Below are 135,601 nucleotides of genomic sequence, written 5' to 3'. Positions count from 1 at the left end.
TCGATTCTTGGGGAAAGGCATAAGTCAAATACTGAATATCCAGCAATATACTATAAAAGCCAAATGAACCAAAGGGCAGTTGTACTAATTAGAGATTGGGTGGGGCTCATCGAGATGAGACACAAATTGAGAGCCAACAATGCACCGGTGTTGAGAATCCTGGTGGCTTGGAAGAAAAAATCATGAATTCTTCTTTACATCTAAACATAGAGGTAGCTTAATTATTCATCTAGAGCAATTTTAAATTCAGACACCAGATTTACAGACAAACGGTTGTACACTCTATTGCCATTGGCTCAAGAAATCTAGCAAGCTGATATATGCCGAAATGACGAATGTACGAATTATTCAGACCTAGGCATCAATGCGATTAGTTAATGATGTTGATAACTGAGATTTAGCATGTATGAAGAAACAAAAGACGCAAAATGCAAATCCTCTCCATGAGGAACATCGTCCAACTTCATCAGCTGACACTCCAGTTAGTATATATTAGACTGAGCAAAGGTGATATGGAAATACATCTACAAAGCTTGGTGTAAAGATCAAAGCGGCATTTGACCTGCATTGAACGTGGCCCTACTGGTAACATTTTGTGGAGCTACTGCAAACATTTTGTAGTGCCGTTTGTGGCAATACAGACCAAACCTCCATCCCTTCATTCAGCTCAAACCGATAGGGCTAAAATACTTACCTTTTCCATCTACGTCAGACATAAGACGATTTGTCAGGTTTTCTTGATGAATTCGGCATGCTGGGAATTTAGCAAGGGCAGCTATATAGTTGGTCCACTCTGCCGCCTCGCTGACCGTTACGTCTGCTGACTCTGCTTCAAAATACCGGTCGTACACATCTTCCTCTGGTGCATCATCATCAGACTGTGCAATTGATTCACTGATTGTTTAAAATTTTGTGAAGATATGGGGATTTGAAGTATGGACAGGAAGGGGGTCGTGGTAGGCTGGTTAGATTAGATTGAATCTCTTACCTTTCCAAAAAAATTGGGAATGTCACAGAGAGAGGACATTGGTTGCTGACGCATCTGGGATGGGAGAGATCTTCCCTTTGTCCTCGCCAAGGTCGGCTGCAGCTGTTGCTCGTCCGCGTCCTGCCTGCAGGAACGTAGCGCTCCACCGTGGTGCTTGCCGCAGATCCCCGCCGCTCCTTGCGTCAGCGGGGGCAGAGACGCGCCGGCTGGCGGATAACGCCGCTACTGGTAGCAGCGGAGGCAAGGACGTGGCAGCGAAGATCGAGATCCTGGTGGGGGCCAAGCACTGCGCTCGTTGCCATCTTAAACGGCACGTTTCTCCTCTCTTCACATTCACCTAGAACAACACAGGGAAACCCAAAATCAGCAAAAAACAAACTGTTGAGCCTCAAGATCCCAGCAATGGTTATAGCCTTACAGGGAGGTGAGAATCAGGCAACATCACCGCCATGGCTGCCTAGTGGACACGCACCACGCCAGGTGCGGGGAAAGCCCATCCCGGGCAAGGAGGAGGAAAAACACCCGCCCCTGCCCTGGAGCCCATGACTCTCCATAAATGGCATCTCTAGAACAGGGGGCACCAAGTCAGCCGGCCAGCCTCGAAAACGCCGACCACGGCTATCTCCAACTCCGGTTTCCCTTACAACCCCCAGCCTCCACCGTAAACCGCCAGAGACGACCGTTTAGCCACCGCCAAGCTACTCTACCTCGCTGCATCGGAAGGCAGCAGCGGCCAAGGAATAGGGAGGGGGTGCCGAAGCGGCGTTGTGCGCCCGTCGGTGCCAGCGCCGGCGCATCCGAGAAAGACGGTGCTGGAGCGCCGCCCGAGTCGTCCGATGTAGTCGTTCGGCAATAGGGATTTTCTTTTATCTTTTAGGGTAGAAAGGAGAAAGAATTAGCCAGAGAGAGGACACGGGAGTCTCTTCCAGAAAGGGCCACGAAAATATGAAACTGTCACGTTAGACAACATCATGGGCCAAGCGCCGGCGATCGAGGTCGAACGAATTGTACGAACAAACCGCAAGACCGGAACCGAATAAAAGAAATGAGATAGGGAGGCTTGAGCGGCGATTTACACAAAAATAACTCAAAACTGAAAGAAAAGCACAGACTGACCCTCCGGCGAAACTATTTCACGGATCTAACCCTTTTGTGTGGCGCCCCCCTCACGGGCGCCACACATGCCCATGTGGCGCCCCTGGCCCTGGCGCCACACACCCATCCGACGTGGCCCGTCGACGCTGAGCTGGTGACCCCGATCCGACGTGGCAGCACGAGTGGCGCCGCTCTCGCCGGCGCCACACTTTGCCCGTGGCAAGGACGCCATACATCCACTTAAGTTTGGCCGCGCGCGCCCAGCCCAGCCCGACCCTTCTTCTTTCATTCTTTCTCTGTTCTTCTCCTCCCTCTCCCCCCAGCCCAGTTCTCTCTCTCCTCCCTCTCCCCCCCACCAAATCCACCACCAAATCGTCAGATCTGTCCGTGGAGATCGTTTCCCATCCATTTGTCAAGGTAATCTCCTTCAAATCTTCTCCATTCATCCACTAATTTCATAGATCGGGCTATATTTGGACATGAACCCTAGATATGTTTTTTTTTCTTTTGTGCACTCTATATTGTATTGTTTGTGTTGGAGATGGTAGCCTCATGTATGCATGTGTTTGAACCATAGATTTGTTGAAACCTACATATGAAATTTCACATGTATGTGTATGAACCCTATATATGTATGTGTATGTATGTGTATGAATCCACATGTATGCCTAGTATTTGTGATGGAGTAACTCATATTTGTTAGTGGAATGGATCGTAATATGGTACAAAAATGTAAACATGTAGGATGGCCGGTCCCGGTGGCCGGGGAAGGGGCCGCCGCGGTCCTGGACGCCCCCCGGGTCGGGGAAGGGGCCGCCTCGGTGGAGCAGCAAGGGCCCCACGGTCACCGTCACCTGCATCCTCCTCGTCTTCGCATGAGGAACGCTGCTTCGAGTTCCTCCTCCGCATCGACAACGACCCACTCGGCATCAAGCGGCTACCGGACAAGTTCGCCGAGTTCGTCGACGGCCACGAGCCGGCGCACTTGCAGCTACGGGAGGCTAGCTGCAACTTCTGCCGCTGGTCCGTGGAGGTCCTGTTCGACGGGCAGGGCAAGATGTACCTGCACACGGGGTGGGACAAGTTCGCCCGTGACCTCCACCTCGAGCCCGGCTGCCAGCTCACCTTCCTGTACGAGGGGGACGGCGAGATGATCGTCAAGGTGTTCGACGACACCGCCTGCCGTGTGCACTACCCCCACACCGGCGAATCCGGCTCCGACACCGATAGTTAGATCGTCGAGTGTTGTCAACTCTATCTTCGTTGCTTCGTGTTGTTTGAATGCTATCTTAAATTGTATGAAACTATGTGCTACGATGTTAGGTATGATGATGTTATGTCCATGACGTGTGTACAAAATGGTTGTTGATATGATGTGTGTATGACATAGCTTTTCACATGATGGCAGTTTTGTTGGAATATGGTAGGATTTTTCATGGTTTTAACACATGTCAATGTGTGGCGCCCTTTCCACTGGCGCCACATTGCACTGTGTGGCGCCCGTGCCACGGGCGCCACACATGCATGTCTAATTGCCCAAAACATACTGTAAGACAAATCGTCTGGGACTTAGCCGTTTTGGCGAGGCTCTTTGTGTGGCGCCGATGCCATGGGCGCCACACAAGCATGTGTGGCGCCGATGCCACGGGCGCCACACAAAGAGGGTCGCCAAAATGGCTAAGTCCCAGACGATTTGTCTTACAGTATGTTTTGGGTCCAATAGTTCATATAACTTGGCATGTGTGGCGCCGATACCACGGGCGCCACACAAGCATGTGTGGCGCCAGCGGGAAGGGCGCCACACAAAGAGGGTCGCCAAAACGGCTAAGGACTTATCGTCCGGAGCCCCTGGATGTTTTCGACACAGTAGTTCATATAAGTTGGCACGTGTGGCGCCGATGCCACGGGCGCCACACTTGCATGTGTGGCGCCGGCGGGAAGGGCGCCACACATTGACTTGTGTTAAAACCATGAAAAATCCTACCATATTCCAACAGTTTTGACAACAAGAAGATTGCACTGAATATGTACCACACATTGACACAGCATAACAGTTCAAATGACAAATAAGGTTCGACGACATCAAGGTTTCAATTACAATAAGGTTCAACGACACGAAGGTTCGAGAAGATCAAGGTTCACACAACATAAAGGTTCGACAACAAGAACATAGCCAAAGGGACATCACTGCGTCGCAAAGGCTCCGTCCCCCCTTGCCTTCTTCTTCTTAGCTTCTTCAGCAAATTCTTCCTCCTCCCTTAAGTCACGAGCCAACTGAACGACCGAATCGAAGAAGTGGTGGCGCTCCTCCGTCTTTGCAGCTTCCGCTTGAGCTCTCTCCTCCTTGATGCGTTCAGCCTCCCTAGCCACCTCCTCTAGGTGCATCCTATTGGCCCTCTCCCTCGCAATTTGCTCAAGTTGGCAGCTCCTCAGGAATTTTATCCGTGCCTCGCGGTCCCGTTCGGCCTTCAGCTTGGCTTTCCTCCTCTTGTGGAACAATATGTATTCCTCATACTGTTTTTGCATACGGGCACGCTTCGCCATCTTGTTGTCTTCCTCCTCCTTCTTCTTCCTCTCTAGTTCTTCCTTCTCCTTCTTCCGCACCGTCCTTACCGCCTCCTCCCAAGCGGACTCCTCCTTCTCATTGCCCTCCCATGCTCCCTTCCCCTTGGTGGGTTGAGTTGCCATACCTGTAAACCAAATTGAAAAACCAAAGTTAGTCATGGAATATGAAAATAGAAAGTACAATGCAATTAGTAACTTGGAGACACATACGGATAAGGCCCCGCTAGGTATCGTAGCATACTAGCACCGCGACGGCCACCTCTACTAAGCCCTACGTGAATCCTTTGTTGCCTTGGAGCTTGTCGCCATTGTGGTTGATGCCTTGAGGCTTCTTGCCTTGGAGCTTGTTGCGTAGGAGCTTGTTGCCGTTGGGCTTGTGTGCTTGGGGTTTGTTGCTGTTGGGCTTGTGTGCTTGGAGCTTGTTGATGTTGGGCTTGTGTGCTTGGAGCTTGTTGACGCGTTTGGCTTGGAGGAGGTTGACGCGTTTGGCTTGGAGGAGGTTGACGCGTTTGGCTTGGAGGAGGTTGACGCGTTTGGCTTGGAGGAGTTTGACGCGGTTGGCTTGGAGCTTGTTGGCTTGGAGCTTGTTGGCTTGGCGTTTGTTGGCTTCAAGGTTGATTTGAAGCTTGTTGGCTACTTGATGCTTGACTTGTGCTAGCATCATTGCCCTTTGATTTTTTGCCGGATGTGCACTTCCTTTTATTGTGGCCCTTACTATTGTATGATCCACAATTAGTTGGCTCGCGAGACTCTTGGAATAACTTGTTTCCCGAATGACCCCATCTATCCATATCTCCGTGATATCTCTTTGTCTTTCTTCTTCCACGTTTCACAACCTTCCATTCCGGATCTGGCCAAACTTGCACTCCATGATACTCCGGCCATTGTGATTGATCCAAGTAAGGAGAAAACCTTGGAGCCCATGTCCTCTTTGTGGCTTCGATTGAGAACTCGGACTCCCGAACGGTGAGCGGGTTATTGTAGTCGACACGTCTAGTGCGTGCCGCTGTGAGCAAGTGGGAGCAAGCCAAATGAAGCAAAGAGGGCCTCCTACATGTGCATTCACATGTCTTTAGGGACACACGGAAAGCCCGGCCTCCATGTTGGACACCACCTTGTGTGGTGCCTCCCGGCTCATTCACTTGGTAAATCCATTCAACATTGTCATAACATGTAGCTGTTTGGGAGTCCGCCTTCCTCGCCTGAAATTCCATGAACTCTTCAACCTTCGTAGGGAACTCGCAATTCCTAGCTATTTCCTTCTCCGTTTCATCGGTGTAGTTCTGGAAATAGACATTCAACTTCTCGAATGTGTATTGAATGATTGCCGTCACGGGCAATGCACGGACACCCTTCAACACATTGTTGAAGCACTCGGCCATGTTGCTTGTCATTTGGCCATATCTCCTCCCATCCTCATCATAAGCTCTTTCCCACTTTGAGTTAAATATGAGGTGTCTATGAAGAAACTCTTGACCACCCGCGTTGAGGTCTTTGTGCTTCAGCAAGCCGTTGTATAGGTTTGCGAAGCGGCGCTCAGAGTAAGCGAGGCAACAATCTTGAAGGAGGTCAGACAACTCTTTGCTCTTTCATGCCCGGTAGAAGTTTGCACAAAAATGCCTCATGCACCATCGGTGATGCAAGGGAGCATGCCCGGGAATTGCAACCTCCACCGCATTGAGAATTCCTTGATGACGATCGGAGATGACACACACTTCCTTTGAGGGTGGTATGACCCTCGTCCTCAATATATGGAAAAACCATTGCCAGTTATCATTGTTCTCAATCTCTACCAATGCAAAAGCCAATGGTACTAAACGGTTGCTCGCATCACTTGCTATTGCCACCAATAGTGTGCCCTTGTACTGACCGGTCAAGAAGGTACCATCCACGGCTATGACGGGCCTACAATGTTTGAATGCCCTCGTGCATTGCTCGAATGACCAAAATGCACGGTGAAATACCCTCACTCTTTTACCATCATGCAATGTGATTTTGGTTGCGGAAGGCTCAACCACATGCACCATGCCCGGGTTAGTTGCGGCCATCGCTAACAACAACCTAGGGATACGGTTGTATGCTTCCTCCCAATCACCGTACAACATCTTGAATGCGGCTTGTTTGGCCTTCCATGCCTTCCCGTACTTGACGTCGTAGGCAAACCGGGATTTGACCGTATCTTGCACGGACCTAATGCTCATGATAGGAAGTGATGAGATCTCCGCCGAGAGCTTGTATGCAATGAACTCGGATGTGAGTTGACGGTGGTCCGGCTGTGCATCCTTGCCATCAAGCTTCGGCCCCCGGCACATGTGAGTGGCTACACAACTTGTTATGTGCCAAGAGGGCCCTTTTTTTAAAGGTCGTGCACGGACAACCCATGGGCACCTTTTATCCACACATTTTAGCGTGTACCGCTTCTTCAAGTCCGAGTGAACAACGATGTAAGGGCGATGATGCTTAATGGAGAACTCCTTCAACCATATCTTCAATTCCAAGAATGTATCAAACGTTAGCCCTTTAGAGATCATAGCCGTCCTACCATCCACATCTCTCTTGGATAGTGGCCTAGCTCCAAGAAGTAAACTTTTTCCACCATCAACCACGGCTCCATCCGCAAGACTAACATCACGGAACAATGGTACCTGGATATCCCGTCCGGTTACCTTCTTGAAGATCTCGGCTCTTTCGGCTTCCTTAGCCGTGAAGCCATCCTCGTCAACCTCCTCTTCGGGTCCATCATCATCCGAGTCCGACGCATAGCATCGGGAATAAGGAATGGAGTGGTCCATCTCCTCTTGCGTCCAATATTTATCCAAATCACCGATATTGCTGCAATTCATCTCGAAACCATCATCACCATCGTCATGCTCATCATACTCATTATCCAACGGAGGTCGTTGGGCAATGGGAGATTGGACAATGGGAGATTGGGTGGCCTCTTCTTGGCTCATGGGTGGAGGAGTCCTCTCTCGAACGGGGGAGGAGGGCCGGTTAAGGTCAAGCTCGATACGAGCCTCAACCGTCTTGGTTGCAAATAACTCCAAAGCCTTATCTTGTGACCCGGCCACCGTCTCCTTGTAAATGGACCAACGTTGCTCGGAGTTGATACGCATTATCTTCCAACGGGTGTGCATTCCAAACCCCACATTATGCCTTCCCTCTAGCTCAACACTATCATTTGGCTCATTCCAATTCAACTCAACCCTAACTTGTGCTACCACCTCCGCAAAGCTAGGGCTAACGTCAAACACCAAGTCAACCTCTTCCGGGTCCGGCTCTATGTTTCCCTTCAAGAAAGCATCCTTCTCCACATGATGAACATGAACAATTCTTTCCATCCCCCTAGCATAATGGGAACACATACACACATGTGTTCATTAGTTACCATAATCAACATAATCTACCCATACAAACTAGCACACTACCATTTCTCCTACTTCAACAACCCTAACATCCAACCAAATCCATCTCCACCCTCAAATCAACCAAATTCACATCTAGGGTTTCACATATAGATTGGACCAAATACACAAAATCAATGGATGAAAAGAGGGGGAACGGAGGAGATTACCTCAAGCAACGACTTGGGAACGATCTCCACGGACAGATCTGACGATTTGGTGGTGGATTTGGTGGGGGGGAGAGGGAGGGAGAGAGAGAGCCGGCCGCCTCCTGTTCTTGGACCGAGCGAAGAAGAGAAAGAAAGAACTGGTCGGGCTGGGCTGGGCGCGCGCGGCCAAACTTAAGTGGATGTGTGGCGCCCTTGCCACGGGCGCCACACTTTCAAAGTGTGGCGCCGGCGAGAGCGGCGCCACTCGTGCTGCCACGTCGGATCGGGGTCACCAGCTCAGCGTCGACGGGCCACGTCGGATGGGTGTGTGGCGCCAGGGCCAGGGGCGCCACATGGGCATGTGTGGCGCCCGTGAGGGGGACGCCACACAAAAGGGTTAGATCCGTGAAATAGTTTCGCCGGGGGGTCAGTCTGTGCTTTTCTTTCAGTTTTGGGTTATTTTTGTGTAAATCGCCGGCTTGAGCAACCGGATAGGATAAAAGATGATTACCCAGAGCTTCCGGTTAGTGCAGGATAGGATAAAAGATGATTACCCAGAGCTTCCGGTTAGTGCAGGTTTCACACGGAAAGAAAAAGAGCAAGGAAAACTCAGCCGTGAGGATCGATAATTCCCATCGCCAACCTACAGTAAAAATGGCTGACGCGTCAACATTAATTGGATAAGAATGACCATCTACAGTACCCAAACTGTTAAAATTTCAGCATAGGGGGTTAACTTTTATATAGGTTATAATATATATATGTATCTACTAGCCTCGTGTCAGGGAAAGTCAAGAAGATTTGTTTGCGATGGGCAGAGAAGTAGAGAACACATTCATAGATTGCAAGTTAATTTGTTGCCAGAACCAAACATACGTTTCTTAACAAATTAAGAGATCGAACACCTCGACACAGGCCAAAAACAGCTCGCCTCGATAGGTAGGCTCATACACTATATCATCATCTCAGCAAGCAGCTCCTCGAATTCCTCCTCGTGCCAGGCTTTGCACTCATCGAGGAACGCGCAATCAAATGGGGAGTACACGTCATCATCCTCTTCGTCCGTCAGTTCGTCGGCCACCGCCGTCGCATCGGCGCCGTGATCCAGGAATCGCGCCTCGTGGCGTGCTTTGCACTCTGCGTAGAATGCGTTTGATGTGAAGTAGTCGTGGTCCTCCTCGTCGTCCCCCTCCTCCTCCTCATCCATTATCTTGCCGTCGACATGGTCGACCTGATCAAACGGGCATTGGGGGTCGTCTTTCTCCTCCTCTTCTTCGTCCGGCACTTGGTCGGCCACGAAAAAGCGCACGTGTATCTTCATCGTTCGTTTTTGCTGGAGATGGGTGAGCGGCTCCGACGCATGCAGGTGATTAGCAGCCTCCGGCCTCTTCCCCTCTAATAATCAGCTAGGTCCATAGGGCACTGTAGTGTAGGGGTTGACATATCTGGATTTGTCTCGTTCTACTCACGTGTGTGCAGATGCATGCCTCACTCCTCCACTTTTCAGTCATCGGCAGCTGCTGTTGCTTCGCCGCGCAACGAGAGTTCCACTGTCGTTTTTCATCGCAACGAGACGACATAGGATGGTTATGATCATTCAGAAACATACTGACATACCACCCGTGGTCATCTGTGCGCAACAGGCGGACCTTCGCTTTGCAATCAGTTTTGCATGTCGAGGAATTTTCCTTCTCACTCTTACCCTGAGGGTTTATTAATAAGAAAAAATTAGCATTTCTCATGGCGTGTTGTGACATATCTACACCGGGAGACAAGATCATGCAAAAACTCAAATACTCAATTCATGTATCATACCTCACATTGACAAACAAGATCATGCATCAGCCTATATCCGTTTGTATTAATCCGCGAACGACTGTGACGTATGCCAAAGCCATGCTCCCAGGAAAACAGGTTGTACAGATCATATGCTTCCTGGCATGAATCAAAGGTCATACCGACAACAGGAGCAAAAATGTCCAGACCTCTGTTACCTTCTGCTTTCATTATACAAGCATCCACCGCACTTATGCTACTAGGCGATGACCTAGAGTCAGGACCGGACAATGCCTTCTTCCTGTGGAGATTCATACAAAAAAAGTCATGCTTCTGAACTCTATGCAATTTTTTCCGAAAGGAGATAAAACTAATGTTGTAGTTGTCGTCTCAACAAGAAAGCAAAAATAAAATCATACATCAATGCTTGCAAAGGTAACACAGGACTTGCACATTATGGTTTATGATTTCCTATGCTTCTCCTATAAAGTTATGTACATATTAACTAAGCGCTCTAATGTCTTTAACCATGTGTGTTTTTTTTCTTCTAGTTCCATCGGCTTATGTTAACGAAATGTAGTATCTGTTGGATATTTTGGTGATCTAGGCTGCTCTCCTAGGTCAGATCTTTTTGGGTTGCTACAGTAGGACGGTGCTACAGTAGGGCGGTGCTACAGTAAATGGCCACCTATCCTTATGTGTTGTCTTGATCGGAGACATCGATTTTGATCCAACGGTGCTGGTTCCCCTAGTGCATAGTGCTAAACATATAAAAGGGGTCAAATGACCTAGAAGAGGAGAGGTTGAAGACGGCTGCTGCTCTCTGCCTTCTCTCTTACACACTCTCTCTCAAGAACAAGCCACCGATCAGGCTAGCACTAAAGCACTAGGAAGAACCTAGCACAAATTGCTCCATCCTGGTGTGAGCAATTAAACAAGAGGAGGCATGGCATCATCTTCAGACCAAGGTATTTCTGATCTTATTCTTTTGTGGCTCAAACTAGAGCTAGTTGATCCTGCTGGATCCAACAATGGTATCAGAGCACCTAGCTCTTAAGTTTGAGCCCTCTTATGCTCAAGTTCATGCTTGATTTATCAAGTTTATGTTAAGTATCAAGCTATTCTTCCTTTTTTTGGCTTGATCTTTTTTCTGGCCCTAACAAATCTTTTGAGGCTCAAGGGTTTCAATTATGAAGTTAAGTAAAAGGGGGTCTGATGCAACAACTGAAAATCCCCTATTTCTAGAAACCCTAGAACAGAAATTCCTATGTTTTTACCCCTAATTTGGATCAAGAGTTTCGGTTATGTAACAAATTGATGGGGAAAGAAGCAAATTTTGCATAAATCTTGATGTTTTTCCCAAATCCGAGACTCTAATTTAAGCAATTATGTGTTTCCCTCCTGCAATAAAGCTTGTGGTTTTGGTTTATGCTAAAGATTTAAGGGGAAACCTATAACGTGATTCTTAAGATGATTTTCCCCAATCCGAAACCCTAAAGTGATGAAAATTTCCCCTGTTTTGATGCTCATGGTTTCGGTTAAGTATGAATTGAAGTGGGGATGGATTGATTTGATGCCATAATCAATCCTAAATTATGAAATTCCCCAAATTTTCGGAACCCTAACCCTAATTTAAGAATCATGGCGGTGGAAACTTACCTTATGGGTGTCGTCGCCGTCGCTGGCCACGGCGGCGCCGGTGCCACCATTTTATGATGGCGGTTCTGCTCGGGCACACACCCGAGAGGACCTGCCGTCCACCGCACCGGACCCCGGCGCTCCTTCCTCGCGCGCTCGTCGCCGTTGAAGGCCGCCGCGGTGCCGGACTTGCGCCGCCATCGACGCCGTCGCGCGGGACGCCCGCACGCGCTCGTTCGCCTCGCGCAGGGCGCCGCTCGGAACCGCTCGACAGAGCTGCGCGCTGGCCAAAGCTGCACGCAACTCCGGCGAAAGGAACTGGACGACGCCGAAGCCCTCCTCTCTGTCGCGCGGTGCTCGTCGCCGTCGCCGTCGCGCTAACGACGCCGTCATCGCCGTCGGGAGAGGAGAGGAGAAAAGAAACGGGGCTAGGGTTTCGAGGGAGCCGGGCGACGACGCGCTGGTTTTGTTCAGTGCGGTCGTTCTGGCCGTCGGATTGCATCCGACGGTTCAGGTCGTCCTGGCATGTTGCAAATGGGCCGTGGCCCAAGAGGGGATCGTGGGAGCAACATGCGGGCTGGGCCAATTTCGGCCCAGTTCAGCAGAATTATTATGCAATATAAAAAAAAAAAAATTGGGGCTGAAATAATTATTTTCAGGCTGATTTTTCCTGCATAAATTTATTATGTCTATTTTAGGACACATTTTTTTTTAATTACCATGCCTAGTTAATTTACATGTTGTTATTACATTTATTATTAAGTTTGTTTATGATTAATGAATTATGGTGATTTTCATCACTATAATTATTATGTGATAATGCTTTCGCTACAAAATAAAGTTTATGGATCCTCAAATAAAGTGTGGTTTTATGCCTTGTCATTCTGACCAAAGTTGTTTGACGGGCATTTTAACTGCAAAATTCTTTTATTGGTCTGTTTCACTTCGGCCAAAGTCGATGTGAACCGGTCGGTAAAAGAAAATAATGAATGAGGATCATTAATGTGTGGCTTCTATTTATCAATTTGGCCAAAGCTAATTGATGAATATTTGTCCACAAAATTTTGTTGTTCATTTTCATCTCTGGCCAAAGCTGATTTGAATTTGATCAATAAAATTTAATGATGATTATGATGATGCTTACTAAAGCATTTTGAATTTTTCTTTTGCAGCAACTAATGTCTCTAATATTCTTTGGAATGCTAAATGGCATCGAACAAATAAATGGCAAGCAATTATGTCACGTGGAAGGAGAAGCTTGAGATCACTATGGCCTTACTCAATATTGATTATGCTCTCCTTAATGATCCTCCGAGGTGCCTAAAGAAAATAATGAAAATTATGAAGCCCTCAAGAAGGACAATGACATTATTCCGGCTAAGAGGGATGACTCTAATCGCTAGTGCCTTCTGATGATAAAGGGCTCCATTACACAGTATGAGGGGAGCCCTTCCTGATTGTGAGACAAGCAAAAGGGTACTTTGCAAAAATTGAGCATCAATTTAAAGGGTCTTCTAAAGTTTATGCAACAAGTCTTATCAGAAGGCTAATTGATGAAAAATATGATCCCACTGGAAGTCTTCGAGAGCATATTATGAAAAAGTGCAACATGGCCGCCAAACTAAAGTCAATGGAGATGGAAATCTCTAATGGTTTCCTCGTCCATTTTATTATGTCATCTTTGCCTCCCCAATTTGATCCATTTATGATCAACTATAATGCGATGGATGTTAAATGGGAGATTGATGAAATGATGGCGCGATATGTGCAAGAAGAAGAAAGGCTTAAGGTCGAGAATTGATCATGTTAATCAGTTTGGTCATTCACAAAAGAAGAAGTATAGAAAATTTGTGAATGAATATGTGAAGCCCAAGCCTTATAAGTTCAAGGAAAAAGGCCAATCCTCAAAAGGTTCACAAAGAAAGAAGCCGGAAAAAGCGCCTAATGTCAAGGAAATAATTCCAATGCTTGCCACTTTTGTGGAAAAGGTGGGCATAGGCGAAAGGATTGTTTTGGCTTCAAGAGATGGCTCAAAGAAAGAGGTACCGACACAATTACTGTTGTTGAAGAATCCCTTTATGTTAATTATGCCACCAATACTTGGTGGATTGATTCAGGTGCAACAATTCATGTTGTAAATTCGTTGCAGGGATTCAATATGAGGAAGACCCTAAAAAGAGGGGAAAGAACAATTAGAGTTGCTAATGGTGTTGAAGCTTATGCCGAGGCGATTGGAGACTTCACTCTTACACTTCATGGCGGTTTTAAGCTTCAGCTAAATAATGTTCTTTATGTACCCTCGATGAAACGGAATTTAGTTTCCGTCTCATGTTTAGATGATGATAGTTATGAGTGTCACTTTGGGAATAAGCAGTGTATAATTATGTATGACAATAATAATGTTGGCCTTGCCTGTCGACACGACAAACTTTATGTAATTTCCCTTTGTGATGATATAAATAATGTGGGTTCTACCTCAAATATAAATGTCGGTACCAAACGCAAACGTAATGATAATGAGACTTCTTCGAAATTATGGCACTATCGTTTAGGCCATATTTCGAGGGGGAGGATTGAGCGTCTCATTAAAGATCAAGTTCTTCCTTCTCTTGATTTTTCGGATGCGGATGTTGATCATTGTATCGACTGCATCAAAGGAAAATATGCCAAGAAAATTAAGAAAGGTGCAAACCGAAGCACGGGAGTTTTGGAATTAATTCATACGGATATATGTGGTCCGTTTAATGTGAGATCGGTGGACGGTTATAATTCATTCATAACGTTCACTGATGATTTCTCCTGTTATGGATATATTTATCAAATCAAAGAAAAATCAGAAGCATTAAACAAGTTCAAGATTTTCAAAGCTGAAGTTGAAAATCAATGTAATAAAAGAATTAAAGTTGTAAGATCTGATCGTGGTGGTGAATACTACGGCAGACATGCAACTTATGGTCAAATTCCTGGACCATTTGCAAAATTCTACAGAAAATGGCATTGCCGCCAGATACTCAAGACGGGTGAACCTCAGCAAAACGGGGTGGCTGAAAGAAGAAACCGCACACTTATGGATATGGTGCGGAGTATGTTAAGCCACTCCACTTTACCGGTGAATTTATGGATGGAAGCCCTTAAAACAGCAGCACATATTCTTAACAGGGTCCCAGTAAATCGGTGCCCAAAACACCATATGAATTATGGACTGGGAAAAAGCCAACCCTGAATTATTTTCATGTATGGGGCTGTCCTGCTGAAGCAAGGATTTTTAATCCAGTGATGGGAAAATTAGACCCCAAGACAGTCAGTTGCCATTTTATTGGTTATCCTGACAAATCTAAAGCATATCGATTTTATTGTCCAAATCAGGCAACGAAATTTGTTGAAACAAGACACGCTGTGTTCTTGGAAAGTGATATGATGAGGGGGAGCATGACTCCCAGAGAAATAGTCTTGGAGGAAAACAGGAATATGTCCCGATGCACCGTAATCCAAGAGCCGCTGTTTCCAGTACATACCGAAATTGCACCTCAAGTTTCAGCTCCGTAGCCGATGGTGCTCACATAACTGGACAACAAAAGGACCAAGGACAGAATTACGAGTGTATTCAAGAAGGCAACGTGCTGCTAATGCAACACCCGCCGATACACCGGCGATCGTTCCGTATGTCACATCTAATGATGCTCTTATTGAAAATAATCAGCAGTCTCAAACTCGTTATTAATGTGCCGAATAATGAGCCTCTTAGAAGGTCACGACGGGCTAGAAAGCCCTGCTATTCTGATGATTATCTCACCTACATGAGTGAGGATACAAATGAGCCAGTGCTAGATAATGATCCCACCTCATTTAAGGAGGCTATGCAAAGTGAATATTCATCTAAATGGCTTGATGCTATGAAAGATGAAATGAAGTCCATGAGCACTAATGATGTATGGGATTTAGTAGAAATCCCTGAAGGAGCCAAGACAGGTTGGATGCAAATGGGTCTATAAGACCAAACGTGACTCCAAGGGTGATATCGAAAGGTTTAAAGCAAGGCTTGTGGCAAAAGGATTCACTCAAAGAGAAGGGATTGATTATAATGAAACTTTTTCACCCGTCTCTTCGAAGGATTCATTCAGAATAATTATGGCACTTGTGGCTCATTATGATTTAGAGCTACAACAGATGGATGTCAAAACGGCATTTCTAAATGGTGACTTACATGAAGATGTATACATGGCACAACCGGAAGGTTTTGTTGTGGAAGAAAATAAACATTTAGGATGTCATCTGAAGAAATCCATCTATGGTTTGAAACAAGCATCAAGAGAGTGGTATCTCAAATTTGATCAAGTCATAAAGAAATTTGGCTTTAAGGAAAATAAGAAGGACAATTGTGTTTATGTTAAGTTCAAGGGGAGTAATTTTATCTTCCTGATATTATATGTTGATGACATATTCTTGGCCAGCAGTGATAAAAATATGTTGATGGAGACCAAGAGATTCCTGTCTTCAAAGTTCGATATGAAAGATCTCGGTGAAGCAACTTATGTTTTAGGAATTGAAATTCACCGGGATAGATCCAGAGGGATCTTGGGGCTATCTCGGAGAGCATACATTGAAAAGGTGCGAAAAAGTACAATATGTATAAGTGCTCACCTACTTTGCTCCTATTGTTAAGGGCGATAAATTTGGGACTTTCCGAAGGCCCAAGAAATAATTATGAATCAAGCAGATGAAGTCAATTCCTTATGCCTCAATTGTTGGGAGCATTATGTATGCACAAGTGTGCACTCGCCCGATTTAGCTTTTGTGACCGGGATGCTTGGCGATATCACCAATCCAGTGTCCGGATCAACTGGAAGGCTGCTAAAAAGGTCTTGCGTTATTTGCAAGGTACTAAAAGCCTCATGCTTACTTATGAGAAATCTGATAACCTCGAAAGCAAAGGTTATTCAGATGTTGATTTTGCGGGGTGTGTTGATACTAAGAAATCCACATCGGGTTATATCTTTACCCTTGCAAAAGGAGCTATATCATGGAAAAGCTCAAAGCAAACCGTCATCGCATCGTCGACAATGCAGCAGAATTTGTAGCATGTTATGAGGCTACCGGGCAGGCGGTATGGTTGAAGAATTTTATCTCGGAACTAAGAGTGATTGACAGCATTTCCAGGCCTCTCACTCTATACTGCGATAATCAACCCGCATGATCTATGCGAGTAACAACAAGTCAAGTGCGGTGGCAAATTTATTGACATCAAGTATCTTGTTGTGAAAGATAGAATCCAGGATCAAACAATAGATATCAAGTACATTAGTACTAAATTTATGTTAGCGGATCCGCTCACGAAAGGCTTACCACCCAAACGTATTTAGAGAGCATGTTGCCGGCATGGGTTTGGTTGAAAGCTTTTAACTCTGGAGAAGTTGGAACTATTATGGCACCATCTCCCCAAAAGGGGCTCATTTTGAGATCGGATGGGAACCATAGTCACTTGGTTTAGCAAGCATTTAATTGACTGTTGTAACCTATTGTCTTGGTGTACCATTTTATCAAAAGATGAGTCTGTAATGTTTATGATGTTTATGTAAAGAATTATGTAAATTAAGTTAATATATGATGTGAATAAAGTTTATGGAGCTCATAAATTAAAGAGGTTCATTTTGATATGAAGTAATGTGCTATAGTCACTAGATTAAATGGTACCTAACAGACCATTATAATCTTTTCGTCCTAGTGCATTATTTTGTTGAAAAAATGAGCTTATAATGATCAGCCTTACGATCAAGGGGGAGAATGTTGGATATTTTGGTGATCTAGGCTGCTCTCCTAGGTCAGATCTTTTTGGGTTGCTACAGTAGGACGGTGCTACAGTAGGGCGGTGCTACAGTAAATGGCCACCTATCCTTATGTGTTGTCTTGATCGGAGACATCGATTTTGATCCAACGGTGCTGGTTCCCCTAGTGCATAGTGCTAAACATATAAAAGGGGTCAAATGACCTAGAAGAGGAGAGGTTGAAGACGGCTGCTGCTCTCTGCCTTCTCTCTTACACACTCTCTCTCAAGAACAAGCCACCGATCAGGCTAGCACTAAAGCACTAGGAAGAACCTAGCACAAATTGCTCCATCCTGGTGTGAGCAATTAAACAAGAGGAGGCATGGCATCATCTTCAGACCAAGGTATTTCTGATCTTATTCTTTTGTGGCTCAAACTAGAGCTAGTTGATCCTGCTGGATCCAACAGTATCAACCTATCAGGCTAAATGTAGATAAAAATGTTGGTTTCCACTTGCCACCAGTCATGGAAAAGACTTGGTTATTTATGACTTAATAGGCATCCTGTCCATTCGAAGTGAACTACATTTCTCAAACAAACATTTCTGATTCTGACAGGTTGAACCACATTATTATTTGTGTGTCTGCAACTAGATTTCCCAAACTGTTGCGCTCAAACCTTTTTTTTAAAAAAAAATTCAAGCGGTTCTGGCAGGCTGGCCCACTCCCCAGAGATAACAAAACGCTCAAATTGAAAAACACATCACAGTGCAAGTGGATGCAAATTTGCACATATACTGTCAGGCATTGCAGAGTAAAGCTACATACAGGAGCAATGTCCAACCTAGTAGACGATTACCTCGCGGAGAATGGTGATAGTTAGCAGAGAGAGACTCTCAGACCTTAATAAATGAATAAATTCAGGCCCAGCAATGGTGTGGTCTATGGCGGTAGCTTCACATCTAACGATCAGATTTTCTTGTTCATAGCGAACCCGTGGAAGTAATTTTGGCAAATCTAATGCATGCTACAAAATAATGCAGGCTAACATAATGCCGGTTTCCCCAAAAATCATCAACCAAAGTTCCAAAGATACCTGGTCTTCCATCCGATCTGGGGTATGGCGGAACCGTGACTATCAATCTCGTTTTTGTCCCCTCCAGATTGCCCCTTCTCAGATATTGCTGATGATTCACTAACTCTGGGCGCCGGGGTCGATTCCGATCTAGGGCTTCAAAAAAATACAGTCGTATCAGGGATAGGGAAAATCCGGCATAGATCAAACAAGAAAAACGGAGGTAATCAATAAATATCAAGATGTTCTCGACAACTTCCGTGGAATCGCTATCACCTGAGCACCGGCGACCTCTCGCAGAGGCCCTGTGTGGGACAAGGATCATCTGGAAGCTCATCAGGGTAGCAGTTGATGGGATTCCTCTCCGCCATGGGCTCTGCATCTATGGGGATCGCTCGAGAGATTGGATTGGCCGTGGGCTTCGCCACCATGATCGCTGCTGCGAGGTTCTTCATAGTTTGAGCGGACTGAGAGAGACGAACGGGCTGGTGGTAGTTCTGAATTTTTCCTCGGCGGCGAGTCACGGGCCGGACATGGGACATATGGGGACAAATTACAGAGCCACAGGCCACAGCAGTTCAGAAAACAGTACACCTACGAGGCCCATGTGATTTGCAAACTTTTTTTTTTTTTTTTTTTTTTGAGACCAAATATCTGAATATATTAAGTAAGGAAACAAGAGAATACAGGAACCAACCAGACACTGGGACAGCAGTCCCCAAATTGCAAAAAGAACCCTAGAAACAAAGAGGAAAAGCAATCAAGCCCTCGGGCTCCTCTGAGATCGGCCGCCGCCATCTTCAACAGCTCCACCTCGCCGGACGGAGAGGCGAAACCTTCACTGGCCGCAGCAAGGTCGCCGGAGCGAACCTTTAGAGGACCACGCCTCGCAGAAGTCGCCGCAGTATCCACCCGACGCGAACGCCGGGATCTGAAGAAGGATGAAGCCACATCGGCGGGGGACACACCCCGGTCCACTCCGGCGGTCAGGAGAGGGCCGATAGCACAAGCCACCACCCCGACCTGCATCAGCCCACGCAGCAACTTGGGAGACCGCTGTTGACGAAGACTCCTGTACACGCACCAGCGAAGCTCGTCGGCAAGCTCCGAGCCCACACCGGCGCACCCCCAGCACCTCCGCCGTCGAGCCAGGAGGAGCTCAACGCCGACGAAGAAGAGGGCAGGGGACAAAAGCTCCCTCAGTCGACCGCCGCCTTCGCACCGGCGACCGCACCAGGAGAACCACCCGCCACCGGCTCGCCGAAACTGCTCCAAAGACCAGCCTCGGCGTGGGGAGAACCGGAACGGACTTATTCGCACCACCATCGCCACCATCACCCACCATAGCAGCAAAGGAGCGCACCAAACTACCCTACTATGCACACGCCGGCAGCACAGAGCCGCGGTCTCCCCACCCTCCCGCCGCCGAAGCAGCCGGAGAGGGGAGAGACCAGCGGTCTGGCCGGCGACGGAGCGAGGAACGAGGGCCGCCGCTTTGGTCGCCTTCCTTATCGCCTAGCCGAAGGGATAAGGATAGCCTTTCGCGTGCGTTTCTTTTTTTCTTATGTGATTTGCAAACTTGACCCTACACATCCATCGTTAACCAGCGCCCAAATTACGCAGCATGTGAATCGGGGAAACTGTTCAGACGATCGGATCGACGGCGCGGATACGCGTGCGCAGAGCGCACCTGCGCTGAAAAACCACCCTCGGCCCCTGGTCGGCCACAGCCGTCGCATCGCCGCCCTGATATAGGAACTCGGAGATGCCAGCCTTCTTGGCTGCCTCGGCCTGGTCTTCCTTCATGGAGCAGCCGTCCTCGGCTGTCCTTTCTGTTGCGCACGTCTCAAGACCGTCCGTCAGCGCCATCCTCGTCGGTGCACCCTCCTCGCCAGTGGACGCCTCCTCCGGCTGCAGCATCGGTACGGCTGATTCGCTGGCAATGGTGCAGGGGTTCGGAGAAAACTCGTCGAGTTTCCAAGTTACCTCTTCGAAGTGCGCTCATCTAACATCTATATAAAGGTGCTAAGGCGGTGACGAACACTAGCTAGCTCCGTTCTGAATTGTGACTTCCGAGTCGGGTATAGAGTCCTGTCTTGGAATTCCTTTCGGCACCGGATTCACAATTAACTTGCCTGCCAAGCTAACCAGGAAGATTGCGTTGCTAATTGCTATGGTAAAATTTCACACGACACATTTAAAATCTACCGTAATTTCCAAGGGCTCGTATCCGTTTTGGCATAGCCTTGCCGGTGTGGTAGAATTATTGGCCTTTTTCCATCCATGATTGTACGTGTAACGTGTTTAGGTAATGTCTTGTCTTACTTGCAGCCATGAATCCAAAATGGTTGGTTAATGTTAGTTGTGTGTTTTGTGGGGAAGAGGGGTGCGTGGAATGGTTTACACGGTGTGCGAACGTAGTGGGAGACTGGGAGTTCGCCTCGCATGGCCGTCGCCGTCTGTCTCACCCGCATTGTCTCGGCTAGTGTTGGCTACCTCCCCCAATTTTTAGCTGATTAGTTCGATGACATTGTTAGTTTATTTATTTTAAGGCTGTTACAATCGCTGCCTTCCCCGCGTTTTGACGGTGCTTACATGCGCGGTGGGCCAGCGCAGGTGTAGGTGGCGACTTGCCAGACTTGGCCAGTTTAGGATAGTCAGCGTGTGGTGGGCTAGTGTTGGGCCCTTGGCCTCATGGTCGGCGCCTAAGTGCTTTCTCTGGGGGGGTTTGACCGATCTCGACTTTCCACTAGATTTTTTTCGATCTGTAAGTTCTGCCGATTTTAGAGTCGTCTCTGAGAAAGGAGGGAGAGATGCGAAATCGCGCAGGCTCCACCGCCCCTCCTGCTGGGCAGAGGACTCAGGTCTGGAGGTCATACTCGAGCGGCGGCGACCATCGCTGCCGGGCGATCCGCGAGGTGAGTGATGAGGAGGAGGACGAGACCTTCCTCCGCACCCTCAAGTTCAAGGTTGTCCCTGCCCCGGAGATTCTGGCGGCGCCACCAGGGGGAGAGGATGGGCGCTCGCCCCGGCTCCCTTGTGGCGGAGCAGGCGTCCCCTAATTAGAATTCCGATGGAGGCGCTCCATTACCGACCATAGAATATCTCCATCACTCCATTAAACAGGTATTGCTCTGACCTGAGACGGATGGGCAGTACTTGGCCAGATTTTTTTGGGACGAGCACATTTGAACATGCACGCATGGACGGCGCCCAGACCTTATGTTGTTTGATTCACATGCTTTGGTCGTTCGGCCCCTCACAGTACCCACCTCTCCTTCACTGGCGGTTACCAAATAATTGCTACCTGTGAGAAATTGAGAATGAAGTAGGTATCTGAGTTTTCAGAAAAAGATACAGAATCCATGGACGGCCCTTGGGAACACTTGTCTTATATAAGCGCGCGCACACACTTAATCTACACTATTTAAAAAGGACGAAGGTGTTCCCTATTCTGCCGAGGCACCACTACGACAAATCGTCGTCGTCGTCGTGTACTCCCGTTCCGCCCGCAACATGGGCCGCGCCAACCTACCTGGGCCATGCTACGAAATGTGTTCCATCGTCACAGCCACGCGCACAGCCACAACCCTTGACCCTGCCTCGCATCACCGCCTCCCCAGATCGCCGCCTCCCCAGTCCCCACGTCGCCGGACCACGCGACCTCCAGCGCCAACCGCCACAACTCGGTCCTCTGCTACCATGGAGAAGGAAGCCGGCCCTCCGATCCCGGAGTCGGGGGAATGATAAAACCGTCGTCGACAGCACTCTGGACCTGGGAGTCTCCGCCGACCCTAACCCCGACGAACACCAGGTGATCATCGAGGTCCCGTGGCGGCCAATCCTCACCTTCTGCCGTGGCGCCCTCCCCCCCCCCCCCCCCTCTCTCTCTCTCTCTCCCCTATTGCAGGTCAATTCCATTCGGGTGTAGCAGATCTGCAGCCAACTGAAACTTTTTACGGTGAATTCTTGGGAATTGGATACAGACGAACTGAAGCACGATTTCAGGTTTTTTTTTGCGCTTAGTCAATTGCAGCCCTGCATTTTGATCATTAGATGCAAAAGGTGTGAACCATCTTCCACGTGTTATGTACTCAGAATTTTGTGGAAAGGTAAGTATCTACAAGAATCTGAAATTTCCAGTGGGTGCTAGACTGACAACAATCGTGCGACTGCATTTTTACATACTGTAGCAACTGTGTTCTTGATTGTGATTCTTGGACAATTAGCTACTACATTCTTTTTATGGGGGGCACCTCTTGCCTTTTCTTTTCTTTTTCATTTTTTTTCTCAAGATGCAGGTCTTACATTTTGTTTAAAAGCGATAACTTTTTCAGTAAATGTATAAAGTGTACGTCCTGCTCTTGTAGGTGAGAAAAAATCTATGATTTCTAATAGCCATGTTTATTTTGTGAAGTTTTCCTGAACTCTCTGTCCATGAATTTTTTTTTCAAAAATCAATTGAGATTTCTAGCATGTGTTTGTTGGTCTCTGTGAAGACTTACGACACGCATGCCTCTTCTTTCTACCAAGAAAAACACAAGGTTCACGATTGGTTTTATTGTCGATGTTCATTCTATAAATTACTGGGAAAGATTCAATAATATGTAGAATTAGAAATAACTATGTAGAATTAGAAATAACCACTTTTTACACCAAAGTAACAGGTTAAACTTTACCCTGTAGAATTAGAAATAACCATGTCACTTCCACTGATTTCTGCACTACCACTTCACCTTTTCTCACAACTTAGGGACATCTTTGTTTGATTTCTCATACTTGAGTTGAATGATTTATAAGTTCCATAAGATTTTTTTCCTAAAACGATCATGTTTCTGATACTGCAGTCAAGGTCAGAGTTTAAAGTGATCTTCCAAAGAAGTAATTATTGTAAGAAGCAGCAAACATTTGAAATTATGACCATGTTCCAGGCATTGGAATGGGTATGGCACATCTATAATACATAAATTTATTGTGTAATTCCAGTGAACTGTAACTCTTTTGAGTTCTTGGTTTTAAGTGCAAATGTTGTCAGGCACATTGACCATTCAGACCATGCTACCTTTGTTTTTCAAATATTTTATCTGATCCTCAGTTCAGGATAGGCAGAGCAGCTTGACGTGTCTTGAATATCCGATAAAATTTATATCAGGGCCTCTCTTAGTCTGATGGCCTTTACTATTTTTATTTCAATAGAGTACCTCTCTTCTGCTATATGCCAATTTTTGGCTTATGTATTTTCAGTGATTTACCAAGTGCCACGGTTCGTATTGACATAAGATCTTTAGAAGATGGTGGTGTTTACTTTAATATGTTTTTAAAATATATGCATTTCCTCGACGGAATAAGATTGTGTAGAAGTTCTGGCAAGCGGTTGCTGCCACCAAGTAAGGAGGTGCACCATGTTAGGCCTTCGGGTCTTGGGCTAGGAGGACGAGGCTGGTCTGCTGATCTCAGGCCACGCATGGTTCCTCCTCCAGTGTCCGTTCGCGTTGTGACACATTCATATGCTTCGACATCACCTACTGTTTTTGGATCAGTTGGTTATCATCAGTCGGCGTTGTCTGTTGGGTCTGCTGAAGGATCTTGTGCTACCGATTTTTTTGTTGATATGGATGCTCGGAGGCACGCAATTCATCTTGGCAAGCCGGTCTGCCGTCTCCTCGAGGCGTCGCACACTGGTGACCGGTGGCGCGCGTTGCCCCACCAGCGTCGCCTGCTGGCTCATCCTGTTACCCGCGTGACCCATGTGCCACGCTACGGTGGCCGTCTCCCCAAGGAATTGATTGTCAATCATCCCAGCGTGAGACGCAACCGATTCCACCAGCCGCATGGTTGTATGGTGTGGTTTTCTTTCAGGTATTTGACAGAATCCCATTCCTACTTTCAGTGTAGTCCTAGCTCTAGGCTTTGTGTGAATCTTTCTGCTGTTGTAAAACGACAAGCAAGGAGAGAGTTTCTCCTAAAAGGACAATTTAGTGATGCCTACTGCAATTCGGGTGCTCCACATTGTACAAGATTTCAGTGGACTTTTGGTCTTAGTAACATAGGATGATATTCTCCTTTGTGGTTGCATGAAAGGGAACTTAATCATGTGAGATGAATGCTGCAACTTTTTCTATACTTCTATAAGAATATATAACCCTGTAGTATAAGGCACGCCCATTAAGTTGAATTATATGTGATTCATTGACATATGAGATTCCTTTGAGCCTGATACTCATGCTTCTTTTTTATTTTTGCACTTTCAAAAAGATGTGCAGTATTACACCAATAGTTTTTTTTGTATAATATATGTTGAAATATTAGCTTTCTTCCATTTCTTCTTTTGTTGCTTACAAAAATTATTTCCATGCCAGTGAGACACTGCGTCCCCTAAATAACTACATAAGCATAGTCCACACGTTCTGCAAGGCCCGGAGGTGATAATGGCATGCCTAATTGGTTGTCCATTAGTATCATGAACAATAAATCAATGTTATTGTGTGCCCTAATATCTTACGGATTTGGTGTGTGACTGGTGTTGATATTGACTTGCATCCCTTGAACTTGCTCAAGAGTATTCTACTGATGTGGAGGTACGATGTTGCTTCAGAAGTTTCACCATAACAATTGCTTTTATTTGAAGTAGAATAACCTTTATATTGAGTCATTTTCCTATTTTTTACATGCGGAATTCTTCATGATGTTGTATTTTTGGTTATAATTATCGTGCATATGTAGTTTGAAAAAATTGCTAATCAACAACGTCATGTTGAACACTTGTGTGAAAGGTTTTATTCCAACATATTTAAATAAGTTGTTTTTGCAACTCTTTAGCAATGTGACCATCTTGATCTATTATCTTAGCATCATGTGGCAAGTCTGGCATTTTTTCAAGGATTCTTCTCACATGAAGTTTAAAATGTGTCTCTTCTTTTTTGTTATTGAAACCTCAAATCAGGTGGGAGATGAGTACTCGTTAGTTCACTTGTCAAATTTTGGGCATCAACGATAATATGGTCTCAGGTGGATGCTGCTTGATGGATGTGAGTCATCTTCAACAAGCAGAAGACCCAAGTTGGTTTGCATCTCTCCTCCTCTTGGATTGCACGATCTTTGCAGGAATAGTCCCGTCGAGGTTTGTTTCTATACAATACTATAGCACCAGATTTGATCTTTGACCACCCTATTTTTATATTCTATTTTGTAACTGTATCGTTCATAATTGTTTGGCTGAGCTTGGTAATATTGTGGCTAGGCAGGGCTATACATATGAATGAAGCTGGCTCATGTGAGGTTTCAGTTCAGGGCCTAGGCTAGGATCCCTGCTTGTAAGAATGTGGCTTAATTTCCAGGCACCTTTGCTTTAATACGGACCTGATCGTGACCTGTAAATAGAGAATCCAATCTAAAGGAATCAGTTCATTTGTCGTTCATGTCGATTTTGAACTAGAAGAAAACCGCTCTAATGTATTTGAAGGCATGATTTAACCTAAGTATGTGTGATTTTGTGATGACTTTCTCAGTTTAACCGCAGCTTTAATGACTCATGGAGTTTAATGAAGTGCTGCCGCCAAACAAATCAGAGTTACATTGTGTATTGGGAGCTTTGGGCAAAAATAGTTCATGGTAAGATGGATGATGTCCTCTTGGAAAAAACTCAGACTTGTCTTCACGTTTTTACAGGATCTTATTGAAAACTATAGAGCAATTTGTCTTCAGGACTTGGAACTTGGCATGTTTTATTTGCCAGTTATCCATGATATTCTTAATACTATTATATGATTTATTTGCTATGCCAGGGTATCAGAAAATTCTGCTACTGCGGTTGCTACCCAAGTCTACATCAGAATACTTGAAAGATAACTATTGTAAGTGATGCTCGTTCTTCCAGTTTTTCACATTCCAACATGGCTTTTATATGTAACCATTCTTTTTCTTTAGTATAAGCTGAAACTAGCGTTTGAACTAGCTCAGTAACTAATGAAACAAATCTATGGAGTTTTCTGGCTGATAGTATCTGTCCATAACAACATGAAAAGGAAAAAAAAGTTACATGCATTTTTTTCTAGACATGTATATTTTTTTGTATTCTAAAATGGCTACTAAGAAGGGCTTCTTCAAGATGATCCGTAGAAAGCAATAAGAAAATTTGAATATGGTGTAACTTGCAAGTCACGAGTTTTAAGAGAAGCGTATTATTTCAGCACATACACTTAAGATGAGGATTTTTTATGCTATTTGAATTGACCACATGAGTTCAATTGGCTTTGTTGCAATACTACAGCGCAATATAATAATATTTGAGACCATTTAATGGATTGAACAATGTTGTGAAATTGCAGGGTGAGCAACAAGATTCGGCTCAAAAGGATGCAGTAGTGCCAAAAGTTGTTGAACTAATTCGCAAAAAAAAAGTTGTTGAACTGACAGTCCCAAATTACATGTTGTGAAAGCACATAAGGCCTCTTCCTCTTTTCTTGATTTTCGCTCGGATTTTTTGGCGGCATGACCAAGTGGACCTATACTTCCCTACGAAAATGTTTCCTTAACATACATATTAGCTTATTCATCTTGGTGCAAAGATGTTAAAACTTTGAAATATCACCCATGATTTCAGACTTAAAAAGCACAACGCAAGATATATAAGACTTCGTTATCAGTAGACTTCCTCTAACAATTTCATTTTAGTTCATAGTATTAGTCGTGTAATTTCAAAAGACCAGCATGACGTGCTATACACCAGTCCACTGATTTATGTTCCGTTTTTGTTTCCCTTTTTTCATCGTTATTCCGTTCTTGTGGCAGGTCATACCTCTTTATTCTGCAAGTTGGATCGTGGGAGTTAAGAAGATATGAAGGTGAACTATGAAGGACAAGTCACCTGGGAAATCAACAATCCCCAAGAACCTAATTGTAGCTTACAAGTTGGACCTCAAGGAGGAAAGGGGACACATGTGCTAGGAACGTGAGATATCATCTCTGTTTTGTCTAATATTTTGTTGAAAAAATTCTTAAAGAGTTACATGATGATACTGACGTGTTCATTGATGCTCTGGCCTGAAAATAATCTGATTGTAATTCTACTACCACTAATTAAAGCAACTCAATATTATCATCTAATGGGTATTATACATTCACTATTAGTTATTTGCAAGTTTGCATTGTAGATCACCTTCCAGTTTTTGCATCATCTTTCATGTTCTATGATTTTTGTCTTTTTGCATTTGGCTAAATTGCTAAATAATCTGCTAGCATTATTCACAGATGAGAGTGCATTTTGAAAGTAAAGAGCCAGGGATCCATTGCTTAAAAGTTAACAATATAGAACTCATGGATTATGTGGCATGGTTTTTGACAATAGTAGATACTCAAAGTCTCAAACAATGGTATTATCATGTTGTAGTATATTATGATATCTCTGATTTGTTTTGAATTTCATAGTAAGTTATGAATTATATATGTGCATTGAGAAATAAAATTTGAGGACCCGTGGCAACGCACGGGCATTTGTACTAGTTGTGTAGAACTCCTAAGGGAATGAAACTTGAAACTTGGAAACACACTTAATGTCCTCTTGCTGCATAGACTTTCTCTCATTGAGAGCATTTACATATTGCTATTTAGTTTCTGCATTTTATTTTATTGCAAACTATACGTCCAAAATACCAAAACTGCTGCAATTTTATTATTGTTTACTTGTCAAATTCGCTAACCAATAAATACCTCAAGCTCTTCGTGGTTTTGACAACATGTCTTATTGAAAAATACTACAATTGATCTCCTGAACTTGAGAGCCAACATATTCCTTGCAACAACATATGGATATTTATTCAACTGGAGAAATTATTTTTGACTTATGTTCCATGTCTTAAACTAAATCAATGTTCTTATCATGATTCTCATGGTATATCTTCAACTCAATTTCTAAATTTATGACAAGGAGATCAACACTAGTCTTACACTTAATCTATTCTTCTCTATTCCCATCCATCTACATCAAACCCTAGAGATGGGAGAAGTCTATACATATCAGAGAAATAAGATCAACTCTTGAGTTAAAACCCTAGGATAAGATCCATCTCACTTTGGAGTGGTGAAATAATCCAGTATTAAATGGAATAAAACCATATCCATGAATATCCATGAATTGAAGAAGTAAAGAAGTAAACATTTGAAGCTAAGCTAATTAAGTGGAGCCTAAGACAATCTACTAAAGTAACCTTGTGAGTATGTTGCAAACCCTAACCATAGCCTTGTGTATCAAAGAGAGAACAATATAAGTGATATCCTCTAATTATGGGAAGCAACACTTGATCTTGGAGGTGAGAACCATATTTCACTAGTGATACCTTAGGAGGCAAATACCATGATCATCACAATTGGTCGCCCTTCTACAAATTTGTCGTCTGCATCTCCTTCATTGTTGGCGTCGGCGCCGCTGCTAGCAGAGCCGTCGAGATTCGCGGCCGACAGAGCACGGGAGTGGACAAGGGAGTGAAGTGGTCGCAAGGGGCCCTAACGAGCTAGGTTACAACAGCCCTGCTCTCGACCTAACAGCCGTTAACGCTCGCATGTTTCCACGTCACACCTACATGCGGGCCCGAGCGTAAAAAACACGGTAGGATAGCTAACCGAGCCAATCGATGCTATTTGTGCCGCGCTTCCCAAAGACTGGTGGCGATTTGTCAAAAACATGAATAGTGTCGGTCTTTTGTAGTATTTGCTCCAAACATGGTCATTTTTTGCAATTATCTCCCTTGTGCAACTGTTGATGCACGAGGCACGAGCGAACTTGTACTATGACTGGTAAAAAAAAAGAAATTGTTATGACTTTCACGTCCACGGAGGATGCAGCGTAGTATGAAATGTAATAGTGATTTCGACATCAAGTTGTATAAAAGGCCAGTGTATTATGAATTTTCAAAAACAATTAAAATTGCAACTTGTTAAAAAAATGCTTGGGCACTAAAGTTCACGGAGCTATATGGAATCTTGTACCTATACATCTACTGTCACGGAAGGATCCTTCGGTTGTTTTGAGTAATTTGGGAATTATACGCAGTACTCCCTAGGACCAGTATCCTCATCAAACGAGGCCGTGGTGCCACTTCCACTCCCACCCCCTCCTCCGATCTTCCTCCTCCCTACCACCGCCGGCGTGCGCTTGCGGGCAAAGCCCGTGGTGCTCTTGGCGACGGCATGCCCTCCTCTTGTGTCGCGCACGGAGGACACGCTGGATCGGCGGCGGTGACAACCAGCCGGTGGCGGGGCTGGTCGGTGGTCGGCATGGTGGGATCCAGAGTAGGATCCAGAGCGGCGGCCTCGGGCGGTGGTTTTACGGCGCGTCGCGCCTAGCTGCCTTGGCGAGGGTTGCGGCGGCTGGGCGATGGCTTGGTGATGCGGCTGGCGGCGGGGGTGACCCCGATGGCTGCGGACCCGGCTTCTTAGAGGGTGTGGTCGTGCCTGGTGGTGGCCGGTGCGTCCTTTGCGCCTCTTCCTCTCGGCGGCTCACGTTGGTGGCCTACTTCGTGTGTGTTGGGGGTGGCGGCGGATCGATGACTCGTCGACGGGTCGGTTTCGGCCTCTTCTTCCGCCGATGAGGTCGACCGGCGGGCGGCGGCGTGGGGGCCTGCTGATCTGCCTAATAAAGGCGGTTGTTCTAGGGTTCCTCTTGTGCGAGGATGGAGACCTTTCTGAGGCCGGTTCTTCTTCATCTGGCCAGAGTGATGGGTTCTGGAAGGCTTCGCCAACGAATGTAACAGCGCACTTATGCCAGCGAATGCTTTTATTCCGACCGTTTGGTTCTGGAAAAAGCGGGCGAAGCTCTGTTCTTTGTTGCCATCAAGTGGCATTTTGGTCCATGGTGAAGACAAATAAGCGGAGAATGTCATGAATGCCGGATTGGAGGACTAGCAATGGAGGTTCGAGTCTTTGCGTTATTGAGGGCTTGCTTAGTGTTCTGAGTTTCGCAACAGTAGTATGCAAGTGGGGGCTGCGACACATGTGAAGTTCATATGTTTTACCTTTCAGGGTGAAAACCCAAGGTCTGGCTTTAATTGGTTGTGTCTGGCAATGATCTTGTTGACGGCATTGTTTTGAGAGCGGGAACTATCTTCAGGGTGAAAACCTAAGATCTTTGATCGGGCGACGACGGTGCTTGTGCATTGTTTTCTTCTTGAAGGCGTCGCTTTTGAAGAGCCTGGAGTTCAGGTGATGTCATGGTGGTGGATGTATTGTTGCTGTTAGGACCGGATTACAATAGAAGGACTTGTTTTCTTAGAGTTTTTTTTTGCTATGCGCATCATTTCGTTGTTGCAGAGATTGGATGTAATTGATATCTTTCGATATTAATATACTCCGTATATTCTTTTTATCGAAAAAATATGGAGTACTCCCTTTTTTTTGGTATACATCTCGCCGGCAGTACTGAATCCGTAGCAAAATCGGCCTGCGGGCTGCGGGTGACGGACGCGGGGTACGAAGGCAACCGTGTACTGCCGGCCTGCCGTGCCGCGCGCCATACGTACGTCTAGCCCATAGGAGATGCTGTGAGAAGTATGCATGCTAGCTTGAGCGAGTGAGCGACGTGCCGATGCAGAGGGTAAACACAAGTGGCGCGTGCTTACGTTATTCATCGGGTAACTGTTCGTCAGTGCTATACATAGCTTGTCCAGAATCGTCTGCATTCCAAATGAATACAAGTGATCATAAGCTTGTAGCGCCAGCTCGATCTGCCAGAAACAGTTGGACACCACGTTTATACTTATGTATCTACGTAGTACTAGCTAGCCTCATATATATCAGGGAAAGTCAAGAAGAATTGTTTGCGATGGACAGAGAAGTAGAGAACACATTCATAGATTGCCAATTTGTTGCCAGAATCAGCATACGTTTATCAACAAAGAGATCGAACACCTCGAGAGTCGAGACAGGCCAAAAACAGCTCGCTTCGGTAGGCTCATACACTATATCATCATCTCAGCCAACAGCTCCTGGAATTCCTCCTCGTGCCGTGTTTTGCACTCATCGAGGAACGCGCAATCAAACGGGGAGTACACGTCGTCGTCCTCTTCGTCCGTCAGTTCGTCGGCCACCACCGTCGCACCAACGCCCTGATCCAGGAATTGCGCATCAGCTTTGCACTCTGCGTAGAACGCGTTTGATGTGAAGTCGTCGTGGTCCTCCTCGTCATCCCCCTCCTCCTCCTCTTCTCCCTCCATCATCTTGCCGTCGACATGGTCGACCTGATCAAATGGGCATTTGGCGTCGTCGTCGTCCTTCTCTTCTTCGTCCGTCATTTGGTCGGCGACGACCGTCGCATCGCCGCCCTGATCCAGGAACTCGAACATTCCCGCCTTCTTGGCTGCCTCGGCCTGGTCGTCCTTCATGGAGCAGCCGTCCTCCGCTATCCTTTCCGTTTTGCACGCCTCGACACCGTCTGTCAGCGCCTTCCTCTTCAGTGCACCCTCCTCGTCGGTGGACGCCTCCTCCGGCTGCAGCATCCGTAGGGCTGATTCGCTGGCCATGGTGCAAGGGTTCAGAGAAAACTCGTCGAGTTTCCACGATTTCGAAGCGCGCTCATCTAACATCTATATAAAGGCGGTGCCGCGGTGGCGAACACTAGCTAGCTCCGTTCTGACTTGTGACTTCCGAGTCGGTATAGAGTCCTGTCTTCTAATTCCTTTCGGCACCGGATTCACAATTAACTTGCCTGTCAAGCTAAACAGGAAGATTGAGTTGCTAATTGCTATGGTAAAGTTTCACACGACACACTTAAAATCTACCGTAATTGCCAAGGGCTCGTATCGTTTTGGCATAGCCTGGCCGGCGTGGTAGAGTTATTGGCCTTTTCCATCCATGGTCGTACGTGTAACGTGTTTAGGTATTTTCATGCATTTATATCCATTTTCTAGCGCATTACCCTTTATGTAATGTGTGTTCTTGGTGTGCACACTATGCAACATAAGGTTGTAGTTTAATGAACTTGATAGTGTGTCATTCCTCGTACATGGATGGACATACAACATTGATGTCTTGTGTGGAGAATCGGCAATGGACATCGAGTTAGGGTGTGGAGGGATCCTTGGATCCCAAGACCGCACTCGTATAGGCCTGTAACCCAACAGGGAGAGTGCCGCATTCGGAGGGTTTCAGAATTGCTAAATGAGCATGGCGCCTGGGACATAGACCTGCTCAGGCAATGGTTCTTGCAAATGGACATTAATGAAATAATCAAGATCCGGCCTTCCCCGCGACAACTTGATGATGTGCTTGCATGGGCGCCGACAAAGAATGGCGTCTTCACCGTTCGAAGTGCGTACTGGTTGGCGATGGAGGAATGCCAACGGCCTTTAATAGGCGCCACGAGCAGGGCACCGGATGGCCATCGTGCTATCTGGAAGGCAATTTGGGGGTGCCCTGCCCCCCAAAAGGTACGCATATTCGCCTGGAAATTGGCCACTAATACACTTTCAACATGGGATAACAAATATAAACGAAACCTGGAGATTTCTAATGTCTGTGTACTGTGTGGTGTTGAACGAGAGGACAACTTCCATGCCTTTTGCAGATGCCCTATGGCGATATCCCTTTGGAGAGCAATGGAGGATACATGGAGGCTACCTGACCTCGCTAGCATCGTCAACTCGGGGGCGGATTGGCTCCTGCAGTTGCTAGCTGAGAAGACGGAGATGGAGTGTGCTAGAATTCTCATGCTACTCTGGAGAATCTGGCATGTTCGAAATGAAGTTACCCATTTCAAACCGGCGCCACCTGTGGAAGTTTCATGCCGTTTCCTTTGCAGCTACCTCGACTCCATTGTGCAGATCAAGTACTTCCCACAGGCGGACTGCATTAAGGGCAAGATCGACACCGGTGGATCAGGTTACACATGGATGGAGAGAGGGAAAAGGGAGGATAGTAGAAGAAAGGCCTCGGCAACAGTGGACTCGGCCACCCACGGGCTGGGTAAAGCTCAATGTCGATGGGTCCTTTGATGCTGAATCAAGGACAGGTGGAGCTGGTATGATCCTTCGTGATGACAACGGTGAAATTATTTTCTCGGCATGCCGGTCTCTGAATTCTTGTCCGTCCCCTTTAGAATCGGAACTAGCTGCATGTATGGAGGGTATTGCTCTGGTCCAGCAACGGAATGGCCTGTCACTTGTGATAGAGATGGATTGCCTGGAGGCAGTGGCCATGATCAGGTGTGAGATGGAGGATCGTTCAGCCTCAATGTTCATCCTCAGGGAAATAAAGCACCTTCTTCAAGGTGTCTCGGAGTTCAAGATCGAGCATATTAAGCGAGAACAGAACTTGGTGAGCCATGTTCTTGCTAACAAAGGCCAAGTTGAAGCTATGACAAACTTATGGCTTTGTTCGGGTCCAGTAGAAATTCATGAACTCTGTAGTAAGGATTGTACTCTTGTGCCTTAATTAATATATTTTACACTCGCAAAAAAAAAACCATTGATGTCTAAAAATTTCAATCAAATACTCACTTGGGAGACGCTAGGTGGAACCAGCTTAGTTACACGGAACCGTCTCACTAGAGGAGAAATGATATACTTCTCCTCGGGAGGTAAAGTGCCAAAGATAACTATTGTGATTGTCAACATTGTTGATGACTGAGGAAGGCGATGGAGGTGAGCAAAGCAAGGAAGAACCCTGTGAATCTATCGTTGTCTCTCAAAGATGCAACCTTACGTAGGGTGAGGAAGAACACCTCTCACAAATCAAACCGTTTCGCTAATACCTTCATTGAGGTACCTTTTGTGACACGCTTGACCAGTACAAATGTTGTCAATCACACTGATATCTGCAAGGTTACAGATCGCGTGTAGCTAGAGTTTTCAAAAGTAAGAATATCGAATCCACGACATAGCTGATTTGTAATAGTTTTATTGCCTCTTATTACTTTCACTTAAAGGTACTTACAAGTTTTCTTTAAATCCAAAGCAAATTTTAATAAAAGTAATTGGTGTTGAGAAGTTGTGAACAAACTAATAAATAAACTAAAGTAAATGAGACAGTGTGATCAATCAAAAAGTAACAGAAACTCAATAGAGGTAAAGCATTCTTGGGGAGTTGCGGATCAACCACTACAGGGCCGGGCCGGCAAAATCCGGGGCCCTGTGCGAAATTTTAAATAGGGCCCTAACTCGGTACAGAAATATAATTAATGAATAATTGTAATGTATATATGTTTCAGATAGATGGGACCGACGGTTCAACAAAAAAACCTACACCTAATGGTTTTGATGTATTTAAAGCTTTTGGGATTTAAAAACTAAGAAAATAAAGCTACACAACGAGTACATGTACATAGATAAGCCTTATCCCCCATTATACGAATATACAATACTACCATATCATTTTAGAATCATATTCATTCAATAGAAAATGATAAAATATGAAATAAATAAATTAATTAAGTATTTGCCTTGTAGACACTGATCGGAATAGAAAAAGTCCGACAAAAGAAGAAAAACTTGCGTTTGCCTCAAGTAGGAATCGAGCCAACGATCTAGCAATTACAATCTACTAAAATGACCCACCAGCTGGGCTCCAATAGTTTTATTAATATAATCTGAAGTACTATGTGTAATATAAAGGCTAAGTTGGATTTATGGGCCCCCCCAAAATTTGGGGCCCTGTGCGGCCGCACGGGCCGCACTCCTGTGGGCCCGGGCCTGAACCACTAGCCTAGATATGATGATTAGGACTATCGAATTTGTCTTTTATATATGTGTATGTGTGGCAAGCCGCCTTAAATGCTCCAAGAAGAACTGTTTCACATCCCTCATAACCACTACCTTTTCCTATCGCATGCCCCGCAGGTCCAGTAAATAAGGGTCTCCCCATAGTTATGATCATATGCATTAGCCCTTGTAATTATCCTATATACATGATTGATAAGGGTGGCTGATTATTATCACTTGTACGCTCATATAAAGCTAACCATATACAACGATGTTGCGTGTTGTCACCTCTCTTTGCCCTAGAGTCTCTCGTCCTGGGAAGGATATGTCACTGCTTGCGTATCCTACATGCGGTCTTGATGTGTCCCTGGCATCCTTGGTGGATCTCTTTTCGGACGGTTTCTTGGGTCCTAGGCCAGTGTGGCCCATGCGAGAGGGATCCCAGGCACTCTGGTTTCGCGGATACGACACCCGCCAAATTTATGTCGTCCTAAATCCTAGACACATCACCTGTAATAAGATACTGGTGGCGTATGTCTTTTGGCACACCACCGGTATTTTAGCCGAATACCTTTGCCGTGGAACTTTTGTGGTGGGCACCAGTATATTTTTACCTATAAGCTATTTTCTACTAGTGTTCATTGTTCTTATTTATTTGTTTTGATGTGGTGAATAAAGTTAGCAATGCAGTGATTTGGCGGATCTATTTTAGGTTGTTAACACTGTCGAACATATCATGTTTTAGAGGTTGTTAATAATATATAGTCGGCATCATTAACATTGCCAAATATGAGGTTTTGCGTTCTTAATACTGAATATTGGCTGAGATTTTCCATAATTCTTTTTGGGTGTCAAATACTGGTGGCGTGGGCATATATATCGTGTTGCGCCACCAGTATTTTAATTACTAGTGGTGTGGCGGCACCCACCGGTAACGTTTACCAGCAACAAAATAGCGGTGGCGTGCCGAATACACGTCACTAAGTATGTTTTAGCCACGTCACCGATAGGATACGTCCAACTAATGATAGGTCAAACTTTGCAAGTTTGAGTTGGACTAAAGATAGAATATATGGTGATAAGAAACATAGATGGAGTATTTTGTAACCACTTGAAAAATGTAAAGGTACGTCCTCTCATTTTTATGTAGTTCTTTTCAAGGCAAGATATCACAGGGCCTCATATTTTCTTAAGAAATTGGAGTTCAACACAACATAGCAGAACAACGCGGTTTCCAAGCATGGTTGGGCACAAACCACCCTGTTATTGCTGAATAAAAATACTAACACACTCAACCTGAAAAAGAATGAGAGACAAATCAATAACTACTAGGTTTCAGTATACCCAGTATACTATATAGAAACAAAATGCTTTCTCTTACACATGTCTCGACTAAAACAGACAAAGGTAGATGGCTCAGGGCATTTATAATGCGCTTAGGGTCGGCGCTAGGATACTAATCTTGGCCATTTTGGCCAATTCCCTCACGATCGGGAATAGATCTTGCGTCGACTCTTATCCATGGTCAGTCACTCCGCCCAATTTTCTCCCATGGTAGGTCTTGTCCACGCGGTGAAGACAACGTATTAGCGCTTCAATTAGCGCCGCAGGCTGTAGTCGGGACTCTTACCCACATGCTTTACAATAATTATTGGTTTTTGGTTGCACAAGCGCCCATATAAGTCTAGCATTGTGCATGCCCTCACGACACAAAGGAAATGGTCACAACCAAAAATACCCATAGAAGTTGTAACTTTTTTCATGCCTGGAGAAATACATGTCACAAATATTACATACACTTATCAATGAAACAATTTTTTAAATCCAAATATGACCAACCTGATAATCCAAAAAAAAAAAAGTTAGAATACCGAATAGTACCAAATGTAGATACGTAATGGACATTTTTGTTGGATTTATTCTTCCATGCTTCTTCACTTGTATTCCGAATTTGGATATTTTTAATGATATGGACAGGTTGATGGTCGCCATGGCAGTGAGCCCTAGCGGCAGGTCAAGTTGACCATACTGGATGGTGGCCCATCGTTCCCACTGAATTCATATAAAAGTTGTTATTAGTTTGGTCCACTTGGAGCAAATGTAAACTAAGTGTTGATTCAGCCTATTTTAAGTTGTCTATCCTGAAGTGGTCCATGCTTATTATTGTTGCACGATCCCCAACGCAACTGACAACGAGGATAGGTTTTTTCGCCGCAGCCATGGCACTGGAAACAAACAATTTTCGCTGCCCGTAAGGAGGATGGTGTGTGTGTGTGGGGGGGGGGGGATCCTGCTTGGCACCCATGGTGTTTACATTGTGAGGGAGATCGAGCGCAGACATTAGAAAAGAAGATTTTCTTTTGGTGTCATTTGTGGTACCAAAAACACCCATTTTCACACGCACGATGAGAGGACGCCACTTTGTGTTAGCATCCTTGCCCTTTGGTTTATGAAGGTGGGCACCATCCTTGATGCCCTGATGTACGTCGGTTTTTTGCATCCAACCTAAGCATATTGTGGTGTATGTATGTGCAATGATATTGTTTTTGAAAAGATTCATTCTTAGTTGTTTCATTCAAGCCATCACGCACCAGTATACCAAAGCTCAAAGTCCCCATCTCACCGGTGAGGATATTTTTAAAACCTGCGATGCATAAATCCAATATATGAACGCACCTTCAACCTAGAGACTTGATCCATTGGTTGTCTTTGGCTTTACAAAAATATTCTCATACTTTATTACAATCAGATTTCGCTATTTTTGTGAAGTACTACTACTGTACTAGTACGCACATAATGTATTAGTATTTCATTCAAACGATGGTGTCAAATAGCTCAGTGATGCCGTTTCTCGTCCGCTGGTCAACTGGCCTGCAATTATGTCTTCCAGAAGAGAATCACCAGCTAGAGACGAGTGCATAACTCTACCATTTGTACATTTACAGTATAGTATGGGAAGAATAATTCTACACAGATTTTGAGCAAATGCACATGCGCAATTAAGGACCCTCAGCCCTAGTATGCGTTGAGATTTGAACTTCTTCACTTCCAGAAACCATCTGCTCATCATTTCAGATTGTTTACTAAGCTATGGTACCAGTTCGTCCCTAATCGTGATTCCAGTCCACAGATCCCCACGCATACAAGTTTCAAATAGTAACAGAGAAGGAAGTGCAATGCACCACTCGACTGCCCCTCTCCCGTTGAAGTTTGTCAGATCTCAGATGATCAACGGCTAAAATGAACAGAGACAAGATCGTCTTGGGATTGAACTTCAACGTTGTGCCTGAAGAGAACAGTGTCTCCTCGAGTTGTTGGTGGCAGTGGCCGGTGCCTGACCCCGAGAATCACCGTCTAGTCGCACACACTTCGATTACCCACGTCTTGCTGGTTAAGTTGCAAATTTTAAAACTTAGTACATACGTATATTTTTTTACGAAAATTTAATTTGGCTCTCGAATACATATGTTTCTTCTACAAAAAAACATATTTTGAAGTGTCTAAACTTTTTGACCAAAAATTATACATGTTCATCTTCATAATATATGTGCTTTCACCAAGTTTCGAGAAAAAATGATATTTTTCTGACCTATGTAAAAAAAAGAAAAATTTGTGTTGTGAAAAACCATATTTTTAGCACCGATTTTTGTCTTTTTGCACACGCCGCATGACATGTCAATTTTTCATCAAACAACTTTGTGAGCTTGTAGCACGTGGAGATGTATGTGCAGATTTTTTGTTTTAATTTTTAACATTTTAAAATATCTCTAGCATGCATTATAAAATAAAGGAAGCATATGCTTCCATGAGCTAAAACACCACTCCCTTTTTTACATCTATACAAACCATAAATGTACATATTTAGGATTTAGACTTCACATGTAAATACCATTTGGTGCTAAGTCGAGTTCAGCCATGCCCCCGCCCAGAGAAAGAGTGGTACTAGAGATCAATTATGTGGTCGGTCGATGAACGATGGGTCGATGACATGAAGATCTTCGATGGCATGTAGTTGGTCATCTTAGTGAGATCCGGTCTCCACCAGGGAGGGTGAAGCTGAAGTGGTGCAGGTCGTCACAGGTTAGGTTGGCGCTGAACCTGGTGCCTGTCTCCTCCTCGATGTTGAGATTTGCGGTGGAACAAACACGAAAAGTTGACAAAATAAACACGAGATATAAAGTAAGGCTCTATTATATGTTGGATTATATGGGTTCCAACATAGGTACGCAGCCCATATAGCATACAAATCATGAAATCTCAAGACCTATCTATTATGGCAGCTTTGAGGGCGTGGGGAGACAAAGTTCGGTCTCAAATTGCTAATTGGGGGAGAGTTGGAGCAGCTCATAAGGGTTGATGTTCTAGCTCCACTAAGTAAGTGAGAAGAGAAGGATTTCACATGCACTCCTCCTCCTCCTCTGCCGCTTGCCTCACCATGCATCGCACATGCGCCGCGTTTCGTGAATCGATTTCGACTTAGAAATCGGTTTTGTGTTGAGTGAAATTTTGACTGGTGCACCATCTGAGTTGGCTAAGTGTCAGTGTGCATGTGCATGCTCGACGAGTATCCCTGTCTTCCAACGCTTGGGGGCTCCCCCTCCCCCCCCCCCCCCCATGCGCACCTCTCTAGTCTTCACCATCCTAGCGACTGTGTGTATGGTCATTCGGGAGAACAGGCGTCCGAAACCCCGTCTGCTGAGATCATGCACCGAAAAGTGGGCGATAAGATTTTTGAGGAACATCATGGCACTGCTATTTGAGTTCTTCATCGCCGGCTTACTTCATCCTCGTGGGCTTAGTGCTTCCTTGTCGATATCTGCGGATTCGGCGACCTCGATAACACCATGGGGGATCTCAACAATGAAGTTGTTGCGGCAACATTTTCGGTCACGTTGTACGTGCTCCTCATCTTTTACTTTACATTAGTACTTGTTCCATATTCAGATCTGCTAATTGTGTTTAGTCTGATGTACATGTTTAATTGTGTCAGTGCATATGTTTATTTCGGTAATTAAACTCACTCAGAAATCACCTAATAATCTAACATTTTCTATTACTTTTTTAAACCTAAGGCCAACATGTTCATCTTTATGAATAAAGCAGCACATCGAGCAAGATCCAGCATCCAAGCATCAGGTCCTAGACCCACCAATCCAAAACGAAACTACAAGTTATGCCAACAGAAGCTTAAGACGTTCCAGGTTATGGAAAACACATGAAAGATAAGAGTCCACATAGCCCATCGCACGGCCGCTTGCGTCATCCACAACCTCCATCCCTGGTTCGCGCCAGAAGCGTCCTAATCTCGTCCAGTGTTGCGTCCAATAGTTCCCAGTCCGTCGGTCTGACCAGTACCCTCCATCTCTTCATATACATCTACATTTGTAACAACGCATCACCCGAGGAATCGGTCATCTTTCTCTCAATAGCTAGCTTATTTCTAATATTCCAATTGGTCCAGCACTGGCTGCAAAGGTGAACCAAGCTAGCCTACGGAGGGATCCCGACTACCTCTAAACGATAGCAAAAAATTGTCCAGCCCCTGCTGGATTCCAATCACAACGCATGAATTCCCACACTCCTGCCCACATAAACCTAGCTAAAAACAGCCGAAGAAAATGCGAGATCGGACCTCTCTGTCCCCACGGAGAGCACAATTCCCATTCGAAGGACCCTGCCTCTTGACAAATTGGTCCCCCTAGGGAAGGCGGCCTCTAAGAAGCTGCCAAATGAAAACCTTAATCTTGGGCGGGACATTAGTTTTACACACGTCCTTGAAGTGTGTGACCGCCACCCCTAAGGAGAGTCTATGGTAAATGTGAAGAGTTCGTTACATTGAAAACAAAATATTTCTACTGTGAACAAGAACAAAACTAAGATCCAATCTAGGAAGAGCCAAGATCTAATCTATGAATATCAAAGCAACAAGAGATATGAGAGACTAACCCTCGAAGATCCAAAGCCTTATGAGATCAGATCTCGTTGTTGATATAGTCGATCGTCCCGGTGCTGCAATCCGGCAGCACTTCGGTACTCGGTTGTGCGTACGGTGTCAATGAAGTCCTTCCTCTCCCCGTTCCAGCGGGCAGCGAAGGTGTAGTAGATCTCCTCGGAATCCCAGCAGCACGACGACGTGGTGGTGGTGGTGGAGAAGTTTATGCAGGGCTTCGCCTAAGCCGGAGCAGATTGCGGTGGAGGGAGAGGGACGGCTAGGGTTGGGGAATAATGGAGGGTTGCGCCCCTGCCCCCTCCCCTCTTTATATAGGGGGCGGCTGGCTAAGGTTTGCTTGGCCCCTCCTCCAAGCCTTGTGGCCGGCAGCCAAAGAGGGGGGAGAGAAATCTTCCCCCTCCCCCCAAGTCTTCCCCCCCTAGGGTTTGGGGAAATCCTAAAGGGGTGGCTGGCCTGGGCCTTGAGGGCTTGGTGTGCCTGGCCCATTAGGGCAAGGCAGCACCCCCTCGACCCATGTGGCCCTCCTAAAGTCGTATGCCCACTAGGGGACCCTCCGGAACCTTCTAGAACCTTCTCGGTCTTTCACCGGAAAATCCCGAACTTTTTCCGAATCCTAGAAATTAACTTTTCTTATATGAATCTTATTCTCCGAACCATTCCGGACCTCCTCGTGATGTCCTGGATCCCATCCGAGACTCCAAAAAAGATTCCGTCTCCATCTCATATTCCGAATCTACTTATACGACATCGAACCTTAAGCGGGTCACCCTACGGTTTGTGAACTATGCAGACATGATCGAGACTCCTCTCCGATCAATAACGAATAATTTATTTATCCATAATGGCTCCCACAGATTCAGCGATAACTTAGTGATCGATTGAACCATTAACATATGATACTGATTCCCTTTGTCGCGCGATACTTTACTTGTCCGAGGTTTGATCATCGGTATCTCCATACCTATTTCAACCTCGTTACCGACAAGTACTCTTTACTCGTACCGTGGTATGTCATCTCTTGTGACCTTGTCACATGCTTGCAAGCTAATTAGACGACATTCCACCGAGAGGGTCCAGAGTATATCTATCCGTCATCGGGATGGACAAATCTCACTCTTGATCCATATGCCTCAACTCATACTCTTCGAATACTCAATCACATCTTTATAACCACCCATTTACGCTGTGGCGTTTGATGCAATCAAGATACCCTTCCGGTGTAAGTGATTTACATGATCTCATGGTCGAAGGACTAGGTTACTATGGATCGAAAGCTTATAGCAAGATGAACTTAATGACTTGATCTTATGCTACGTTTATTTGGGTGTGTGTCCATTATATCATTCACCCAATGACATAACCTTGTTATTAACAACATTCAATGTTCATGATCAGGAAACCATAATCAGCTATTAATCAACAAGCTAGTTTTACAAGAGGCTTACTAGGGACTCTTTTCTGTTTACATAACACACAAGTATTAATGTTTTCGGTTAATACAATTATAGCATGATATGCAAACATTCATCATAAACACAAAGATATAATAATAATAATCACTTTATTATTGCCTTTTGGGCATATCTCCAACAGTCTCCCACTTGCACTAGAGTTAATAATCTAAATTACATGGTAAGGTACATAACACACATGGAGTTCTGGTGTAGGTCATGCTTCGCTCTAGGGAGAGCTTTAGTCAACGGATCTGCCACATTTAGATCTGTGTGTATTTTGAAAATATTTATGTCACCATCTTGGACATACTCGCGAATCACATGAAAAAGTAGCTTGATATGCTTCAGCTTCTTGTGTGACCTTGGCTCTTGTGCATTGGCTATGGCACCCATGTTATCACAATAGATGGTCAATGGGTCCAATGAACTAGGAACCACACCAAGCTCAGTAATGAACCTCTTCATCCATATCGCTTCCGACGAAGCCTCCGAAGCCGCTTTGTATTCATATTTAGTTGAATATTTTGCCACCACGCTCTGCTTGGTACTCATCCAGCTTACTGCAGCATCATTCAATATAAACACGTACCCAGATTGAGACTTAGAGTCATCTAGATCAGTGTTCCAACTAGCATCGGTGTAACTGGCTACAACGAGCTCTTGGTCACCTTCATAACAAAGAAATATATCCTTAGTCCTTTTCAAGTACTTCAGGATATTCTTGACTGTTGTCCAGTGTTCTATTTCTGGATCACTCTGATATCTGCTGGTCAAACTAACATCATGTGCGATATCCGGTCTAGTACACAGCATGGCATACATGATAGAGCCTACTGATGAGGCACAGGGGATCTTGTTCATCCTCTCTCTCTCTCTTCTGCCGTAGTCGGACCTTGAGTTTTACTCAAGACCTTACCTGGCAACATACCAAGAACCCTTTCTTGCTTTCATCCATTCTAAACTTCTTTAGAATCTTGTCCAGGTATGTACTCTGTGAAAGCCCTATTAGACGTCTTGATCTATCTCTATAAATCTTGATGCCTAAAATATATGCTACTTCTCCAAGGTCTTTCATTGAAAAACACTTATTCAAATAACCTTTAACACTGCTTAGAAGTTCTACATCATTCCCAATCAACAATATGTCATCTACATATAGTATCAGGAATGCTACAGAGCTCCCACTCACTTTCTTGTAAATACACGCCTCACCATGAGTCTGTATAAACTCGAAGTCTTTAATCACCTTATCAATGCATCGGTTCCAACTTCGGGATGCTTGCTTCAGTCCATAAATGGAACGCTGAAGTTTGCATACCTTGTCAGCATTTTTAGAATCGATAAAACCTTTGGGTTGTACCATATACAACTCTTCCTCAATGTCACCATTAAGGAACGCCATTTTGACATCCATCTGCCAAATCTCATAATCGAAAAATGCAGCGATTGCTAACAAAATCCTCACAGACTTTATCTTCGCTACAGGTGAGAAAGTCTCATCGTAGTCAACTCCTTGAATTTATCGGAACCCCTTCGCGACAAGTCGAGCTTTATAGACAGTAATATTACCATCAGCATTTGTTTTTCTTTCGAAGATACATTTATTCTCGACAGCCTTGCGGCTATCAGGTAAGTCTACCAAAGTCCACACTTTGTTATCATACATGAATCCCATTTCGGATTTCATGGCCTCTTGCCATTTGTTGGAATCTGGGCTCATCATTGCTTCCTCATATGTCGCAGGGTTTTCATCATTATTATCCGCAATCATGACATTTAGACAGGGGTCATACCAATCAGGAGTGGTACGATCCCTCGTCGACCTGCGAGGTTCAGTAGCTACTTCATTCGAAGTTTCATGATCAGCATCATTTGCTTTCTCTCTTATCGGTGCAGGAGGAACAGGAACATCTTCCGGCGCTGCGCTACTCTGTAGTCCGAGAGAAGGTTCAATAACCTCGTCGAGTTCTACTTTCCTTCCAGTCACTTCTTTCATGAGAAACTCCTTCTCAAGAAAGGATCTGTTCTTGACGAAAACTTTGCCTTCGGATCTGTGATAGAAGGTATACCAAGTTGTTTCTTTAGGGTATCCTATGAAGATGCATTTCTCCGCTTTGGGTTCTAACTTGTCAGGTTGTAACTTCTTTACATAATCTTCGCAGCCCCAAACTTTAAGGAACGACAGCTTAGGTTTCTTACCAAACCATATTCATACGGTGTAGTTTCAATGGATTTAGATGGTGCACTATTTAAAGTGAATGCAGTTGTCTCTAATGCGTAACCCCAAAACGATAACGGCAAATTGGTAAGAGACATCATAGATCGAACCATATCTAAGAGAGTTCGATTACGACGTTCGGACACACCATTGCGCTGTGGTGTTCCCGGCGGTGTCAACTGTGAAAGTATTCCGCATTTCTTTAAATGCATGCCAAACTCATAACTCAGATATTCGCCTCCGTGATAAGAATGCATAAATTTAATCTTCTTGTTACGCTGATTTTGTACTTCACTTTGGAATTCCTTAAACTTCTCGAAAGTTTCGAACTTATGTTTCATAAAGTAAATTACCCATATCTACTCAGACCGTTCGTGAAGGTTAGAACATAATGATAACCACCGCACGATGCTACACTTATTGGTCCGCACACATCGGTATGTATGATTTCCAATAAGTCTGTAGCTCGCTCCATTGTACCAGAGAATGGAGTCTTAGTCATTTTTTCCATTAGACATGCTTCGTATCTATCAAGTGATTCAAAATCAAGTGATTCAAGAAGTCCATCGGAATGGAGTTTCGCCATACGCTTCACTCCAATATGACCAAGACGACAGTGCCACATATATGCAGAATTATCATTCAATTTAATTCGTTTAGCATCAATGTTATGAACATGTGTATCACTACTCTCGAGATTTAACAAGTATAAATCATTCATCTCAGGCGCATGACCATAAAAGACATTATTCATATAAATAGAACAACCATTATTCTCTGACTTAAATGAATAACCGTCTTGCATTAAACAAGATCCGGATATAATGTTCATGCTCAACGCAGGCACCAAATAACAATTATTTGGATTTAAAATTAATCCCGAAGGTAGATGTAGAGGGAGCGTGCCAACGGTGAACACATCGACCTTGGATCCATTTCCAACGTGCATCGTCACCTCGTCCCTCGCTAGTCTCCGTTTGTTCTGCAGTTCCTGTTTCGAGTTACAAATGTGAGCAACCGAACCAGTATCAAATACCCAGGTACTACTACGATTACTAGTAAGATAGACATCAATAACATGTATATCAAATATACCTTTCTTCTTGACGTGGCCGCTCTTCAGATCAGCCAGGTACTTGGGGCAATTGCGCTTCCAGTGCCCATCACCCTTGCAGTACTAGCACACAATATCAGGCTTAGGGCCAGCCTTGGGTTTCTTAGGAGGCGCTGCTGCTTTCTTTCCGCCCTTCTTGAAGTTGCCCTTTTCCTTAGTCTTGCCCTGTTTCTTGAAACTGGTGGTCTTGTTGACCATCTACACTTGGTTCTCTTTCTTTATCTCCACTTCAGCAATTCTCAACATGGAGAAGAGTTCAGGTAACTCCTTGTTCATGCACTGCATGTTGTAGTTCATCACGAAGTTCTTATAACTAGGTGGCAGTGATTGGAGGACTCGATGAATACCCAGCTAGTTAGGAATCACTATTCCCAAGTCATTGAGCTTCTTGGCGTGCCCAGACATCTTGAGCACGTGCTCGCTAACGGAGCTTCCCTCTTCCATCATGCAACCAAAGAACTGTTCCGAGGCTTCATAGCTTTCCACGGCCGCATGAGTTTCAAAGATAGCTTTGAGCTCACGGACTGTCTCACAGTGGTCATGGTTTTCAAAATGCTTTTACAGCTCTGCCTCTAGGCCGTACAAGATAGCACACTTAACTTGGGAGTATTGAATTTTCCGTGTTTGGTAAACATTGTGTACGTCATCGGGAGAAGTTTCTGAAGGTGGGGGACCTAGCGGTGCATCGAGCACATATTGCAGTTGTCCAGCAGTGAGGACAATCTTCAAACGGCGGATCCAATCCGTGAAGTTGCTTCCATTGTTCTTAAGCTTTTCTTTCTCTAGGAACTGATTAAAATTGATGGTGGGGGCTGATACGTCTCAAACGTATCTATAATTTCTTATGTTCCATGCTTGTTTTATGACAATACCTACATGTTTTGTTCACACGTTATATCGTTTTGATGCGTTTTCCGGAACTAACCTATTGACGAGATGCCGAAGGGCCAGTTCTTTGTTTTTCTGCTGTTTTTGGTTTCAGAAATCCTAGTAAGGAAATATTCTCGGAATCGGACGAAATCAATGCCCAGCATCCTATTTTTCCACGAAGCTTCCAGAACACCCGAGAGCCACCAGAGGGGAGCCCTGGTGGGCCCAGATGATAGGGCGGCGCGGCCAGGGCCTGGGCCGCGCCCCCCTGTTGTGTCATCGCCCCGTCAGCCTTCCGACTCCGCCTCTTCGCCTATTTAAGCCTCCTCGACCTAAATCTTCGATACGGAAAAGCCACGGTACGAGAAACCTTCCAGAGTCGCCGCCATCACGAAGCCAAGATCTGGGGGACAGGAGTCTCTGTTCCGGCACGCCGCCGGGACGGGGAAGTGCCCCTGGAAGGCTTCTCCATCGACACCACCACCATCTTCACCAACGCTGCTGTCTCCCATGAGGAGGGAGTAGTTCTCCATCGAGGCTCGGGGCTGTACCGGTAGCTATGTGGTTCATCTCTCTCCTATGTACTTCAATACAATAATCTCATGAGCTGCCTTACATGATTGAGATTCATATGATGATGCTTGTAATCTAGATGTCATTATGCTAGTCAAGTGGATTTTATTTATGTGATCTCCGGAGACTCCTTGTCCCACGTGTGTAAAGGTGACAGTGTGTGCACCGTGTGGGTCTCTTAGGCTATATTTCACAGAATACTTATTCGCTGTTATGAATGGCATAGTGAAGTGCTTATTTATATCTCTTTATGATTGCAATGTGTTTTGTATCACAATTTATGTGTGTGCTACTCTAGTGATGTTATTAAAGTAGTTTATTCCTCCTGCACGGTGTAATGGTGACAGTGTGTGCATCGTGTAGTACTTGGCGTAGGCTATGATTGTGATCTCTTGTAGATTATGAAGTTAACTATTGCTATGATAGTATTGATGTGATCTATTCCTCCTTTCGTAGTGTGAAGGTGACAGTGTGCATGCTATGTTAGTACTTGGTTTGGTTATGTTGATCTGTTATGCACTCTAAGGTTATTTAAATATGAACATTGAATATTGTGGAGCTTGTTAACTCCGGCATTGAGGGTTCGTGTAATCCTACACAGTTAGTGGTGTTCATCATCCAACAAGAGGGTGTAGAGTCTAGCATCTATTTATTTATTCTGTTATGTGATCAATGTTGAGAGTGTCCACTAGTGAAAGTATGATCCCTAGGCCTTGTTCCTAAATATCGCTATCATTTGCTTGTTTACTGTTTTACTGCATCTTTACTTCCTGCAATATTACTACCATCAACTGCACGCCGGCAAGCACTTTTCTGGCGCCGTTACTACTGCTCATATTCATTCATACCACTTGTATTTCACTATCTCTTCGCCGAACTAGTGCACCTATACATCTGACAAGTGTATTAGGTGTGTTGGGGACACAAGAGACTTCTTGTATCGTGATTGCAGGGTTGCTTGAGAGGGATATCTTTGACCTCTTCCTCCCTTAGTTCGATAAACCTTGGGTGATCCACTTAAGGGAAACTTGCTGCTGTTCTACAAACCTCTGCTCTTGGAGGCCCAACACTGTCTACAAGAATAGAAGCACCCGTAGACATCAAGCACTTTTCTGGCGCCGTTGCCGGGGAGGAAAGGTAAAAGGCACTCATACTCCGGTCCCAGGTAACTGAGTACTTTTCTGTTGCCGTTGTGTGTGTGCTCGAAGCTATTTCCTTTAGATCCTGCAATTGCATCTTTTTGTTTCTTGTTTACACTAGTTAGGCCTAATGGAGAACAACACAATGAGAGATCTTTATGAACTTTATCTTGAATTAGGACATGATGTGTTTGAAGAGAGAATTAAAAAACCCATGGAACTTTATATGCATGCTAATGGGAATGTTATCAGTATGAATGCTTTGAACACCATTGTTGCTAATGCTATGGAAAATTCTAAGCTTGGGGAGGTCGGTTTTGATGAAAATGATCTCTTTAGCCCTCCGGGTATTGAGGAGAAAGTTTATGTTGATTATGATATGCCTCCCATATATGATGATTATAATGATAGTGGTCTTTTAGTACCGCCTGTTATGGAGGATAAATTTGATTATGATTACAATATGCCTCCTATATTTGATGATGAGAATAATAATAATGATAGCTACTTTGTTGAATTTGCTCCCACTACAACTAATAAAATTGATTATGCCTATGTGGAGAGTAATAATTTTATGCATGAGACTCATGATAAGAATACTTTATGTGATAGTTATATTGTTGAGTTTGCTCATGTTGCTACTGAAAGTTATTATGAGAGAGGAAAATATGGTTGTAGAAGTTTTCATGTTACTAAAACACCTCTCTATATGCTGAAATTTTTGAAGTTACACTTGTTTTATCTTTCTATGCTTGTTGCATCATGCTTCATGAATTTGTTTATTTACAAGATTCCTATGCATAGGAAGCATGTTAGGCTTAAATTTGTTTTGAATTTGCTTCTTGATGCTCTCTTTTGCTTCAACTCTTATTTCTTGCGAGTGCATCATTAAAACTGCTGAGCCCATCTTAATGGCTATAAAGAAAGCACTTCTTGGGAGATAACCCATGTGTTTATTTTACTACAGTACTTTTTTTTATATTTGTGTCTTGGAAGTTGTTACTACTGTAGCAACCTCTCCTTATCTTATTTTATTGCATTGTTGTGCCAAGTAAAGTCTTTGATAGTAAGGTTCATACTAGATTTGGATTACTGCGCAGGAACAGATTTCTTGCTGTCACGAATCTGGGCAGAATTCTCTGTAGGTAACTCAGAAAAATCTGCCAATTTACGTGCGTGATCCTCAGATATATACGCAACTTTCATTCAATTTGAGCATTTTCATCTGAGCAAGTCTGGTGCCACTTTAAAATTCGTCTTTACGGACTGTTCTGTTTTGACAGATTCTGCCATTTATTTCGCATTGCCTCTTTTGCTATGTTGGATGGATTTCTTTGTTCCATTAACTTCCAGTAGCTTTGGGCAATGTCCAGAAGTGTTAAGAATGATTGTGTCACCTCTGAACATGTGAAATTTTGATTATGCACTAACCCTCTAATGAGTTTGTTTCGAGTTTGGTGTGGAGGAAGTTTTCAAGGCTCAAGAGAGGAGGATGATATACTATGATCAAGAAGATTGAAAAGTCTAAGCTTGGGGATGCCCCCGTGGTTCATCCCTGCATATTTCAAGAAGACTCAAGCATCTAAGCTTGGGGATGCCCAAGGCATCCCCTTCTTCATCAACAACATTATCAGGTTTCTTCTCTTGAAACTATATTTTTATTCGGTCACATCTTATGTACTTTACTTGGAGCGTCTGTTTGTTTTTGTTTATGTTTGAATAAGTTCATCCTTGTGTGGGAGAGAGACACGCTCCGCTGGTTCGTATGAACACATGTGTTCTTAGTTCTATCTTTAATGTTCATGGCGGAGTTGAAAACCGCTTCGTTAATTGCTATTTGGTTGGAAACAGAAAATGCTACATGTAGTAATTGGTAAAATGTCTTGGATAATGTGATACTTGGCAATTGTTGTGCTCATGTTTAAGCTCTTGCATCATATACTTTGCACCTATTAATGAAGAAATACATAGAGCTTGCTAAAATTTGGTTTGCATAATTGGTCTCTCTAAGGTCTAGATAATTTCTAGTATTGAGTTTGAACAACAAGGAAGACGGTGTAGAGTCTTATAATGTTTACAATATGTCTTTTATGTGAGTTTTGCTGCACCGGTTCATCCTTGTGTTTGTTTCAAACAACGTTGCTAGCCTAGCCTTGTATTGAGAGGAATTCTTCTCGTGCATCCAAATCTTTGAGCCAAAAACTATGCCATTTGTGTCCACCATACCTACCTACTACATGGTATTTCTCTTCATGTGCTACCTTTAAACAATTCAAAAGCTATTATCTCTTATTTGTGTCAATGTTTTATAGCTCATGAGGAAGTATGTGGTGTTTATCTTTCGATCTTGTCATTTACTTCGGACAGACTTTCACCAATGGACTAGTGGCATATCCGCTTATCCAATAATTTTGCAAAAAGAGCTGGCAATGGGGTTCCCAGCCCCAATTAATTAACTTGCATTAATAGTTCTCTTCACATGTTTTGCTCTGATATATCAGTAAGCAACTTAATTTTGCAAATAGACACTCCTTCATGGTATGTGATTGTTGGAAGGCACCCGAGGATTCGGTTAGCCATGGCTTGAGAAAGCAAAGGTTGGGAGGAGTGTCATCTAAAAAAAAAATAATATAAACTAAACTAAAGTACATGTGTAAACAAAAGAGAAGAGGGATGATCTACCTTGCTGGTAGAGATAACGTCCTTCATGGGAGCCGCTCTTGAAAGTCTGGTTGATGAGGTAGTTAGAGTACCCGCTACCATTCGTTGACAACAACAAACACCTCTCAAAACTTTACTTTTATGCTCTCTATATGATTTCAAAACTTAAAAAGGTCTAGCACATGATTTAATCCCTGCTTCCCTCTGCGAATGGCCTTTCTTTTACTTTATGTTGAGTCAGTTTACCTATTCTTTCTATCTCAAACACTTGTATAAACTGTGTGCATTGATTCTTACATGTTTACCTATTGCACTTGTTATATTGCTTTATGTTGACAACTATCCATGAGATAAACATGTTGAAGTTGAAAGCAACTGCTGAAACTTATATCTTCCTTTGTGTTGCTTCAATGCCTTTTACTTTGAATCTATTGCTATATGAGTAACTCTTATGCAAGTCTAATTGATACTTGTCTTGAAAGTACTATTCATGAAAAGTCTTTGTTATATGGTTCAGTTGTTTACTCATTGTCTTTACCATTGCTTTGAATCACTGCATTCATCTCATATGCTTTACAATAATGTTGATCAAGATTATGTTGGTAGCATGTCACTTAAGAAATTATCTTTGTTATCGTTTACCTACTCGAGGGCGAGTAGGAACTAAGCTTGGGGATGCTTGATACGTCTCAAACGTATCTATAATTTCTTATGTTCCATGCTTGTTTTATGACAATACCTACATGTTTTGTTCACACTTTATATCGTTTTGATGCGTTTTCCGGAACTAACCTATTGACGAGATGCCGAAGGGCCAGTTGTTGTTTTCTGCTGTTTTTGGTTTCAGAAATCCTAGTAAGGAAATATTCTCGGAATCGGACGAAATCAATGCCCAGCATCCTATTTTTCCACGAAGCTTCTAGAACACCCGAGAACCACCAGAGGGGAACCCTGGTGGGCCCAGATGATAGGGCGGCGCGGCCAGGGCCTGGGCCGCGCCCCCCTGTTGTGTCATCGCCCCGTCAGCCTTCCGACTCCGCCTCTTCGCCTATTTAAACCTCCTCGACCTAAATCTTCGATACGGAAAAGCCACGGTACGAGAAACCTTCCAGAGCCGCCGCCATCGCGAAGCCAAGATCTGGGGGACAGGAGTCTCTGTTCCGGCACGCCGCCGGGACGGGGAAGTGCCCCCGGAAGGCTTCTCCATCGACACCACCGCCATCTTCACCAACGCTGTTGTCTCCCATGAGGAGGGAGTAGTTCTCCATCGAGGCTCGGGGCTGTACCGGTAGCTATGTGGTTCATCTCTCTCCTATGTACTTCAATACAATAATCTCATGAGCTGCCTTACATGATTGAGATTCATATGATGATGCTTGTAATCTAGATGTCATTATGCTAGTCAAGTGGATTTTACTTATGTGATCTCCGGAGACTCCTTGTCCCACGTGTGTAAAGGTGACAGTGTGTGCACCGTGTGGGTCTCTTAGGCTATATTTCACATAATACTTATTCGCTGTTATGAATGGCATAGTGAAGTGCTTATTTATATCTCTTTATGATTGCAATGTGTTTTGTATCACAATTTATCTGTGTGCTACTCTAGTGATGTTATTAAAGTAGTTTATTCCTCCTGCACGGTGTAATGGTGACAGTGTGTGCATCGTGTAGTACTTGGCGTAGGCTATGATTGTGATCTCTTGTAGATTATGAAGTTAACTATTGCTATGATAGTATTGATGTGATCTATTCCTCCTTTCGTAGTGTGAAGGTGACAGTGTGCATGCTATGTTAGTACTTGGTTTGGTTATGTTGATCTGTTATGCACTCTAAGGTTATTTAAATATGAACATTGAATATTGTGGAGCTTGTTAACTCCGGCATTGAGGGTTCGTGTAATCCTACACAGTTAGTGGTGTTCATCATCCAACAAGAGGGTGTAGAGTCTAGCATCTATTTATTTATTCTGTTATGTGATCAATGTTGAGAGTGTCCACTAGTGAAAGTATGATCCCTAGGCCTTGTTCCTAAATACTGCTATCGCTGCTTGTTTACTGTTTTACTGCATCTTTACTTCCTGCAATATTACTACCATCAATTGCACGCCGGCAAGCACTTTTCTGGCGCTATTACTACTGCTCATATTCATTCATACCACTTGTATTTCACTATCTCTTCGCTGAACTAGTGCACCTATACATCTGACAAGTGTATTAGGTGTGTTGGGGACACAAGAGACTTCTTGTATCGTGATTGCAGGGTTGCTTGAGAGGGATATCTTTGACCTCTTCCTCCCTGAGTTCGATAAACCTTGGGTGATCCACTTAAGGGAAACTTGCTGCTGTTCTACAAACCTCTGCTCTTGGAGGCCCAACACTGTCTACAAGAATAGAAGCACCCGTAGACATCAGGGGCCACCATGATCTACAACATACTTTCAAAGAGTTTAGACTAAGTTTATGATAAATTGAGTTCAATTTTAATTCTTAAATTAACTAGGTGAACTCCCACTCAAAACAACATCCCTCACATTGTCTTAGTGATTATATGAACCAAATCCACTACACCAAGTCCAATCTTCACGAGAGAGGATGTAGTTTCAAAGGCGAACACTCAAAGTGTTCATCATATCATTCATATGACACATGCTCTACCTTTCGGTATCCCGTGTTCCGAGACCATGTTTGTACATGCTAGGCTCGTCAAGGTTAACCTTAGTATCCGCATGTGCAAATCTTCCTTGCACCCATTGTATGCACATGTAGAATCTATCACACCCGATTATCACGTGATAATTCGAAATGACAAGTCTTAGCAACGGTGCATACTAAGGACGGACACTTTATTATCTTGATATTTAGTGAGAGGGATCATCTTATAATGCTACCATGGCGATCTAAGCAAAATAAGATGCATAAAGGATTAACATCACATGCAATTCATAATATGTGATATGATATGGCCTTTCTTCTTATGCTTTTGATCTTCATCTCCAAAGCATGTACATGATCTCCATCACCACCAGCACGGCGTCAAGGTCAGTGGCGCCGCTTCATGGTTGTCTATCACTTATAACTACTATAAAACTACTTGAAATAAAGTTATTACATGATGAATAGACACGCAGGTCTTAACAAATTTAAAGACAACCATTAGGCTCCTGCCGGTTGCCATAATACAATAATGATCATCTCATACATCAAATATAGTCATCATCACATCATGGCCATATCACATCACCAAACCCTGCAAAAACAAGTTAGACGCCTCTAATTTGGTTTGCATATTTTACGTGGTTTAGAGTTTTCGAGTAAGATCCAATCTACCTACGAACATGAACCACAACGGTGATACTAGTGTTGTTGATTGAAATAGTAAATTGAATCTTAACTATGGTGAGAGAGATAGACACCCGCAAAGCCACTTATGCAATACAAGTTGCATGTCAAGCGTGGAGCAAGTCTCATGAGACGCGGTCATGTAAAGTTAGCCCGGGCCACTTCATCCCACCATCCTGAAAGATGCAAAGTACACATAACTAAAGACAACAAAAGCATCAATGCCCACAAAACCATTGTGTTCTACTCGTGCAACAGATCTATGCATAGACACGGCTCTGAAACCACTGAAGGGTTCATTGCATTGACAACAAAAAAATTCTACCGTGAACAAGAACAAAACCAAGATCCAATCTAGGAAGAGCCAAGATCTAATCTATGAAGATTGAAGCAACAAGAGATATGAGAGACTAACCCTCGAAGATCCAAAGCCTTACGAGATCAGATCTTGTTGTTGATGTAGTCGATCGTCTCGGTGCTGCAATCCGGCAGCAAATCCGTATCCGGTCGTGCGTACGGTGTCGATGAAGTCCTTCCTCTCCCCGTTCCAGCAGGAAGCGGAGGTGTAGTAGATCTCCTCGGAATCCCAGCAGCACGACGGCGTGGTGGTGGCGGTGGAGACGTTTCTGCAGGGCTTCGCCTAAGCCGGAGCAGATTGCAGTGGAGGGAGAGGGGAGGCTAGGGTTGGGGAATGATGGACGGTTGAGCCCCCTGCCCCCTCCCCTATTTATATAGGGGGAGGCCGGCCAGGGTTTTCTTGGCCCCTCCTCCAAGCCTTGTGGCCGGCGGCCAAAAGGGGGGGAGAGAAATCTTCCCCCCAAGTCTTCCCCCCTAGGGTTTGGGGAAACCATAAAGGGGTGGCCGGCCTGGGCCTTGAGGGCTTGGTGTGCCTGTCCCATTAGGGCAAGGAAGCACCACCTCGGCCCATGTGGCCCCTCCTAGGGTCGTAGGACCACTAGGGGACCCTCCGGAACCTTCTAGAACCTTCTTGGTCTTTCACCGGAAAATCCCGAACTTTTTTCGAACCCCAGAAATTAACTTCCCTTATATGAATATTATTCTCCGGACCTCCTCGTGATATCCTGGATCCCATCCGAGAGTCCGAAAAATATTCGGTCTCCGTCTCATATTATGAATCTACTTATACGACATCAAACCTTAAGCGCGTCACCCTACGGTTCGTGAACTATGCGGACATGATCGAGACTCCTCTCCGATCAATAACCAATAGCGGGACCTGGAGATCCATAATGGCTCCCACACATTCAGCGATAACTTAGTGATCGATTGAACCATTAACATACGATACTGATTCCCTTTGTCGCGCGATACTTTACTTGTCCGAGGTTTGATCATCGGTATCTCCATACCTAGTTCAACCTCGTTACCGAAAAGTACTCTTTACTCGTACCGTGGTATGTCATCTCTTGTGACCTTGTCACATGTTTGCCAGCTAATTAGACGACATTCCACCGAGAGGGCCCAGAGTATATCTATCTGTCATCGGGATGGACAAATCCCACTCTTGATCCATATGCCTTAACTCATAATTTCCGAATACTCAATCCCATCTTTATAACCACCCATTTACGCAGTGGATTTTGATGTAATCATAGTACCCTTCCTGTGTAAGTGATTTACATGATCTCATGGTCGAAGGACTAGGTTACTCTGTATCGAAAGCTTATAGCATGAACTTAATGACTTGATCTTGTGCTACGCTTATTTGGGTGTGTGTCCATTATATCATTCACCCAATAACATAACCTTGTTATTAACAACATCCAATGTTCATGATCAGGAAACCATGATCATCTATTAATCAACAAGCTAGTTTTACAAGAGGCTTACTAGTAACTCTTTTCTGTTTACATAACACACAAGTATTAATGTTTCCGGTTAATATAATTATAGCATGGGATGTAAACATTCATCATAAACACAAAGATATAATAATAATAACCACTTTGTTATTGCCTTTTGGGCATATCTCCAACAAAATGGAGCGTGTGGAGTATTCCCCTGAAGCCTCCAGCGCCCAAGACACCACGTCGTTGCCTTTTCCAAAAGGATGTAGGTTGAAAACCCCTACACAGGTTGGACCATTCCACCGTTTCTGCTAGGCTAAAAGTTCTCCTAAACCTAATGCGACATCCCTTGGCATTTCGCACCCTAGCAACCATAGCGAAGGGGTTATCGCAACAATCAAACAGACGCGGGAAGCTAACCCTAAGTGAGTATGTCCCAGTCCACCAGTCTAACCTGAAATAAGTACGACCTCCGTCATGGACCTGATGTTTTGCTCCCAGCTTGAATTACCATTTAATATTTTGAATGCCATTCTAGAACTGAGAACTCGGCGTCTGGACCACCGGCGAAAAAGAGATCATTATTGCCCAAATATTTAGCTCATATGAGGTCCGCCCAAAGACCTTCCGCATTTTGGTATAGCTTCCAGGCCCATTTCAACATTAGGGAAATGTTCATGAACTTAGTGTTTAGGACCCCCAGACCCCCAAACTCTCGTGGTTTGTGATACATCCATTTTGCATCACTATTTTATATCATAATTTACTGTTATTCATTGATATATTTCATATTTAGAGATGATACTTATGTTTTTTCACCTATTTTGCATGTTTCATGATTATTGGAGAATTACTCACCGGAGTCAGGATTCTGCTGGAAAAAGCACCGTCAGGATACAATATTTCTGAAGATCAACAATTGACGGAAAATATACCGAAGCTCCTATTTTTCCAAATGATGGAGCCAGCCAGAAGGGGAGGCCGAGGAGGGCCACCATGGGCCCTCCCCATAGGCCGGCGCGGCCACCAGGCCTGGCGCGCCGCCATGTGGGAGGGGGCCCACGACCCCCCTCAGCCATCGCCCTTTCGCGTACTTCATCTCCCAAAAACCCTAAGGTGCAGAGGATCATCGAGGAGAGACACAGCCGCCTCTGCGGGGCGGAAAAACACCAGAGAGAAAAGAGCTCTCCGGCAGGCTGAAATCTACCGGGGAAATTCCCTCCCGGAGGGGGAAATCGTCGCCATCGTCACCGTCATCGAGCTGGACTTCATTGGGATCATCATCATCATCTCCACCGCCGACACCATCATCTCCACCACTGCACCTCGTCTCTGCTGTAACATCTAGGGTTGAATCTTGATTATTTCATAGGGGAAACTCTCCCGGTGTTGATTACTCCTTGTTATTGATGCTATTGAGTGAAACCATTGAACCAAGGTTTATGTTCAGATTGTTATTCATCATCATATCACCTCTGATCATGTTCCATATGATGTCTTGTGAGTAGTTCGTTTAGTTCTTGAGGACATGGGTGAAGTCTAAATGTTAGTAGTGAACTATGTTGAGTAATATTTAATGGTTTGATATTTAAGTTGTGGTGTTATTCTTCTAGTGGTGTCATGTGAACGTCGACTACATGATACTTCACCTTTATGGGCCTAGGGGAATGCATCTTGTATTCGTTTGCTAATTGTGGGGTTGCCGGAGTGACAGCAACCAGAACCCCCGTTGGTATATCGATGCATGAGGGATAGCAGGATCTCAGAGTTTAAGGTTGTGGTAAGATTTATCTTAATTACTTTCTTGTATTTGCGGATGCTTGCAAGGGGTTTAATCACAAGTATGTATTAGTCCTAGGAAGGGCGGTGCATTAGCATAGGTTCACCCACACAACACTTATCAAAACAATGAAGATTAATCAACTATATGAAGCGAAAGCACTAGACTAAATTCCCGTGTGTCCTCAAGAACGTTTGGTCATCATAAGTAAACAAACCGGCTTGTCCTTTGTGCTAAAAAGGATTGGGCCACTTGCTGCAATTATTATTCCCGTATTTTACTTACTTGTATTTTATTTATCTGCTATATCAAAAACCCCTGAAAACTTGTCTGTGAGCATTTACAGTGAATCCTTCATCGAAACTGCTTGTCAACACCTTCTGCTCCTCGTTGGGTTTGACACTCTTATTTATCGAAAGTACTACGGTACACCCCCTATACTTGTGGGGCATCAGTTTGCAGAATGTGGCCCAGTCAACCATGTGGTATTTCCGTTTGGTGCCCACCCATTCCCAAAAGAAGTGGGACCTAGACTTGTTCATCGCTCCATGCGTCGAGTCATGTAAAAGATATATTCCCATAGCAAACATGGGGAGGCTCGCGAGGCAGGAGTTGGTCAGTTTAAGCCTACATGCAGAGGCTAAGAAAAGACCCTGCCAAGGGTCAACCTTATGCCCCACCTTATCTGTCAGGAAGTGCCAGTCAGCTAAGTTCTATCCGACACTGGGAGCCCTAAATACGCCAACAAGAGGCAGCCTAGTTTACTGTTCAGGTAGTCAGCTACCCTCTTTGCTTTTGGAGAGGTTGATTTTGAGAACCGGCATGTTCTCGAAGCCAAGAGGGAGAATCTTAAGGTTGGTTACTCCCATAGTAGTTGGTTCAACCATAATCACAGTATCATCTGCATATTGCAAATGCGTGATTCCCCCTGGAATCAGATGTGTCCAGCTGCGTTTGCTCTGGTAAGGATGGCTGCCAGAGCATCGACCATAAAGTTGAAGAGGATGGGAGAGAGCGGGTCCCCTTGCCGCACTCCCTGTGTATTTTTGAAATAGGGGCAATCTCTCTGTTGATGTTGGCAGTCATCTGTCCCCCAGAGACAAGCTACATCAAGCGGTGGACAATGCCTGCTGAGAACTCTTTTTCAGCAACGCCTCTCGCAAGTAACCCCAGTCAACTCTATCGTAAGCCTTCTCAGAGTCCAGATTCAGCAAAAGGCCTTTGAGTTTCTTCACTCTCAGTTCATGTGCAATCTCATGCAATGTCAGCACACCCTCGTGCAAACATCGCCGCTTAATGAACCTTGTTTGGTTGCGGTCTATTGTCCTATGGGCTATCGGAGCCAGCCTAGTAGCATACGCCTTAGGAATAAATTTGAAAATAATATTTATGAGGGTGTAATAGGTCTAAATTGCTTGGCGGTATCGCTCCTTTCACCTTAGGGATAAGCTGAGATGATACTGTAGTTCAGGCGTGCAATGATGTATAGTATAGATCTCTCACACTAATTATATACTGGTACTAGTAGATGTGCAAAGCATATTAGAGTAGGAGTCCACTAGTGAAAAGAGGGAAGCCCTCTTGGAATCCGAATTCTAACATATTCTTGCGTTCACCAGGACTCCAAGTCCAGCCGGCGCCAAAACGAGGTCACACGGAACAAGGAAACCTCCAAACCCCGACGCGTCGTCGCCTCTCTGATTTAACCAGGGGTGGTACAGTGCAGCCTCACAGTCATACCAAGAGTAGAGTAGAGCGTGTAGGGTACAGCCACGTCGCGCAGGCATGTCTTGTCCGTCGTCGGCGATGGCGGAGGAATACGCCGGCGGGCAAGTAGCTGCGGAGCGGCGAGGCCGGCAGAAACCGATATTCACCGTCCCGGTCATTCGCGTCATTCTGATCGTGCTCGCGCCGTCCGCACTCTTCTTGTTAACGTCGGACGTGGCGTTCCCGCGCATTCGCATCGAGTATGCCGGCGGCGGCGGCGGCAGCAACAGCGACCTTGACGTTCCGGCCAGTGCGCCCGCGAACCTAGCGCCACCATCCACGCCAGAGGCCGCCGTGGTTGGTCACGTCGAGGAGCAGCGCCGGGAGGAGCCGAAATCGCTCCCGCCGGTGCGCCATCTGGGTCCGGCCGTGCCGTACTACGACGCCCTAAGAGCGGCGTGGCTCGCCGCGCACCCGCGGTTCCCGGCGTACGTGGCGCCCGATCGGCCGCGCGTGCTGGTGGTCACCGGTTCGTCGGCGCACCGGTGCAGTGACCCGGAGGGCGACCACATGCTCCTCCGCGCGTTCAAGAACAAGGCGGACTACTGCCGTATCCACGGCTTCGACATCTTCTACAGCAACGCGGTGCTGGACGCGGAGATGTCAGGGGTCTGGACGAAGCTGCCGCTGCTGCGTGCGCTGATGGTGGCGCACCCGGAGACGGAGCTCTTCTGGTGGGTGGACTCCGACGTGGTGTTCACGGACATGCTGTTCGAGCCGCCGTGGGGCAAGTATGCGGGCATCAACATCCTGATTCCCGGCTGGGAATCAAAGGTGTACGAGGAGAAGAACTGGATAGGCCTCAATACCGGCAGCTTCGTGATCCGGAACTGCCAGTGGTCGCTCGACCTCCTCGACGCCTGGGCGAAGATGGGGCGGAGCGCCCCGGTGCGCGAGAAGTACGGGAAGATCTTCGCGAAGGCGCTGTCGAACCGGGCGGCGTACGAGGCCGACGAGCAGTCGGCGCTGGTGTACCTGCTCGTGACGCAGAGAAAGAAGTGGGCGGACAGCGTGTTCCTGGAGAGCTCCTACGTGCTGCACGGGTACTGGAAGGCGATCGTGGACAGGTACGAGGAGATGCAGAGCAAGTGGCAGCCGGGGCTCGGCGACGACCGGTGGCCGCTCGTCACGCACTTCGTCGGGTGCAAGCCGTGCGGGGACCCGAACGGCGCGAGCTATGAGGCCGCGCTGTGCCGGCGAGGCATGGAGCGCGCCTTCAACTTCGCCGACGACCAGATACTCAAGCTCTACGGGTTCCAGCACGAGACACTCAACAGCACGGCTGTGTACCGCGTCAGGAACGACACCGGACGGCCGATGGACACGGACGACGAGGAGATCGGCCGGCTCCTGCACCCAACCTTCAGGGCCGCCAACGCCGAGCCGTTGTGATCTCTCAAGTAGGTTCTTCCATTAGTAGTTCGGATCACGTGAACATGTAATTCTTTGCAGACGCGAATTTCTCTTATGTTGTGTGCGTACTGACTTGTATTGTTAGATGCAAGGTTGTGTTAGTACTTAGTAGTGCCTTTCAAATGTTTTGGGGTATGCATGATTCTTCATTTCCCGCATTTTAGAAAGTTAGACAGAAATCGTACAACTTTGTTCAGACGGCATGGCAAGAAAAGAAGATCCTAGGCAGTTACCAATTGTGCCCTTATTTTTCCTTCCAAGTGCCTGAACACGTCAAGTGCAAGAAGCACAAGACGGCCCCAGAGGGCCAGAGGCCAGTAAGTGTGACAAAATGGATAAGTGGGATCATCTTCCACGTCTCTATTTTACACTCTAGACTCTTTTTTAATTTTAATAAATCTAATTTTATTATCCCACGAAAATAAGAGTCTAGTCTCGAAATCCCACTTATCCCAGCTCCTTATTACTACAGACTTGGTGAAACCGGCCAAGTCAAAATCTGTTTGAAAGTCAGAAGAGAATCATGATCTAGAGACGAGTGTTTACATTATTACCATTTGTATACTTACAGTAGGTCTGGGAAAACGAATCTTACACGGATTTTGAGTAAATGCACATGAGCAATTAAGAACCCTCAGCCCTAGTAAGCATTGAGATTTGAAGTTCCAGAAACTCACGGCATGGAGGTTCCAGGTTGTCCTCCTCCGGTGCTCGCTGTTGTCCAAGATTGTTCTTCAGAGGCGCAATGCACATTATTGTGGACGAGGCCAAAACGATGCTTTTTTGGAACCGACTAAGTTTCACCATCTTTCTCCTTTAGATGGTGTGTCGACAAGGAGAGTTCTTTTGGAGTTGTTGTTTTTTGGAGTCGTCGGTGTCGATCGAGACGCGGCTTTGTGTATAGCTAAGGACAAGCTCTTCATGTTGTGGTGCTATTTTGTCGGTGTGGATATCTTAGAAGTTAGGACTAGCCGGTGAGGAGTTATTGCTACATTTTTTGCTCACAGCGAGTGTTAGTGTTCTTGTACTCATGACGGTAACAACAAGTGCTCTGCCTTTTTCATTATAGAAGAGGGAAAAACAATCCAATTACAAAAGACCCCAAAGAGAAAACACTGGGGCAACCACGTCCTCGAACAACAACACTAAACCAGGAGCACTCCTAAATAACATTTGCCTGCGCCAACCTTAGCAACTCTAGCTCAGCCCTAATGAGCTTAGCCACTCCGCTAGCAGGTAACACTTCGTTCTGGAAAATACGACGTCCTCGCTCCTTCCAGATGTTCCATAATACATACACCGCCATGGATGTGTCGTTGCAATGGTGGTTCCCCTGCGTGTGATGTCGAAGCTTATTCCACCAGGTGCAAATCGTCGTCGAAGTATTAGCGAACTGCACGACTCTGTCGTGGGTGATCCGGAAGCATTGCCAAACCTCTTTGGCAAAGGGACAAAGCAGGGCAAGGTGATCTGCAATCTCGAAATCCTGGTCACACAAACAACAGGTAGCATCGTGAGGAAGCCTTCTGGCTCAGCCTTTCCGCCGTCCAGTTTCTGTTCTTGTACTCAAACCTATGCCTTTTGTGCCTTCTACAGAAATATGGTACCTCTTTGAGTATTCTCAAAAAAAAAAGTTTCAGAAACTATCTGGTCAGCATCTCCTCGTATTATTTAAAACATACGCCACCTCTTCGCCCCAAATCATGAATCTAGTCCACAGATCCCCATACATACTTGATTCTTGCCAGCTCGAGAGAAAAAAAAAAAGGAAAGAGCGTGCAATGCACCACTCCACTTCCCTCCCACTCTCCCGTTGACGTTTGCCAGATGATCAACGGCTAAAAAACAAGAGAGATAATGATCGTCTTGATCGTTGAAACGCACACAAAAAGAGAAGCATTTGTGAGCTAAGGTGCGTGCAACCCGCGGCGCCGGACGACCTCACCAGCTAGCAATAGCATAGCAACAATGGAGGAACAGCACGACGGCAAGTCAGCCGGGAACCGGCGATCCCGGCAGTACTACTATGGCTTCCCGGCAGGCACTACCATCCCCCTCGTCTTCGTTCTCCTGGTCGCCGGCTCGCTGTTCCTCATCCTCGGCCCCAGCAACTCCGTGCTCACCCTCCCCACCCTCCGCGTCGTCTTCAACAACCCCATCCACATCACCGCCGCAGCTACTCCGCCACCGCCAGCGCCGCCGCCTGCAGCAAGCAACGCGAGCGAGGAGGACATCGAGGACATTGGCCTCCCGCCGCCCCGGCAGCTGAGTGACCCGCCTTACTCGCTGGGCCGCGCCATCCCGGACTACGACGCGCGCCGGTCCGCGTGGCTCGCCGCGCACCCAGAGTTCCCGGCGCGCGTGCATCCCGCGGGCCGTCCCCGCGTGCTGCTCGTGACGGGCTCCGCGCCGTACCGGTGCCCGGACCCCGACGGCGACCACCTGCTGCTGCGCGCGTTCAAGAACAAGGCGGACTACAGCCGCGTCCACGGCCTGGAGGTGTTCTACAACACGGCGTTCCTGGACCACGAGATGTCCGGGTTCTGGGCGAAGCTGCCGCTGCTGCGGTCGCTGATGATGGCGCACCCGGAGGTGGAGTTCATCTGGTGGATGGACTCGGACGCGGTGTTCACGGACATGGCGTTCGAGCTGCCGTGGGAGCGGTACGCGGCGCACAACCTCGTGGTCCACGGGTGGGAGGCCAAGATGTACGAGGAGAAGAGCTGGGTCGGCATCAACACCGGCAGCTTCCTCATCCGCAACTGCCAGTGGTCGCTCGACCTCCTCCACGCGATAGCGCCCATGGGGGCCCGCGGGCCCGTGCGCGACATGCACGGCGAGCTCTTCGCCAAGGAGCTCTCCGGCCGCCCGCCGTTCGAGGCCGACGACCAGTCGGCGCTCATCTACCTGCTCGTCACGCAGCGGGAGAAGTGGGGCAGCAAGGTGTTCTTCGAGAACTCGTACGAACTCAACGGGTTCTGGGAGCTCATAGTGGACAGGTACGAGGAGATGCGGCGGGAGGGGCGGTGGCCGCTGGTGACGCACTTCGTCGGATGCAAGCCATGCCGGCGGTACGCGGACAGCTACCCGGCGGACCGGTGCCGTCTAGGGATGGAGCGCGCCTTCAACTTCGCCGATGACCAGATACTGAAGTTGTACGGGTTCGGGCACGAGTCGCTCAACGGCACCGCCGTGCAGCGCGTCGGGAATGACACCGGCGGCCCGCTGGACGCAGAGGACCAAGAGCTCGGCCGGCTGTTGCACCCCACGTTCAGGGCGGTCGCAAAGACAGCGTAGACGACGACGACTAACCTTGGAGGATTTTGTTTTTGTCGTGGTTGCCTTGTTTTTTGGTCATGTTAAGTAGTAGGATACTTTCAAGTTTCTAGAACACTTGAGGTTAAGTCCAAAGATTCAGCCAATTACTGGAACACCTGCTATGAGATGATAGTCGCACAAAGTATGCCTACTCTTAAACTCTCTCTTTTTTTCCTTGCGAATGCGTACTCTTAAACTAGGAGAACTGGTAAATTTTACTTTTGAAATTATGTACTACACTAGATTTTCCCTTTCTTTTTACAAGTTCTCTCTGCAAGGTACATTTCATTTGGTGGCAGCGGAGGGAGTCCGTCAAAGGAGTAAATTACAAGGAACTACCACGATTAAGACGAAGTCGATAAGTTAATACCGTTTTTGTTAATTTTTTCAGTTCAGTACCACTTCTAGGGCAGGAAGCAACAAATAGCGCAAATCTTGGACTAATGGTGATTTAACCGTCACGGCCCCACTACAATGATGACGTGGCCAAACAGTCGTCGTGCTGCCGTTTAGGCATGCTGGTGAACATGGGACGCACCCAACAATCTTCTTTTCAGCATCACCTACAGGAACAACGCGCGCAGACTGGCACCTCCGTCACCACCTCGCCGTTGTTCCGCCACCACTGGCCTCCGTTGAGCACGTCCAAGTTGCCCAAGAGGATCGCCTCGACTCCAGGCTTCCTCCCCACCAACGGACTCGACCTGGTGCGCCCCGTACCGACGGCAAATTCGCCGATTCCTTCTTCGACTCCGGCGAGAAAACTATCGATTCCGGCCGTCTCCGGCCGCCTCCGCTGTCCTCTGGCGCAACAGACCTCTCCCGTCTCGTTCGGTTCCGGTGGTGGACTCGCTTGAGGTCATGTTTCTAGAACACTTGAGGTAAGTCCAAAGATTCAGTCAATTACTGGAACACCTGCTATGAGATGATAGTGGCACAAAGTATGCGTACTCTTAAACTTCTTTTTTTTGTTTGCGAATGCGTACTCTTAAACTAGGAGAACTGATAAATTTTACTTTTGAAATTATGTACTACACTAGATTTTCCCTTTCTTTTTACAAGTTCTCTCTGTGCAAGTTACATTCCATTTGGTGGCAGCGGAGGGAGTCTGTCAAAGGTGAATCAATCGCCCGGACAAAACGTACTGTTTTCTCTATTCATTTCCGCTCTATTCAGGCCTTGGCAGCGAACTTTTGTGGTGCTCAATCAAGGGCAGAGCCGAAGGATGTAGTACGGTGCAGACCACCAGTTAACTACTACAAAATGAATATAGATGCTTGCGTTTTCCCTAATGGTTCAGGTACTGCTGGAGCTTTTATCCGGGATGACAAAGGTGAGGCAATAGCTGGTTTGAGTTGTCTGCTAACACTAAACCCTAAATTCTAAACCTTGTTGATGCTACGACATTTGAAACTCATGCTCTTCGAATTTGATCGAATGAATTAGTTGCAATCTTGTCATCATCGAATCTAACTCACTAGAGCTAGTGCAAGCTTTCAACGGTGTGTCTGAAATGTGGAGCCCTTATACACCTATCCTACCAGATTGCTTTCGAGAGGCTAACATAGTAGCGCATAATTTAGCAGAATGTGTTATAATTCTAATAATTATGTGTTTTGCAACTGCAGTCCCCCTAGCTTTATTATTCCCCATGTAATGAACGATATATCCTTGTTTAAAGTGAATTAAAACAAGGAGGACACCACCTCTCGCGCGGTCAAGCTGCGCAGCCTCAAGGACACCCTCCGTAGCTGCACCAGCGTCCTCCAGAAAAAGGTTTCTCAGCACAAGCTCCTCGACGATCGCTCCAAGCCGTTGGGGAAGAAGGCGCTGGGCGCCCTCGCCTCCTCCGTCCGTGCCCAGTCCTCCACCACGGTGCCGCCGTCGGTTGGATGATTGACACGACCAACTCCTGTGCTTGTTGGCCGTGCTGTCTCTGGTCGTTGACAGTGCCTCGCCTGCTCCCCCGTTTTCTCTGTGTGTGTGTTGTTCGGTGCCTGGTTTGCACCTTGTATCCCGCCTGTGTTCCCGCGCGTGTGTGTCCCTCTGTAACCGGTGTCTACCCTTCCTATGATTAGTGGTTTTCGTGAGCTCCGTGTGTGCTCCTGGAACGTGCAAGGGCTTGGAGACGAAAAGAAGTGCCCCGTCGTTCGCACGGCTCTGTCGGGTGCCTCTCCGTCTATCGTTTGCCTCCAGGAAACCAAAACTCGTGACATGAGCATCGCTAAAACGCGCTCCTTCCTCCCTGCGAGTCTCTCGGCCTTCTCCTGTGTCGATTCTATCGGCAGCTCTGGTGGTATTCTTACTGCCTGGGACCCCGACGTTTTCTCCCTCGACCACACTCATCGCTCTCCTTACTCGCTCACGGTTCACCTTGCCTCCACCACCACCGACCTAGCTTTCGCCCTCACTAACGTTTACGCCCCCGCGGATCATAGCTTCACCAGTGCTTTCCTTGCGGATTTCATCACCCTAGCCCCCGCCACGCCTATACCTTGGATGATCGTGGGGGATTTTAATCTCCTGCGTGCCCCCTCCGATAAAAACAACTCGAATTTTAACGCCTCCCTCGCCTCGTCCTTTAACGATGCCATCCGTACCCTCGCCCTCTTCGAGTTACCTCTCCTTGATCGCCGCTATACCTGGACCAACAAGCGCGACACTCCCGTCCTCGCCCGTCTTGATCGTGCCCTCTTTAACCATGCCTGGAACCTGCGTCTTCCCCAATCTGCCCTCTCCTCCCTCCCTCGCCCCACCTCCGATCACTTCCCGCTGCTAGTCACCGCCACCACCGATATCCCGCGTTCTCGATGCTTCCGCTTTGAGAATGCGTGGCTCCTCGACCCTCTCTTCCTCCCCACTACCCTCCCTCACTGGTTCCGTCCCGCTATGGTTGCGGATGCTGCGATCGACATCAACGCCCGTCTGAAAACCTTCCGCTTTGCAGCCAAGGTTTGGAAACGGAAACACCGTTATACACCTCTCCTTGAAAATGACTGCTCTTTCGTTCTTGACTTGCTGGATTTTTATGAGGAACTCAGGCCCCTCTCTCGAGGGGAGTTGTCTTTGCGTGATGAATGCAGGAACCGTCTTTGCGAGCTTGTCCTCGCCCGAGCAGCTTACTGGAAGCAGCGGGGCAAATTCAGGGCGGTGGCGGAGGGTGACGAGAACACCCGGTTCTTTCATGCCCGCGCCTCCCAGCGCCTGCGCCGTAACCACATCCGTGCTCTGGACGTGGATGGAGCTCTGGTGGTGTCTCACGATGCCAAAGCTGCGGTGCTCCATTCATTCTACACCGCCCTCCTTGGTCGCTCGACGGAGCCGACCTGGGACTTCGACGTCGACGCCCTCTACGCCGACGCCCCCCGGGCTGATTTCGGCCCACTCGTGGCCTCGTTCGGCGACGCGGAGATTCGCGCCACGTTGGACGGCATGGACCGGGGGAGCGCTCCTGGGCCGGATGGTTTCGGGCCCAGCTTCTTCCGCGCGGCTTGGACGGATGTGGCGCCCCATGTGCGCCGCCTCTTCGACCAGTTCCACGCGGGCCGGGCCGACATTGGCAGCATCAACAGGGCCCATGTGGTCCTGCTGCCCAAGAAAGATGGCATCGTCGCTCCCAGCTCGTTCCGCCCCGTCTCGCTCCAAAACTGCTCCCTCAAGATGATCTGCAAAGCCCTCACGTCTCGCCTCCAGCTGCAGATCGGGGCGCTTGTCGACATCGATCAGACTGGCTTCCTTGCAGGCAGGAGCATCTCCGAGAACTTCGTCTACGCCACCGAGCTTGTCCAGGCTTGCTTCCGGCGCAAGGCGCCATGCCTTGTCCTGAAACTCGACTTCGCGAAGGCTTTCGACTCGATCGAGTGGGCGAGTCTGCGGCGGATCCTCCTGGCACGGGGCTTCCCGATGGTGTGGTGTGATTGGATGGATCAGATCCTCACCACCTCCCGGTCGGCGGTCCTGCTCAACGGGATCCCGGGGCGGTGGATTGATCTCCGTCGCGGGCTCAGGCAAGGGGATCCTCTTTCCCCCTACCTCTTCCTCATCGTGGCGGACGTGCTGCAACGCTTGATCAGGATGGACGGGCGCCTCCAGCACCCCCTCGTCGACGGCCTTCCCTGCCCCGTGCTCCAGTACGCCGACGACACTCTCATCATCCTCCGGGCGGAGGAGGGTGCGGTGCGCAGACTCCGGAGCATCCTCGACAGCTTCTCCCGCGCCACTGGGCTCACCATCAACTTCCACAAAAGCACAGTGGTGCCCATGCACGTCGATGAGGCAGTTATGGTTGTTGTCCGGGATGTGCTCGGTTGCAGCATCGAAGGATTTCCCCAAACCTACCTCGGCCTCCCCCTGTCGGCGGTGGACAAGCTCAAACTTGCGGCTTTTGCGCCACTCATCGCCAAGGTGGACAAGTATCTCTCGGGGTGGCGGGCGCTGCTCCTGTCTTATGGCGGACGCCTCGCTCTCGTCAACGCCGTGCTCGATGCCCTCCCCACTTACGCCATGGGAGCGCTCGACCTTCCCCCGGGGGTGCTGGAAGCTTTCGACCGCTGCCGTCGCGCCTTCTTCTGGGCGGCCACGGACCGCGTCTCCGGGGCGCAGTGCCTCGTCGCCTGGACCCAGGTTTGCCGATCAAAGGAGGAAGGTGGGCTCGGAGTCCGCTCGTTGCGGGACCAGAACGACTGCCTCCAGGTGAAGCTCCTCCACAGGCTCCACACCGCGACTGAGACCTCCTGGCCCTCGTGGGTCTGGTCTTCCCTTGGCAGCAACCCCCTCGCGACGAAGCGCGGCGCGGCGTTGCGTGGGCCGCACTGGAGTGCTCTCCGTCGGCTGCTCCCTCTGTACCGCTCCATCAGCGCGGTCTCCATCGGCAACGGGAGGACTACGTCCTTCTGGTTCGACGCTTGCCTCCCCGTGGGCGAGCTCAGCGTGGCTTTTCCCCACCTGCTCTCCTTCTTCGCCTCGCTGGAGACCACTGTTGCCCACGTCCTCGCGAGAGGCCTGGACGCCTTCCTTGCGCCTCGGCTGTCGACCACCGCGTCTGCTCAGAGGGCCCTCCTGCTGGCTGCTCTCGGCGCCGTGCGCTGCACTGATGAGCCCGATTCTCGCTCCCTCGTTCGCTGCGCCGCTCCGCATGGCCGGCTCCGGGTCGCTGAGTTGTACAGGCTTCGCACCTTCGGCGGCGTGCGGTGTCCCTTCTTCGACTTCGTCTGGCTCAATCACGCCCCGCCGTGGGTCCGGGTGTTTGCTTGGCTGTTGGTCCAGCACCGCCTCCCCTCGCGCGCTAACTTGCACCGGAAGACGGTCCTGACGATGGAAGAGAGCAACTGCCCGCTGTGCGGTGATGTGGTCGAGATTTCTCCCACCTCGCCTTTGGCTGCCCCTTTGCTAGGAGCTTTTGGGATAGCATCGGCGCCTCGCCGCCGCCGAGCCTGCTGGCCTCGGATGCCGCCCTCATCTCCCTGCCCAGGAGTATCCCTGCTGATACGAGCTCCTCCTTCCGGCTGCTTTGCCTTTGGCACCTTTGGAAGCACCGGAACGGGGTGGTTTTTCAGCACCTCGCCCCGTCTCTGGCGCTGGTCCGCAAATGCTGCCGCGACGACGCCCTTCTCTGGAGATGCCGCCTCCCTCTGGACCGGCGAGACGACGTGCTCTCCTGGGTCCTCTTGCTCGGAGGGCGCGGCGGTTGACTGCTCCCGGTCTCTCCCCTCGGTGTATAGTTGGAAAAAGAAAATGATAGGGGTGTGCTGGTTCATGTGTGCGTGTGTGTTTGTAAGAGCATCCCCACTCGTTGGCGCTCCCCACGCCCAAATCCGGCGAAATTTTCGTCCGGATTGGAGTAAGATTTGGCGTGGGGAGGAGTAGTTTCCCAGTCGTGTGCTCCCCAAGCGGCGTTTCTCGGGGAAAAAGAGGATGGCTCGGGGAATCCGGACGAAAGAGGAGACACGTGGGCGTGGGCGGTTGGTTTAGCTTCATCCGGAGTCCCCGGGAGACCCCCGGAAAACCGAGGATGGCATGGGGAGTCCGGACGAAAATAGGCTCAAATCCGGACCAAAACGAGGAACCGGGGGCCTGAGTGGGCCGTTTTTCGCCGTCCGGATGAAAAAAAGTGGCCGTGGGGGGCTCTGTGGGGAGAGGAGTGGAGATGCTCTAAGGATACGCAAGACTGTTTTTTCCCCGGGGGCGCCGGTTGTGGTGGCTTCCCTCCTCTTCCCTTGGGCTAGTCTAGCCCACATATATTAATGAAAAATGAAAAGATTCAGGTGGGGATTCCTTCCCCCCCCCCCGGTGAACTTTCGAAAAAAGTGAATTAAAACGCGCAATGAAGGCATGAAGGCATTCCCTAAAAAAATTATATTCCATTTTACTCTACATGTATTTTACATGATCGGAAACATGTAAATTTCGGCAAATAGGACTGTAATTTTTGTCAATGTATAATAAACTTTACTCCTTTTAGTGCTAATTAAATGTAGAAAATTGTACTAGTAGCCCGTTTATAAAACTCATGATGACTTCATCTTAGGGTTTAGGGGATTTTTACTCATGCCACATGGCACCTTACGATTTGGAGGAAAACTGACTTACGATGAATTCAAAATTAGTCAAATGATAAATAGACTCCCAAAAACTAAACCCTCGAGCATTGCAGTAAGATTTGTTGCTAAAACATACCAATAATAATCTTGCAATTGTTGTGCAAGAATCGAAAATACATTACAGGCCTCTACACGAGACGTGACACAAACACGCAAGACAAGCACACGCGTTCCTTCTACTCCGTGATAGCTCGACGCAACCGTAGCCGCCAAAATTTTCAACAAACGGCAATTTTGAAAGAAAAAAAAGATCATGTGAGCGGCACCTCTCTCCCCGGCCGCTTGGGCGACGACTCCGGAGAGCCCAAACCCTAGTAAAAAAACTTCAATATCCTCTCTCTGGCCGTTGCCGCCGCTGGCACCGGCGGTGGTGGCCACGTCTGGCCGACGAAGACGGCGGGCGGGTGGGCTCGTCTTGATGGGTTCGCTTCGCGTGGGGGGGGGTGTAGGGGGGACATCACTCGGGAGGCGCAGGTGGTGTGGTGATGCAAGGTTGGAGGAGCTCACCAGTGCATGGACCGGAACTCGGCGGGGATGCAGGCGAGGCAAGCACGCGATGGAAGCCAACACGGGACCTTGGGGCGGCGACGCGGTTCCAATCTTGGAGGCAGCGGCCATGGAGTGCTGCCAGGATGAATTCTTGTTGCAGCAGTCGGCTGCTTCCGAGCTGCGCATGCGGCGGCGCCCTCCCGGTGGTGCGCTGGAGTGGGGGCGGAGATGCAGGCGCAGGAGACCCTAGGCCCGATCTAGGCCCTAGGGGCCTGGAGTGGGACAACAGAGCGGTGATGGCGGCCCGATACGCGTTGGAGGTGGTCCGAGGCTGCATCTTCATTCGGGGTTGAGGTGAGCATCTTCTTGGTTGTGCTGGGTGTTGGTGGACCACGATGTTTTGGTTGGCGGGGTGTTGCAGTGGCGGCAGTGTGAATAACATGGATGGCTTCCCCAATCCGGCTAGTAGGATGGGAAGTGTGCGACAAACGAACGAAAGTATATCCCGTCTTCGGTCAGTGTCGGTAGCGATGGCACCCGTCGGCGTTGTTACCCTCCTTGGAGGCATTGTTGAGTATGTCGGCACTTCCCCACGCCCATTGCGGTTTGGTAGATGTCTCCGGGCGAAAGCCTAGATTTGGAGTGAACCAGCGCAATGCAGGAATCCTCTACATCGTCACTCTGTTGAGAGCATCGCGTCTGGAGGCACAGCTTTGCAGGCTCCTATTCTGTTCCTCCGTTGATCGTTCCATGTTTGATCATCATAGGTAGGGGTGTTAACGGATCAGAGCGGATCAGATTTTGCTCATAATATATCCTTTACCATCTATTTTTCTCGGAGTGCGGATATTGATCAGTTTCGGATTCGAATGCGAATATGTCGGACTGCGGATTCGAATCGGAAATGAGGCGGACTCGGACCAAAAATAAAAATAGTCAGATATATGCTCTCATCGATATATAGTTATAGTTGTGGCAAATCTTGAGAGATTTCAACTTTCGGTCTTGTGTAGTTAAGAAAAAAGAGACACAGTGCACTAAAACTCAAGCATTGATAGAAATGTAGAGCTAAACATGCTTACCAAATGAATTTGGTAACTTAATAACTACTAACTTTGCAAGATTGACCTTGGCTTTTAACTTAAAAATTAGATTATCCGGTTTAAAATCTTTGGATTATCCTCATTAAATTTTGGATAATCCATATCGGCATGCTATTTGCTATACCATATTATATACCGTATTTGGAGCACCACTTCGGATTCAGATATCTTTATCCGTTGGATTCTTTAAAATCAGATATGGATACCTTAAAATGAATTCGGCATCGATTTCGGTGCGAAAATTATCCTATCCATTTACACCTCTAATCATAGACACCATGTACGCCGGGAGCCAAGAGGATGTCTTTCTTGGGCCCAACCGAGTCCCACCACCTCCTTTCGCCATGAAAGGTGCATGGTGAGTCATGATGAAGTTGTCAATCTTAGAGCATCTCCACTCGTCCCCCCGACGAGGCCCCCGAGCGACGTTTTTTCCATCCGGACGGCGAAATTCGGCCCAGTCGCGCCCCCGGTTCCTCGTTTTCGTCCGGATTTGGCCCTTAATCCATCCGGCGAGCCCACGCCACCCCCGGCCCCCCGGGGAGCGCTCGGGGACTCCGGACGAAAGATTTTGGCGCGAAACGGCGTGTGGACCCGCGTAGTCGGCGACTGGAAAACCAAATCCTGTCGATTTTCCCTCCAATTTGCTTGCATATCCCCATTCCCTCCAATTTGCTTGCATATCCCCATTCTCTCCCGCCGAAATCCCCCAATCTCCTCGTCTTCCAGCTCCAGTTCCTGGCGGCGTCTTCTCGTCCACCACCACTCTCCTCCTCGTCTTCTCGTCCACCACAATGCCGCCGAAGGCGCCGGCGAGGAAGATGCGGGCGAAGAAGACGAAGCCGCCGGGCATGTCGAACGCCGAGTGGGCGGCGGACGAGAAACGGCGCGAGGTGGAAACAAGCGCCAGGGCGGAGAGGGTGAAAAGAGCCGCCGCCAAGAGGTCGGCGGAGGCGGCCCAGGACGAACAAGCGAGGCTGATCAGCATGGCCTATAGCGGCGGCATGTTCCCCGGCCAATGGCCGACGCAAGGTACAACAAGTTCCCCGTCTTCCTTCTCGCCTTCGCTGTACTCGCCGTCGCCGACTGCCGTGTTCCAAGAGGGCGCCTACGTCCAACCGTCCAAGCCCACACCGTCGCCGCCCGAGCTTGACGTCGGCGGCGGCGGCCTGTTCGAGGGCACCTCGCCGGCCCTGCGACGAGGGCCGCTCACGTTCGGTGCGATGGCGGCGCCGAACGAAGAGGAGATCCACGAGATGATCACCTCCGGCTCCACCGCCGCCGCTGCGAGCCCGGGGTTCTTCATGACCGCCGCCGCTGCGTGCCCGGGGTTCTTCACGCAAGAGGAGACGAGGGCGACGGCAGCTGTGGCGGCGCGCAACGAGCATCGGGAGGATGTTGCCGACGGAAGCCAAGCCGTCGAAGAAGAAGGCGAGGAAGAAGAAGAGCCAACTGAAGCCGCCGCCAACCTGTCGAAGGGGAAGAAGAAGAGGAAGAAGGACTCGCCGCCTGCCGAACCGCGTATCAAATGGACGCCGAAGGAAGAGGAGTGCCTCGCCGAAGCTTGGATGACCGTGTCCACGAACGGCATAATCGGGGCCAATCAGTCGTTCGACACATACTGGTTTCGAGTGAGGCAGGCGTACGAGGAACGCAAGCTCGTCGATCCCTACTTCAACAAGACGAACATGAACGTGTACCGGGGAGACAAGGCGATGGCCACCCATTGGGGGATCATGCAGACGGCGTGCAGCAAATGGCACGGCGTACAGGAGGAGATCGACAAACGGCCGATCAGCGGCCACGACTTGGAGCAAAGGGTATGCTCCGCCGGCCCTACACCACCGAGGTACATCGTCGTTAGCTGACCCGTATCGCCGTGCTCTTTTTTCCCCAGCTGCGCCGAGCTTTGGACATGTACACGGACGACACCGGCCTGCAGTTCAAGTTCCTCAACGTCTACGCCCGCCTCGAGAAGTGCGAGAAGTGGAAGGAAGTTCGCACGTCCCTCTCGAAAAGCAAGACCGAGCAGTACAACCCCAACGCTCCGCCGGCTTGCGCGGCGGAAGGGCGCCCTGAGCTCGGCCAGAAGAAGCAGAAAGAGCTCAAACGGACGGACAATCCCGCCGACAGGATGCAGGCGTCGATCGACAAGTGCTGGGCCGACTTGAGATCGCACGCCGACGGGAGGAACGACAAGTTCGACGGCAGGTGGCGGGAGATGCTCGCCAACCAAGGCGCCCGGATCGCCCTGCTGAAGACGACGGTGGCGGCGAAGAAGAGGAACACAGACTTGGCGTTCCTCATGGGCGGCGGCGACATGGAACTGATGGACGAGGAGACGAGGAATTGGTACCAGGGCCACCGCAACGACATCCTCCGAGCCACTACGTCGTCTCCGCCGGCTCCTACCTCGTCTACCTCACCATCTACCTCGTCGACTGCGGCTGCTTCGACGTCCACTGCCGCTGCTTCATCGTCGCCCGCCGCAGCCGCTTTGGCCACGGCGTGTGAGGAAACTGGTCCGTCGGACACCGCCGTGCCGGCCGGGACTGCCGACGAGCCTGTCTCCGTGTAATTTCCCTCCGATCGCCGATCTGTGGCTGATCCTTTTGCTCCTTTTGCCGATCAACTGGCCGTACTTGTAGCGCGGGACGGCGATTTGTTTGAATTTAAACTCTATCCGCCGAACTCCGGGTGGACGACTGGAAATATGGTACTCCCCACGCCTTAATTTCGTCCAATCCGGCGGTAGTTTCGTCCGGATTTGGGCGTGGGGAGCGCCAACGAGTGGGGATGCTCTTAGAAGGTGCCCGTCGTTAGCCAAGAAGTGGCTTTGCTGTTGCTTGGTAGGCTCTTTTGTGTTCTGAGTTGTAATGTTGGTGGTGGCTATCTTCGGAAGATGAAGTTGTCAATCTTGGAAGGTGCCCGACGTTAGCCAAGAAGCAGCTTTGTTGTTGCTTGGTAGGCTCTTTTGTGTTCTGAGTTGTAATGTTGGTGGTGGCTATCTTCGGATTTGCCGAAGTGGAGTTCTACCTTCTATAAAAAATAAATAAGGAACGCCTTTGTCATGCTTTCGAAAAGAAAAAAACATGCGAGTTGCCATTCGGTCAAGCCGAGAAATTGCTGCGCACGATTGGATTCCAACTTTTCTATAAGGATTCTATTCAACGTGTAATCTCATAATACTGATTGATGATAATGAACTTTTGCTTCGCCTTCTCTTTATTGATGGTGTACTAAGGTCTATACAAATTCAATAATCTGCTAGGGCATTTCCTCTACCAGATATTTACACATTGACATCTTTTCTAGCAAAGCTCTCAAATTCTTCTTTTCTTTACCAATAGGACTATCGACCTTTCTTGACGGCTACAAGGGGTCAAATGGTCAGAGTGCTGTTTTAAGATCAATTTGTATCAGCAAACGAGGGATTAAAGAATTCCAAAATGTTAAGCTGAATTCCTCAGACCTACGAACTACTATGGCTTTCCTCTAACAGAACTATGCCTTAGTAAAACAAATGGAGAATCATCTCACAGGCTGAGAGGCAAATTCTGCTAAAAAGGAAGCATGACAACTGAGCACAGAGCTCCTCCACCTAGAGTGATAACAGGTTATCTTGGATCCAATCAGATAGCCTGCGAATCTCAGTGCTCTTTGAAAAATAAGAATCAGCATTGGCAAGCATCACCCTGGCATCATGCTTGACAGCCTCCAATGTTCTATAGTAATTGTTATGTAGCCTTGCCCTGATCAGCTCAATGGAGAACTGGACAGGAAACCTGTAGTGCAGCAAAATCTTTTAACAGGAGCGCCTCTTTGAAAGTGGATGTTACTTCATAAACAAAAAGCACCCAATATACTTCATAGTTCATACACAGCATTTTTCCAAACCACCCATTCTCAGGAAGGAGGAATCGGACTAAGAAAGTAGTCCCTCCATTCCAAATTAATTGTCGCAGATTCAGGCAAAATGTTGCCTAAAATGTGTCCGGGTTCACTGAATCTGCAACAAGTAATTTGGTTTGGAGGGAGTGCTTCCCAATATTTGATAGGACTGTGTAGGTATATATGTATGTAATGCACCAAAACCATCGTCGAAATGCACTATTAAAGTTTGATAGAAAATAAATAAGTATAAAGCTATATGGGGCCTCTTGATATCCTAGATGCTCACTTCATATGAATATACAAAAGACAAAAGACAAACGCATGAACACAAAGACACCATATTCAACATACAAATGAGTATGCATTGGTAAGATGTTTATTTACCTTGTTTCAAAGAAAATCATAAAATCTTTGTTTTAACAACAGTGGCCTCAAAGATGTGCAGCCAGAACCTTCTGATGTCAAAGTATTTATTTGATTTTGATGAAAAAATGTCATTAGCGTATTAAAGTTGATGATTGCTATGAGATTTGCCAACCCAAGGTAGTTTAGTAAAAGTTAGCTTTCACATGTCCTAAGTATCTGTCAGCTACAACTCATTCAAAAAACTACATTTAGTGCTATATGAAATTGATTAAACCTCAACCAAATATAGGCGTAAAAGTAACCTCATCGACAATAGGGTGATTTTATAATACATGGTGCAACGCATTATCTAGATTATACGGTAATCGGTGTTCGCCCTTTTGTTGCTAAATGGAGAAGTATCAGCACCAAATGCATTTACACAAGAATTACCTGTTTATGAAATCCGGTTTTCCTGCAACAGTGTCTAACCTCAGTACACCATAGCGATCCTGCAGATCCACAAAGAAATACAGTAGACAGTTAAAACAACAACGAAAGAGTGGCCAAAGATTGTAAACATCAAAAATAAATTAATTCCACCTGATTTGTGCGAGACATTTTCTGTAAATTGGTCACTGCTGATAACAATTTGTTCCTGACAATGGGATCAATATGTGGATGTTTCCATGGAGCCAATGAGCTAGTAGCAGGATGGAGCTCCCAGGGGCTATGAGGATGATGAGAACCATCATTTTTGTACTTTATGACATATCTCTCCCATGGACTGTCAGGAAAATCAGGTGACTTAGGCGTTATTGCCATTACCCGTCCCTCCCACCAACTTCCTCCTCCTTCCTCAGAGTCATTGGTCCACCAAACTTTGCACTTATCTCTGACAACCCAGTTCTGCGTAATAGCAGCTTCAAACCGTGTTCTTTCCACAAGAAAATCAGGGAAGTTAACTAGTTCAGGCAATGTGATTTCAAAGTATTCGCCAAATCCGCTTGAAGCGTGATCAATGAACTCCACTGTTAATTTACAGCAGCTATCACCGGACCCAATATGAGATTTGTAATCAAGAACCTTAATTTTGCAAAGCTCTACAGCTTTAAGGCCTTCGATCCAATTCCATGGGCATTTACGCAATGATGATAATGTTTCCTTAAGATATTCTTCATGACCCTGAACAATAACAAGCACACAGAAAGTTTACTTCATAAATGATGTTTACACCAAAGTCATCTGCATGCTTTAAACACAATACAGCAAGAATAAAGTTACCTGGCGCAAGTACATAACCTCATCATCAAGTTGGGGAATATAGCGGTAAATATCCTCATGCTCTAGCAACATTAGCCATGGATACTTGGACACTTGCTGTTTTTTCTCAAATAGATGTGTATCAGGAAAGTTGCCACTCTCTTTTTTGTACCTCTCAGACCTTGATGTTGATCCCCACGTTTCACGCGCATTTGGAGCAGTTTGTCTACCACTTGTTGATGCTTCATGGGAAGATTTTTTCTCATGAGAGATAGCATCCTTTCCTCTAGCATCATCAGTGTATGCACATGACCTCCTTGCACTTCTTCGCAAACTACCAGTAGGTGTAGCTGGACTGTAGTCTGGAGGAGGCTGATATCCACCATCATTGGAGATAGAAGTGCTATCTCCATTTCCATAAGCATCTGGATCCGGGGTTTTTTTGTACTTACTTGACTTCGACCTTGTGTACACTGCAGTGCATGTCTTGGCAGATTCGAAGTGTAACTTTTTTGAGTCATGCAAACAAGTACCGTTATCTGTGCGTTCTTGAAAACTTCTGGATACACTAGTGAAGTCACTGCTTCTATGTTGATTGGTGGCAGAAACCTCGTCATGCTGCATAGAAACTTCATCATGCTCAGAGTTCATGTCACTCCCTACTGCAGTAGTCTTTGATTTATCTGATGAACTTGCTCCATCTACAAAGCCCCTTGACCTCGACAACTTCAGTTTAAAGGATATAGGCTCAGTACCGTAGAACTGTTCGCTGCATCCCTTGTTATTTTCTTCCACCACGTGAGTACTATTGTTGTTGGTTAACCTTTCTTCACCAGGCAAATTAACTTCACTATTATCATCAGTATTATGGTTTTCATGGATGCTATCCAAATGTGCATGCTGACTTATTTGTACATTCTGCTCAACCATTTGTTGGATGCCATTACCATATTCATGAGGTGTCTTCTCACTACCAGACTCATCAAGACCCTGTGAAAGTGCATTATCTAAAGAGGGCCTCATGTTTCCAGAAGAGTCAACAAGTTTGGAACGCTTTGAAGATCGTCGCTTAACTTCACCCCATTTGATTTTGTCATTACTGTGAACAGCAGAACCATTGTGCAGACCAGAGATCGTGGTTTGATATCCATCTGTTGATAGTTCAGCCTTGCAAGCAGAGGAACTTCCAAGCTCAAAAGCTAGTTCTGGCTCAATGGCTTCGCGTTTGGCCGCTGCAAGTGACACCACCGCTTTGTCCTCAGTGGATGATTCTGTGTTTCCATTTTTTGAAGGAAACTGGGTTTTTAAATCGCGCCGTGGTATCCTCAGGATCAGTTTTCTATTATTTCCAGAATTTCCCTGAGTTTCAGTGAAATGAGAAGGTTGTGTAACATCTTCTGAATCATAATGGTTACTCTCTCTACCATATCTTGGCTGACCATACCGCGCTGACTGCTCAGCTTCAGTGCTCTCTGTGTTGAATTCACTGTCTGAAAGACTACCCCCTGAGTCATCTTCATCCTCTTCCGATGAAGCTCCTATCTTTGTGAGGAAACTGAGTGCGTTGCGGGCAGCACGTCTTTGAGGTCTCAGTCCCCTAGATTTGGAGGATCTTTTCCTTTTGCTAGAACGACCAATCTTAGACTTCCTACCTCTATGTGGCCGTGATGTCGTAGCCACATCATGCCCATCCAAATTTATTTTCTTAACTCGCCGACCAGATGAAGTAACAAGATCAGCCTGTAGAAGATGACAATAAAAGGACAATAAGACGAAAGGTTAGAAGGCAGCATAAAGGAAGATGGAATGATCTCAACTGTTGCCTCTTACATCAGATTTTTTCTTCTTTCTTCTAGATCTGCGGCGATTAGCGGTACCATTAAGGTTATCTGCATCAATCTCTGCACTTGAGTATGAAGCACCAGAGGAATCACCACTCAATACCCCCGGTTCTCCTTCACTCGAATTGTCATCCAAGCCGTCGTACTCAGAATCAGTATCATCAGAGATAACTTCGTTTTCTGGCTCAAACTCAAAGAAGTCCGGTATCTCTGGAAGTGGTTCCCACCTATCTGGATCAATAATTGGGATGATTTGGTATTCACCAGTGGTTGCATTGTATGTGGGGCCAACAGCAAAATTTACAGAGGGAGGTCGCCACTCAATACCCAGGGTACCTAGCCTGCGTTTCTGGTACATGCTCTGAAAAGGCTCTGGGTATGGTATCATACCTGCAATTGGTAATTAGCAAATAACAATTATAAGCATGTACAGCAAATAAAATTACTGTACTATGCCAAAGATAGAAAGGCAGAAAAGTTATATACCCGAGTCGCACAGAAGGTCTTGAATATTTCTCTTATAAGGTGGAAGCTGTGTTTCCTGGATACATTAAGTAAAAGCAGCATTAAGACAATCTGGTATCGCATTATACACTTTGTAAACAAAGAAAAGCACAGTTTTACAAAGGCAAGTACGATCGGTTCAATATTCCTCTTTTGGAAAAATACCAGCCCAAGCATGTGTACAGTAGCTTTTGGAATCTGGAGACATATGTTCATGTTTTAACATTCCTTAGTCCTACAATCCTTTGTTGTTTCGATAAGCAAAAACGACCAGTTACAGTAAGTTGATCCCCTTCTATGACTTCTGGTGAGAATGTAAGAGTAGCACCACGCAAGCACTAGATATATGAAAAATATATTAATACATTATAATTATTCACAAGCACATTAAGTGTACTGATCGGATGATTATTCTGGTACAGTATGCTTGCAGTTTATAAACATCTCCTAGTAGGTAATTAACAGAACTTCAACATGTGTACTTCAATATTGTCATCAAAGTATTCTGCCAATCAGCAGAGTGGTCCTCACTCAAGAAACAGGATTTGACAGCTTATAATCCCGCTTGCTTAACTGCTGAGATAGCAGCACTTCAGAAGTAGATTGCAATGTCGGTAGTATGTGGTATTCTTCATAATATAGCTGGCAGTCACAAACAGACTAACAAATTGTAGGGAGTCCAAATCAACTGACAATATTACTTCACTAACCAATAAAATGTATGCTATCACGAAAGCAAGTCTAAGAATTTTCTTGAAAGCAATACATGATACTGATAACAACTCCATTTCGTCTATCAGAACAAGGGGGGAAATGTAAATACAGGAGTATTACAAATAGATCTTTGAAACAGTTAACATGATAACTCCGATGGTACAGTTAAAGAACAAACTGAAAATAAAAACATTAAACATTCCGAAGAAATAAGACAACTTAGTCAGCTAATGCAAATGCAAAGAGCAGATGATTCATATCACCAGACGAACCTGATCAATAGCATTCCCATTTGTATCTTGAATAAGGGGCCGATAGTCTCCAAGAAAGAACTATTGTAAAAGATGAATAGTGAGCATCACTGATTGTATAAAGGTAAAATATTTCCCCAAGGAGAGGGGGGAGGGGGTATGCAGTGCAAGCATATCTGGGTACAGTCATTCAAACTATCAATGTGAGTTGTTGGATGAGCTTTCAGTATGGTCAGTTTAAGAAATCAAGGGTGTGTTTGGTTCTGAAGCTAGTCTCCTAGCCTTGCTAGGCAAGGATGGTTGTTAGGTAATGTCATAGAGGGTTTGCTTTGCTTGGCTAGATTAATAGTAACGCAATAAAAAAAACTTGGAGGCTAGCTGAATTGGCTCTCTCGTATGGGCGAGGTGAGACAGCACTGTTTCATCAGCCTCTAACCGGCACGGACATTGTGATTTGCCTGTGACTGACCAAACAAAGCCACCTTCACCTTGCTTTTCTTTGCTATGCCCAGCTGAGCTAATTTCATCTAGTCTAGCTAAGCAAGATAAGCTAAGGATCCAAACACACCCTAGAGCGCAACATGATGAATTTTATGGCTTAAGCCCCAAGGCACTGATAGACTAGAAAGTTATAAATGACAAAATTAGAATATCAACTGCCTCTCATCCAACTGTACTGATTGTGTTTGGATCTAAAACAAGGATAGCTCTAGTCTTGTCTAACAAGTATTTGCATTTGGTAGAGGCATAATTTGTTTGCCATTTCAGGCAAGCTCACTCATAACTGCAGCTAAATGCTTGCCTGGCCGGGAGAGCCGCATTGGCTCTCTCACGACGACAACCGAGCGGTCATGGAGAACGACATGAGACACACGACCCAAGGCAATACAACCAAACAACAAAACTTAGCTCATGTGGGATATGACACAAATGGGCTAGCTGAACTTAGCATAGCTAGGCGAGGGCAGCAAAGGATCCAAACAGACCCATGACCACTGGGATAATGGCAGTTTGCATGACTAAAATTGGTTTGCACTAAGCATTCTCCCCAATTACTTGGTAATTCAGCAACAGTTCATGTACCTGCTCATCTTTTGCATCCTTCTGTGACTCACCCTGCCCTGTACCAATGATGAATATTTGCCCAATTTCATCAGTGAGGACAAGTGATGTCCCGTCCCTAAATGTCCATCCAGCAAAACATCAAGACAAAAACAGAAGACAAATAAAATTCAGATATATCAGAAATCTATGGTTATTGAGAATGATACAATTTTTGATTTGGCAAGATATTGATGTTTCTATGTTAAATCCCAACAGTACACAGAAAACTAAAGTCGGCAGTTGAAGAGCCATATTATTTTGTGTGGCTGTAACAGAAAACTAGAATACCGAAGGGATCAGCTTATTTTGACCAGCATGGTTGCCATGTTGTAGCTTAAGCGTTCCAGCGAGTGCGCACACCATGGAAGAGTGTATACCGAGTGTAGCCTTGAATTAGGCAAGCCCCAGAGCGTCCATGGCTAGCATTAGTCAAGGATCACTTCTGCACAGAACTGTTTTTTAGGTAAACTATGCACTCCCTCCGGACGTGTTTAATTGACGCCTAACATGCACATAAGTTTTACTAACTAGGTTCTACTCCCGCGTCCATTAAAGAAGAACGGAGGTGGTAACATTTTGAAAGTTTTACTAGGAAACCATCACAACCTTCCTAAGCTTTTATGGAACATCCTTAAAATTTAGAAGTAATCCTTCACTATGTATCTGGTGTTTCTCTTCATTCTCTTAACATTCTATGGATTACTAGTAGAATTACCCGGATGTTGTTACAAAAGTAATACAGATAAATTCTATCATATGGCAAAGTGTACATTTGCTCAAGGGCCAAAAGAAAATTTGCTGTTGTTGAGAATGTGAAGAGATTCTACAGTGACACTTACGGAGAGAACTTGCCATCAACAAGCTTAAAATGACCAGTTTCGTAGATCTGTACAGGTTTTCCTTCCCATATCTGGATACAATGATAACATATTTTCAGGACTGAAGGTAGTGATAAAGATTGACAGATCTAGTTAGGAACTTACATCCCAGATGATCATCTTTCCATCATACCCAGCACTCATAGCTATACGCGGGTTGAATGGATGCACATCAAGAACAAATGTCTGTTGATAATGAATGTGATCAGAATTAACAAGATTACATCTATTTATGTAAGGGCCAACCTTTAAAAACAAAATTGACGACAAAGTGCAGAAGAAGAGGACGAAATTCACAACATTGCAATCAAATAGAGCTTCCGGAGCTTTTTCCATTAAACCGGTTCGACAGATGCAAAGATATCCATATGGAAATTGTACCAACTTTGATAGGACTACACCAGCAGAGACCCATTCCTAGATCCTAAATGCTCATCCCAAAAGTTAATATCAACAACGTTATAGGACAAAAAAAAATATTAGTCCCAATAAATAGTAGGTATTGGTGTGAAACTGTAACAGATAAGCATATAGATCAAACTGTACCAACATACTTGGCTGCCAAAGCACCAATACAGAAGTTGGTGTCATGATTGGACGACCGAATGGATGTGAAATGCATCGATAAAGTGTAGATCATAACAACAATGGGATCAAGGATGATACTGTTACTACACAAATGAAATCTTTGCACAAAGAGATCAAGTCTTCAATTGTAGTGGCAAAAATATGCAATGCAACTCATACTGCCATACTCATAGGGAACTTCTACTTTCAACATATTTAAAACTCCATTTCCCAGTTTTTCTCTTCCATGTGTGTTTTATCATCTTTATCCCATCCTCTTTGCCAGCATATTTACAAAGAAAATACAAGGAGTTACTCCATTATGCTTTCACTAGTGCTCTCATGAACAGCATGCAGTGATGAGTTGCACAAAGTTCACAGTTTCACAAAGATGACATGCACGAAAACTATAAAACTGTACTAAGTATCAATTTGCAATAACAAGTTGTCAACCAAAAGGGATAATGCATAGACTGCATGGAGCATGCTTACTGATTCCTTATGGCCAATCAGTGAATGCACCAAGCTCCCATCAGAAGCATTCCAAACGCAAATTCTGCAATCTGCAGAACATATTTAGACATGTTTAGGGAGATGAATACAAATGAGGATGGTGAAGATAGATTAACCATGTAATAACAACATCAGTTTCTGCACACTAGGAATACTAGAAAGCTCAAATGGCAATGCATGCAGATATCTGAATAATAAAAGGAACATCAGTAGGATCACAGTGAAAATATAAGAAGCCATAGACCAAACATACCCATGATAGCAGCAAGCACAAAGCGGTTGTCCAAACTCCAAACAATCATATTGACACCACGAGGGGTTGGCTGTTGTCTTTGGCGTGGACCACCGCGAATTGTTTGGGGAGCCATTGGAGGTGGTGGTACCTTAAGATGGTAAGCGCGAGTCCAGCGTCCAGTTTTTCCCTGGTTTGGTGCAGGGAACAAGTTATGCAAAAAAAATTATATCGAGTGGAACTAAAAGATAAAACTATAACACTAAATACCAGCTACATTTCTACCAAAAGACACCTGCAGTTATGCAAATCGTTGTACCCATAATATTAAAACAATGTTTGTCAGGAGCAAAATGTGGAGTTTTAGGTCCCATTAGCTTACATGTGATCTTCGAGATCGTGGCGCCCATATAATTGCGCTGCCATCACGGGAGCAGGTAACAATACTATGTCTGAACCTGGCAAAAAGAGACAAACTCAGAAGATCTAGAACTGTTGAAGCCAACAATAACCACCAGTTGGAGGTCAGGAGGTGAGGTTAAAAAATATATGAACTACAGAAATTACTAAGAACATGTACAGCAAGAGATTTATAAAGCGAAGGATTACAACTCCATAAACACACAAAAAATACTGACCCTGAATATCTTAGCTTAAGGTTATTTTCTTCCTTAGTGGTGTGGCTGCAGTCAATTGAAAAGGATCTAGATACCACACATCCACTAAACTGGACATAGTTTACATCATTTTCATGGCCTGATAATACATCCATCTCATGATTCGGTTGGTCATGTTCCTCAGAACCACTCTTGCAAGCACTCCAAACCTGAAATGAACACTTCAGATGAGAAAATGCAATTCAACTTTTCCTAGTAAAATCAGAAGCACACAAGCCGGCAGTGGATAACAAGAAAACATACTCTTGCAAAAGTGTCTGAGCTGCCAGTAACGAATACAGTTCCATTAGCATTGAATGCACAACATAAGATTTGGTGATTTGTCGGTTGAACTTGAACAGCGCTAGAAGATGCATCAATACTCTTGCCTAGCATCAACACCATGTGGTTGGAGTAAATAAATGTAGACATTACCCACAGAAATGCAATAGACAAGCTTCAATGAACTAACCAGGGGCAACATCTGGAGGCTTTGGTATATATATCCGTGGAGGTTGTTGGGAGTATCTGGCATCCCACATCCTGCATGTCCCATCATCGGATGACCTGCTCATCAATACGATGTGATAGTTAGGAGGAGCAAATAACTTACAATATGAAGCAAAAACTCTAATAAAATTACGACAGTACAGACAGCAAAACAGTAGTGACGTTTATCACAAGAACATAAGAGAAGAAAAACTTTTTCATACATTTGATGATATAGCAGAATATCAAAATCGGCACACAATGCAAGGTTCTACCATGTTGGAAACAAAAGGATATAACTTCACAGGTTTAGTAACTATAGTTACTCTCAGATTATTAAGGAATAGTATGAAAATGAACAAAAGACATCAGAGAGTTTTTCCAGGGTAGGTTCAGTTTTCTCTAACTTGGGCAAACCTTGCTTTTAACTTTGTACAGATAAGCATTTGCTTTCAAGCAGATTGGAAATGACTTGTACCACAGGCTTGTAAAGGGATTTTTTTCATTTGTACAATTGCTGCCATTCAGCTTGTATGTACGATCATTAATCATAATAATTGTAAAGACTGCTATATCAGGAAAATACAAAGAAAAAAGAAACACTTACGACAATAGCTGGAAAGCAGCACCTGCCCTTGGACTAAAGGCGATAGTTGTAACAACCCCTGTGTGACCCTTTAACACTGACATTGGCATGCCGTCAGGTATACGCCACTGCTTAGTAAACACATACATTAGAATTGAAAGGAAGAAAGGCCGCTATCATAAGTTTTGAAAGTACATAAACTAGCAACCTTACCACTCTAATGATGAAATCATTGGATGCCGATGCCACTACAGCATTATTGGAACTCACCGCAAGGTCAGTAATATCACCCTTAATTTAGAAAATGGAAAGTAATTTAATAAAAGGCTGTGGATATTTATATGTTGCATTGCAATGAGCAAAGCTTACTTCATGGCCTCGGCAACTAGCCAGACAAAATGCTGTTTCCATCGCCCATATTTTGACAAGGCGATCATCAGAACCAGTTATAACATAATGCCCGGTGCGATCAAAAGTAGCTGCGGAAGCAGGAACAGTGCAAACAACATTACATCAGCTAAAAGGGGAAAGGAGCAGATGGATAATCATGATGAACTAGAGAAGACAACCAGAGAACAAAAGGCAGATGTTGCATTTGTTGAAGACACAATAGGAAAACAGTAAGATCTTTAAAAACAGAATAACTGGCATGCATTTGGTGAATTCTTCAGCTAATATCACGGAATTTTTGTTGAGTGAACGCTGGCGCATAATCCACTGTATGAACTTTCAAAACATTTAACTAGCCTAAACAGTAATTTTACAGAACAAGCATGACAATAAAACTTCAAATATTCAAAGAAAAATTATCTCCCAGAAACATTACTTGGACGGCAGTTGCAAAACCCACCATAGTCATGATTTAGCTCAGGGACTATGTGAAACTGTGGTATTTTGAGATTACACAATATAGATATTGTGGGAGAGTGAAGAGAGGTAAAAAAAATATTCTTCCCTTGAGAGCAAATTTAGTCCACCTATCAAAGCCCTGTACCAGATACAACTGGAGGATCCATGTACAGTGTGTTTGTGACAACCGGAGGGATACATGTACAGTGTGTTTGTGACGCAACTGGAGGAATCATGTACTGCGTGCTTGTTTGGCATGTGAGGGGGCACTGACAGGTAGGATCAGTTTGATTTTGAGGACAAATTTGACTATTTAACCCACCCTTTACTAAAATTCAAAACTGTATTATTGGAATGGCAGAGTGTGTTAATGATCACAATTCTGTAGTGATCCTGAGCCAAATCACTATGTTTCAGAAAATATTATCCAAGTGAAGTGCTTAGGAAGTGATTTGTCCAATATTCAAATAGTTTCCTTGAACATAATTAAATTCAGAAAGCGAGAAAGTTCAACGAACCACAATATGCGGCATTTTGATGACCCCTCAATTTCTTTATAATCTGCATCTTTTCAACAAGGGTAGATGGCTTCGCAATGGCATAGCATGATGCACGTACAGACGGAGCTCGATGATTCTTAGTGAAACCACCAATCTCTCTCAAACCTAAACCGTGAACTTGATCAGCCTGTATGTGCGGCCAACGGAGATACCTCGGCAGCCTGGGAGTTTCCTTATCTTGACCACCTCTATCAGCTGAAGGATCCAAAATTTGCATCAGCACATTAAGTAGTAAGACTGAGTTTCACTGAACATAAAACAAACTTTGAAACTGAAACATTGAGTTGCAACAAATGATGTTATAAATAGCTCTAAAAATGGAGAGAAAAGGAAGACTTTAAAGCCTATAAGTACTTAATATACATACATGCAAGAAGGGAAAAGGAGTTTGAGCCTAGAAGCGTTGGAACATCAGCAGCATTTGGAGACCTGCCTCCAATCAGGTTGTCTGGGTGGCAGGAACTAACCATCAGTTGTTTTAAAAGCTTCACCAAGTGGTCTTTACCAATGTGAGGGTATCTAAAAGCAGCACAAAACTAGTTAGCAAAAACCTTGATTGCATTTGACCGTTGAGAAAAAAAGAGCAGATAATAAGTTGACTGTTCTGGAAGGTAAGTGTGATAATTATTATATGTCGTGAACTTTATAAAATAACTAGATTTTTGAATCATGAGCTTCATCAGTACTAAGTTAGTCACATAACACTGAATGAGGAACACAGACCCAAATAAGAGCTACAAAACAAATAGAGTGATGTACTTGTACCTCTCAAGTAACTTTCGGTAACCCACAGGGAGTGACACACCATCATCATTTTCTTCGCCACTATGAATACCACCACGTGAATACCAAGCATGGTATCTTCTAGGTAGCAGCTGATGCTCCAGAAGTTCATTGCACAGTTCTCCAACAGTCCGCTTAAACGGACCATGTGATAGAAAATGCATAATGAGAAAGTAAATTTCCCTCATATCAATATCCACAGGAGCCTCAGATGGAACATCTGATGGAATCACTTTATTCACAGAATTAATCTTCTCGAGTGCCTGGCTAGGAAAATCCAGGGGTATCATACTAACAGAGGTTGCGTTAGCAGAAGGTTGGTGGTTTACAGAATCCATGTCAACAACGCCACCTGGAGTTAGAAATAATAAAGCATAAATACAAGAATAATATTAACGAAGAGTATTGAGTTCGGATCTCAGACAAGAGATAAATCAAATGTCGAATGGACATAAATGGTGCAGAATACTATAACCCCAAGTAACGGAGGGCAATACATACTTCATACTAAAAGCACACACAAAGACATTTACAAGAAAAAAAAATGGATGACCAAGACACATGGAGAAAACGAATAGTTTGTGGGATTCATCTGAAACAACTGTTCTAGGTCCAATGATATGGATGAGCCATAGTTAACAGAAATTTCTCTTCAAACAGTAGATACATGTACAATTATGTGGATAGTGGCAGAGCAGCCATACATAATGTAGAAGTTGAAATTCTAGTGCGAACAACAGCTAGGCTATATCGGTAAAGCTATGAGTGAACTATGAAAAGCCCGCCTTCTAGCCCAGCGCCCCATCCAACTCCCCCAGGAAACAGCCCCCACCACCGCAGGCCGCAGCCATCCCCCGCCTCGCTCAAGCAGCGCACCTCTCAGCGGAGTAGTTCTTCTCCATGCATCACCTTGGACAACCACGAGAAGAAAGGGTCCAAGTCAGAGGGCAAGGAGGACATTTGGGAGCCGACCGTCAGCTAGGGCAGGTGCGGCTATCGGCGGAGTAGGGGACCAGAGGCAGATGGAAGGCCTAGGCACGGCCGTCCATGGGCCAAGCATCTCTGTCTGTTTATTTTAGGCACATTGTAGAGGTACTTACTGCTGAACCTTGGGGACAGAAATATATACACAAACAGGTTTGAAAAATTTGCATATTTTTCAAAGGTCATTTCGTGTGTCACAATTTGCTTTATTATCTATAATAACATTAGTACTTAAAAGGGGCATGTAATCAAGAAGACAAAGAAGAAAGGGCATACATTCGATTTCAAACTAAAGCAGGGCATATTATCAATGGTCAAAACCCACCCCCCACCCCCCGAAATTTTCACGGAGGAAGACCCCAGATAGGTTCAAGTATACGGGTGCGCTTGATTTGTGTCCCAACTAGCCCATCCAAAATTGTCGCATGACCAAAGCAAGGGCATTACCAATATTTTGTTAAGGTGTTGTTGTTTAGATTACAACCATTGCATCATACAAAATTTCAGTAAAGTAGTGCCTCCATTTGGATTTTAACCAATTGACTTGGCATACATTGACAACTTAAAATAGCTAGTGCTTTATTTAATCCCAATTAAATCAATATAAATGGTGGTAACATTTATTTTTTAAATGCAGCCAACAAGAAAATAAATCTTGAGCCAGGAGAATCAGAAGCGACTGGTGCAGTTGGAAATAGCTACCTGTGGTTCACCTGTACCAACTACTGCCAGTAATTGCATGGGACACACCAAGGAGAAGCGGGCAGGCGAACTAACAATTTTTGGCAAAGAGTTCCATCGCCCTCGTGTGGGCGAAAATTACATGGGCAGGCTCCGGGCACAGTGGGCGAGCCAACATTTTGGCGTCAGCCCAAACAGCGACCAAATTCGTTAGGCTTTGCCATTTTTTGGTTATGGGTTAGTTGTAATCCAAACGCACCCTACAGCCCTAGCAGCAAAACCCGTGAAACTTGTGGCATTCTTTCCAAATCAGAACTCCAAGACATTGCATATGCTATGCTTGCCACTACCGGAATTACTGCAGCTTATGTAATAAGTATACCAATCTGGTTATGAATTCAGCATAGTCTGGGCCACGAATGCACAAACAAACAGGCAATGCTGTCCTAATTCGCGCCAGAAGGGGGCGAGGTGAGAGATCCACCGATTCGGTTTCAGAAACCATTAGACGGTAGATCACTGATTGAAAAAAACTCTTACCGGTGGCAGGTAGTAACCGATTAAGTCGCCCGTGTTGGGCGATTGCGTGCCCCTGGCCCTTGCCGCGGTGCTGCAGCCAGCACGGCTGCACGGCACCGCCGCCCAACCCGCCTCCGAGGCGCGCGCCCGCGGCACGCCCCGCGCGGACGCGGCTGTGCTGTGCCTCGGCGGTCTCCTTGAGGAGGTAGAGGATGCAGGGCTAGGGTTTCGTGTGATTTGGGAAAAATTCGTGGGCAACTGGATTTGGGGTCTCCTGATTGGTGTTGGTAGGTTGGAAGAAGGGCCGCGCGGCCGGAGGAGGCCTTCTCCGGCAGCGGCGAGCGGCGGGATGGCGCGGTCCGGTGGCCTCCTGCGACTGCGAGCCCTAGCGCAGTACGGAACGGAGAGAGAAGGCGGAGACTGGAGGAGGGTCGCTTCGCGGGTGTGATCCGGATAGGGGGGTCGCGGTCGCTAACGGGTTAACGGGCAAATCTGGAACACGTAATCTACCGAAGAATACGTACGCCGGGCGGCCACGCTAACTGGCATCTGGCCTCATGGGGAAAAAAACACCCCCACAAATCCTACTACTCCGTACTATCTTTCTGTTTACAAAAAAAATGTTGCAAATTTGTCTAAATTTAGATGTATTTATATATTATTATGTATAGATACATTTAAATTTAGATAAGTCTAACATCCTTTTATTAACGAGGTGGGGGAGTTTTTGAGCTCTGCTCCTGAAAAGAGAAAGGGAGTATTATTTTGGGGGAATAATATTTGAGGGGTTGGAGAGAAATGAGTAAAAGTGAGGGATTCACCAAATTCCCTCCATCCAGCCATCATCAAACCCATAGGAGGTGAAAATAATCCACAGATAAAACAAGGTATAATTGATGTTTGAACAAAATTGGTAGTCTCGTTAAAAAATAAAGTTCACTCACTTTCTCTTGCATGTCTCTCTCTTGTTTCCTCCGTTTTTCCATGGGTTTAGCTCCTTCTACACTTTATTATGTAGTGCCCGCTCACAACACTCTCCTTTAGAACTCTCCTCTGCCTCCAGCCGCAGAAAAGGAGAGTTGTGAAAGAGTGAGGAAGTAGATTGACACGGTCTTATTAAGATCTAAATATGTTTATAAAGATTATGTTAGCTCTACCTAAATTTAACTATCAACAATTGCACTTCTAGTATTGGCTAATGCAGGTGAAAGTTATAAGTTGTTGTCGCATGTGGTAAGTAATGGTAATAGAGCTATCGTAGACAGACCAATGTGTAAACTATTTTGGGGTTACATAGATTCATGTACAAAACCGTTGGTTTAGGTATGAGATGTTTTAAATTCAAATTGATTTTTTGTGTGTTTCGGAAGAAAAAAAATTAAGGATAACTCTTAAAAATGTGTAGTACGCTACTAATTGTATACTTTGGTGTAAGTTTTTCCAACGAGAATGATAAATGTGTTTGGAGACTAACCATAAATGGGTGTATTACTGTTGGAATAAATTTATTTTATGAAAGGGATATAATTCTAGGTGCCATATGTCCATATATGGAATATGTGGAAGCTTAAAATTTCATTGAAAGTTAAATTTTTTATATGCCTGGCTTACTAGGAAAAGTATCGTTACTAGAGATAGTTCGAGCTAACATTTTGGTTTGGTTCTATGAGTGGTGCGGTCCAAGGAATCCATTGACCACTTGGTTTCTCATATTATATATATCTAACTAGTTGAATGCATGAGAGTTGCCATGGTCGAACAAACTTAGACCTAGAAGATTGGTTAAAACACATGTTGTTCACGATATTTACATCACTTATAGCTTATAACTTCCATGAGACAACTATCACCTTACATTTACTCCCTCTGAATGACTTACCTCACCTCTTTAAAGTTTTTTTCCACGTTGCACATATAAAATAGTGCACACAAAAATTGCATACTCGCGCTTGTATATCTATTGATGTTCTTCTTACGGATTTCTCCACAACAAAAAACAGTTAATCACATGGAGCAGCACGATAGTGACATCATGATTTACTCCATGTGTCCACCCTTTTGTCTTTTCAACAGTATCTAGCTTCACTAACCAACAACTCATACGACAAGAGCATTTGTAACACTACAAACAATTAGGGATTCAATAACGGTATGGGGCTGACGTTTGAGAAATCCGTCTAGGAATGTCTTTTTCTGTGACGGTGGTGCGTTTTCACGTCACAGGTGGTGTTTGGGGCTGCTCGGCCCCAAAAATTAGTGACGGGCTAGCTCTAAACGTCAACGATTATGCAGAAATGACCGTCGCGAGAGGTGGGCGGCTCGAACTGCGGAGTCAGCACGGGGCCGTCACAAGAACTGGGCTTCGGGCTGGTGGACACACCTGACCCACACTCTGCACTCTTCTGTTCATGTACTTTTCTGTCTGTCCGCACAACAGTCCAAGGCCTGCTGTCGAGGGTACTCCTCGGCAATGCCCTCCGTTTGGGGCTTAGGGTTGATGGAATCCTGTAGGCTGACACGAGACATCGGTTAACAGACAAGCGGGGAGAGCGATTTACCCAGGTTCGGGGCCTCGATGAGGTAAAACTCTTACGTCCTGCCTGTCTGATCTTGATTATGAAAATATTGGGTTACAATGGGGTGCCGAAGGTTTCGGCTGTGATCTCGTCGAGAGACTAAGTACTGTGGGGACTGATGGCGTGTAACACACACGTTCGTTGGGAACCCCAAGAGGAAGGTATGTTGCACACAGTAGCAAGTTTTCCCTCAGAAAGAAACCAAGGTTTATCGAACCAGGAGGAGCCAAGAAGCACGTTGAAGGTTAATGGCGGCGAGATGTAGTGCGGCGCAACACCAGAGATTCCGACGCCAACGTGGAACCTGCACAACACAACCAAAGTACTTTGCCCCAACGAAACAGTGAGGTTGTCAATCTCACCGGCTTGCTGTAACAAAGGATTAGATGTATAGTGTGGATGATGATTGTTTGCAGAAAATAGTAGAACAATAGCAGCAGATTGTATTTAATGTAAAAGAATGGACCGGGGTCCACAGTTCACTAGAGGTGTCTCTCCCATAAGATAAATAGCATGTTGGGTGAACAAATTACAGTCGGGCAATTGACAAATAGAGAGGGCATGACCATGCACATACATGACATGATGTTTGGGCATTACGACAAAGTACATAGACCGCTATCCAGCATGCATCTATGCCTAAAAAGTCCACCTTCAGGTTATCATCCGAACCCCTTCCAGTATTAAGTTGCAAACAATAGACAATTGCATTAAGTATGGTGCGTAATGTAATTAATAACTACATCCTCGGACATAGCATCAATGTTTTATCCCTAGTGGCAACAGCACATCCACAACCTTAGAACTTTTTGTCACTGTCCCAGATTTAATGGAGGCATGAACCCACTATCGAGCATAAATACTCCCTCTTGGAGTTAAGAGCAAAAACTTGGCCAGAGCCTCTACTAATAACGGAGAGCATGCAAGATCATAAACAACACATAGGTAATAGATTGATAATCAACATAACATAGTATTCTCTATCCATCGGATCCCGACAAACACAACATATAGCATTACAGATAGATGATCTTGATCATGTTAGGCAGCTCACAAGATCCGACAATGAAGCATATAAGGAGAAGACAACCATCTAGCTACTGCTATGGACCCATAGTCCAGGGGTGAACTACTCACTCATCACTCCGGAGGCGATCATGGCGATGAAGAGTCCTCCGGGAGATGATTCCCCTCTCCGGCAGGGTGCCGGAGGCGATCTCCGTAATCCCCGAGATGGGATTGGCGGCGGCGGCGTCTCGAAGGTTTTCCGTATCGTGGCTCTCGCATCGGGGGTTTCGCGACGGAGGCTTTAAGTAGGCAGAAGGGCAGGTCAGAGGGCGTCACGAGGGGCCCACACCACAGGCCGGCGCGGCCAGGGCCTGGGCCGCGCCGCCCTGGTGTGTCGCCACCTCGTGGCTGATGGCGTGTATTTCACACGTTCGTTGGGGAACCCCAAGAGGAAGGTATGATGCGCACAGCAGCAAGTTTTCCCTCAGAAAGAAACCAAGGTTTATCGAACCAGGAGGAGCCAAGAAGCACGTTGAAGGTTGATGGCGGCGGGATGTAGTGCGGCGCAACACTAGAGATTCCGGCGCCAACGTGGAACCTGCACAACACAACCAAAGTACTTTGCCCCAACGAAACAGTGAGGTTGTCAATCTCACCGGCTTGTCAGAACAAAGGATTAAGCGTATTGTGTGGAAGATGATTGTTTGCAAGAAAACAAGAAAACAAGTATTGCAAGAGATTTGTATTTCAAGATTAAAGAATGGACCGGGGTCCACAGTGCACTAGAGGTGTCTCTCCCAGAAGATACCCGCATGTTGGGTGAACAAATTACAGTCGGGCAATTGACAAATAGAGAGGGCATAACAATGCACATACATGTCATGATAAGTATAGTGAGATTTAATTGGGCATTACGACAAAGTACATAGACCGCCATCCAACTGCATCTATGCCTAAAAAGTCCACCTTCAGGTTATCATCCGAACCCCTTCCAGTATTAAGTTGCTAAACAACAGACAATTGCATTAAGTATGGTGTGTAATGTAATCAACAACTACATCCTCGGACATAGCGCCAATGTTTTATCCCTAGTGGCAACAGCACAACACAACCTTAGAACTTTCTGTCAGTGTCCCAGGTGTCAATGCAGGCATGAACCCACTATCGAGCATAAATACTCCCTCTTGGAGTTAAGAGCAAAAACTTGGCCAGAGCCTCTACTAATAACGGAGAGCATGCAAGATCATAAACAACACATATGTAATAACTTGATAATTAACATAACATGGTATTCTCTGTCCATCGGATCCCGACAAACACAACATAGAGTATTACAGATAGATGATCTTGATCATGTTAGGCAGCTCACAAGATCCAACAATGAAGCACAATGAGGAGAAGACAACCATCTAGCTACTGCTATGGACCCATAGTCCAGGGGTGAACTACTCACTCATCACTCCGGAGGCGACCATGGCGGTGTAGAGTCCTCCGGGAGATGAATCCCCTCTCCGGCAGGGTGCCGGAGGAGATCTCCAGAATCCCCCGAGATGGGATTGGCGGCGGCGGCGTCTCAGTAAGGTTTTCCGTATCGTGGTTTTTTTCGCATCAGGGGTTTCGCGACGGAGGCTTTAAGTAGGCGGAAGGGCAGAGTCGGAGGGCTGGCGAGGGGCCCACACCATAGGGCGGCGCGGGCCCCTCCTTGGCCGCGCCGCCTTGTGGTGTCGCCACCTCGTGGCCCCACTTCGTATGCTCTTCGGTCTTCTGGAAGGTTTGTGGCAAAATAGGCCCCTGGGTCTTGATTTCGTCCAATTCCGAGAATATTTCGTTACTAGGATTTCTGAAACCAAAAACAGTAAAACAAAGAATCGGCACTTTGGCATCTTGTTAATAGGTTAGTTCCAGAAAATGCACGAATATGACATAAAGTGTGCATAAAACATGTATGTATCATCAATAATATGGCATGGAACATAAGAAATTATCGATACGTCGGAGACGTATCAAGCATCCCCAAGCTTAGTTCTGCTCGTCCTGAGGTGTAAAACGATAACAAAGATAATTTCTGAAGTGACATGCCATCATAACCTTGATCATACTATTTGTAAACATATGTAGTGGATGCAGCGATCAAAACAATGGTAATGACATGAGTAAACAAGTGAATCATAAAGCAAAGACTTTTCATGAATAGTACTTCAAGACAAGCATCAATAAGTCTTGCATAAGAGTTAACTCATAAAGCAATAAATCAAAGTAAAGGCATTGAAGCAACACAAAGGAAGATTAAGTTTCAGCGGTTGCTTTCAACTTGTAACATGTATATCTCATGGATAATTGTCAACATAGAGTAATATAACAAGTACAATATGCAAGTATGTAGGAATCAATGCACAGTTCACACAAGTGTTTGCTTCTTGAGGTGGAGAGAGATAGGTGAACTGACTCAACATAAAAGTAAAGAGAATGGTCCTTCAAAGAGGAAAGCATCGATTGCTATATTTGTGCTAGAGCTTTTATTTTGAAAACATGAAACAATTTTGTCAACGGTAGTAATAAAGCATATGAGTTATGTAAATTATATCTTACAAGTTGCAAGCCTCATGCATAGTATACTAATAGTGCCCGCACCTTGTCCTAATTAGCTTGGACTACCGGATCTTTGCAATGCACATGTTTTAACCAAGTGTCACAATGGGGTACCTCCATGCCGCCAGTACAAAGGTCTAAGGAGAAAGCTCGCATTTTGGATTTCTCGCTTTTGATTATTCTCAACTTAGACATCCATACCGGGACAACATGGACAACAGATAATGGATTCCTCTTTAATGCATAAGCATGTGGCAACAATTATTATTCTCATATGAGATTGAGGATATAAGTCCAAAACTGAAACTTCCACCATGATTCATGGCTTTAGTTAGCGGCCCAATGTTCTTCTCTAACAATATGCATGCTCCAACCATTAAGGTGGTAGATCTCTCTTACTTCAGACAAGACAGACATGCATAGCAACTCACATGATATTCAACAAAGAATAGTTGATGGCGTCCCCAGAAGCATGGTTATCGCACAACAAGCAACTTAATAAGAGATAAAGTGCATAAGTACATATTCAATACCACAATAGTTTTTAAGCTATTTGTCCCATCAGCTATATATTGTAAAGGCGAATGATGGAATTTTAAAGGTAGCACTCAAGCAATTTACTTTGGAATGGCGGATAAATACCATGTAGTAGGTAGATATGGTGGACACAAATGGCATAGTGGTTGGCTCAAGTATTTGGGATGCATGAGAAGTATTCCCTCTCGATGCAAGGTTTAGGCTAGCAAGGTTATTTGAAACAAACACAAGGATGAACGGTACAGCAAAACTCACATAAAAGATATATTGTAAACATTATAAGACTCCACACCGTCTTCCTTGTTGTTCAAAACTCAATACTAGATATTATCTAGACTCTAGAGAAACCAAATATGCAAACCAAATTAGCAAGCTCTAAGTGTTTCTTCATTAATGGGTGCAAAGTATATGATGCAAGAGCTTAAACATGAGCACAACAATTGCCAAGTATCAAATTATCCAAGACATTTTAGAATTACTACATGTAGTATTTTCCAATTCCAACCATATAACAATTTAACGAAGAAGAAACTTCGCCATGAATACTATGAGTAGAGCCTAAGGACATACTTGTCCATATGCTACAGCGAAGCGTGTCTCTCTCCCATAAAGTGAATGTTAGGATCCATTTTATTCAAACAAAACAAAAACAAAAACAAACCGACGCTCCAAGCAAAGTGCATAAGATGTGACGGAATAAAAATATAGTTTCAGGGGAGGAACCTGATAATGTTGTCGATGAAGAAGGGGATGCCTTGGGCATCCCCAAGCTTAGACGCTTGAGTGTTCTTATAATATGCAGGGGTGAACCACCGGGGCATCCCCAAGCTTAGAGCTTTCACTCTCCTTGATCATATTGCATCATACTCCTCTCTTGATCCTTGAAAACTTCCTCCACACCAAACTCGAAATAACTCATTAGAGGGTTAGTGCATAATAAAAATTCACATGTTCAGAGGTGACACAATCATTCTTAACACTTCTGGACATTGCATAAAGCTACTGGACATTAATGGATCAAAAAAATTCATCCAACATAGCAAAAGAGGCAATGCGAAATAAAAGGCAGAATCTGTCAAAACAGAACAGTTCGTAAAGATGGATTTTATTAGGCCACCAGACTTGCTCAAATGAAAATGCTCAAAATGAATGAAAGTTGCGTACATATCTGAGGATCATGCACGTAAATTGGCTTAATTTTCTGAGCTAACTACAGGGAGGTAGACCCAGATTCGTGACAGCAAAGAAATCTGGAACTGCGCAGTAATCCAAATCTAGTACTTACTTTACTATCAAAGACTTTACTTGGCACAACAAAACATAAAACTAAGATAAGGAGAGGTTGCTACAGTAGTAAACAACTTCCAAGACTCAAACAAAAAATACTGTAGTAAAAACATGGGTTGTCTCCCATAAGCGCTTTTCTTTAACGCCTTTCAGCTAGGCGCAGAAAGTGTATATCAAGTGTTATCGCGAGATGGAGCATTGACATTACTGATGTCTACTTCCCCTTCCTTTTCCTGTAGACAGTGTTGGGCCTCCAAGAGCAGAGGTTTGTAGAACAGCAGCAAGTTTTCCCTTAAGTGGATCACCCAAGGTTTATCGAACTCAGGGAGAAGAGGTCAAAGATATCCCTCTCATGCAACCCTGCAACCACAAAGCAAGAAGTCTCTTGTGTCCCCAACACACCTAATAGGTGCACTAGTTCGGCGAAGAGATAGTGAAATACAGGTGGTATGAATAAGTATGAGCAGTAGCAACGGTGCCAGAAAATAGCTTGCGGGCGTGTAGTTGATGGTGGTAGTATTGCAGCAGTAGTAACGCAAAGAAACAAGAAACAAGCAGCGATATTAGTATTTAGGAACAAGGCCTAGGGATTACACTTTCACTAGTGGACACTCTCAACATTGATCACATAACAGAATAGATAAATGCATACTCTACACTCTTGTTGGATGATGAACACATTGCGTAGGATTACACGAACCCTCAATGCCGGAGTTAACAAGCTCCACAATTAATGTTCATATTTTAGTAACCTTATAGTGCATGAAAGATCAATTCGACTAAACCAAGTACTAACATAGCATGCACACTGTCACCTTCATGCATATGTAGGAGGAATAGATCACATCAATACTATCATAGCAATAGCTAACTTCGCAATCTACAAGAGATCATGATCATAGCATAAACCAAGTACTAACACGGATGCACACACTGTCACCATTACATCGTGCAGGAGGAATAAAACTACTTTAATAACATTGCTAGAGTAGCACATAGATAAATTGTGATACAAACACATTGCAATCATAAAGAGATATAAATAAGCACCTCACTATGCCATTCAACAGTGAATAAGTATTCTGTGAAATATAGCCTAAGAGACCCACACGGTGCACACACTGTCACCTTTACACACGTGGGACAAGGAGTCTCCGGAGATCACATAAGTAAAACTCACTTGACTAGCATAACGACATCTAGATTACAAGCATCATCATATGAATCTCAATCATGTAAGGCAGCTCATGAGATTATTGTATTGAAGCACATAGGAGAGAGATGAACCACATAGCTACCGGTACATGCCCGAGCCTCGATGGAGAACTACTCCCTCCTCATGGGAGCAGCAGCGGTGATGAAGATGGCGGTGGAGTTGGGAGCTGTGTGGATGGAGTAGCCTTCCGGGGTCACTTCCCCGTTCGGCAGCGTGCCGAACAGAGACTCTGTCCCCAGATCTTGGCTTCGCGATGGCGGCGGCTCTGGAAGGTTTCGTGGGTTTCGTCGAACGTATCGGGGTTTTCGCGACGGAGGCTTTATATAGGCGAAGAGGCGGCGCAGAGGGCTTCTGGGGCCCACACCATAGGGCGGCGCGGCCCCCTCTCGGCCGCGCCAGGGTGTGGTGTGGGGCCCCTGTGGCTCCCCTCCGGCGGCTCTCGGGTGTTCCGGATGGTTCCGGGAAAAATAGGAACCCGGGCGTTGATTTCGTCCGATTCGAGAATATTTCGTTACTAGGATTTCTGAAACCAAAAACAGCAGAAACAGAACTGCACTTCGGCATCTTGTTAATAGGTTAGTTCCAGAAAATGCACGAATATGACATAAAGTGTGCATAAAACATGTAGATAACATCAATAATGTGGCATGGAACATAAGAAATTATCGATACGTCGGAGACGTATCAGCATCCCCAAGCTTAGTTCTGCTCGTCCCGAGCAGGTAAAACGATAACACAGATAATTTCTGGAGTGACATGCCATCATAACCTTGATCATAGTATTTGTAAAGCATATGTAGTGAATGCAGCGATCAAAACAATGGTAATGACATGAGTAAACAACTGAATCATAAAGCAAAGACTTTTCATGAATAGCACTTCAAGACAAGCATCAATAAGTCTTGCATAAGAGTTAACTCATAAAGCAATAATTCAAAGTAAAGGTATTGAAGCAACACAAAGGAAGATGAAGTTTCAGCGGTTGCTTTCAACTTATAACATGTATATCTCATGGATAGTTGTCAATGCAAAGCAATATAACAAATGCAATAAGCAAGTATGTAAGAATCAATGCACAGTTCACACAAGTGTTTGCTTCTTGAGGTGGAAAGAAATAGGTGAACTGACTCAACAATAAAAGTAAAAGAATGGTCCTTCAAAGAGGAAAGCATCGATTGCTATATTTGTGCTAGATCTTTGATTTTGAAAACATGAAACAATTTTGTCAACGGTAGTAATAAAGCATATGTATCATGTAAATTATATCTTACAAGTTGCAAGCCTCATGCATAGTATACTAATAGTGTCCGCACCTTGTCCTAATTAGCTTGGACTACCGGATCATCACAATGCACATGTTTTAACCAAGTGTCACAAAGGGGTACCTCTATGCCGCCTGTACAAAGGTCTAAGGAGAAAGCTCGCATTGGATTTCTCGCTATTGATTATTCTCAACTTAGACATCCATACCGGGACAACATAGACAACAGATAATGGACTCCTCTTTTATGCATAAGCATGTAACAACAATTAATAATTTTCTCATTTGAGATTGAGGATATATGTCCAAAACTGAAACTTCCACCATGGATCATGGCTTTAGTTAGCGGCCCAATGCTCTTCTCTAACAATATGCATGCTTAACCATAAGGTGGTAGATCGCTCTTACTTCAGACAAGACGAACATGCATAGCAACTCACATGAAATTCAACAAAGAGTAGTTGATGGCGTCCCCAGAGAACATGGTTATCGCACAACAAGCAACTTAATAAGAGATAAAGTGCATAATTACATATTCAATACCACAATAGTTTTTAAGCTATTTGTCCCATGAGCTATATATTGTAAGGCGAATGATGGAATTTTAAAGGTAGCACTCAAGCAATTTACTTTGGAATGGCGGAAAATACCATGTATTAGGTAGGTATGGTGGACACAGATGGCATAGTGGTTGGCTCAAGTATTTTGGATGCATGAGAAGTATTCCCTCTCGATACAAGGCTTAGGCTAGCAAGGTTGTTTGAAGCAAACACAAGCACGAACTAGTACAGCAAAACTCACATAAAAGACATATTACAAGCATTATAAGACTATACATCGTCTTCCTTGTTGTTCAAACACCTCACTAGAAAATATCTAGACTCTAGAGAAACCACTCATGCAAACCAAATTTTAACAAGCTCTATGTATTTCTTCACTAATAGGTGCAAAGTATATGATGCAAGAGCTTAAACAAGAGCACAACAATTGCCAAATATCAAGTTATTCAAGACATCATACCAATTACTACATGTAGCATTTTCCGTTTCCAACCATATAACAATTAACGAAGCAGTTTCAACCTTTGCCATGAAAATTAAAAGCTAAGAACACATGTGTTCATACGAACCAGCGGAGCGTGTCTCTCTCCCACACAAGCATTTATTCAAACAAAAACAAAAACAAAAGCAAACAAACAGACGCTCCCAGTAAAGTACATAAGATGTGATTGAATAAAAATATAGTTTCAAGAGAAGGAACCTGATAATTTATCGATGAAGAAGGGGATGCCTTGGGCATCCCCAAGCTTAGACGCTTGAGTCTTCTTGATATATGCAGGGGTGAACCACCGGGGCATCCCCAAGCTTAGACTTTTCACTCTTCTTGATCATAGTATATCATCCTCCTCTCTTGACCCTTGAAAACTTCCTCCACACCAAACTCGAAACAAACTCATTAGAGGGTTAGTGCATAATCAAAAACTCACATGTTCAGAGGTGACACAATCATTCTTAACACTTCTGGACATTGCCCAAAGCTACTGGAAGGTAATGGAACAAAGAAATCCACCCAACACAGCGAAAGAAGCAATGCGAAATAAAAGGCAGAATCTGTCAAAACAGAACAGTCCGTAAAGATGAATTTTAAAATGGCACCAGACTTGCTCAGATGAAAATTCTCAAATTGAATGAAAGTTGCGTACATATCTGAGGATAACTCACGTAAATTGGCATAATTTTCTGAGTTACCTACAGAGAATTAGGCCCAGATTCGTGACAGCAAGAAAACAATTTCTGCGCAGTAATCCAAATCTAGTATTGACTTTACTATCAAAGACTTTACTTGGCACAACAAAACACAAAACTAAGATAAGGAGAGGTTGCTACAGTAGTAAACAACTTCCAAGACACAAATATAAAACAAAGTACTGTAGCAAAATAACACATGGGTTATCTCCCAAGAAGTTCTTTCTTTATAGCCATTAAGATGGGCTCAGCAGTTTTAATGATGCACTTGCAAGAAATAGTATTTGAAGCAAAAGAGAGCATCAAGAGGCAAATTCAATACAAATTTAAGCCTAACATGCTTCCTATGAAAAGGAATCTTGTACACAAATAAATTTATGAAGAGCAAAGTAACAAGCATAGGAAGATAAAACAAGTGTAGCTTCAAAAATTTCAGCACATAGAGAGGTGTTTTAGTAACATGAAAATTTCTACAACCATATTTTCCTCTCTCATAATAACTTTCAGTAGCAACATGAGCAAACTCAACAATATAAGTATCACATAAAGCATTCTTATCATGAGTCTCATGCATAAAATTATTACTACTCCCAACATAAACATAGTTATTCTTATTAATTGTAGTAGGAGCAAATTCAACAAAGTAGCTATCATTATTATTCTCATCAAGTGTAGGAGGCATATTGTATTCATAATCAAATTCATCCTCCATAACAGGTGGCAACAAAAGACTACTATCATTATAATCATCATAAATAGGAGGTAAAGAATCATCAAAGAAAATTTTCTCCTCAATGCTTGGGGGACTAAAAAGATCATGAAAACCAGCTTCCCCAAGCTTAGAACTTTCTATATCATTATCAACAATGGTGTTCAAAGCGTTCATACTAATATTACTACCAGCATGCAAATAAGATTCCATAGGTTTTTTTAATTTTCGCATCAAACAATCCATGTTTTAAATCAGGAAATAGAATAAGAAGCTCATTCTTGTCCATTATGCCAAACTAGTATAAACAAGAAACAAAAATATGCAATTGCAGGATCTAAAGGAAATAGCTTCGAGTACTTACAACGGCGAAAATAGCTTAGTAGCCGAGATCCGGAGTGTGAGTACCTTTTACCTTTCCTCCCCGGCAACGGCGCCAGAAAATAGCTTGATGTCTACTTCCCCCTCCTTTTCCTGTAGACAGTGTTGGGCCTCCAAGAGCAGAGGTTTGTAGAACAGCAGCAAGTTTTCCCTTAAGTGGATCACCCAAGGTTTATCGAACTCAGGGAGGAAGAGGTCAAAGATATCCCTCTCATGCAACCCTGCAACCACAAAGCAAGAAGTCTCTTGTGTCCCCAACACACCTAATAGGTGCACTAGTTCGGCGAAGAGATAGTGAAATACAGGTGGTATGAATAAGTATGAGCAGTAGCAACGGTGCCAGAAAATAGCTTGCGCGCGTGTAGTTGATGGTGGTAGTATTGCAGCAGTAGTAACGCAGTAAAACAGTAAACAAGCAGCGATATTAGTATTTAGGAACAAGGCCTAGGGATTACACTTTCACTAGTGGACACTCTCAACATTGATCACATAACAGAATAGATAAATGCATACTCTACACTCTTGTTGGATGATGAACACATTGCGTAGGATTACACGAACCCTCAATGCCGGAGTTAACAAGCTCCACAATTAATGTTCATATTTTAGTAACCTTATAGTGCATGAAAGATCAATTCGACTAAACCAAGTACTAACATAGCATGCACACTGTCACCTTCATGCATATGTAGGAGGAATAGATCACATCAATACTATCATAGCAATAGCTAACTTCGCAATCTACAAGAGATCATGATCATAGCATAAACCAAGTACTAACACGGATGCACACACTGTCACCATTACATCGTGCAGGAGGAATAAAACTACTTTAATAACATTGCTAGAGTAGCACATAGATAAATTGTGATACAAACACATTGCAATCATAAAGAGATATAAATAAGCACCTCACTATGCCATTCAACAGTGAATAAGTATTCTGTGAAATATAGCCTAAGAGACCCACACGGTGCACACACTGTCACCTTTACACACGTGGGACAAGGAGTCTCCGGAGATCACATAAGTAAAACTCACTTGACTAGCATAACGACATCTAGATTACAAGCATCATCATATGAATCTCAATCATGTAAGGCAGCTCATGAGATTATTGTATTGAAGCACATAGGAGAGAGATGAACCAAATAGCTACCGGTACAGCCCCGAGCCTCGATGGAGAACTACTCCCTCCTCATGGGAGCAGCAGCGGTGATGAAGATGGCGGTGGAGATGGCAGCGGTGTCGATGGAGAAGCCTTCCGGGGGCACTTCCCCGTTCCGGCAGCGTGCCGGAACAGAGACTCCTGTCCCCCAGATCTTGGCTTCGCGATGGCGGCGGCTCTGGAAGGTTTATGTGGATTTTGTCGAACGTATCAGGGTTTTCGCGACGGAGGCTTTATATAGGCGAAGAGGCGGCGCAGGAGGGCTTCTGGGGGGCCCACACCATAGGGCGGCGCGGCCCCCCCTCTAGCCGCGCCAGGGTGTGGTGTGGGCCCCCAGGGCTCCCCTCTGGCGGCTCTCGGGTGTTCTGGATGGTTCCGGGAAAAATAGGAACCTGGGCGTTGATTTCGTCCGATTCCGAGAATATTTCATTACTAGGATTTCTGAAACCGAAAACAGCAGAAAACAGGAACTGGCACTTCGGCATCTTGTTAATAGGTTAGTTCCAGAAAATGCACGAATATGACATAAAGTGTGCATAAAACATGTAGATAACATCAATAATGTGGCATGGAACATAAGAAATTATCGATACGTCGGAGACGTATCAATTACCTTGGGCTTTATCCTTACCTTTCTTGTCCTTACTCTTTGGCTTAGGGAATATATGACTACCCCCGGGTGTAGAGGTGAATTTTATGGTGCCTTCTCTCACGTCTATGACTGCTCCCAATAATTTCAGCAGGGATCTTCCGAGTGTGATTTGTCCTGTTCCTGCGCATTCAATGACAAGGTAATCAATGGATATTGTTATCCCAAGAATGGTTGTATGCACACCAGCAGCTATCCCTTTAGGAATTATAACAGAGTTATCAATAAGAGTACTTCCTTCTCCCCCTTCAGTGAATTCCCAAAGTTTCAAAGATTTATGAATACCCTTAGGCATTAGGCAAAATTCAGTCATAATATCACAATTAGCACGAAGAGTTTGGTCACCTATGACAATTTTAATTGTAGGTTTCCACAATGAAGGTTCAGAGTTCACTAAAACTTGATCAAGACGGTTACGAATGTATCCATAATTTTCATTTAAGCGAGATGCACTTGTCTCAAGAGTGTTTAATCTATTATGAATGCTAATAAGGGCTGAATCAAAATTATTAGATGAATCATGTGATGCAACCAACTTCTTAATGGCATTAAAAGCTTGATCCCCATTACAATGAAGGAAATCTCCTCCCACTAGAGCATCCAAGGCATATCTATAGCGAATCATAAGATCAAAATAAAAATTACTAAGGAGCAAACTTAGAGTCATTTGAGGTTCAGTTTTACGATAAGAAGTAAAAATCCTAGACCAAGCATCTTTAAAACTTTCCTCATCCCCTTGTTTAAAGTAAAAACTAATTCCTCAGGTGAAGAAGTAGCAGGTACAGAGCTAGATGATACGTCTCTGACGTATCGATAATTTCTTATGTTCCATGCCACATTATTGATGTTATCTACATGTTTTATGCACACTTAATGTCATATTCGTGCATTTTCTGGAACTAATCTATTAACAAGATGCCGAAGTGCCAGTTCCTGTTTTCTGCTGTTTTTGGTTTCAGAAATCCTAGTAACGAAATATTCTCGGAATCGGACGAAATCAACGCCCAGGTTCCTATTTTTCCCGGAACCATCCAGAACACCCGAGAGCCGCCAGAGGGGAGCCCTGGGGGCCCCACACCACACCCTGGCGCGGCCAGAGGGGGGGCCGCGCCGTCCTATGGTGTGGGCCCCCCAGAAGCCCTCCTGCGCCGCCTCTTCGCCTATATAAAGCCTCCGTCGCGAAAACCCTGATGCGTTCGACGAAACCCACAGAAACCTTCCAGAGCCGCCGCCATTGCGAAGCCAAGATCTGGGGGACAGGAGTCTCTGTTCCGGCACGCCGCCGGAACGGGGAAGTGCCCCCGGAAGGCTTCTCCATCGACACCGCTGCCATCTTCACCGCCATCTTCATCACCGCTGCTGCTCCCATGAGGAGGGAGTAGTTCTCCATCGAGGCTCGGGGCTATACCGGTAGCTATGTGGTTCATCTCTCTCATATGTGCTTCAATACAATAATCTCATGAGCTGCTTTACATGATTGAGATTCATATGATGATGCTTGTAATCTAGATGTCATTATGCTAGTCAAGTGAGTTTTACTTATGTGATCTCCGGAGAGTCCTTGTCCCACGTGTGTAAAGGTGACAGTGTGTGCACCGTGTGGGTCTCTTAGGCTATATTTCACAGAATACTTATTCACTGATGAATGGCATAGTGAGGTGCTTATTTATATCTCTTTATGATTGCAATGTATTTGTATCACAATTTATCTATGTGCTACTCTAGCAATGTTATTAAAATAGTTTTATTCCTCCTGCACGATGTAATGGTGACAGTGTGTGCATCCGTGTTAGTACTTGGTTTATGCTATGATCATGATCTCTTGTAGATTGCGAAGTTAATTATTGCTATGATAGTATTGATGTGATCTATTCCTCCTACATATGCATGAAGGTGACAGTGTGCATGCTATGTTAGTACTTGGTTTAGTCTTTTGATCTATCTTACACTATAAGGTTACTAAAATATGAACATTAATTGTGGAGCTTGTTAACTCCGGCATTGAGGGTTCGTGTAATCCTACGCAATGTGTTCATCATCCAACAAGAGTGTAGAGTATGCATTTATCTATTCTGTTATGTGATCAATGTTGAGAGTGTCCACTAGTGAAAGTCTAATCCCTAGGCCTTGTTCCTAAATACTGCTGCGTTACTACTGCTTGTTTACTGTTTCACTGTGTTACTACTGCTGCAATACTACCACCATCAACTACACGCTAGCAAGCTATTTTCTGGCACCGTTGCTACTGCTCATATATATTCATACCACCTGTATTTCACTATCTCTTCGCCGAACTAGTGCACCTATTTGGTGTGTTGGGGACACAAGAGACTTCTTGCTTTGTGGTTGCAGGGTTGCATGAGAGGGATATCTTTGACCTCTTCCTCCCTGAGTTCGATAAACCTTGGGTGATCCACTTAAGGGAAAACTTGCTGCTGTTCTACAAACCTCTCGCTCTTGGAGGCCCAACACCGTCTGAGGAAAAGGAGGGGGCGTAGACATCAAGCTATTTTCTGGCGCCGTTGCCGGGGAGGAAAGGTAAAAGGTACTCACACTCCGGATCTCGGCTACTAAGCTATTTTCGCCGTTGTAAGTACTCGAAGCTATTTCCTTTAGATCCTGCAATTGCATATTTTTGTTTCTTGTTTATACTAGTTTGGCATAATGGACAAGAATGAGCTTCTTATTCTATTTCCTGATTTAAAACATGGATTGTTTGATGCGAAAATTAAAAAACCTATGGAATCTTATTTGCATGCTGGTAGTAATATTAGTATGAACGCTTTGAACACCATTGTTGATAATGATATAGAAAGTTCTAAGCTTGGGGAAGCTGGTTTTCATGATCTTTTTAGTCCCCCAAACATTGAGGAGAAAATTTTCTTTGATGATACTTTGCCTCCCATATATGATGATAATACTATGCCTCCTACACTTGATGAGAATAATAATGATAGCTACTTTGTTGAATTTGCTCCCACTACAACTAATAAAATTGATTATGGCTATGTGGAGAGTAATAATTTTATGCATGAGACTCATGATAAGAATGCTTTATGTGATAGTTATATTGTTGAGTTTGCTCATGTTACTACTGAAAGTTATTATGAGAGAGGAAAATATGGTTGTAGAAATTTTCATGTTACTAAAACACCTCTCTATGTGCTGAAATTTTTGAAGCTATACTTGTTTTATCTTCCTATGCTTGTTACTTTGCTCTTCATGAACTTGTTTATTTACAAGATTCCTATGCATAGGAAGCATGTTAGACTTAAATGTGTTTTGAATTTGCCTCTTGATGCTCTCTTTTGCTTCAAATACTATTTCTTGCGAGTGCATCATTAAAACTGCTGAGCCCATCTTGATGGCTATAAAGAAAGAACTTCTTGGGAGATAACCCATGTGTTATTTTGCTACAGTACTTTGTTTTATATTTGTGTCTTGGAAGTTGTTTACTACTGTAGCAACCTCTCCTTATCTTAGTTTTGTGTTTTGTTGTGCCAAGTAAAGTCTTTGATAGTAAAGTCAATACTAGATTTGGATTACTGCGCAGAAACTGTTTTCTTGCTGTCACGAATCTGGTCCTAATTCTCTGTAGGTAACTCAGAAAATTATTCCAATTTACGTGAGTGATCCTCAGATATGTACGCAACTTTCATTCAATTTGAGCATTTTCATCTGAGCAAGTCTGGTGCCCTTTTAAAATTCGTCTTTACGGACTGTTCTGTTTTGACAGATTCTGCCTTTTATTTCGCATTGCTTCTTTTGCTATGTGGGATGGATTTCTTTGTTCCATTGACTTCCAGTAGCTTTGGGCAATGTCCAGAAGTGTTAAGAATGATTGTGTCACCTCTGAACATGTGGATTTTTGATTACGCACTAACCCTCTAATGAGTTTGTTTCGAGTTTGGCGTGGAGGAAGTTTTCAAGGGTCAAGAGAGGAGGATGATATACTATGATCAAGAAGAGTGAAAGCTCTAAGCTTGGGGATGCCCCGGTGGTTCACCCCTGCATATATCAAGAAGACTCAAGCGTCTAAGCTTGGGGATGCCTGATGTCTACGTTCCCCCTCCTTTCCTGTAGACAGTGTTGGGCCTCCAAGAGCAGAGGTTTGTAGAACAGCAGCAAGTTTTCCCTTAAGTGGATCACCCAAGGTTTATCGAACTCAGGGAGGAAGAGGTCAAAGATATCCCTCTCATGCAACCCTGCAACCACAAAGCAAGAAGTCTCTTGTGTCCCCAACACACCAAATAGGTGCACTAGTTCGGCGAAGAGATAGTGAAATACAGGTGGTATGAATATATATGAGCAAAGAGCAACGGTGCCAAAAATAGCTTGTGGCGTGTAGTTGATGGTGGTAGTATTGCAGCAGTAGTAACACAAAGAAACAAGAAACAAGCAGTAGTAACGCAGCAGTATTTAGGAACAAGGCCTAGGGATTACACTTTCACTAGTGGACACTCTCAACATTGATCACATAACAGAATAGATAAATGCATACTCTACACTCTTGTTGGATGATGAACGCATTGCGTAGGATTACACGAACCCTCAATGCCGGAGTTAACAAGCTCCACAATTTGTTCATATTTAAGTAACCTTATAGTGTAAGATAGATCAACATAACCAGATAGATCACATCAATACCATCATAATGATAATTAACTCCACAATCTACAAGAGATCATGATCATAGCCTACGACAAGAACCACACGGTGCACACACTAGTCACCTTTACACACGTGCAGGAGGAATAGAACTACTTTAATAACATCACTAGAGTAGCACATAGATGAATTGTGATACAAAACTCATATGAATCTCAATCATGTAAAGCAGCTCATGAGATCATTGTATTGAAGTACATGGAGAGAGATTAACCACATAGCTACCGGTACAGCCCGAGCCTCGATGGAGAACTACTCCCTCCTCATGGGAGTAGCAGCGGTGATGAAGATGGCGGTGGAGATGGCAGCGGTGTCGATGGAGAAGCCTTCCGGGGCACTTCCCCGCTCCGGCAGCCGTGCCGGAACAGAGACTCCTGTCCCCGCATCTTGGCCTCGCGATGGCGGCGGCTCTGGAAGGTTTCGTGGTTTTCGTCGAACGTCTCGTGGTTTTCGATCCAGGGGCTTTATATAGGCGAAGAGGCGGCGCAGAGGGCTTCGGGGGCCCACACCATAGGGCGGCGCGCCCCTCTCGGCGCGCCAGGGTGTGGTGTGGGGCCCCTGTGGCTCCCCTCCGGCGGCTCTCGGGTGTTCTGGATGGTTCCGGGAAAAATAGGAACCCGGGCGTTGATTTCGTCCGATTCCGAGAATATTTCGTTACTAGGATTTCTGAAACCAAAAACAGCAGAAAACAGAACTGCACTTCGGCATCTTGTTAATAGGTTAGTTCCGTAAAATGCACGAATATGACATAAAGTGTGCATAAAACATGTAGATAACATCAATAATGTGGCATGGAACATAAGAAATTATCGATACGTCGGAGACGTATCAGCATCCCCAAGCTTAGTTCTGCTCGTCCCGAGCAGGTAAAACGATAACAAAGATAATTTCTGGAGTGACATGCCATCATAAACTTGATCATACTATTTGTAAAGCATATGTAGTGAATGCAGCGATCAAAACAATGGTAATGACATGAGTAAACAACTGAATCATATAGCAAAGACTTTTCATGAATAATACTTCAAGACAAGCATCAATAAGTCTTGCATAAGAGTTAACTCATAAAGCAATAATTCAAAGTAAAGGTATTGAAGCAACACAAAAGAAGATTAAGTTTCAGCGGTTGCTTTCAACTTGTAACATGTATATCTCATGGATAATTGTCAACATAGAGTAATATAACAAGTGCAATATGCAAATATGTAGGAATCAATGCACAGTTCACACAAGTGTTTGCTTCTTGGGATGGAGAGAAATAGGTGAACTGACTCAACAATGAAAGTAAAAGAATGGTCCTCCATAGAGGAAAAGCATCGATTGCTATATTTGTGCTAGAGCTTTGATTTTGAAAACATGAAACAATTTTGTCAACGGTAGTAATAAAGCATATGTATCATGTAAATTATATCTTACAAGTTGCAAGCCTCATGCATAGTGTACTAATAGTGCCCGCACCTTGTCCTAATTAGCTTGGACTACCGGATCATCACAATGCACATGTTTTGACCAAGTGTCACAAAGGGGTACCTCTATGCCGCCTGTACAAAGGTCTAAGGAGAAAGCTCGCATTGGATTTCTCGCTATTGATTATTCTTCAACTTAGACATCCGTACCGGGACAACATAGACAACAGATAATGGACTCCTCTTTTATGCATAAGCATGTAACAACAATTAATAATTTTCTCATTTGAGATTGAGGATATTTGTCCAAAACTGAAACTTCCACCATGGATCATGGCTTTAGTTAGCGGCCCAATGTTCTTCTCTAACAATATGCATGCTTAACCATAAGGTGGTAGATCGCTCTTACTTCAGACAAGACGAACATGCATAGCAACTCACATGATATTCAACAAAGAGTAGTTGATGGCGTCCCCAGTAAACATGGTTATCGCACAACAAGCAACTTAATAAGAGATAAAGTGCATAATTACATATTCAATACCACAATAGTTTTTAAGCTATTTGTCCCATGAGCTATATATTGCAAAGGTGAATGATGGAATTTTAAAGGTAGCACTCAAGCAATTTACTTTGGAATGGCGGGAAAATACCATGTAGTAGGTAGGTATGGTGGACACAAATGGCATAGTGGTTGGCTCAAGTATTTGGATGCATGAGAAGTATTCCCTCTCGATACAAGGTTTAGGCTAGCAAGGTTTATTTGAAATAAACACAAGGATGAACCGGTGCAGCAAAACTTACATAAAAGACATATTGAAAACATTATAAGACTCTACACCGTCTTCCTTGTTGTTCAAACTCAATACTAGAAATTATCTAGACCTTAGAGAGACCAATTATGCAAACCAAATTTTAGCATGCTCTATGTATTTCTTCATTAATAGGTGCAAAGTATATGATGCAAGAGCTTAAACATGAGCACAACAATTGCCAAGTATCACATTACCCAAGACATTATAGCAATTACTACATGTATCATTTTCCAATTCCAACCATATAACAATTTAACGAAGGAGAAACTTCGCCATGAATACTATGAGTAGAAACCAAGGACATACTTGTCCATATGCTACAGCGGAGCGTGTCTCTCTCCCACACAAGCATGATGTAATCCAATTTATTCAAACACAAACAAAAACAAAAACAAACAGACGCTCCAAGTAAAGTACATAAGATGTGACGGAATAAAAATATAGTTTCAGGGGAGGAACCTGATAATGTTTTCGATGAAGAAGGGGATGCCTTGGGCATCCCCAAGCTTAGACGCTTGAGTCTTCTTGATATATGCAGGGATGAACCACCGGGGCATCCCCAAGCTTAGACTTTTCACTCTTGTTGATCATAGTATATCATCCTCCTCTCTTGACCCTTGAAAACTTCCTTCACACCAAACTCGAAACAACTTATTAGAGGGTTAGTGCACAATAAAAATTAACATATTCAGAGGTGACACAATCATTCTTAACACTTCTGGACATTGCATAATGCTACTGGACATTAGTGGATCAAAGAAATTCATCCAACATAGCAAAAGAGGCAATGCGAAATAAAAGGCAGAATCTGTCAAAACAGAACAGTTCGTATTGACGAATTTTAAAATGGCACCAGACTTGCTCAAATGAAAATGCTCAAATTGAATGAAAGTTGCGTACATATCTGAGGATCATGCACGTAAATTGGCTTAATTTTCTGAGCTACCTACAGGGAGGTGGACCCAGATTCATGACAGCAAAGAAATCTGGAACTGCGCAGTAATCCAAATCTAGTACTTACTTTACTATCAAAGACTTTACTTGGCACAACAAAACACAAAACTAAGATAAGGAGAGGTTGCTACAGTAGTAAACAACTTCCAAGACACAAATATAAAACAAAGTACTGTAGCAAAATAACACATGGGTTATCTCCCAAGAAGTTCTTTCTTTATAGCCATTAAGATGGGCTCAGCAGTTTTAATGATGCACTCATAAGAAATAGTATTTGAAGCAAAAGAGAGCATCAAGAGGCAAATTCAAAACACATTTAAGTCTAACATGCTTCCTATGCAAAGGAATCTTGTAAATAAACAAGTTCATGAAGAGCAAAGTAACAAGCATAGGAAGATAAAACAAGTGTAGCTTCAAAAATTTCAGCACATAGAGAGGTGTTTTAGTAACATGAAAATTTCTACAACCATATTTTCCTCTCTCATAATAACTTTCAGTAGCAACATTAGCAAACTCAACAATATAACTATCACATAAAGCATTCTTATCATGAGTCTCATGCATAAAATTATTACTCTCCACATAGGCATAATCAATTTTATTAGTTGTAGTGGGAGCAAATTCAACAAAGTAGCTATCATTATTATTCTCATCAAGTGTAGGAGGCATAGTATAATCACAACAAAATTTACTCTCCATAGTAGGTGGCACCAAAAGACCACTATCATTATAATCATCATAAATAGGAGGCAAAGTATCATCAAAGAAAATTTTCTCCTCAATGCTTGGTGGACTAAAAAGATCATGCTCATCAAAACCAGCTTCCCCAAGCTTAGAATTTTCCATATCATTAGCAACAATGGTGTTCAAAGTATTCATGCTAACATGTTCCATGGGTTTTTTAATTTTCGCATTAAACCATTCATGTCTTGACTCAGAAATAGTACAAAGAGCTCACAGATGTTTTCCATTATGCCTAACTAGTGTAAACAAGAAACAAAAAGTTGCAATTGCAGGATCTAAAGGAAATAGCTTCGAGCACAAACACAATGGCGCCGTAAAAGTACTTTACCTGGAACCGAAGTATGAGTGCCTTTTACCTTTCCTCCCCTGCAACGGCGCCTTAAAAGTGCTTGATGTCTACGTTCCCCTCCTTTCTCGTAGACAGTGTTGGGCCTCCAAGAGCAGAGGTTTGTAGAACAGCAGCAAGTTTTCCCTTAAGTGGATCACCCAAGGTTTATCGAACTCAGGGAGGAAGAGGTCAAAGATATCCCTCTCATGCAACCCTGCAACCACAAAGCAAGAAGTCTCTTGTGTCCCCAACACACCAAATAGGTGCACTAGTTCGGCGAAGAGATAGTGAAATACAGGTGGTATGAATATATATGAGCGGTAACAACGGTGCGTAAAATAGCTTGTGGCGTGTAGTTGATGGTGGTAGTATTGCAGCAGTAGTAACACAAAGAAACAAGAAACAAGCAGTAGTAACGCAGCAGTATTTAGGAACAAGGCCTAGGGATTACACTTTCACTAGTGGACACTCTCAACATTGATCACATAACAGAATAGATAAATGCATACTCTACACTCTTGTTGGATGATGAACGCATTGCGTAGGATTACACGAACCCTCAATGCCGGAGTTAACAAGCTCCACAATTTGTTCATATTTAAGTAACCTTATAGTGTAAGATAGATCAACATAACCAGATAGATCACATCAATACCATCATAATGATAATTAACTCCACAATCTACAAGAGATCATGATCATAGCCTACGACAAGAACCACACGGTGCACACACTAGTCACCTTTACACACGTGCAGGAGGAATAGAACTACTTTAATAACATCACTAGAGTAGCACATAGATGAATTGTGATACATAACTCATATGAATCTCAATCATGTAAAGCAGCTCATGAGATCATTGTATTGAAGTACATGGAGAGAGATTAACCACATAGCTACCGGTACAGCCCCGAGCCTCGATGGAGAACTACTCCCTCCTCATGGGAGTAGCAGCGGTGATGAAGATGGCGGTGGAGATGGCAGCGGTGTCGATGGAGAAGCCTTCCGGGGGCACTTCCCCGCTCCGGCAGCGTGCCGGAACAGAGACTCCTGTCCCCCAGATCTTGGCCTCGCGATGGCGGCGGCTCTGGAAGGTTTCTGTGGTTTTCGTCGAACGTCGCAGGGTTTTCGATCCAGGGGCTTTATATAGGCGAAGATGCGGCGCAGGAGGGCTTCTGGGGGGCCCACACCATAGGGCGGCGCGGCCCCCCCTCTGGCCGCGCCAGGGTGTGGTGTGGGGCCCCCAGGGCTCCCCTCTGGCGGCTCTCGGGTGTTCTGGATGGTTCCGGGAAAAATAGGAACCTGGGCGTTGATTTCGTCCGATTCCGAGAATATTTCGTTACTAGGATTTCTGAAACCAAAAACAGCAGAAAACAGGAACTGGCACTTCGGCATCTTGTTAATAGGTTAGTTCCAGAAAATGCACGAATATGACATAAAGTGTGCATAAAACATGTAGATAACATCAATAATGTGGCATGGAACATAAGAAATTATCGATACGTCGGAGACGTATCAATGCCCAAGGCATCCCCTTCTTCATCGACAACATTATCAGGTTCCTCCCCTGAAACTATATTTTTATTCCATCACATCTTATGTGCTTTGCTTGGAGCGTCGGTTTGTTTTTGTTTTTGTTTGTGTTTGAATAAATTGGATTACATCATGCTTGTGTGGGAGAGAGACACGCTCCGCTGGTTCGTATGAACACATGTGTTCTTAGCTCATAATATTCATGGCGAAGTTTCTTCTTCGTTAAATTGTTATATGGTTGGAATTGGAAAATGATACATGTAGTAATTGCTATAAATATCTTGGGTAATGTGATACTTGGTAATTGTTGTGCTCATGTTTAAGCTCTTGCATCATATGCTTTGCACCCATTAATGAAGAAATACATAGAGCATGCTAAAATTTGGTTTGCATATTTGGTTTCTCTAAGGTCTAGATAATTTCTAGTATTGAGTTTGAACAACAAGGAAGACGATGTAGATTCTTATAATGTTTACAATATGTCTTTTATGTGAGTTTTGCTGCACCGGTTCATCCTTGTGTTTGTTTCAAATAACCTTGCTAGCCTAAACCTTGTATCGAGAGGGAATACTTCTCATGCATCCAAAATACTTGAGCCAACCACTATGCCATTTGTGTCCACCATACCTACCTACTACATGGTATTTTCCGCCATTCCAAAGTAAATTGCTTGAGTGCTACCTTTAAAATTCCATCATTCACCTTTGCAATATATAGCTCATGGGACAAATAGCTTAAAAACTATTGTGGTATTGAATATGTAATTATGCACTTTATCTCTTATTAAGTTGCTTGTTGTGCGATAACCATGTTTCTGGGGACGCCATCAACTATTCTTTGTTGAATATCGTGTGAGTTGCTATGCATGTCCGTCTTGTTTGAAGTAAGAGCGATCTACCACCTTATGGTTAAGCATGCATATTGTTAGAGAAGAACATTGGGCCGCTAACTAAAGCCATGATCCATGGTGGAAGTTTCAGTTTTGGACATATATCCTCAATCTCAAATGAGAAAATTATTAATTGTTGTTACATGCTTATGCATAAAAGAGGAGTCCATTATCTGTTGTCTATGTTGTCCCGTATGGATGTCTAAGTTGAGAATAATCAATAGCGAGAAATCCAATGCGAGCTTTCTCCTTAGACCTTTGTACAAAGTGGCATAGAGGTACCCCTTTGTGACACTTGGTTAAAACATGTGCATTGCGATGATCCGGTAGTCCAAGCTAAGTAGGACAAGGTGCGGGCACTATTAGTATACTATGCATGAGGCTTGCAACTTATAAGATATAATTTACATGATACATATGCTTTATTACTACCGTTGACAAAATTGTTTCATGTTTTCAAAATCAAAGCTCTAGCACAAATATAGCAATCGATGCTTTTCCTCTATGAGGACCATTCTTTTACTTTCATTGTTGAGTCAGTTCACCTATTTCTCTCTACCTCAAGAAGCAAACACTTGTGTGAATTGTGCATTGATTCCTACATATTTGCATATTGCACTTGTTATATTACTCTATGTTGACAATTATCCATGAGATATACATGTTACAAGTTGATAGCAACCGCTGAAACTTAATCTTCTTTTATGTTGCTTCAATACCTTTACTTTGAATTATTGCTTTATGAGTTAACTCTTATGCAAGACTTATTGATGCTTGTCTTGAAGTGCTATTCATGAAAAGTCTTTGCTATATGATTCACTTGTTTACTCATGTCATATACATTGTTTTGATTGCTGCATTCACTACATATGCTTTACAAATAGTATGATCAAGGTTATGATGGCATGTCACTCCAGAAATTATCTGTGTTATCATTTTACCTGCTCGGGACGAGCAGAACTAAGCTTGGGGATGCTGATACGTCTCCGACGTATCGATAATTTCTTATGTTCCATGCCACATTATTGATGTTATCTACATGTTTTATGCACACTTTATGTTATATTCGTGCATTTTCTGGAACTAATCTATTAACAAGATGCCGAAGTGCCAGTTCCTGTTTTCTGCTGTTTTTGGTTTCAGAAATCCTAGTAACGAAATATTCTCGGAATCGGACGAAATCAACGCTCAGGTTCCTATTTTTCCCGGAACCATCCAGAACACCCGAGAGCCGCCAGAGGGGAGCCCTGGGGCCCCACACCACACCCTGGCGCGGCCGGAGGGGGGCCGCGCCGCCCTATGGTGTGGGCCCCCGTAAGCCCTCCCGCGCCGCCTCTTCGCCTATATAAAGCCTCCGTCGCGAAACCCTGATGCATTCGACGAAACCCACGTAAACCTTCCAGAGCCGCCGCCATCGCGAAGCCAAGATCCGGGGACAGAGTCTCCGTTCGGCACGCCGCCGAACGGGGAAGTGCCCCGGAAGGCTTCTCCATCGACACCGCTGCCATCTTCACCGCCATCTTCATCACCGCTGCTGCTCCCATGAGGAGGGAGTAGTTCTCCATCGAGGCTCGGGGCTGTACCGGTAGCTATGTGGTTCATCTCTCTCATATGTGCTTCAATACAATAATATCATGAGCTGCTTTACATGATTGAGATTCATATGATGATGCTTGTAATCTAGATGTCATTATGCTAGTCAAGTGAGTTTTACTTATGTGATCTCCGGAGACTCCTTGTCCCACGTGTGTAAAGGTGACAGTGTGTGCACCGTGTGGGTCTCTTAGGCTATATTTCACAGAATACTTATTCACTGATGAATTGCATAGTGAGGTGCTTATTTATATCTCTTTATGATTGCAATGTATTTGTATCACAATTTATCTATGTGCTACTCTAGCAATGTTATTAAAGTAGTTTTATTCCTCCTGCACGATGTAATGGTGACAGTGTGTGCATCCGTGTTAGTACTTGGTTTATGCTATGATCATGATCTCTTGTAGATTGCGAAGTTAATTATTGCTATGATAGTATTGATGTGATCTATTCCTCCTACATATGCATGAAGGTGACAGTGTGCATGCTATGTTAGTACTTGGTTTAGTCTTTTGATCTATCTTACACTATAAGGTTACTAAAATATGAACATTAATTGTGGAGCTTGTTAACTCCGGCATTGAGGGTTCGTGTAATCCTACGCAATGTGTTCATCATCCAACAAGAGTGTAGAGTATGCATTTATCTATTCTGTTATGTGATCAATGTTGAGAGTGTCCACTAGTGAAAGTCTAATCCCTAGGCCTTGTTCCTAAATACTGCTGCGTTACTACTGCTTGTTTACTGTTTCACTGTGTTACTACTGCTCCAATACTACCACCATCAACTACACGCCAGCAAGCTATTTTCTGGCACCGTTGCTACTGCTCATATATATTCATACCACCTGTATTTCACTATCTCTTCGCCGAACTAGTGCACCTATTTGGTGTGTTGGGGACACAAGAGACTTCTTGCTTTGTGGTTGCAGGGTTGCATGAGAGGGATATCTTTGACCTCTTCCTCCCTGAGTTCGATAAACCTTGGGTGATCCACTTAAGGGAAAACTTGCTGTTGTTCTACAAACCTCTGCTCTTGGAGGCCCAACACTGTCTACAGGAAAAGGAGGGGGGCGTAGACATCACTAGACATGATAACAAAAGTAAACTAAATGCAAGTAAACTAATTTTTTTGTGTTTTCGATATAGCAAACAAGACAGTAAATGAAGTAAAACTAGCAACTAATTTTTTTGTGTTTTGATATAATGCAGCAAACAAAGTAGTAAATAAAATAAAGCAAGACAAAAACAAAGTAAAGAGATTGGGAAGTGGAGACTCCCCTTGCAGCGTGTCTTGATCTCCCCGGCAACAGCGCCAGAAAAGAGCTTGATGGCGTGTATTTCACACGTTCGTTGGGGAACCCCAAGAGGAAGGTATGATGCGCACAGCAGCAAGTTTTCCCTCAGAAAGAAACCAAGGTTTATCGAACCAGGAGGAGCCAAGAAGCACGTTGAAGGTTGATGGCGGCGGGATGTAGTGCGGCGCAACACTAGAGATTCCGGCGCCAACGTGGAACCTGCACAACACAACCAAAGTACTTTGCCCCAACGAAACAGTGAGGTTGTCAATCTCACCGGCTTGCTGTAACAAAGGATTAACCGTATTGTGTGGAAGATGATTGTTTGCAAGAAAACAGTAAAACAAGTATTGCAGCAGATTTGTATTGCAGAAGACGATGGCAATTTTATCCACGGATCCGGGTATCCACGGATATTCGAGCCACCGGGCACGGGTATGGAGGGTTGGTTGTGTCCACGGATTTCATGGGGCGGATATCCGATAATTCATGGAGCGGGCATGGGCAGAGCTTTTGCTCCATGGATATTCGATGGATGTCCAACTGACATGTGGGACCCACATGTCAGTGACACATGCGTTTGTACCTACAATTGGCTGTCCTTTTTAGGCCCAAATCACCAAACCCTTATTTAAGCCTCAATGATTTTATACTCTAAATAATCACGGAACCGCCTTGTGCTGGTAGGGCTTCCGCTGGCCGCATTGACTGTGGATCTTCGTTGATTGCTCCGCCTCCTCGGTAATGTGATATATTGTTGCTTTGATATTCCTATGAATCTTCGACATAATTACGGCTGAGATGCTCCTGAAATAATGTCGAAATGCTGCCAAAATATTCATGTTAGCTTATTATTGATGAAATGCAAGTGAAATATTGCTGAAATGGTACTCAAATTTTATGGGCATGGATATCCAAGTATCCATCGGATTTGGATTTGGGGCGACATCCATGCCCATGGATACTTTCGTGGGCGGGGCAGAGCGAGGCTGATGGATTTGGGCATGGATCTGGTTTTCCTATATCCGTCCAAACCCGCTCCATTGCCATCCTTAATGGACCGGGGTCCACAGTTCACTAGAGGTGTCTCTCCCATAAGATAAAAGCATGTTGGGTGAACAAATTACAGTCGGGCAATTGACAAATAGAGAGGGCATAACAATGCACATACATGTCATGATAAGTATAGTGAGATTTAATTGGGCATTACGACAAAGTACATAGACCGCCATCCAACTGCATCTATGCCTAAAAAGTCCACCTTCAGGTTATCATCCGAACCCCTTCCAGTATTAAGTTGCTAAACAACAGACAATTGCATTAAGTATGGTGCGTAATGTAATCAACAACTACATCCTCGGACATAGCGCCAATGTTTTATCCCTAGTGGCAACAGCACAACACAACCTTAGAACTTTCTGTCACTGTCCCAGGTGTCAATGCAGGCATGAACCCACTATCGAGCATAAATACTCCCTCTTGGAGTTAAGAGCAAAAACTTGGCTAGAGCCTCTACTAATAACGGAGAGCATGCAAGATCATAAACAACACATATGTAATAATTTGATAATTAACATAACATGGTATTCTCTATCCATCGGATCCCGACAAACACAACATAGAGTATTACAGATAGATGATCTTGATCATGTTAGGCAGCTCACAAGATCCAACAATGAAGCACAATGAGGAGAAGACAACCATCTAGCTACTGCTATGGACCCATAGTCCAGGGGTGAACTACTCACTCATCACTCCGGAGGCGACCATGGCGGTGTAGAGTCCTCCGGGAGATGAATCCCCTCTCCGGCAGGGTGCCGGAGGAGATCTCCAGAATCCCCCGAGATGGGATTGGCGGCGGCGGCGTCTCAGTAAGGTTTTCCGTATCGTGGTTTTTTCGCATCAGGGGTTTCGCGATGGAGGCTTTAAGTAGGCGGAAGGGCAGAGTCGGAGGGCTGACGAGGGGCCCACACCATAGGGCGGCGCGGTCCCCTCCTTGGCCGCGCCGCCTTGTGGTGTCGCCACCTCGTGGCCCCACTTCGTATGCTCTTCGGTCTTCTGGAAGGTTCGTGGCAAAATAGGCCCCTGGGTCTTGATTTCGTCCAATTCCAAGAATATTTCGTTACTAGGATTTCTGAAACCAAAAACAGCAGAAAACAGCAACTCGCACTTCGGTATCTTGTTAATAGGTTAGTTCCAGAAAATGCACGAATATGACATAAAGTGTGCATAAAACATGTAGGTATCATCAATAATATGGCATGGAACATAAGAAATTATCGATACGTCAGAGACGTATCAGTGGCCCCACTTCGACTCTCCCTCGGACTTCTGGAAGCTTCGTGGCAAAATAGGACCCTGGGCGTTGATTTCGTCCAATTCCGAGAATATTTCCTTACTAGGATTTCTGAAATCAAAAATAGCAGAAAACAGCAACTGGCTCTTCGGCATCTCGTTAATAGGTTAGTGCCGGAAAATACATAAATACGACATATAATGTGTATAAAACATGTAGATATCATCAATAATGTGGCATGGAACATAATAAATTATCGATACGTCGGAGACGTATCAGCATCCCCAAGCTTAGTTCCTGCTCGTCCCGAGCAGGTAAACGATAACAAAGATAATTTCTGTAGTGACATGCCATCATAACCTTGATCATACTATTGTAAGCATATGTAATGAATGCAGCGATCAAAACAATGGTAATGACATGAGTAAACAACTGAATCATAAAGCAAAGACTTTTCATGAATAATACTTCAAGACAAGCATCAATAAGTCTTGCATAAGAGTTAACTCATAAAGCAATAAATCAAAGTAAAGGTATTGAAGCAACACAAAGGAAGATTAAGTTTCAGCGGTTGCTTTCAACTTATAACATGTATATCTCATGGATATTGTCAATGTAAAGTAATATAACAAGTGCAATATGCAAGTATGTAGGAATCAATGCACAGTTCACACAAGTGTTTACTTCTTGAGGTGGAGAGAAATAGGTGAACTGACTCAACATAAAAGTAAAAGAAAGGTCCTTCAAAGAGGAAAGCATCGATTGCTATATTTTTGCTAGAGCTTTGGTTTTGAAAACATGAAACAATTTTGTCAACGGTAGTAATAAAGCACACGTATCATGTAAATTATATCTTACAAGTTGCAAGCCTCATGCATAGTATACTAATAGTGCCCGCACCTTGTCCTAATTAGCTTGGATCACCAGGATTATCATTGCAATACACATGTTTTAACCAAGTGTCACAAAGGGGTACCTCTATGCCGCCTGTACAAAGGTCTAAGGAGAAAGCTCGCATTTGGATTTCTTGCTTTTGATTATTCTCAACTTAGACATCCATACCGGGACAACATAGACAACAGATAATGGACTCCTCTTTAATGCATAAGCAATTAGCAACAATTAATGTTCACATATGAGATTGAGGATATATGTCCAAAACTGAAACTTCCACCATGGATCATGGCTTTAGTTAGCGGCCCAATGTTCTTCTCTAACATTATGCATGCTCTAACCATTAAATGAGTGGTAAATCTCCCTTACTTCAGACAAGACGGACATGCATAGCAACTCACATGATATTCAACAAAGAGTTGATGGCGTCCCTAGGAGCATGATTATCGCACAAGAAGCAACTTAATAAGAGATAAAGTGTATAAGTACATATTCAATACCACAATAGTTTTTAAGGCTATTTTGTCCCATGAGCTATATATTGCAAAGGTGAATGGTGGAAATTTAAAGGTAGAACTCAAGCAATTTACTTTGGAATGGCGGAGAAATACCATGTAGTAGGTAGGTATGGTGGACACAAATGGCATAGTGGTTGGCTCAAGGATTTTGGATGCATGAGAAGTATTCCCTCTCGATACAAGGTTTAGGCTAGCAAGGTTATTTGAAGCAAACACAAGGATGAACGGTGCAGCAAAACTCACATAAAAGACATATTGTAAACATTATAAGACTCTACACCGTCTTCCTTGTTGTTCAAAACTCAATACTAGAAATTATCTAGACTTTAGAGAGACCAAATATGCAAACCAAATTTAGCAAGCTCTAGGTGTTTCTTCATTAATGGGTGCAAAGTATATGATGCAAGAGCTTAAACATGAGCACAACAATTGCCAAGTATCAAATTATTCAAGACATTTTAAAATTACTACATGTAGCATTTCCCGATTCCAACCATATAACAATTTAACAAAGAAGATTCAACCTTCGCCATGAATACTATGAGTAAAGCCTAAGGACATATTTGTCCATATGCAACAGCGGAGCGTGTCTCTCTCCCACACAATGAATGCTAGGATCCATTTTATTCAAACAAAAACAAAAACAAAAACAAACCGACGCTCCAAGCAAAGTACATAAGATGTGATGGAATAAAAATATAGTTTCAGGGGAGGAACCTGATAATGTTGTCGATGAAGAAGGGGATGCCTTGGGCCTCCCCAAACTTAGACGCTTGAGTCTTCTTAAAATATGCAGGGGTGAACCACCGGGGCATCCCCAAGCTTAGAGCTTTCACTCTCCTTGATCATATTGTATCATCTCCCTCTCTTGATCCTTGAAAACTTCCTCCACACCAAACTCGAAACAACTCATTAGAGGGTTAGTGCACAATAAAAATTTATATGTTCAGAGGTGACATAATCATTCTTAACACTTCTGGACATTACACAAAGCTACTAGACATTAATGGATCAAAGAAATTTATCCAACATAGCAAAAGAGGCAATGCGAAATAAAAGGCAGAATCTGTCAAAACAGAACAGTTCGTAAAGACGATTTTTAAAGTGGCACCAGACTTGCTCAAATAAAAATTCCCAAATTGAATGAAAGTTGCGTACATATCTGAGGATCACGCACGTAAATTGGCATAATTTTCTGAGCTACCTACAGAGAGGCAGGTCGAAATTCGTGACAGCAAAGAAATCTGTTTCTGCGCAGTAATCCAAATCTAGTATGAACCTTACTATCAAAGACTTTACCTGGCACAACAATGCATAAAACTAAGATAAGGAGAGGTTGCTATAGTAGTAAAGAACTTCCAAGACTCAAATATAAAATAAAGTATTGTATTAAAAACATGGGTTGTCTCCCATAAGCGCTTTTCTTTAACGCCTTTCAGCTAGGCGCAGAAAGTGTGTATCAAGTATTATCAAGAGATGAAACATCAACATCATAACTTGTTCTAATAATAGAATCAAAAGGTAGCTTCATTCTCTTTCTAGGGAAATGTTCCATACCTTTCTTGAGAGGAAATTGATATTTAATATTACCTTCCTTCATATCAATGATAGCTCCAACAGTTCGAAGAAAAGATCTTCCCAATATAATGGGACAAGATGCATTGCATTCAATATCCCTATACTTTTGCATTTCACATAATTCAACAAAATTATTAAGATGGGCAGCGGCATCATCAGAACTAACACCAGAAAATTGCTCTCGCATAACAAGATTCAGTAAAGCAGGTTTAATTTCAAAGAATTCTGCTGTAGTAGCAGGTGGAGCAATAGGTGTGCATAACAAATCATTATTACTTGTGGTTGTGAAGTCACACAACTTAGTATTTTCAGGACTAGCCATTTTAGCAGTAGTAAATAAAGCAAACTAGATAAAATAAATGCAAGTAACTAATTTTTTGTGTTTTAGATATAGAGTGCAAGACAGTAAATAAAGTAAAACTAGCAACTAATTTTTTTGTGTTTTGATATAATGCAGCAAACAAAGTAGTAAATAAAATAAAGCAAGACAAAAACAAAGTAAAGAGATTGGATTGTGGAGACTCCCCTTGCAGCGTGTCTTGATCTCCCCGGCAACGGCGCCAGAAAAAGAGCTGTTGACGTGGGAGTTCAAAATCTTTGTGGTGTAACTTTCCTTCGTTCCCCGGCAACGGCGCCAGAAAAAGAGCTTGATGGCGTGTAACACACACGTTCGTTGGGAACCCCAAGAGGAAGGTATGTTGCACACAGTAGCAAGTTTTCCCTCAGAAAGAAACCAAGGTTTATCGAACCAGGAGGAGCCAAGAAGCACGTTGAAGGTTGATGGCGGCGAGATGTAGTGCGGCGCAACACCAGAGATTCCAGCGCCAACGTGGAACCTGCACAACACAACCAAAGTACTTTGCCCAAACGAAACAGTGAGATTGTCAATCTCACCGGCTTGCTGTAACAAAGGATTAGATGTATAGTGTGGATGATGATTGTTTGCAGAAAACAGTAGAACAATAGCAGCAGATTGTATTTAATGTAAAAGAATGGACCGAGGTCCACAGTTCACTAGAGGTGTCTCTCCCATAAGATAAATAGCATGTTGGGTGAACAAATTACAGTCGGGCAATTGACAAATAGAGAGGGCATGACCATGCACATACATGACATGATGAGTATTGTGAGATTTAATTGGGCATTACGACAAAGTACATAGACCGCTATCCAGCATGCATCTATGCCTAAAAAGTCAACCTTCAGGTTATCATCTGAACCCCTTCCAGTATTAAGTTGCAAACAACAGACAATTGCATTAAGTATGGTGCGTAATGTAATCAATAACTACATCCTCGGACATAGCATCAATGTTTTATCCCTAGTGGCAACAGCACATCCACAACCTTAGAACTTTCTGTCACTGTCCCAGATTTAATGGAGGCATGAACCCACTATCGATCATAAATACTCCCTCTTGGAGTTAAGAGCAAAAACTTGGCCAGAGCCTCTACTAATAACGGAGAGCATGCAAGATCATAAACAACACATAGGTAATAGATTGATAATCAACATAACATAGTATTCTCTATCCATCGGATCCCGACAAACACAACATATAGCATTACAGATAGATGATCTTGAACATGTTAGGCAGCTCACAAGATCCGACAATGAAGCACATAAGGAGAAGACAACCATCTAGCTACTGCTATGGACCCATTGTCCAGGGGTGAACTACTCACTCATCACTCCGGAGGCGATCATGGCGATGAAGAGTCCTCCGGGAGATGATTTCCCTCTCCGGCAGGGTGCCGGAGGCGATCTCCAGAATCCCCCGAGATGGGATTGGCGGCGGCGGTGTCTCAGTAAGGTTTTCCGTATCGTGGCTCTCGGTACTGGGGGTTTCGCGACGGAGGCTTTAAGTAGGCGGAAGGGCAGGTCAGAGGGCGTCACGAGGGGCCCACACCACAGGCCGGCGCGGCCAGGGCCTGGGCCGCGCCGCCCTGGTGTGTCGCCACCTCGTGGCCCCACTTCGACTCTCCCTCGGACTTCTGGAAGCTTCGTGGCAAAATAGGACCCTGGGCGTTGATTTCGTCCAATTCCGAGAATATTTCCTTACTAGGATTTCTGAAACCAAAAACAGCAGTAAAACAAAGAATCGGCTCTTCGGCATCTCGTTAATAGGTTAGTGCCGGAAAATGCATAAATACGACATATAATGTGTATAAAACATGTAGATATCATCAATAATGTGGCATGGAACATAAGAAATTATCGATACGTCGGAGACGTATCAGGGACCTAGCTCTGGACTTATGGTGGCTAAAGATGCTAAGATTGATTGTGTGCCTCGGCAACCCCTCTCCTGGCTCTTATATAGGAGGCCAGGTCTCAAGAGATCTGTCCGGATACGACTAGGTTACAAAAGACCCTAGTTCTAAACTTTCCTTGTTCGATTTGCCTCTTCGTCTTGTTCTTCAAGGAATCTTCTTCGGCACCGACGTAGTGGCCCACCTTGCCATCGGGTGTCTTCATGGGCCTCCAGTTGGGCCATACAGGATAGGGTAATAACAGTTACCCGAAGGGTAATGCCCACGTCAGTAGCCCCCGAGTGTCTAGCCGAAGATACTTCGGGTAGAGACTAAAGCATGCCTCCACTGAATATTCTTCTCTCTTGATAATTCTTGTCTTCCTTGTAACAACATCATCTTCTTTTATCGGGTGCGCGTTCAGCGCTCCCGATGGGAGTAGCCCCCGAGTCTAGGTACGGATGCTTGCAATCCGTGCGTAGACTCAAGTTGTGCCACTCGAATGCCTTCTTCTGCCGAAGCTTTCTGCAAGTCTTCATAGGTCATCTGATACATTTGCATCGGAGCTTCAATTTTTTTGAAGTAAGGTTTAATGCGTAAAGGATATTGAGTAACATGCCCAACTTTGCTTGTTAACTGCCGATGGCAAAACAACGTTACCCTACACAGAATCAAGTCCCCGGGCATGATCCTGGAGTGCAAAAAAGTTTGTCGGGTGCGCGTCCAGCACTCCCGATGGGAGTAGCCCCCGAGTCTGGGCACGGGTGCTTGCGACCGGGTGCAGACTCGAGCCGAACATTCCATCCTTTTCTTCATATATTTTTTCACGCCCTTCTTCGTAGGAAACTCTTCGAGTCCAAGTTTATCGGGTGCGCGTTCAGCGCTCCCGATGGGAGTAGCCCCCGAGTCTAGGTGCGGATGTTTGCAATCGGTGCGTAGACTTAAGTTGATCCACTCAATGATTTTAATATTTCCTCGGATGCTTCAATCTGAGTCGACACCTTTCATGACATCATTGATGATGTCACCACTATTGTGGTTTGATTGACAAGACGTGACCTGATGGGCCCACCCCACTTCTGCGCGGGCAGTGTTTAGGAAATGACCAGTGCTTTGCGCGTTGACCGAGGCGTCTCCTCGATTTCCGCACATCGTGGGAATAATGGGCCACCGGTTCCGTTTTCTCTTTAGAGCGACACGTGTACGACTGGATTTCTATTCACCTCCCACGATGGCTTCGGAGTTATGGCCACGATTTCCCATCAGCTCAGGCTATAAATAAGGAGTCTTCGCATTGTTTTTACTTTTTACGCTTCTGCACTGCTCATCTTCTCCTTCAACCTCTTCTTTCGCCTCCGCCCCTTTTCTCAAGAACTCCGGATGGCATGGGCAAGAAGAAGAGCACCAGCGCATCAGGCCTGAGCAAGGTCAGCCGTGATTGGAGCGCCTCCACCATTTCCAATCGTGGGGTGAACAGGCTGCGCACCCTCGGCCTCATCTCTTCATCCGACAACAACATTCATCTTCCAGGTCCATCTTCTCGCCCAAAGCCTCCTAAAGGCTTCACTGTTATGTTCATCGCCTTTCTGTTTCGTGGGCTTTCTCTTCCTGCCCACGAATTTCTTCGTTCCCTTCTGTTTTTCTATGGGATCCAGCTCTGGCAGTTGACCCTAAATTCCATTCTTCACCTCTCCATTTTCATCACCGTATGCGAGTCTTTCCTCGGCATTGACCCCCACGGGGGTTTATGGAGGAAAATCTTTTATGTCAAGCGCCATAACGACAACAATGGCCCTCCTGTTGTTGGTGGCATTGGCTTTGTTGTCAGAAAGGAGGTTGATTACTTCAACTTCCCGATGAAACAATCCATCCAGGACTGGCGCAACAAATGGTTCTACCTGCGAGATACCCCGGCATCTGGACAGCGTTTCAACCTTCCTCCATTCGTTGACGTTTTGGAGGCCCAGCCGAAGAAAAGCTGGCGAAACATCATGTCTCTCGAAGAAAGCGCTATAGCTGATAAGCTGTTCGAACAGGTTGTAGACCTAAAGAACACGGGAGGCTTAACGATGTGCTGCACTGAGGTAGTCTCAGTGTTCCAAAAACGTCGGGTGTAGCCGCTGATGTCCCGGCCTCACCAGCTGTGGATGTATGTTGGTTCCAATGACAAGTCAAGAGTCAACTCAGCCGACCTATCGGATGAAGAACTCCGCGACGAGGTGCGTCGCCTTACTTGCTTTAGCATGAAGGACAACATCGTCCTGACTTCAGCTCGCCCCCCATATGATTTCAAGCACCTTCCGGCCGAGGTAACTTTTACTGCATTTGCTTCAATTACTATTGTTATTCTGTCTTCTGATCTTTCATTAATCTTTCGGCTGTCAACAGGCTTCCGCCGTAGCTCAATGTTATCCTCCTACACCCGAAAGTGGTGTAGAACTAGAGGACGACGACGACTCCGAGGAGACCGAGGATGCTCAGCACGTTCTTGAGGATAGCGACATCCAAGGGGATGAAGCCCCCGAAGACGATGTTCTCACCAGGAGCAGGCGGTGCAGGAGGATAAATGAGGACCTGATCACAACGGCTGGATTGAGTCCTAGCGGACAAGATGATGATGCCGATGAAACTGCATCACCTCCCCCTGCTGCGAAAAGTTCGACAAGCTTTTTTGCTGCCGAAGATGACTTAGACCTGTGAGTATCTATTTTCCTCATCGTAACTAGCTTTCTTTATTCTGCATGATGAACGTCCTTGGTTTTCAAGCAGCTCTGACGATGACGATGATGTTCCTCTCGCAAAGAGGGCTAAGTTATTCTCCGGGAAGTCCGAGTCAGCCAAGGAATCAAATCCTCCGCCTGCCGAACCGACGCCGCCCTCAAGGACGGCCGTGGTGAAGATTCCGATGTCGAAGGTCATTCCTTCTGGCAACGACCCCGTTCCACCAGCTGCCCACGACCATGTAAGCGATTTATTTAGCTTGACTTTCTTCTTTTATGGTGGATTTCCATACTTGACTGAGATTTTTTGACCTTTGCCTTGCAGCCAATTTATGCCACAGTTGACGCTGTGGCAGATTTTGGTGATCAGTTCACTCGTCTGGAGTCCGAGAATGCTCATCTTCGGAAGACCATCAAGACTTCGGCTAACCAAGTGCTGGAGGCTAACAAGCTCGCAGCCGATGCTCAAAATGAAAACATCTTGCCGAAAGATGAACTGAAGAAGCTGAAGCAGAAGATGAAGGATGAGCAGGATGCTAGACGCGAGGCTGCTATTGCAGCCGATGAAAAAGAAGGCGTCCTCCGTGAATCCATTGCAAACTTGTTGAGTAAGTTCATCTGTGCATGTTACTTTTCCAATACTTTCCTCCAGATTGCTTATCTATTCTCTTCCAGGCGCTGCCGACGTGACCATCAATCGAGCCCGCAAGCTTCGGGAAGATTCCATGTCTGACGCCCTGTCACTCGCTACTGAGTCCAACATCCAAGTTCTTGGACTTTTGCAAAAAACCAAGGGAGCATTGTCAAGGTTATTCTCGATGATATTCCCGAAGATGAAGCAGGACAAGACTCTTAGCGAGATGGCAGATGCTTTCTTCGTCGACCCTTCTGAGCCTGTAGAGGTACTTAAGCGTTGTTCCCGTTTGTTTGGGGCGGTTCTTACTTTTCAGCTACTAATGGGTCATGGGCTGGGCTCTGAGCTAGAAAAGTTATCTAAGGCATTGTCTGTAGATGACAACAATTGCCTAGTCAATCTTGAGCCCTTCAAACAATCGGCAGTAACATGTGCTAATCAGCTCCTCAAGCTAGTTGACGAGGCGAAGACCAAAACTGCGCCTGAAGCTGCCCCTGGCTCATCATCAGCTCTTCATTGAATGAATTCTTGCTATGTCGTTGTAATTAAGGCCTGATACAGTTAAACCTAGTCCTGTTTTATTCTGGCTCTGTTGCCAGTGCCAACAATCTTTTGGATGTAATATATACGCTGCTGCGCTCCCGATGGGAGTTTTTATTAATGTTGTTCTGAACTGAGAATTGTGATGCAGATTCCTTCGTCTTTTTCTCGTGCCGATCCTTCTTTAAATTCTTCGGCTAGCGATGAATCCGACCTTGTTCGTCGTTTACGTGACCAAATATACCGATTAAACATAGACATAACCACCCTTCACGCAATGGCAGCATTGGTGAAAAGAAAGAGTGAGATTGCTACTGCAATCGAACAACATGCTCTTGACCGTCTCCGTGTTGCTACTGAAAGCTTGAGCTGTAAGTGTCCATCCATCTGTCGATTTTTATCGAAGCTTGAATATTCCTTAACTGATTTTTGCTTTTCAACAGTCGTAACTTCTGATGAATCAGAGGAAAACAAAAGGATCCACGAAAAGATCGAAGCGATGACCAATGTTGCTCACCCGAAGCATGAATTGTGATCCCATCGATCGAAGGCTGTTGTCGTGGCCAAATTTGAACATCGAGCAGAGAAGGTGCACTATTACTTTGACAAGTATCATGCTCATCTCTCGATGGTATGGGGAACCTTGTTTCCTTTAGACCAGGCACCCGAGACTTTATCTGCTTTGTTTACCCGATTCAAAACTCCAGAAAGGATTCGACTGTTGGTGCGGAAGGAACTCCTGGCCGGCGCCGAACTTTCTTTTGCTTCAGTTTTAGCATGTCACCCGATCTTAGATTTGGAGTCCATAGCAAATACCAGCAAGAGTTTAAACCAATATTATGACATCGCTAGAAATCCCGAATATGTCATCATCTCTCGGATGGAAACATGTATTGAGAGGAATCTGAAGGCCCGAGAAGACCAAGGAAACCTGTCATGAAATTAATGCGTACATATGCATGTAATGACCTTGTACTTACAAGGGATAATCTCATATGTAACTTAATGCGTGTTTTATACATTATGTACTTCCAGTGAATTTGCTAATTCGATTAATAATTTCTTTGTCGAGGGCGGCTGAGTGATCAAGTCAGCCTGCTCACCCGACGACTCCGTTGTAATTGCAAGTTTATTGCGGAGTCGATGTGTAAGTTCTGTAAGAGCGACACCCATCGAATAATCGAGGGATTTAGGCGCTTGGCTTCATTACACGATGCACCGGTTAGAGCCTTGTTTGTAATAATATGTCCATCGACTGCAGCACTCGCGTATTTTCTCGAGGCTTGGATGGGTTGTTGCGTATCATTAACCAGAGCTCCCGACGGGAGTATTTAATTAATGATACTGTATGAACGTATTTTTGGCCAGCGCTCCCGATGGGAGTAAGAGCCAATGACGGAGGCCCCGAACAATTGTTCGGATAATGAGGCCTGGAACAATAAAGGTAGAAACCCGATCAGAAATTTTATTCATAATATAAGACAAACTTAGGAGCTGCCAAATAACAAGTAAAGGATAGTTATATCCTATGCGTACAATCGTCGCAAATGTGCAACATTCTAGGGATTTTCAACGTCTTCACCCAAAGCTGGATTCTTGAGACGATAGGCTCCCCCTGGTATCACTTTAGTGATGATGAACGGCCCTTCCCATGGAGATTCGAGCTTCAGGGGTCTATCCTGTTTTAGTCGCAGTACCATATCTCCAACACTGAAGCTTCGATTGCGTACTCGTCGACTGTGGTAATTCCTTAACGCCTGTTGATACACCGTTGTTCTTGCCAAGGCGATGTCCCGAGCTTCGTCAAGGAGGTCCACGGCATCTTGCAGCGCACTATTGGAAGTTGCTTCCGTGTACGCAGTCACCCGAGGGGCTTCGAACCGAACATCGGTTGACAAAACTGCTTCGGCTCCGTATACTAAGAAGAACGGAGTGTACTGAGTCAATCTGTTGGGTGTAGTGCGCAAACTCCAAAGTACAGATGGCAATTCTTTGACCCAAGTTCCGGCTGCACCCGTAAGGCGCTTTTTGAGGCCATCTCCTATTAGACCATTGATCCTTTCGACCTGACCGTTGGTTTGGAGATGTGCCACTGAAGCAAATTTTAGTTGAATACTACCGTCGTCGCAAAACTTCCGGAACTTTTTGGAATCAAAGTTAGTTCCATTGTCTGTGACGATACTGTGAGGCATGCCAAATCGACAAGTTATTCTCCTGAAGAACTCGACGGCGGTTTCGGCTTTCTGATTTCGAACAGGTACAACCTCGATCCACTTGGTAAACTTGTCGACTGCAACCAGTAGATACGTGTGACCCCCAGGCGATAATCTTGGCAGCGGTCCAACTTGGTCGAGTCCCCATTGTGCGAAGGGCCACCCGAGAGTTTGCTGGGCCCAACCAGTCAGATTATGAACCCAATATGTCAGAACTTGTAGGGCCCGCATGTCAGAGCTTGGTGGGTCCCAGGTCCCATTCCAGTCGGGCCCACATGTAGTCGTGGGACCTACTGGATTCACTAGGTGTTCCACCTTCAGCTACGCGTCGAGGTGTCTTTGGGCCAGAGTGGCTGACTAAAGGCCCAAGGCCAATTTATTCAGGTTGAAACAAGACACGCTGAGGAAATTAATCGGCTTATGGTGGCCGTCTAACGTGCGACTGTCATTTATTCGTGAAATTATTGTGGGCTTATGGTGGCCCGTCTAGCATGCACATAACGCTGGTCCTCTGGTTGACCATCCTCAACAGCCTGGGAGCCACAGCCACTACGTGGTAACTATCGTGCGCCCAAAGAGGAAATTACCTTGATGGCTTACTATTTGGCCCATGTGGATGAGTTACCTGCAATGTAGATTGATGGCCGCATGCCGCTGTGAGGATCTCGGGATAACAGATTTACAAACTGAGGAGGAGGAGGAGGAGAACTATTACGTTGCCCTTGTGTGCTCTTCACAAAGACTCTCAAGCATGTCTGCTAGAGACGAACTAGGATTGCTAATAAATACTAACGCATGGGTTCAAATACATTCCGTATAGAAACAAAATAGAAAACAATATAACAGAAACAGCAAAAAATAGAAAATGAAACACAAACAGAAACCAAAACAGCTACATCATCTAACTGCCGGCCCATATCAGGCCTGGGTTATTCTACATCCACATCATGCATTCAGAATTTACGCGCAGCTAGACAACAGCTGTTGTGGATCAGATCCTGGTACTCCTTTTCCTTTTTTTATCTCCAAGAAAGCAATACCAATTTACTTTTTGATCGAGGTATTTACTATATACGAGAAACCCAAAACTTTGAAATGCTCCAAGAAAACTGAAATACGGGGGGAACCGTACTTAGCTTGGACAATCAACAAAGCAAAGGAATATTGTGCAGAGAAGAAAAAAAAAGCAGGGAATACTATCATCCTTGTTCCTTTCAAGTTTCAGTGAAGACGTAGGCCATTTCCTGAGTAGATCTCAGAAGAATGTACACATTCAGAATAGTTTCAACACATAAATACCATGGACCGGAGCCATCTCCTAATGCTAATTCGATTATCTTTTTTGAAAAAAATCATGATTTATTTCAGAGTTCTGAACCTTGGTCTTTTACGAAACAACGATGTCAGAACTTGTGAACATTCATGAATCGAGAAGCAAAATGGTCGATTTTTTTTTTCTTTCTCATACGCAATGCACACGCTGTCACCGTTGGTTTGCTAACACGTCGAAATAAAGGTGAAGCGCATGGATGGATCAAAATCAACCCTGGACAACCGGAAGAATAAACTCCTCTTGTATGATTTCGTGAACGAGTCAGCTTCCAGGAGTAGTACTGCCCGCGAGCACGGCAAGTAGAAAGAAAGTTCGGTGGATCA

General features: G+C 44.8%; 5 protein-coding genes and 1 long non-coding RNA gene across 7 annotated transcripts; 4 read left to right on the top strand and 2 right to left on the bottom strand.

The window, feature by feature from the left end:
• Positions 1-9,012: 9,012 nt before the first annotated feature.
• Positions 9,013-19,067, bottom strand: LOC127295632 (uncharacterized). Of its 2 annotated transcripts, none has more exons than XM_051325599.2 (4): positions 18,728-19,067; positions 18,473-18,607; positions 10,017-10,278; positions 9,013-9,904 (listed from the first exon to the last, which is right to left on the bottom strand). In XM_051325599.2, the coding sequence occupies exons 1-4, from the start codon at positions 18,991-18,993 to the stop codon at positions 9,608-9,610; spliced, it is 960 nt and encodes a 319-aa protein (XP_051181559.1). In that variant the 5' UTR covers positions 18,994-19,067; the 3' UTR covers positions 9,013-9,607. The 2 variants fall into 2 exon arrangements, with proteins under 2 accessions (XP_051181559.1, XP_051181560.1); XM_051325600.1 differs by having other exon boundaries at positions 18,473-18,601.
• LOC139839138 (uncharacterized) lies at positions 13,565-14,102 on the top strand. The gene is made up of 2 exons (XR_011756831.1): positions 13,565-13,657; positions 13,765-14,102. It is a non-coding gene; the product is annotated as an uncharacterized lncRNA (long non-coding RNA).
• A 40,551-nt stretch (positions 19,068-59,618) lies between the features above and the next one.
• On the top strand, positions 59,619-61,349 carry LOC127348949 (probable glycosyltransferase 4). Its single transcript, XM_051374797.2, has one exon. It carries the CDS (start codon positions 59,827-59,829, stop codon positions 61,198-61,200), a length of 1,374 nt encoding a protein of 457 aa, XP_051230757.1. The 5' UTR covers positions 59,619-59,826; the 3' UTR covers positions 61,201-61,349.
• A 1,565-nt stretch (positions 61,350-62,914) lies between these two features.
• Positions 62,915-64,610, top strand: LOC127295630 (probable glycosyltransferase 5). Its single transcript, XM_051325597.2, has one exon. It carries the CDS (start codon positions 63,190-63,192, stop codon positions 64,516-64,518), a length of 1,329 nt encoding a protein of 442 aa, XP_051181557.1. The 5' UTR covers positions 62,915-63,189; the 3' UTR covers positions 64,519-64,610.
• Positions 64,611-73,115: 8,505 nt separating this feature from the next.
• Positions 73,116-76,294, top strand: LOC127295629 (uncharacterized). The gene is made up of 3 exons (XM_051325596.2): positions 73,116-74,550; positions 74,628-74,814; positions 76,233-76,294. Exons 1-3 carry the CDS (start codon positions 73,525-73,527, stop codon positions 76,292-76,294), a joined length of 1,275 nt encoding a protein of 424 aa, XP_051181556.2. The 5' UTR covers positions 73,116-73,524.
• LOC127295628 (uncharacterized) lies at positions 75,927-91,394 on the bottom strand. Its single transcript, XM_051325595.2, has 23 exons — positions 90,965-91,394; positions 88,742-89,111; positions 88,344-88,495; positions 87,935-88,171; positions 86,937-87,046; positions 86,781-86,858; positions 86,589-86,695; positions 85,965-86,059; positions 85,757-85,881; positions 85,475-85,662; positions 85,219-85,294; positions 84,858-85,026; positions 84,584-84,654; positions 83,630-83,710; positions 83,486-83,556; positions 82,626-82,722; positions 81,564-81,623; positions 80,560-80,614; positions 80,063-80,463; positions 78,254-79,972; positions 77,573-78,154; positions 77,423-77,481; positions 75,927-76,515 (listed from the first exon to the last, which is right to left on the bottom strand). Exons 2-23 carry the CDS (start codon positions 89,095-89,097, stop codon positions 76,332-76,334), a joined length of 5,073 nt encoding a protein of 1,690 aa, XP_051181555.1. The 5' UTR covers positions 89,098-89,111; positions 90,965-91,394; the 3' UTR covers positions 75,927-76,331.
• Positions 91,395-135,601: the final 44,207 nt, after the last annotated feature.

Source organism: Lolium perenne, chromosome 4 (assembly GCF_019359855.2).
Source record: "Lolium perenne isolate Kyuss_39 chromosome 4, Kyuss_2.0, whole genome shotgun sequence".
In the NCBI taxonomy this organism is placed as follows: domain Eukaryota; kingdom Viridiplantae; phylum Streptophyta; class Magnoliopsida; order Poales; family Poaceae; genus Lolium; species Lolium perenne.
Note: the sequence above shows the minus strand (reverse complement) of the source record. Positions and strands in the feature narration are given on the sequence as shown.

Bases quoted from the DNA above. Each gene is read 5' to 3' on its own strand.
- LOC127348949 (XM_051374797.2), top strand. From the start codon at position 59,827: ATGTCTTGTCCGTCGTCGGCGATGGCGGAGGAATACGCCGGCGGGCAA.
- LOC127295628 (XM_051325595.2), bottom strand. From the start codon at position 89,097: ATGGATTCTGTAAACCACCAACCTTCTGCTAACGCAACCTCTGTTAGT. The intron at 88,172-88,343 runs GTATGTATATTA...TGGATCCTTCAG, and splicing joins CTCCTTTTCCCTTCTTGCAT to CTGATAGAGGTGGTCAAGAT. The intron at 78,155-78,253 runs GTAACTTTATTC...GTTATTGTTCAG, and splicing joins AGGTTATGTACTTGCGCCAG to GGTCATGAAGAATATCTTAA.
- LOC127295629 (XM_051325596.2), top strand. From the start codon at position 73,525: ATGCCGCCGAAGGCGCCGGCGAGGAAGATGCGGGCGAAGAAGACGAAG. The intron at 74,551-74,627 runs GTATGCTCCGCC...TTTTTTCCCCAG, and splicing joins GCCACGACTTGGAGCAAAGG to CTGCGCCGAGCTTTGGACAT. The intron at 74,815-76,232 runs GCCAGAAGAAGC...TTCCTCTAACAG, and splicing joins GGAAGGGCGCCCTGAGCTCG to AACTATGCCTTAGTAAAACA.
- LOC127295630 (XM_051325597.2), top strand. From the start codon at position 63,190: ATGGAGGAACAGCACGACGGCAAGTCAGCCGGGAACCGGCGATCCCGG.
- LOC127295632 (XM_051325599.2), bottom strand. From the start codon at position 18,993: ATGTCCCATGTCCGGCCCGTGACTCGCCGCCGAGGAAAAATTCAGAAC. The intron at 10,279-18,472 runs GTATCTTTGGAA...GAATCTCCACAG, and splicing joins CAGATCGGATGGAAGACCAG to GAAGAAGGCATTGTCCGGTC. The intron at 9,905-10,016 runs GTATGATACATG...ATAAACCCTCAG, and splicing joins ATCTTGTTTGTCAATGTGAG to GGTAAGAGTGAGAAGGAAAA.